The 144,179-nt window shown below is 42.6% G+C and overlaps 1 protein-coding gene and 1 long non-coding RNA gene across 2 annotated transcripts; one reads left to right on the top strand and one right to left on the bottom strand.

The window, feature by feature from the left end:
- The first annotated feature begins 23,797 nt into the window (after positions 1 to 23,797).
- LOC150000687 (uncharacterized) lies at positions 23,798 to 41,289 on the top strand. The gene is made up of 2 exons (XR_016513302.1): positions 23,798 to 24,124; positions 41,117 to 41,289. It is a non-coding gene; the product is annotated as an uncharacterized LOC150000687 (long non-coding RNA).
- A 44,306-nt stretch (positions 41,290 to 85,595) lies between these two features.
- On the bottom strand, positions 85,596 to 143,863 carry PFDN1 (prefoldin subunit 1). Its single transcript, XM_090288186.1, has 4 exons — positions 143,798 to 143,863; positions 141,281 to 141,447; positions 120,512 to 120,596; positions 85,596 to 86,349 (listed from the first exon to the last, which is right to left on the bottom strand). Exons 1-4 carry the CDS (start codon positions 143,828 to 143,830, stop codon positions 86,266 to 86,268), a joined length of 369 nt encoding a protein of 122 aa, XP_090144312.1. The 5' UTR covers positions 143,831 to 143,863; the 3' UTR covers positions 85,596 to 86,265.
- Positions 143,864 to 144,179: the final 316 nt, after the last annotated feature.

The raw sequence follows: 144,179 nt of genomic DNA, 5'->3' as shown, positions 1-144,179 counted from the left end.
TCTTCTAGTAACCTCCCTGAAAAGTTCTTTCTCCTTCCCCAGAGCTGGGGCTGGGGATCTGACATGGTGTGAGCACGTTCCTGTGACCCAAGTGAAGGCAGATCTCAGAGAAGCCTGTGTGCTGGTGTGGGGGTGAGGGGTGTTTGTTCTGAATCTTTTCCTGTCTGACCATTTGCCTGGTCCAGGAAGGGCCAGAAGTTACAGGGGGTCATCAGAGCGGTCCCCAGGAGGGGCCATTTTAAAGGAGGGGTTTTCTGGGCTAGCATCTCACCCCCACCCTTCAGCTCTGGGCCCATAAGTCACTTCCTGAGGGAATGGCTCAGGCCTGGCCTGTCTCTTTTTCACAGTGAAAAGTATGTATCAATAGTTCTTTCTGTGTTACTTTAATCACCATTACCCCCACCCCCCACCCACTGGGTGTTCCTTGAGGGCAGGGACAGATGACTTTGCTCACCACTGGCCCCAGGACCTGACACCCACCTGACATGTGCTTGTTAAACAAGGGCTTGCCTGGGCCATGCTGTCCCAGGGAGGCTGCAGCAGCAGGAAAATGTTCCCAGTGGCGATTGCAGCAGAGACAGGTCTGACCCTGATCAAAAGGTAAGATCTTCTACCCAGAGAGAGGGATGGGCTCCCACCAGCCTCAACTTCCTGAACGAGTCCACAGAAGAAACCAAAGCAGGAGAACTGACAGGGATGTGTCTCAGTGGAATTGCCCTCTCAGCCCCAGACCCCTCACTTCAGCTGGCACTTGCCTGAAGCACACAAGCTTTGGCCTCTGTGAAAGTTCCTCCCCCAACAACAGCAACAGCAATAATAATATTGACTAATATTCACCAAGTGCTTACTGTGTCCTAGGTCCTGTGCCAAGTGCCATCACCCAATATCTCTCAGAACCCTCAAAAGGGCCCCAGGAGACAGGTGTCATTTTAATCCCCATTTTACAGTTGAAGTAACTGAAACAGGAAGATTGATGTGTGCAAAGTTGCCCAGCAGGTGCAGGGTGAAGGTGAGATTGTGAAGCCAGAGCCCAGAACCAGAAGTCTTAACCCCAAAGCTCTTCTGCCTCCAGAACATGCCTCTCTAATTTGATAGTCTGGGGAGGTGCAGCCTGTTCAGGGAACCCAGATTCTACCTGTATTTCATATGCTGAATTGTCAGGAACCTGAAGCCCTGTTCCTATTCAATAGGGCACTGGTTCATTTATTATGTTGACAAGTATTTATTGAATCTACTTTGTGCCAGATCCCATAGTAGGCACTAAAGATGTATTGGTGAACAAAAACAGACCAGTCCCAGCTCTCATGGAGTATATATTCTAGAGGAAAAGAATCAAACAAATTTGTGTACAATTACAAATGGCAATACACGTCAAGAAGGAAACCTACAGCTGGTTCTGAGGGAGAATAAGAACATAATTTAGACGAGGTGGGGGGTAAGGGGACTTTCAGAGATGACATTTGTACTCTAACGTAACCAATCAGTCGGCCAAACCAGAGAGGCAGTCAGGTTCCACCTGCTGTGATGTTCCAAAAAAAGAGGTTCCTTCTTCTGGGTTTTCCTCTACATCAAAAAATGCTGTAGTCCACGGCCATTTTGCCATTTGCTGGGGGAGTGCCCCTGAAGTTCCAGAATCCGGTAATCCCAGAGTAAAGGGTGAGGGAAAGTATGACCGGACGGTTTTTTGTATAAAGTAGAAAGGGCAGGGTCCTCCCACACCTTGATCAGTGATTGAGCGGCCCGCCCCTTGCCTCCCTCACCGCCCTCAGGAGTGTGGCGCTCTGTTGCCACCTGGTGGACGTAACAGGCCATACACGGAGCGGCCCAGCCTTCCGCGTCTTGGGTAGGATCCGGAATGCTGCTTCCTTCGCATGGGCAGAGGCCGAAAAGGAGGCAGTAGGTTTGGGTGACTTCCTGTCAGGGGGCGGGGATGGGGAGAAGGAACGAGGGTGGTTGGGGAACTGCTGCTTGAAAGTCAACTGACTGGAGACCGACAATGGCCCCATTGTGTCTGAGGCCTTGACCTTGATTTTGTGCCACCCTCATCTCCCGGTGTGGCATCACCCGGATCTGATTGGCCTAGAGTCCGCTCCCCAACAGTGGGCGGGCCCCGGGGCTAGACACCAACACCAAGTATTGGGCTGTTAGAGGACCTAGACATGCGACTGACCCAGCACCCCCCCACACCGCCCCCGAGGAAACCAGTGAAGGCAGATGGGGCAAGGGGCCCACACCTCCCAGATGCCATTTCCTCCCTTCTTCAAAAGGCAGTGCTGCAGAATGGATATGAACTGGAATCTGCTGTCTGAGATCCGGCTCCAAATTAGTTATGGGATCTTTGGACACAGTCTTTACCAACACTCACAAAAATAAATGAATAAATAATTTAAGTACATATAAATGATTAACTTTCCCATTGTAAAAAATATTACACTGTAATAAAAAGCTAAAGCTCCCCACCTTCGTCACACCCTTCCCCCTCAGGTAAAGACTACTGTTCCTTTCAAGTGTGTTCTTCCTGACCTCATTCGCTGTATTTATATATGAGTCTATACATATGAAAATATGATTTGGTATATGTACCTTCTGGGCCTCAGTTTCATAATCTAAAATGTGAATGAAAATAGTAGTAGTTAGATCTAAGAAGTTACTGAGAAAGTTACCCGACATAATTCATGTGGAGCGCTTAGCTCAGTACCTGCTGCACAGTGTCTGTGACTATTGTCATCATCGCCATCTTTCTGTCTTTATCATTGGGCCCCAGACCCAATTCTGAGTTCTTGGCTACAAGCCCTTTCTTAGTCCACAGTCTGGTCTTCACCCTCCCCTTCTCCCTTCTAAGAGACTGTAATAAAAATCTGTGTTCCCTAATGCCTATGTTTTTTTAAGCTACAAGGAACATCTGGTGTTTTCTCCTCCCATTCCTCCCTTCACCCCCACCCCTCCCTTTCCTTTCTATATTTGACCTAAATGAGACCCACTCACCCTACTACAGAGAGAACATCCATTCAGTGCCAAAGGAAGAGACTTCCATGGCATATGTGGTACTATTGGACCCACAGTAACTCTACATAAAGGCTACCACCAGGTAGGAGTATCACTAATGGCTGAAAGGGTCGGGTGGGGTCTCTGTGAAAGGCCACATGGTGGAGCAGGTAAGTTCAGGGTCAGCTGTCAGAGAACCCCAATATATGGCCAAAGGCAGGTCACTTTACCTTGCTGAGCCTCAGCTGTCCCACCTGTACAATGGGACAACTAACCAGAGCCACCATATTCAAGTGCGATGAGAACAACCAGTGTCTGTAAAGAGACCTGGCCCTGAGAAAGCCAAATAGTAGTCATTATCATGTCAGAAGACCATGTGACATTTTTATGTTTTCAAAGGGAATTTCTAACTTCTCTCTTCTTTTTAAAATAAACTAGTCTTTGCAGCTTGGAGATGGAAGTTTGGTTTTGATTTACAAGTCTCAGAAGAAAGTTAGATGCTTTTACCTGGACCTCTGTTGGAGCAGCCATATGCCACTACCTGGAGCCATTGCTGATCCCTAAGATTGTCCACAGAGGTCCCTCCAGCCTAAAGCACCAGGATAAAGAACCCCGAAGGACCTCACTATTTCAGATGATGCAGTAGAAAAAGCGCCAAACCCATGTGAGTAAGACAAAGCCAAATCACCCATTTGACAAAGAATCATGGAGCAACTGCTCTGTGCCCAGCCTGCACTACATGGGACTGCAGGGGTTTTATTGGGGAATACAACTTACTGCACATACTAGCTAATATTTATTCAGTGCTTATTACATGCCAAGTGTGTTATAAGCACAATGAACAAGTCTGACAGAGAAGAGGCCCACTCCAAGACACATCATAATTAAAATGCCAAAGGTTAAAAATAAAGAGAGAATCTTAAAAGCAGCAACATACAGCTAAGATTGCTTGACCGAGCAAAGATATCATTTAGAATTGAAGGGCAGATAAAAAACTTCCCAGACTAGAAAAAACTAAAGGAGTTCATCACCACCAAATCATTATCATATGAATTATTCAAGGGACTTAAGAAAAAGAAGATCAAAACTATGAACAATAAAATGGCAAAAATACATATCTATCAACAATTGAGTCTAAAAAACTAACTAAGCAAACAAGAAGAACAGAGACAGAATCATGGATACAGAGAGCATTTTGATGGTTGCCAGATGGGAGGAAGGTGTAGGGGAACGGGTGGAGAGGTGACGGAATTAAGAAGTACAAATAAGTAGTTACAGAATAGCCATGGGGATGTAAAGTACAGCACAGGAAATGGAGTAGCCAAAGAACTTATACATATGACCCATGGATATGAACAATGGTGAGGGAATTGCCTGAGGGAGTGGGGGTGTGCTGGGTGGTGGGGTGTAAGGACTACTGTAATAGCATAATCAATAAAATATAATAATAATAAATGAGGACATATAAGCATACGTATGACACCTAAGAAAGTTCGCAATAACTTCCAAATGTCATCTTTTACCTGTCCATTTACAAATGTCCCCAATTAAAATAAAAATAAGTTTTTTATAGCTTTTTACCCACCTGCTAGGGTTTTATTTCTAAATTCTTAGTTCTGAAATAATTATAGACTCAATGGGAAATTGAGAAATAATAGAGTCAGTCTCATGTACCCTTTAATCAACTTCCTACAATGGTGATATTTTATATACAGCATATATACAAAGCTTTATATAAAGCTTATTTAGAGCTATAGAAAATATCAAAACCAGGACATTGACATTGGTACATTACTGTTAACTAGACTATGGACCTTATTGAGTTTTCACCATCTTTTTAACCTGCATTCAGTTGTGTATGAGCGTGTATGTATAGTCCTATATTTCAACCCCATGCATAGACTGGTGTGCCAACCACCAAAATCAAGATAAAAAACTGTCACATTGCCGCAAAAGAACTCCAGTGTTACCTCTTTGTAGTCATACTCACTCTCACTTTATGCCTCCTCTGTCTCTTACCTGTCCCCTGGTAACCACTAATCTGTTCTCCATCTCTATAGTTTTGTCATTTTGAGAATGTTATATAAATGAAATCACATATTACATAACCTTTTGAGGCTGAATTTTTTTCCGTTAAGCACAATGCCCTTGCAGTCTTTCCAGGTTGTTGCATGTATCATCAATATTTCATTCCTTTTTACTATTGAGTAGTATTCTTATATGGATGTACTAGAGTTTAGATATGTACCAGTCAAAGGATCTTCTAATTGCTTCCAGTTTTGATTGAAGGTAAAAAAGTTACTGTAAATATTTGTGGACAGGTTTGTGTGTGAACTTAAGCTTCATTTCATTTGGATAAAAACCTAGTAGTAGGATTGCAGGGTTGCATAGTGTCAGTTTATCTTTATGTGAAATGGCCAAACTCTTGCAAAGTGGCTGTACCATCTTGCATCCCCCCAGCAGTGTATGAGAGACAGTTGCTCTTTTTAAAAAATGTTTACCCATTCTGATACATATGTAATTGTACCCTGCATAATCTTTAAACCATAGATGAGACCAAGTTATAACTCTTCTGGAAACTCTCCAGTGGCTTCCTATCACACTCAGAATGAAATTCAAACTCATTTCTGAAGTTTGCCAGACCTCTCTCCTGACCTCTTTCGACTCTGCCTCTCACTCTGCTCCAACCACAGTGATCTCCTTGTTGTTTTTCTAACACCCTGAACTTTTCATCCCTCAAGGCTTTTCACTTGTGTTTCCTTCCACCTGGAATGCTCTTGCCCTGGGTATTCACATGGCTCAGTTTCTCACTGCATTTTCTCTGGGTATAATATCAGCTTCTCAGAGGTGTACCTGATGGTCAAAATTAGCTTCATCCCTCCACCCATCTTCACAATTCTCTTATCCTGTTTTCTTTTTCTTCATAGCACTTATCTCTGCTTAATAAAATGTGTATCAATTACTGAATTGTTCACTGTCTGTCTTCCCAATAAGGACAGGGAATGACTCTTTGATGATTATCTCCAGTGCTTAACACTGTGATTGACACACAGGAGACACTCAATAAATATTTGTTCATTGACTGTATATTTGAAAACTCTTGTGAATCTCTTCTCATCCTTCTGGCCCACCTTTTGCTCAACCATCACCATGACAACAAGCTTGGAGTAGGTGGAAGCCCCTTGGCGTAGCTGCTACCCACAGCTCTTGCTTGTGCCCAGGGCTTCAGTCTGGACTCAAGTACTGTGGTCTGGAACTCTGGGGACATTAACCCTGCTGGGGCAACACCTGACCACTGTGGCTGAAGTTGGTAGGTGTATGCCCCTTCTCTGATACCCAGTGGACAGTTCTGAGGTTCGCTCTACACTGCTTCTGAGCAGGTCCAGCTGGATTGAACTCTAGTTGCCCATAGTGGTGACCAGTTCCATGGCACACCATTGTCCTGGCTTCCCTTACTCCTTATTTCACTCTCCTTAGCCCCTACTCCTGTTCCCTGGAATAATGTCTGGAATTAACTTGCAAGCCAGCCCCTTCTCTGCTTTCTGTATCTGCAAGGAGGTAGCAGGGATGGAAAAGAGCCCAGATTAAATTAGAACAAATATATGGAGATTGTAGTCTCATAGGAGAGACAAGTAATAATTAAATAAAAGGAAATGAAATTTTAACTACAGGTGACAGGACAGACTTTTCAACAAATAGTGCTGAAATAACAGAATATCCACATGGAAAACAATAGATTTCAGTCCCAACTTTCACAATATACTTGACATGGATCATCAAGAACTAAATTTTTAAAAGAGAAAACTATAAAATTTCTTTAAAAAAGCATAGGCAAAAATCTATATGATCTTGGGATAGACAGAGACTTCTTGGATCACATAAAGAATTAATTATAAAAGGGGGGAAAGACAGCATTAAGAAGATGAAAAAGTCAATCAGACTAGAAGAAAGTTTCACAATACCCATATTTTTGACTAATAAGTTATATCTACCATATATAAAGAAATATTTTAACTTGGCAATAAAACAAACAACCAAATTAAAATATGAGCAAAAGATTTTAACAAATAATTTAAAGAAGATATACAAATATCTCTACACATATTAGTCAAATCCATTAGCCATTAGGGAAATGTAAATTAAAATCACAATGAGATAACATCATGCGCAATTAGAATGGCCAAAATTGTAAAGACTAGTACAAATGTTGGCAAGGATATGGAACAACTGGGAACACTAATACACTGCTGGCAGGAATGTAAAATGGAAAATTACTTTGGAAAAAAGTTTGGCAATATCTTATAAAGTTAAATATACCATGTGAAAGGATAAAGTCAGCGCCATTTGCTATCATGGCACCATTTGCTGAGCAGGCCTATTTGTTGTTAAACATGACTGCCATTTCAATCTTCTGAGCTGATGTCCCCAGGACTGGAGAAACTGGAAAGCAAAAACAGAACTAATCACTCCCTACAGCCATAGGCAGAAGACAACACTGGAACAAACTGCAGCCTCATGTTACAATGCCCCAGCAGCCCAGCGTGCACACAATGGCAGCCCCCAATCCTTTTTTAATCCAATTATAGCCCAATAAAACTGAATTATAACCCAATAAAAGCTCAAAGCTGGTGTATCTCACCGCACCATGGCCCTCTCCTTTCTTGGAGAGTAAATAAAAACTTTACTCTGTACGCTTTCTTCTCTGTGAATTCTTCCACAGCCCGTGTCACCGGCCACCCTAATGCCATGAACTCAACAATCTCCCTTACTTCTAGCCAAGATGGAGGCCTAGACAGACAAGCTGCATCTCTCCCTCCACAACTAAGAAGGAATACAACTACCTCAAAACTAGACACAACAAGAAGTTCCAGAAAATCTAGCTGCATGGAAGTCCAATAAACAAAGATATAAAGAAGAAATAGTCAATAGGAGGGGTGGAGCCGGGGCAGTGAGTACACAGTGTGGTGGCAGCAGCAGCAGTGGCAGCGGCAGGCCAGTGTAAAACGCAGTCACACGTTTTAAAAAGTAAGGAGGGACACCTGGGGAGCCCTCCCAGCTCCAGACCAGACTGCACAGCTCATGGTTCCAGCGCCGGGGAAAATAAAGCCTCATTGCTTCTGATTGTGAAAACCAGTGGGGGTAGGGGCAGAGGAAGAAACTACCAGTCTCTCAGTAAAGTCCAGTTATTTAAAAGGGCCAAAGGTCCTAGAATGTCCGCAGACCCACCTACTTTGGGAATGATGGCCAGGCAACAGCTAGAGAGGCACCAGTCCCATACGGAAGTGGAAGAAGTACCTGGAAAGGGGGCGAGTGCTAAGCAAGTAGCATTGTTCCCTCTCAGACCCCTTCCCCCATACAGCACCACAATCTGGTGAAATGGGTTGCCCCATACTGACGAATACCTAAGGCCCCGCCCCTTATAATGTAACAGGTGCAACAGCTCTACCTAAGACACAGAGGCAAACAAACACAGGAGCCTGTCAAGATGAGGAGACAGAGAAGTATGGTCCAAAAGAGGGAACAGATCAAGGTTCCAGTGAGAGAACTAAGTGACGAGGAGATAGCCAACCTAACAAATGTAGAATTCAAAACACTGGTGATAAAGATGCTCACAGGTTTGACAGATATGCTTAAGTATTGCAAATGCATAAGGGAAGAAGTGAAGGCTATACTAAATGAAACGAAGGAAAATCCACACAAAACCAATGGTGAAGGGAAGAAAACCGGGGTTCTAATCAATGATATGAAACATAAGGGAGAAAAAAAACAGTCAACCAGTACAGAATGAAGAAACAAGAATTGAAAAAAGATGAGGAGAGGATTAGGAACCTCTGGGACAACTTTAAACCTGCCAACATCCAAATAATAGGGGTGCCAGAAGGAGAAGAGGAACAGCAAGAAATTGAAAGCTTATGTAAAAAAATAATGAAGGAAAACTTCCCATATTTGGTGAAGGAAATAAACATACAATTCCATGAAGCACAGAGAGTCCCAAAGAAGCTAGACCCAAAGAGGACCACACCAAGACACATCATAATTAAAATGCCAAGGTTCAAGATAAAGAGAGAATCTTACAAGCAGCAAAAGAAAAGCAGAGAATCATCTACAAAGGGGTGCCTATAAGACTATCAGCTGATTTCTCAAAAGAAACTGCATCAATAAGGGACTAGCAAGAAGTATTCAATGTGATGAAAAGCAAGGACCTATAACCAAGATTACTCTATCTGGCAAAGCTATCATTTAGAATGGAAGGGCAAATAAAATGCTTCTCAAACAAGGAAAACTAAAGGAATTCATCACCACCAAGCCATTATTATGTGAAATATTAAAGGGACTTATTTAAGACAAAGAAGTTCAAAACTCTGACCATTAAAATGACAGCAAACTCACAACTATCAACAACTGAATCTAAAAAATAAAAACAATATTCAGCTAAGCAAACCAGAATAGGAACAGAATCAAAGGTATGGGGGTCATTTGGAGGGTTATCAGCAGGGAGGGGGAAGGCAGAGAGATGGGGAAATGACGCGGGGATTAAGGAGCATAATTGGTTGGTACAAAATAGGCAGGGGAAAGTTAAGAATAATATAGGAAAGGGTGAAACCAAAGAACTTATATGTATGACACATGGACATGAACTAAGGAGGGTGGGATTGCTGAGGGGAAAGGGTGTACTAGGCGGAGGGGAGAAAAGGGAAAAATATTGAAACTATTTTAACAACATAATCAATAAGATATACTAAAAAAAAACAGAAGAAAGAAAGAATGGGGAAGGGAGACTACTTCTGATTGGTTGGCCAAAGAAGGAATACTAAAGAGATGACATTTGAGCAGAGATCTGAATGTCAAGAGGGAGCCAGCCATGGAAAGATCTAGGGGAGGGTGGGCACTCCAGGAAAAGGTAACTGCAGGAACAAAGACCCAGAATCAGGAAGGAACCTGATAATCTTGGGAAAAGTAAGAAGGCCAGTGTGATTGGGTGATGTAGGTGGGGCAGAGAGCAGTAGAAGGTAGGGTGGAGAGGTAGGCTAGAGCCAGATCATGCAAGATCTTATCAGCTCTGATAAAGGTTTGGAATTTGAAATGAATAAAATGCAAACCCTTTCTATACTAGTGAGCAGAAATACATAAGGAAATAAAGGCAATACAGGGTCCTGGGTGGTTTGGGTACATTTGGGGATTGTACAGAGATTTGGAGGAAGTAGTCAGCACTATTTGGGAACATCTGGGAAGGTTTCCCAGAGGAGGTGAGATTTCAGCCAAGATTTGAAGAGTAGCAGAAGAGAAAGGATATTTCAATGAAGGGTACTGTGTCTATAGAAGCCCAGAGGCCTACAGCCCTGTGGACATTCAAAGACATGAGCATAATACAGGGTGTGGCAAAAGTAAGTTTAACATTGTGAGTACAGGAGACAGAGAGTCTACTCTTATATTATTATTTATTAATTATTGTATCATTTTTCATATGAACAACTGTAAATCTACTTTTGTCCCACCCTGTGTAAGTCTAGTTGGAATTTTCCCCAGGGGAAGGGAGGTAGCAGGAGATCTGAGTCTGGAGAGAGAGGCTTTTGCTATGCCTGCTCAGACTTGATCCTGCAGGGTATGGGAAACCCCTAAAGAATTTTAAGTAAGGGAGTATTAGGACCAGGTTTACATTTCAGATCAAGACCTCCAGCAGGCAACTGGAGAGGAAGACCATTGGTTCTGACATGAAATAATGGGGAAGGCTTGACAGGGGCAAGTGGGGCAGGAAAAAGGGCTAGCACACTAAGAGGTGATTGATACTATCCTCAACCCAGGGACTTACAGGTTTCTTCTGGCTTGAAGGCCTGGCTCCCCTGGAGAATGCTGGTCCAATTAAGCAGGCCACATAAGAGAAACAGACTGAGGAAAAGGTCTGCAGAGTTTGTGGCACCAGAAGGCCATAAATAATAATTTATTGAGGTACAGTTGACTTGCAACATTATATTAGTTTCAGGTGCACAACATAATGACTTGATCTTTGTATATATTGTGAAATGATCACCACAATAAAAAGCCTAGTTAAGCCCTGACTGATATGGGTTAGTTGGTTGGTTGTCCTGCAAAGCCAAAGGTCACCAGTTAGATTCCCAGTCGGGGCACCTGCCTGGGTTTGAAGTTCAGTCCCCAGTTAGCACATATGAGAGGCAACCCATTGATGTTTCTCTCCCTCAGTTTCTCCTTCCTTTCCCCTCTCTCTAAAAAATAAAATAAATGTTTTCTTTTTAAAAAAAGAAAGTCTAGTTAATATTTGTCATTCAATGCAAAAGTTGTTTTCTGGCGATGAGGACTTTTAAGATCTACTCTTGTAGCAACTTTCACTATGCAATACAGTATTATTAAATATAATCAACATGCTGTATATAACATCCCCTAACTGGAATTTTGTACATTTTGACCCCCACTTCACCCATTTCACCACCCATCCCCCACCTCCGGCAACCACTAATCTGTTATCTATGTCTGTGAGTTTGGGTTCTTTTTAAAATTCCATATATACATGAGATTACGTGGTATTTGTCTTTCCCTGACTTATTTCACTTAGCATAACACCTTCAAGTTCCATCTTTTTTTTTGCAAATGACAAAATTTCATTGTTCTTTATGGCTGAATGATATTCCATTGTATATATGTATCACTTCTTTTTTTATATATTTTTAAAGATTTTATTTATTTATTTTTAGAGAGGGGGAAAAGGGGGGAGAAAGAGAGGGAGAGAAACATCAATGTGAGAGAAAAAGACTGATTGGTTGCCTCTCACATGTCCCCAAGTGGGAACCTTGCCGCAACCCAGGCATGTGCCCTGACTGGGAATTGGATCTGCAGTCTTTCTGTTCACAGGCCAGTGTTCAATCCAATGAGCCACACCAGCCAGGGCTACATGTACCACTTCTTATCCATTCATCTATTGATGAACACTTGAGTTGTTTCCATATTTTGGCTGTTGTAAGTAATGTTGCAGTGAACATGGGGGTACAGATACATTTTCAAATTAGTGGTTTTGTTTTCTTAAGATAAATACTCAGAATGGGATTTGCTGGATCATATGGTAGTTTTCTTTCTTTCTTTCTTTCTTTCTTTCTTTCTTTCTTTATTTATTTATTTATTCCTCACTGAGGACATGTTTATTGATTTTAGAGAGAGGGGAAGGGAGGGAGAGATGGAAGGAGAAAAACATTGATGCGAGAGAGAAACATTGATTGGTTGCCTTTTGTACGCACCCTGACCAGGAACCTCTTGTATGCACCCCAACCGGGGACCAAATCCGCAACCCAGGCATGTGCTCTGACTAGGAAAAAAACCCACGACGTTTTAATCTATGGGATGATGTTGCATATAAGTGAGTCACTCCAGCAGTGCCTATTTTTATTTTTTGAGGAAACTCCATAATGTTTTTCATAGTGGCTGCACCAATTTACATTCCCACCAGCAATGCACAAGGGTTCCCTTTTCCTCATATCCTTGCCAGCACTTGTTATTGCTTGTCTTTTTGGTAATAACCATTCAGACAAGTGCGAGGTGATAACTCATTGAGGTTTTGATTTGCGTTTCCCCGATAATTAGTGATATTAAGCACCTTTTCATGTATCTGTTGGCCATTTGTATCTTCTTTGGAAAAATGTCTGTTCAGATCTTCTGCCTAATTTTTTTAATTAGGTTGCTTATATTTTTGCTATGGGATTGTATGAGTTCTTTATCGTCGTCGTCAGCGGCAGCCCTCCGTCTCGAGAGACGATGGTATAGCTTCTTAAGAGTCTATCTGCACCGCCGAGAATGGCTGTGCAGTCCAACTCGGGAGTGACACGGTATCTGTCTCCTCCCGTGTTGAATTGACATCTTGCGATGACGCTGGAGTATCCTCTCCAGTGAAGCTGAAGCTACAGAGCCTGGGCAGGGTGATATGGAGGGTCTGCTGTTGCCCATGCAGCAGACACCCCCTCTCTTCGCAGCTGAAGGATCCAAGGGAAAGACGGAGTCAATACAGCTTGGCTTCAGGTGCGCCGCAGGAGTTGCCGGTGTTGACTACAACGTCAAACCGCCTTAGGGACTCCGGCTCCGGATTTTCTGTCGGGGTTTACTCCCTTAGCCTTTCCCCTGAAGAGGTATGCCGCAAGGCAGCGGAGGTTTTTTGGAATCAGAGTTTTCCTTCTCTGATGTGCCCTGACTGGAAGATCGAACCAGCGACACTTAGCTCGCAGGCCGACGCTCAATCCACTGAGCCAAACCAGCCAGGGTATCCAATGAGTTCTTTATACATGTTGGTTATTAGCTTCTTATCAGATATATGACTTGCAAATAATTTCTCCCATTAAGTAGGTTAATTTTCATTTTGTTGCTGTTTTCACTTGCTGCTCAGAGCTCTATAGTTTGATGTAATCCTGCCTAGTTATTTTATTTTTAAGATTTTATTTATTTACTTTTAGAGAGAAGGGAAGGGAGGAAGAAAAAGAGGGAGAGGAATATTGATGTGTGAGAGAAACATCAATTGGTTGCCTCTCACACGCTCCCAGCTGGGGATCTGGCCCACAACCCAGGCATGTTCCCTGACTGGGAATCGAACCAGCCATCTTTCAGTTTGCAGGTCAGCGCTTAATCCACTGAGCCACACTAGCCAGGGCCCACCTTTTTATTTTTGCTTTCATTGCCTTGGTCCAATTAAACAGGACACGTGAGGAAAATCAGGTTGAGGTAAAGACCTGTTTGAGTTTCAGGCACCGGAGGGCCCTAAAAGGTAACTTTTACATGCATCCGCTCCCTCGGATGGTGTGTTACACCTGCAGATTCCTGGACCCTGGCCCCACTGATTCAGAAGCGGTGGGTCTAGGGTGGTGCCCAGGATTCTGCATATGTACAAAGTGCCCCTCCTGCTCTGATGCAGGTGGACTCCATACCTACCCAGATGCCAATATGGCCTCTCCAGGGGCCTGGAACAGGAGGCATGACAGCCACACTCTCATCTGGACTGTGACCTAAGCAGCCCAGGAATTCAGGTAAAGTTGGCATCTAAAGTAAGACTCTGAATGTGGTAGGAGCAAAGATAACTTGTGGTTTTACTGGTGCAGCTAAGAATTACAACAGTTGGCCTTGGTCATCATGTGTAACTCCTGGTGATTTGTCCAAGGAGCCACAGAAATAAGTGGTGAGGCCAAGACTGGAGCATATATCTGCCTTTTGATTTGTACCCTCTCTTAGGGTGTGGATCGGGCAGCAGAATGGGGATTCATGGAGGCTGTGGTGAACTGGACAACGAGCTCTGTGCAGAGAGTAGCTTCTATTGCATGTGTGGCATCTCACCAATGAACCTTTGCAATAGCTCCATGTGCTCAGACCTATTGTTATTTCCATGCCTCAGATGAGAAAACTGAGGCCCAAAAAGAATTAAGAAAATTGCTCTGAGTTCTGTAGCAATGATGTAGGGGAACCAGGGCTGGAACCCAAGTCTCTGGACACTATTAAGCATAGCATTGCTCTGCCTTCCTGAGTGGGAAAAGTCACTTCTCTAATCTCAAATGGTCTTTCAGGCAAGGAAGCGGGGAGAATGCAAATTTCCTTTGTCCCATTCTTTCAGAAGGTATCCATATCCTTACTATGTGTGTTTTCCAAAGGGAAGTCTCCCCAGGCCCAGAGGAGGTGGGATTTAGAGCCTCATATTATAGGGTCCCAGGCAAGAGCACTTCTAGGAATCTCACAACGATGCCACCACATGTCTTAGCTTTATCCAAGTAACAGAAGGAAGTGGTGGAGGTGGCAGTGGCAGCAGCAGCAGCAGCAGCAAATCTGTCCCCAGCGCACTTCAGTGCTGTTTTGCTATGATGAAATACACGTGGCATATGGCTGCAAATTTACTATCTTGAGAGCAGATAGAAATGGGATTTTTCATGTGCCAGGTTTTACTTCTCTTTCTGAAACAGTCTTGTAGTAAACAGGGGTTTTCTGATCTTGTTAAGATCAGAAGGATGGGAATTCCTTGACACTTTTTAAGTAAAACTATTGTCTTACAGTTTCAGTCTATCAAGGGTGTAAATGTGTCTTTTAACATGAAAGTTCTTCTGAGCTCCCCCCCTCCCTCCAAAGGCCAAGACAGAAGAGGCACTGCTGCCACCAGGAGACCAACTCCATTCCAATCACAGACTACCCCCAGTGATGAAAGCTCCATGTGTCCAGTGGCTGCCATCCCTTGGCAAATGGGGTGGGGAAGAGGAAAGCCTTATTGAGTGTGGGAGGCCATAGGTAGAGAAGGCAAGTAAGGGCCAGGAAGCGAGTAGAATGTGACATTTAGGAGAATTATTTTGAACCACGTCTTGCGTGCTGACAGAATAATGATCATCATTAGGACCTCAGATATAACACAGAGCCCGCCCTGAAGTTAAATTTTCCCTTTCAGATAAGCATGGCTTGTCAACCCAGCATAGGATGGTTCTCTGCCAACCTCCCCCACAGTAGGAGGGTTGGAATGCTCCAGCTGCTCCCTGGCTGTTACCTTTCATTAAGGACTTTGCTTTTTTGGTAAACAAGGGCACCATGTTTCTACCTTAGCCTTATAAAATCAACCTGAGAAATAAGTACTTTGTGCAAGGACCACAGCTATATTTGTGGGTTTTTACCCATATTTGGTTTCAGGGTTGCTATGTGGAATCCTACCTGACCAGCAACCTCTGGGCACAGTGTGACTTCCAACAGAGGGGAAGATCTGTGGTCTGAATTATGCCCAAATGGATTATCTTCAGCTTTCACCATGTTTTAAAAATTGGTTTTCACATCAAAATCCTATTTGCTGGCTTCTCTTAAAAAATCAGAACACCTGGCCACAATTGGCCACATTCCCATTTGACAAGTGGCTGGAGTTTAATAATAGTGGCTCCCTTTGCACTGTTTGTTATCCAGTTTGCCATAGTCCCCACTTCTCCCCATAATCCCCCATCCACACCCTAAGAGAAGGTTCAAGTTAGAAAGCAGATATGGAGGTGTGAGTTTCAGTCTTGATTCCTATGGCTCTTTGAACAGGTGTCTGCATGTCTCTGAAACTTCTTTTGAATCCCTAGGAAGAAGAGAATAATAAGGCAGAACACTGGCAGAAAGTGTAGCCTAGAGGAACCACTCACTGAGAATTTGTCCTGTATGTTTATTAATATATTGACTATTTCCTGTCAACACTGGAGGATGGTATACAGATAGACACACCTACTGGAACGCAAGCTTCATGTAAGCAAGGATTTTAAAGATTTTAGGGGAAAGGAGGGAGAAAGACGGAGAGAAGCATGATGTGTGAGAGAAACAGCGATTGGTTGCCTCTCACATGCCCCCAACTGGGGACCTGGCCCACAACCCTGGCATGTGCCCTGACTGGGAATAAAACCAGCAACCTTTCAGTCTGCAGGCCGGCACTCAATCTACTGAACCACACCAGCCAGGGCAGTAAGCAAGGATTAAAAAAATCTGTTTTGTTTATTCCTACATCCTCAGAATCTGGTACCATCCCTGGCACATGGCAGGCACTTAGTAACTGTGTTGAATGAATATGTGAATTTAATGTTTTCTGAGTTTTTATTCTTCATGTGTTATGTGCTAAATTATGGTTGGCTTATTCTATAAATACAAATGAAAATGTACTTACAGGCTGATTATTTCTAATTTATGTAGTTTTTTTTCCCTTATTCTTTCAAAATATTAAAAAGCCAGGAGATTCTTCAGAGTTGATGGGAACTTCATTGCCCTACTTAGTTGAGTCACAGCCTGGGAGAAAAACATATTCTTCTCTATGGCTGGGTTTTTAAGATCAATATCCAAATGCCAGGCCACTTCAGGAGGCAGTGCTTCAGAAAGTCACAATTACAAACACATGCATTTATGTGATGACTCTTAGAACTCAGGGTGCTGTACACACATTTAAAACATTAAGTGTTCTCTGAAGCACTTTCCTCAGAAGTAATACTTCCAAGAGAGGAGAGTGCACTTAGGTAAAACCAATGGCAGATTCTATGCCACCATCTCAATAAGGTTCCCCCTCCTAGTGCCGGGAGTTTGTTCCCCAGTGGATACAATGTCCTGGAAATACAAGAGAAGGTGAGTTGGCTCTTAAGTGGATTCAAGGTTAGCCTATTGGAATATTATATTACATGTGCCTACAGGAACCTTCCATGGGCTGTGGTTTTGGTATCTGTGGCCTGTAGGGGTCAGCTGTGTTTTTTGTTTGCTCAGCATCCATTCCTCCTAGCTCTGGTAACTAGACTTTCCTGGGAAAGCTGTTTCTTCCACACTTTCAAATGTGGGATGTGGGAGGGAATAACCCCACCCCCAACTCCAGAGGTGTCACTCCTAGCCAAGGTGTCCTATTCCTTGGCTGCAACCACACATTTAGACAAAAAAGAGTTACCCAAAGCCAGTGTAAACACTAAGACTCCAGTCTGGAGCTTTTCTTAGTACTGTTGGGAAAAAAGAAAGCTTTTGTCTGCTGGGACTTTTCACTGGGAGAATGTAATTCTAATACTCTCAGAGAGACTGCCTGAGAATGCAGGGGAAAGAGAGCTGAGAGACAGAGCAAGATCAGAGATTCCTGGTGCCAGTATTTGAGTGCCTGAGTCCAGTTTTGCGTGCAGCTTAGATTCTCCTCTGGATTTTTGGTTTCATAAACCAATAAATTCTCTCTTCCTTTTTCTTAGACCAACCTGAATAGCATTTGAATCACTTGCATGGAGACTTCCCTGACTGGCGAATTGGAATTTGAAAATGTAGACCAGAAAAAGTCATAAAACTGGGAAAGCCATTGCTCAGGTGAAAACCAAACCTTGAACCATGGCCAGAAGCAAACTGATGACTTTGCCTTTCTCCTTCACATGAACCTCAAATTCCATTAGAATCAGGCAGAGTAGGAAGCTAGGAAACCGAAGAAGCATATTTTCTTTTCCTTCTTTCTTTGATACCCTGACATGAAAAAGGAATCTGGTCATTCTTTTCTGGTTTTCATGCATGTGCTGGCCATATTCACTGGTTTTCCTTGACATGTGTTCATTTGTTTACTTCCAAGATGGGTAAGGGGGAGACATAGAAATAAGCCAGAGGCCAGGTCTTAGAAGACTTCCCCAGTGCTTTAAAACTCTCTGTACTTAACTCGGGGGAATTCTACTAGTGTTCGTCATTGAGCCTGTGAGCTCCAAAAAGATGTTGTTCAACTTGTGCGACATTTAGAGTTGTTCATTGAGTAGGGTGATTGAGCACCTCCTTATGTCTCATAGCTTATGTCTTATGGCTCTGACTTGCGCACATGTATGAGTGAGCGGGGCAGGCTTTCTCCTTTCAGGGGTTGTTCCTAGGCTGTTATCAGCCCTTCTTCGCCTCTTGGGGCCGCACCTTTCCCATGGCCCTACCTTCCCTTCTGACCAGCCTGAATTCTGCTACCAAAGGATTCTTCACAAAGCACGGCATCCCATTCTCATTTCCCACTTTGGGGAGCTTCAGTGGCCCCTATAGTTTTCTTTTTCTTTTTAAAATATTTTATTTGTTTATTTATTCTTAGAGAGAGAATAAGGGAGGGAGAAAAAGAGGGAGAGAAACACCCACATGTGAGAGAAACATCAATTGGTTGCCTATTGCACACCCCAACTGGGGTCCTGCCCCACAACCCAGGCATGTGCCCTGACCAGGAATCAAACAGGCGACCTTTTGGTTCTCAGGCCAGAGATCAATGCATTGAGCCACACCAGCCAGGTGCCCCTATAGTTTTCATATTGAATATATCCTCTTCTTCTTGGCCCTTAATAAAACTACTATTAATAAAAAGCCAACAGTTTGGAGTACTTACTATGTGCCAGGCACCATGCTTAGGTTTCATGTTCATTATCTCAGTTAATCCTACAAATGACACTATAAGGTAGAAATCAATGTTATCCCTATTTTTTTCCAGATGAGGAAACTAGTGCACAGAGAAGTTAAATAACTTGCTCAAGGTCACAAGGCCAATAAGTGATGGGGTCTGAATGCAACCCTGTGTTCCTACCAGAAGATTCTACTGTCTCAAAATCTCTTCCATAGCCCACTCTGTACCTTATTTCTTACAGCTCTCAGTTTCCATAGTCCAATTAAGCTGGTCTTATGATTACCGTGCTCTAATTTTATTGTCTTTGTTTATTTGTTCATTTATTCATTCAATCATTCATTCCTTCAGCAAATATTTACTGAGCCCCTGTCCCAAGTGCACATGCTGTCCAGATGACATGACCAGGAATGCTGTTTCGTCATCACTTCTCCAAATTCTGCCTTTCACGGCTCTGCTTTGGACCCTTCCTTTTGTGCATCTCACCTTAGCCAATGCAGCTGGCATGGCCTCACTTCCCGTGAACATCAAGGACACAGAAGGGCATGACATAGTTTAGCATTCAATCTTACAGAGGTCTTCAGAGGTCTCATGCTAGGACCAAGTTAGGGGACACTCTCCTGTCGTATCTGTCACAGTGCTGAGTACACAATAGACATCCAAGAAATATTCTTTCATCCAAGGTTGAGTGAGCAAATGGAGTGCAATGACAATGAAAATACAATGGTTTCAAAATGGCCTTTTGAGCCCTGGCCAGGTGGCTCAATTGCTTGGGGTGTTAGCCCATACACCAAAAGGTTGCGGACTTGATCCCCAGTTAGGGCATGTATGGGAGGCAATGTTTTTTTTCTCTCTTTTCCTCTCTCTCTAAAAATCAATACAAATTTTTTTTTAAATAGCCTTTTTAAAAATTATGAATCTGTGTTCTTTTGTGGACCTAGACTTCACCTACAGTTTATGATAGTCTTGTGAGGTAGGTATTATTATCCCTATTTTACAGATAAGACTGAGGCTCCAAGAAGGTGGGTAACTTGCCCAAGTTCACAAATTGATAAATCTCAGAACATAGGCTCCTAACCAATGCATCATGTTGCCTCCACAATCCTTGGATTCTTCTCCTGAATTCACAAATGTTGAAAATTCATTATAGCTTCTGTGGCTAATGGACTTTCACAGAAGATACACTTTGTCAGGGACCTCTACACAGATATATTTCTTTATTTCTAGAAATGGAAACTCGCTGCTGTTGTGAAGAAGCTTCGTAAATCTCTGGCAACTTCTACATCTGGCTTACTGCTTAGTCCTGGGACTTCAGGTCACATCCTAGAAAAGAGCCATGTGGGAGGCACTCCCTGGCCACATCTCTGGTTCTTGGATGCTGTCAGCAACATTACCTGAGTGTACTCACATGAGAACACTCCTTCCACACGGTGAAGGTAGGGGTGACAGGGTAGGAGGAGATATTCTATTTTTTCTTTGATGATTATGTCCTCTCACACTGTAAAAGGGAAGTAGCCAGGGGCATTACTAAAAACATATCCTACTATGTTTCCCCCCCTTAGCACAGCTGATTCCCGTATGTCCCAGCTGTCGTACCCAGATGCCATGAGAAGTTTCCTTCCCTTCCAAGACAGTTATCCCTGCCTTCCATCCCCATCCTCACTTTGCCCTGCCCAGATTAGAGCCTCAGAGGCATATGCCTACACCCAAGGGCCTGGAAAACTTTCCAGCCTGAAAACCTTAGTTCCAGAGTGTATTTCTGGGTGTAATATCTCTGCTCTTTCCTCTGCGTCAGTGTTCGGCAAAGGGTGATTCTTGCCCCTCAATGGTCCAAAGATGGTTTGGGGGGTGTGTGTGAATGACCTCCCTTCCTCAGAAGCTGACAATGCTGCGCTCCCCTGCCAGCCTACTTCTTGGTCTGGTTCATTCTCCACAGCCCTCACTTCTGTAACCTCACAGCCCTCCTTCCTTTAATGCTGCCAGCCCCTCTTCTTAAGTCTCTGTGCATCTCACTGTGCTCCCTTTCAGCAACTCCTCCACAAATTTCTGGCTGCTTCTCCTTTCTCACCATCCCTTCTCCCTTCTCTCTGCTCCCAGCACTTTCCCCCTCTGTTCTGACCCAACTCTGCCCCCAGCCCTCCCTGATCTCCAGATGGAGTTCCCCTCCCCAGATCTGTCAAACACCCAGGTCTGCCTGCTCCTGCCCTGCTCCCACTATCTTCCTGGCAACTAATTTCTGCCCCCTGTGCCCTGGGCTCATATTTTCAACATCTTTTCCCCCATTAGTCAACTCTTTCTGGCTAGAGTAATGATTCTCCTCTATCTTTTACAACTATTCCCACCCCCTTTTATACACTAGTTTCTTTTTAATTCTTTAAAAATATGTTATTTATTTATTATTAGAGAGAGTGGGAAGGAGGGAGAAATAAAGGGAGAGAAACATCAATGCGCATGAGGAATATTGATTGGTTGCGTCTTGCATGCCCCCAACCGGGGACCTGGCCCGCGACCCAGGCAGGTACCCTGACTGGGAATCGCGAACCAGCAACTTTTCAGTCTGCAGGACGGTGCTCAATCCACTGAGCCACGCCAGTCAGGGCTTTTTTTTTTTTAAATATTTTATTTATTTATTCATTCTTAGAGGGAGGGAGAAAGAGAGAGAGAGAGAAGCACTGATGTGTGAGAGATACAGCAATCGGTTGCCTCTTGCACGCCCCCAACTGGGACCTGGCCTGTGAGGCAGGCATGTGCCCTGACTGGGAATTGAACTGGCAACATTTCGATCCACAGGCCAGTGCTCAATCCACTGATCCACACCAGCCAGGACTCTTTTTAAAGTAAATGTATAAAACTAAAAAAGTCTCACTTAAATAAAACTATTCGTCGTCGTCGTCGTCGTCGTCGGCAGCCGTCCGTCTCGAGAGACGATGGTGTAGCTTCTTCAGAGTCTATCTGCACCGCCAAGAATGGCTGTGCAGTCCGACTCGGGAGTGACATGGTATCTGTCTCCTCCCGTGTTGGATCGACATCTTGCGATGACGCTGAAGCTACAGAGCCTGGGCAGGGTAATATGGAGGGTCTGCTGTTGCCCATGCAGCAGACCCCCCCTCTCTTCGCAGCTGAAGGGTCCAAGGGAAAGACGGAGTCGATACAGCTTGGGTTCAGGTGCGCCGCAGGAGTTGCCGGTGTTGACTACAACGTCAAACCGCCTTAGGGACTCCGGCTCCGGATTTTCTGTCGGGGTTTACTCCCTTAGCCTTTCCCCTGAAGAGGTATGCCGCAAGGCAGCGGAGGTTTTTTGGAGTCAGAGTTTTCCTTCTCTGATGTACCCTGACTGGAAGATCGAACCAGTGACACTTAGCTCGCAGGCCGACGCTCAATCCACTGAGCTAAACCAGCCAGGGCAAAAATAATAAAACTATTAAGTAAATAATAAACAGGTAGTACTTGGATATGAGACACTACCCATAAACTGGTGATTTTCAGGGATGTTGGATCAATCTTCCTGGTATTGTCCATTGCCAGGCACCTAAAGGCTCTCACTAGAAATTGATTATAAACAACTTTTTGGTTTATAATTCCAAAATCTGAGAGGGGAGAACAATATATATGAAACTTCTATAGCAGTGCAGGGTGTAGAAGAGTAAAATATAAATGAAACTCAGGAAAAGGAGAAGAGATGAGATAAGCAGTGACTCTCAAACTGGGACCTCTGTTGGGTGTTAAATTTTATTTTGAAGCTGATGGATTATGTTCAGAGACTGGAAAGTTACAGAGTAATATTCCATTGTATATATGTACCACTTCTTTATCCAGTCATCTATTGATGAACACTTAGGTTGTTTCCATATCCTGGCTATTGTAAATAATGCTTCAATGAACATAGTGGTGCACATTATCTTTTCAAATTAGCATAGAGGTATCATTGTCGTCGGCAGCCGTCCGTCTCGAGAGACGATGGTGTAGCTTCTTAAGAGTCTATCTGCACCGCCGAGAATGGCTGTGCAGTCCGACTCGGGAGTGACACGGTATCTGTCTCCTCCCGTGTTGAATCGACATCTTGTGATGACGCTGGAGTGTCCTCTCCAGTGAAGCTGAAGCTACAGAGCCTGGGCAGGGTGATATGGAGGGTCTGCTGTTGCCCATGCAGCAGACCCCCCCCTCTCTTCGCAGCTGAAGGGTCCAAGGGAAAGACGGAGTCAATACAGCTTGGCTTCAGGTGCGCCGCAGGAGTTGCCGGTGTTGACTACAACGTCAAACCGCCTTAGGGACTCCGGCTCCGGATTTTCTGTCGGGGTTTACTCCCCTAGCCTTTCCCCTGAAGAGGTATGCCGCAAGGCAGCGGAGGTTTTTTGGAGTCAGAGTTTTCCTTCTCTGATGTACCCTGACTGGAAGATCGAACCAGCGACACTTAGCTCGCAGGCCGACGCTCAATCCACTGAGCCAAACCAGCCAGGGGTCAGCATAGAGGTATAGTCTTACGATTATAGCAAGGAAGGGGAGGAATTCGAAGGAAAAGCTCTGCAAGTGTTTCAGTGATTTCGCTTTCTGTTGGAATAGAGGCCTTCAGGACAGGAGGGCGGGGCCTGCGCTCCAACCCTTCTTCTCCCATCTTCCGAATCAAAGAAATCTGATTACATTCTCCAGCAAAGGCTGCACGTGAGGTTTAGGGGGGGTAAAGTTGTCAGAGAGAGCAATCCAGGGATGAGCCTCAGCCCCAGTCTTCCCAGGTACAGCTCCGGGAGTAAACGTATCTGAGCCTAGCTGGACCAAGAAAATTAGAAGAGGAGCTGCCCACAGTTAACCCTGGGTGCTATGCACTGAGCCAGGCACCAAGGGGACACAGGCCCTGCCTTCCAGGCACTTGCTCTAGCAGTGGGGTTATCTAGGAGAGGGTGTGCCGTTTGGAGTCTCGGAGAACTGATTACGCCTGAGGGGAGAGCTTGGGGGCACCAGGCATCCAGTGTAGCTCAGAGGCCAGAGCAGGCAGGGCAGAGCCTGATCTCCAGCCCCTGCGGCGCTGGCGGCTGGGAAGGTTGGCACTCCCCTTGGGGCCCGAAGGCCCCAGGCCGGGGGCGGGGCCGGTGCCGTGACACCGCCCCTCGCCTCGCCCCGCCCCGCCCCGCCCCGCGCAAGTTGCCAGGGTGATCAGGTGACTCGCAGCTTGCGGCTGCTGGGGCTACCGTGACGTCAGGCGCGCTGCGGCTCCGCACTCACTCCGAGGGAAGTGCTGAGCTATTTGTATCTTCTTGCCTGGTCCCGTCCGCTCCCGACGCAACCGGTGCCCGGCCCATTGCTGGAGAGGTGAGGCGGCCCCGGGCCCGGCCAAGCTGGGACCATGGAGGGGGTGAGGCGTGGGCAGGGCCCTTCTCGGGTTGTGCGCGTCGCCGAGTTCCCCAGAGGGCTCCCCGAGAGCAACGGACACCGGAGCGGGTTGGGCCGGCTCCGGCGGGAGTGCTCGCAGCCCCGGGAGAAGAGTGCTCCTGGGGAGCGGCTGCAGCCTGCCCGAAGCCCACCTGGATGTCTCCACACACACGCACGCACACACACACACACACACACACACACACACCCTCACCCCACACGACTGTTCCTCCGGCTCCGGGTCGCCGCGCAGCTGGCGGAGGCTGGGGGGAATCCGGCGCCGTCCGCCTGGCCTCTGGGCTGTGGGCTAAGGGGCTCCGCGTTTTAGTGGTCGCGGTTCGAGGAGTGGACGGGCTTGAGGAGAGACTTGCCACACCCCGTCTCGAGGGACGTCTGCGGGATGCTCCTGCATCTCTTTGCCTTCGGCTGCGATTTCTGAGGCTCTGCCAGAGACCTACCCGGTGCTTTGAGGTGGGCTTGCGGGGAGCTGGAGGCCGCTCCGGAGTCCCGCCGGTGGGAGCAGGGGCCGAGGGTGTTCAGACAGGGTGCTGCGGTGGGGAGGAATCCTGACCGCTGAGACCGAGTAAACCTGTTGGGGGAGGTGAAATATGAGCGGAGTCCTGCAGGGTGGGAACTGTTCTAACCGGCGTGAGAAATTGGAAGGGTAGAGGGAGGGAGATAGGAGACCTCCGGAGGAGACCGCAGTCCATGAGCTGGAGGAAAAGGAAAGACGATTCTGTGACTCGCTGGACCGAGTACTAGGGTTGTGTGGAGGGAAACAAGTTGGAGAATTAGGTGAGGGCGGGTTAGGAAAACATTGGAGTGCCCGGCTGAAGGTTTGTGTGCTGTGGGAGTCATTGGAGCGTCGGCTGGATTGGGGTAGCAGGATCACTGTGATGGGGAGATACAGAGGAGGCTGTTGTGACAACCTGGGAAAGAGGTGACAACATCTGGAAGTCTGATGTGATGAGATTCTGCGAACCCCGTTTATAAAATCGTTATAACAGACAGGGATGGGGGTGCAGGCAGCCAAGTGCTGTACACTCCAGTCATTGTTAGCTGATTAAAACAAAAATGACTTCTCAGAAAGGAAGCACCAACTGCAGCTCATTTTCTTATCTCATTTGGCCAGATTTAATGTCTGCCTGAGAGCTTTGCGTCCCTCTACACGGTGATGCAAAAGCAGGTTTACAGTTGTGAGTACACGAAATACAGTTTATTCTTCTATTATTATTTATTAATTCTTGCACTGTTTTCCATAAAACAACCCTAAACCTACTTTTGCCCCACCCTCTATATGCACGGTAGTTGGATTGTCTACAACAGCACTTGTTTTTCATCAGAGGTTTCAAACTGTCTTACAAACACTTCTTGTCGCCAGGGTGAAACCCAAACCCCAAGTGATTGGTATGAGATTTAATGGGGGCAAGTTATTAAAAGATATTCAGTGCCGAAAACATGAATATGGGCATTGGGGAAGCTGAAAGGAGTCCCATACTCTTTGTTAATTGTAGAACAAAGAGTTCTCTTTTTCTACCTCTTCTTTTCAGCTTGTGGGCTTCCCAGCTTCAGAATGCTTAGGTGTTAATTGGCCATTTTGTCTTACCTTTCTGAGAGACAGAAAGAAAATATTTTAATTACTGAAGAGGAATGATTTGATGATTTATGGTTTTTCCCAGCTCTGGAACTTACTGATTCTGTGACTGACAAAAAAAAAAAAAAAAAATGCTCCGATGTCCATTTTACACAGAACCTTAGGAACTTCTGTTTTCTGGGAGGAGGTGAAATGGCTGAACCTTCCCACCAACTTGTTTTGTATTTGTTTGACTCCAGAAAACAGAACTGGACCTCCAGGGATCTCCTACAGTAAAAGGCAGTTTAGGGAATTGCTGAGAATTTGGGTAGTGGCTGAAGCTGGTTTGTATATAAATGTAGAGACCTGCCCAGCACTCAAGGGATGGGATGGTATCCAGAGTGGTTACACCTGGGGAGACCAAACTTTCAGTGAGCTTCCAGTGAGATCAATGAAGTCATTCTCTATAAAAGAAGTCTTAAGGTAGGTCACCCGAACAATGTGTTTACCATACATTACTACTTATCCAATGAGCCCCTGTCTACCCTATAATAGTGATTTTTCAGAGACTTTGCAGGAGACTCATAACATTAAGAATTGCTGGATATGAAATTTCTTGGCCATATTTTTTTTTAATTGTTAACCATTTTCTAAATCCCTTTGGAAATATTTGAACCGGCCAACTAATCATGCTTCCTTTGGAAACAGTCTGCCCTCCTCTCCCCCAAACACTATAAAACTATGTGCTGTCAGGGTGGTTAATTAAGTAGGCCAAGAGTTTTGGGGAATTTTCCACTTTAATTCACTCCTGCCGCCTCCACAAGTTTTCCCAATGACAAAATTTAAGACTTCCTTGTCAGGAAAAAAAAAATGTTAGTGTGTTTCCCTAAACAGGGCACACTCGGGCTGGGTGTTCTGTTGAGTAACTGACATGCCCTCCCTTAAGGAGAACTGGGTCCAGGTGAGAGGATTAGGGTAAGGGCTAGAGACCTTCCTGGGATCATTCTAGGCCTGCACCTTTGTCACCCAAGGCCTTGGGCAGGGCCCTCCTTTCTTGGCACTGAAACATTCCTTGACCTTAAAATGGGATAATTAAGGGTCAGTAGTCCCTTCATAGAGCTACTAAGGAGAATTAATGAGAAGCTTTTATGAAGTTTGAGCTCATTCAAAGCAAATATTTTAATTCAAGATGAACAGTAAATTTTGAGACCAAGTGAAAAGAAAAAGAGTTGGGTACTCTAAATTTTTGTAAAAGCCTCCTTCAAACCCTAAGGCTTTTTTTGTTGGTTTGTTTGTTTGTTTGTGTTTGTTTTTTTCCTGAGTAGTTGGGGTTGGTTACCAATATGCCTATAATCCAGATCTGCAGGCCTGAGGGTAAGTGCATGTTTGTACTTCACATGTAAATCAGTTCCCCCACTCTTTTTCCCACTCTTATAGTGTTTGGAGTAAATCAGTAACCTAGCAGGTGTGTGGGGCTTTAGACCCAACACCCTTTCAGCCCTGAAGGAATTTGTTATTAAGCTCATCAGAGACAAAAGTTGGTAATAAAGCTCACTAAATTGAATGAGTGAAATAGTGATTTTAAAAATTCCCCTATTTGCCCTGGCCTGGTGTGGCTCAGTGGATTGAGTGCCAGCCTGCGAACCAAAGTGTCGCTGGTTCAGTTCCCACTTAGGGCACTTGCCTGGGTTGTGGGCCAGGCCCAGGTTTGGGGGCCTATGAGAGGCAACCACACATTAATGCTTCTCTCCCTCTCTTTATCCCTCCCTTCCCCTCTAAATATAAGTAAAATCTTTCTAAAATTCCCCTATCCTATGTCAGTCCACCATGCCTATTATCAGTCAAAGGGAGATTCATAGCCCTTGCTGATGTTCCCAGGTATTATACAGAACTGTTAATATCCATCTCTTAGACTTTTGACATTTGTTGGCTAGGCATAGTTCTCACTTGAGCGAACTTCTGACAGGAGAAGGAGACTTCCTGTTTTTCTCAGAGTGAGCTATGTGTTCCAGGTTTTCAGGCTCCACACGCTTGGCCTACACTAATTGGCTTGGCTATAGAATGGGAGTCAGCAATTATAAAAACAGCAGTATATAGAGGTGAGGAACCCTGGCTGGTTTGGCTCAGTGGATTGAGCGTCGGCCTGCGAGCTAAGTGTCGCTGGTTCGATCTTCCAGTCAGGGCACATCAGAGAAGGAAAACTCTGACTCCAAAAAACCTCCGCTGCCTTGCGGCATACCTCTTCAGGGGAAAGGCTAAGGGAGTAAACCCCGACAGAAAATCCGGAGCCGGAGTCCCTAAGGCGGTTTGACGTTGTAGTCAACACCGGCAACTCCTGCGGCGCACCTGAAGCCAAGCTGTATTGACTCCGTCTTTCCCTTGGACCCTTCAGCTGCGAAGAGAGGGGGGGTCTGCTGCATGGGCAACAGCAGACCCTCCATATCACCCTGCCCAGGCTCTGTAGCTTCAGCTCCACTGGAGAGGACACTCCAGCGTCATCGCAAGATGTTGATTCAACACGGGAGGAGACAGATACCGTGTCACTCCCGAGTCGGACTGCACAGCCATTCTCGGCGGTGCAGATAGACTCTTAAGAAGCTACACCATCGTCTCTCGAGACGGACGGCTGCCGACGATAGAGGTGAGGGGATTGGACATGAGTTGACCCTCCAGCCAAAAAGGTTTGAGCACTATGGTATACAAAAGTCTCTTCAAAAGGAGTGAGCTTGGAATTAATTCTTTTTTTGTAGTTTTTTGGAGACATATGGAATATTCATACTGATTTAGGTCTCAAGCAAGGGAGGCAAATGGTTTGAATACAGTCTCTGTGGTCAGCAAGCCAGTGTGGTATGACTTCGCTAAAAACAAGGGATGATACATATTTTTCTGAACCCTTTCAATTAAATAGTTTAAGGGAGTGTTGGTAGTCATGGTGGGAGGAGGGTTTGATTTACCTGTATTTACTCATTGAGGAGTAATGCCTTATTCACAGGTGCCTATCATTAGTTCTCTGACGATTTATGCTAAAGAAACATTAGTTAGTCCCAAGAGAATTGGTCCAGCAAATACATCATCACTGAAAATTATCTGACCATGTGGTCAGTGTTCAAAGAAAGGTAGGGATGGGGAACAACTGAACTTAAAGTTTTGGGGGAGAAAAGCTCCTGGAAGTGGTGCTAGGCTTCTGCCACATTAAATTTCTTTTCTTTTTTTAAACTTATTTGTTTTAATTATATTTTATTGATTATGCTATTACAGTTCTCCTGATTTTTCCCCTTTTGCCCCCCTCCACCCAACACACACCAGTCCCTCAGGCAATACCCCCACCATTGTTCATGTCCGTGGGTCATGCCTATAACTTCTCTGGCTACTCCATTTCCTATTCTGTACTTTACATCCACATGGCTATTCTGTAACTACCTATTTGTACTTCGTAATCCCTCACCTCTTCACCCATTTGCCCACACCCCCCTTCATCTCGTAGCCATCAAAATGCTCTCCATAGCCATGATTCTGTCTCTGTTCTTGTTTGCTTAGTTTGTTTTTTAAATTCAATTGTTGATAGATATGTATTTTTGCTATTTTATTGTTCATAGATTTGATCTTTTTCTTAAATAAATCCCTTTAACATATTACATAATAATGATTTGGTGATGATGAACTCCTTTTTTTTTTTCTTGCCTGGGAAGCTCTTTATCTGTCCTTCAATTCTAAATGATAGGTTTGCTGGGTAGAGCAATCTGGACTGTAGGTCCTTGCTTTTCACGACTTTGAATATTTCTTGCCAATCCCTTCTAGCTTGCTACGTTTTTTGTGAGAAATCAGCTGACAGTCTTATGGGAACTCCTCTGTAGGTAACTAACTGCTTTTCTCTTGCTGTTTCAAGATTCTCTTTATCTTTAACCTTTGGCATTTTAATTATGATGTGTCTGGGAGTGGGCCTCTTTGCATCCATTTTGTTTGGGACTCTGTGCTTCCTGGACTTGCATGTCTATTTCCTTTTCCAAATTAGGGAAGTTTTCTTTCATTATTTTTTCAAATAGATTTCCAATTTCTTGCTCTTTCTCTTCTTCCAACACCCCTGTGATGTGAATGTCAGAACACTGGAAGTTGTCCCAGATACTGTCCTCGTTTTTTAATTCATTTTTCTTCTTCTTGTTCTGATATGTTGTTATTTTCTTCCTTATGTTCCAAATCATTGATTTGCTTCTCAGCTTCATCCACTCTACTATTGTTTCCCTGAAAATTGTTCTTTATTTCAATTAGTGTATCCTTCATTTCTGACTGGATCTTTTTTATGCTGCTGAGGTCCTCACTGAGTTCCTTGAGCATCGATTATAACAAATGTTTTGAACTCTACATCTGATAAGATTGCTTATCTCAATTTTATTTAGCTCTTTTTCTGCAGTTTTGATCTGTTCTTTCATTTGGGCCATGTTTCTTTGTCTTCTCCTCTCTGTGTTCATTTCTATGTATTAGGCAGAGCTACTTTAACTCCGTGTCTTGGTAGTGTGGCCTAATGTAGTAGGTATCCTGTAGGGTCTGGTGGCACAGCCTCCACTATCACCCAAGTTGGGTATTCAAGGTGCACCCTTCATGTGGGCTGAGTACACCCTCCTTTTGTAGTTGAGCCATGATTTCTGTTGGAAGATCAATGGAAGGGATTTACCCAGACCAGTGAACTATTAAGGATTGGCTGTGACCACTGACCACCAGCCTCCACCCTCCATGAAGGATCCACTGTGCAGGGGCAGGGTCGTGGTGCTCCGATGTGGTCTGTAGCTGTCCACTGGGTGTGTTGGCCCTGGGATTTCCCAGGTGGTGCAGGCCAAGGGCAGCCCCCAGCTGTGTTTTGCCTGGGCCCACCCTGCCTGAGCTATAAACTAAGCTGCTACTTGTGCCGGGCTTGGAGATTCCCAGGCTAAGGTAAGCTGTGAATCTAGGCTGGCTGCTGCTGCTGCTGCTGGTGCTGGGCCTGGGGCTCACTGAGGTCAGCTGTTGCTCGTCTGGTAGGATTTAGGAAGTTGTGAAGGAGAAGCCAAGACCAACCATTCATACGGAAAAGCAGCTTGGGTGGGCCAGTAAATTGGGTGGGGCGGAGTCTCTGGGAATCTCCTAGACAGGTCAAACAGTGTTACCCAGGTTGATGGAGTATCAGGGAGTATCAGATATGACACCAGCCTGCAGGCTCTGTGCAGGGAGGGCTTAGAAAAGGGACAATGGCCTCTGCTTCCTTGATGCCAGACACTTCAGTTTCTTCCTATATTCCATTGGTGCCTTTCAATTTGCTACCCAGGTGCTGGGGCTCAGAGGGAGTGAGTCTTAAGTAGGTGAGTCCATGTGTGGGTTCTTTAAGAGGAACTTCTTGAGGCTCCAGCAGTTTCTTCCACCAACTCCATCCCCACTGGTTTTTGCAGACAGAATATCCTAGCACTTGATCCCTGGGCAGCGGGGCCTGGTGTGGGGCTGTGATCCTTGCTCCCGAGACATCCCTCCTGAATTTTTATTCAGCACAGGTGGGTGTGGGACCAGCCTGTTTTGCATCTGCACCCCTCCTACCAGTCTGGATGGACGTAATTTCTTTAATTTTATAGTTGTCAGACTTCCATTCAACTCGATTTCTGATGGTTCTGAGTGATGGTGGTTCTGTATTTTAGTTGTAATTTTGATGTGGTTGTGCGAAGCGACAAGCCATCCCTTTTCTCTCTTCATGCTCTAACCTGTCCTTTCATTTTCCAACTCACTGTGTTAACAGCTTTCTTCCCTTTCCCTGCCCTTCTGTTCACTGCTGCTGCCTCTTCCGATGCTCCCTCTTGCTGGGCCTCATTTTCTCTCCATTGTCACTTTGAGGGGTAGCTATTTGAAGTTTGAGAGTTAACAATGCTGTCCTGTATGTCCCAGTGACTAGATGTAGTTCAGAGGTTCCCAGCCAACCTTCACTTCCCTGGACTGGCTTTCAGATAGCGTAGGTAGGGTCCTGACCAGAGTCCCTGACCTCAGTCATTGGATGAAGCTGGAGGTGCCTCTCTTCTACTGGGGATCCCAGCAGTGTGGGACGGGGACTGTGGTCAGGATTTGCTGGCACTGTCAGCTGTCAGGCTAGAGGCTAAGGTCCACCCTCCGGGAGTCCTTCCTGAAGCTAAAGGCAGATTGAGAATGGGGAGTCCTGCATCCAGGCAGTCCTCTGGTTTCTGCAGAGGACCATACATGACTAATAAAGGGCAATAGGGTCCTTGGTTCGGTTGGCCTGGAACCCATGGGACTATTTAACTGTGGGTCCTGCCCTGAAGCTGAGTTTCTCTAGGTGGCAACGGGAACAAACCGTGTTCTCAGTGGTGGTTGGATGGCTGTTAGAAGCACCTATGAGCATGGCTTTCCTGCTCAGTGTATTAAGAAATGGACTTTTTCCCCCTAAAAGCCATGTGGCAGACTTTACCCAAAAAGTATTAGTGTGGGTTTTAACTTTTATTGTTAAATGTGTGTAGAAAATATATTGGATTGGCCAAAAGTCTGTTATGTTTTTTCTGTATGATGGCTCTAGTAGTGCTTAGTTGTCTTTAACTTCATTCAAAACAATTTTGTTAGATTGTATTGTGACAGCTGTCATAACAGCATGCATTTAAAAAAACATCAAAATTGGTGAATTTTTGTGCAGCCATTTTAATATTGAAGATGGAAGAGGATTCGCAACATTTTTGGCGTATTATGCTTTATTATTTCAAGAAACAAAAACGCAACTGAAACACAAAAAAAGATTTGTGCAGTGTATGGAGAAGGTGCTGTGACTGATCAAACTTGTCAAAAGTGGTTTGCTGAGTTTCTTGGTACTGTTGACATTTTGGCCAAATAATTCTTTGCTGTGGGACTGTCTTATGCATTGCAAGATGTTTAGCAACACCTTGGCCTCTATTCACTAGGAGCCAATAACAGGAGGTAGCCAGCAAACTCAAAATATCCAAATCAAGAAAGTCATTGGTGAAACTGAAAAAAATGTGTCTCTTATTTTATGGAAAAAACCATATGGACTTTTTGGCCAACCCAATAATTCTAACTCATTCTTCTTAAAGGTCAAATAATGGCAGTTATATGGGTTGGAAATTCTGTGATTTATTTAATCATTCCCATATTGACAAACCTTTGGAATGTTATATATCATATAAATGTGTACATGTTATATTATATATAATACATAGGCTATATAGCTGTTATAAACATGCTACAATAAACGTGTGTGTGGTATACAATTATGTGTATAAAATTAAGTTTTTTTCTTTTGTTTTTGCATCCCAGCAGTAGTATATATCTGTGAAATAAATTCCTAAAGGTGAAATTGCTGATTTAAAGAATAGGTTATTTTATTCATTTATTTGAGGTTTCACTTAAAAATGTATTGGTTGATGACTTTATAATAAAAAACGTACGGGCCCTCTATAAGAAGAAGGATGTTTCCTCCAAACATTAGGGAGCAATAGGCTACCACTGCCTGGGCAGCTAAGCAGTAGGCTATTTTAGTTGTTGATAGATATTTTCAGATAACAATGATTTTTTAAGGACTATTTAATAAATGTTATAGATCTTATATCTTATAGAGCAGCAGGTCCTGGATTCAGCCAGAAGTTCTGTATAGAAAGCTTTATGAAAGAAAGATTTTAGCAGATGATGTGTTATCCTCTATTGAAGGGAACTTCTTGATTCCCACAAAGTCTCCAAGGCTGGAAGAATGCTAAAATGTACATTACCAAGTTTAATATTGGAGGGAGGTGAGATTCATTGGCTGTAGCCATACAGGGTGGGGCAAAAGTAGGTTTAAAGTTGTTCATATGGAAAATAATACAATAATTAATCAATAATAATACAAGAATAAACTGTTTCACGTACAACTGTAAACCTACTTTTGCCCTACCCTATATTTTCTCATGTTTTGAACTACTGTGGATAATTAATGTTGGTATGACTTTTTAGACTTCTCCTAATGTGTCAGAACAAGTTGAGAATACTTACATCTTTGTGTTATTTTAATGATGGGAATAGTGGCTGAATGGCATTAGCAAACCATGTTACTAAATAGTTTGTAGATTTTTTTAGTTTCATGTGATACTCAGTTATAAAATCAATGTGTATCTATTATATCCAATATTCTCTGTGAGAAAGGAAAATAGAATAAGATAGTCTCTGAATCTCTTCATTACCTTGGACAGGGCTTCCAGAGATAGATGACCCACTGATATATTTTTGCCTTCCATGTGCATTCTGATGCCCTTGTTCAGAAAGGGTCCCATTTCTAAGCTGTGTATCATTGCATACTCCACAGAGAGGCTATTCTAAAGCCACAAAGCAAAATGTTGATACAGAATACATGCTCTAATATTTAGTCATTCATTGATTATATGAAGACAGCTCAGGGCCTGGTAGAACTATCTGGCAAACAAAAAATGGTGATTGAGGTAGAGGATGGCTAATAATATTTGGAAGACCAATTCCAAAATCAGTACTTGGACAATAATGAAGTAACACTACAGGCTGTCTCCTTCCAGTCCACTCCTACCGTAAGAGAAAAGCAGCTTAAGAAATGGTAACAGCAAAATGTGTAAGAAATGGTGAGCAAGTCATAAAAACAAAGACCTTTTCCATGCTGTGATAGCTGTGAGGTCTCCTGGTGTTGCTCTGTTGTGGGAGCATCACTACCATATTATAAATAAGTAAATCCCTGCTGTTGCTCTGGAGTCCTCATGTAAAGTGGTCCATGTCAGGAGTAGGTTCTTCCTAGGTGAAGGCCTATGGTTCTGGAACACCTGCTCTTGTGGCTTTGGTGTTCGGATTTGAAGCCATTGCTTCTTATCTCTGCTCACCATATACTCACATGTATGTGTGGCATGGTTTTCCCTGTTGGTGGCATCATTTGGGCTCTAGTACCTCAGTTTCAGTGAACTTGCATAGCTCTTTGAGGTGACCACACTCTGGACCACCCATAGTGAATTTTGTTTAGTCTGTATAGGCAAACTCTCCTCACCCTTAAAAACTGGAGAACTTCCATCTGATGTAACAGACAAATAGAAAAGATAATTTTATTTTTATTATTAGCAGTACCGAAGGGAAAGAGCAAACCAGCTAGAGTTCTTTCTGTCATATTCCCAGTACTCGGCCTGTCATGTAATAGGTACTTATATTGTTAAACAAATAGTATTAGGTTTTCCAATAGTATCCAAAAAGTAAACATAAGTTACAGGAGCCTTTTTAAAAGATATAAAGAATAACTATAGAAAAGAAAGCTGCAATAATCCTGAAATCATCCTACTCTTAGCAAGGCTATGAGCTGACCCTTTGGCCTCATCCCATACAATCTGCTTCAGCCATAATGAATGTGTTCAGTTCCTCAAATGTGAAAGCTCTTTCTCACAGATGGTTACCTCTGACCAGTATGTGCATGAACAGCTCTCAGTTGTTCGTCACTTCCTCTCCGAAGCATTCTCCGACTTCCCTGCCCTGTGGTCTCTACTCTGAGCTCCTAGTACGAGATGTTTCCTCACTCCTAGCGTGGTTTCATAATCACTGATATTAATGCTTGTCTCTCTCACTGGCCCAGGAAGAAATTGCTCTTGCTTACCAATATCTCAGTAGTGCCTGGAACCACTAGTGCTGGGTCCACAGGTTTACAGAAACTGTGAACACGAGATGATAGAGCAGCACAAAACCAGTAATTCCAAAGCTTTTTTTAGCCTAACAAACCATACCCAAAATTATGGGTATAAGAATCAAGAAAAATTGAGGGACCTAGTATATGAAATAACCTATTTACAAAGATCCTTTTAAAAGGCCAGCTAATCAGGGAGTTAAAAAAAGACACAGAGGAGGTCTTTAAATAAGAACTGTTCTCATGTTTTTAACTTTAAAGACAATTTGTAAATTCCCAAGAAGGATATATTAGGATGGGAGGATTAAGCATGACTTCTGGCTTTGACCATAAGATCATTTGCAAGGTGGGAGAGTCTGCATGTAATCAAGAGAATTTTGTTTTTTTATCCCTTGTCTGGTACTTAGCAAAGTGACTTCTCAGGTTGAAGCAGGAAGAAAACATTTAAATAACTTAGGGAGCTGAAGTGTCTTGTGAAAAAGAATCCCAGTTAACAAAAATCACTTTAAAAAGCAGTGAAACGCAGATAAAAAAAAAAAAAAAAGGTTACCAACAAGGGGAAGATTAGTAATAGGAAGAGAAATCGGGGTACTGGAAGCGGGTAGAAGGTCTACAGAGGCACTGTAGACATTAAAAAATAAAAAGATGGGCAACATGAAAAGCACTAAGTAAACTTAATTTTTTTCTGACTATATAGGTTGCCTTAGTCAAACTTTCAGAAATACAAAAGAATACAAGTATAAATAAATAACAGTTGCCTGTTATTCCAGCCAAATTCTTCCTTCCGTCCCAATTTTGTCTGCTGTTACTGTACAACTTAGTGTGAAAATCTTAACATTCAACTCTGAGTTTATAGCATTTATGTTAACATGACTCAGCTCAAGATGTAGAACATTTCCATTATCCCAGAAAGCTCTCCTTGTGCCTCTTCCAGTCAGTATTCATAGACTCATTTTGGCTGTTTTTGAACCTCATATAAATGGAATCATAAAGTGTGAAGTCTGTTGAGTCTGGCTGCTTTTGCTCCTCTTTGTCTGTAGGACTCATCTACATGGTTGCATATAGCATTGTTTTGTTTTGTTTTATTGCTGGGCAATTTTCTGTTGTATAACTATACCCCAGCCTGTCGGTTCTGTCCTTGATGAACATTTAGGTAGTTTTTAGTTTAGGGTTATTATAAATAAAACTTCTTTGAACATTGTTATACATGTCTTTGGTGGATTTATGCACTCATTTCACCTCATAAGGTAAATACTGCCAAAGTCATAAGTACATTATATACTTTTAAAAGCTTGATTGTTTTAGTTTTTATATATAGGTCTCTGATACAGTGTGGATTATAAGGATGAGGATCAAGGTTTATTCCCCCACCCACACAAGAATATTGTGCAAAGAACTCAAAAAGAGTCTGGAGGCTTTACTAGAAATAAATACTAAAGGTCTATTCAAAGGTCAGGGTTTATAAGCTAGGAACACAACTAGACAGTACCCAGAGTGTTTTGAAGAAGAAAGAAAAGCTAAGAGTTCTTACAGTAAATAGTACATTCATGAGAAGAATTGGTCCTGCCTTCTTAGCCTCTGGATTTGTTCAAGATGGTAATCATCTCAACTGCTGTTTGTCCAGATAATGGATGTCAGGTGGTCTGGATATGTGACCATTCCTTCTGTAGCCCTTAAGTGTGTAAGTGTGTAATCAGGGTTATCTGGAGGTTTGAGATATATATATATATATATATATATATCAGTATTTTAAAGAAAATTGGGATCATGCTGAAGATAAAGCTTTGAAGTTTTCTTACACTTAATATTATATTATGCGTCAAAACCAAATTTAAATGACTGCAAAAGGACTACTATGTAAATGTACTGTAATTTATTTAACTCTTTTCTCTTGTTGGATATTAGGTTGTTTTTTTCTTTTTCCTGTTTCGTTTTGCTGTGTCTTTTATGTTGCAGGCACTTCCCAAATGTCTAATAATCTTTGTTCATTCATTTATGTATGAGGTAATAAAAAGTCGATTAGAAGTTCTGTGTGTATGGGCTTTACTGTGGGGTGACTGGGTGAGTCATTTCTTGAAATCTACTCAACTGTTAGTATCAATAATTTTTTTTCAGGGGAAAATTCTCCAGTGTGCTCCCTGCAGGTTCAATGCCAGGCTACCAGCTATCTTGTAATTTTAAAAATAATAACTTTGAAAATATTGTTCTTTCCTGCATCTCTACTTTGATGAGGTGTTTTATGGTGACCTTATCTCTATGGACCACTTTCCAAAAGACTAGTTTCTTCTTTTCTCGTTGTGCTGTTGAATATCTGTTAATCCTTTAACTTCGAGCATGTCTTCAATGGGATCGTAGGATAGTGGTGGTCATTCAGTATAATCTTTTAACAGATTTTGGCTGCTGTTCCATTTGAGCTGTCTCTTTTTCGAGCTCTGATTTCTCTTTAATGCTACAGTTTTCACTGTTTATATTTCATTTGATCCTCATAGTAGGACTTGCATTTCACCTGACCAAATTTATAAGGGAAAACATTCACATTACGAAGTTTAGTATTGTACCTTAAATTTAAAGCTCTTTTGTGTTTTGGTTATGCTAAGTGGTTTGCACTAGACTGTTTTACTTTGCTTTGCCCCTGTCTCAAGCTTAGGAACAATTGATTCCCGCTGGGGGAAGTCCTGCTTTTCAGAAGGACTTTAATCTCAGCTCAGATGCTATTTCTGTGACTTTTGCTGTTCTCTTTTTCTTACTGGCTTTTTAATTTTCTTGTTCAGAGGAAACTGAAAATAGATCCAGACTTTCTTTCTTTAACATGACTGTGTCTTAGGAACACAGGGATAGAATGTGTGTGTGTTTGGGTGGGTGGGGGGTAATGGCAACTCAAGCATCTGTATGGCTTATGCTCTTTAAAGTGCCTCTGTGAGTAGCACATGGAGTTTTCCCTCCCTAGACATTAAATGATTCCTCAGGCAGAGGGAGAAAGATACACACTAAATGAAGGGGAAACATGATTGAGACAGAAGCCAGGAGGACATATACATTTGGGAGAGTTTGGAGGGTCCCAGGGAGAGAACTATACAAGGTAATGAGGAATAGATGCATCCAGAAAGGTAATGAAATATTGAGGTCTGAGGTGGTAATAGTTCTATACACCTTGTTCTTTTTTTCCTTCTCACTGCTCATGGTTCTTAGAAAAACAATGCCTTCCAAGAAATATAGTTCCAAATTTTGTTACAGTGAGGATAAATCATTGCTACAGGATCTTGTCAGACTAATCAAGTTAAATCACATTTCTGGTGAAATTAGGTTAATCTGAAGGACCTCTCCCACAATACACACATTGAATTTCAGGGAAGAGTAAGCTATGGTGGCTGTGTTCTACTTCTGTGAATTACAAAATAAATAATGGAATGGGCATAGAAGGGTTGATGAAACTGATTTTTGTGTTAACCGAGACTCACTCGTTTATCAAAGGTTTATCAAAACCTTCTCGGTAGAAGAGAGGAAATATAGAATTGGTCAGCAATTGCATATGCCCAAATTCATGTGACAATTTCAGTGTTGGTCACAATGAGCCTTTGCATCATGTTGGCATAGACCAGAGGGCTGAGAAGGGAAAGAATTCTATCTAGTTATTTTCTGAATCCCTGCCAGCCACCTGGGAAAGTAATAGTCTCTAAAATGGAAGACAGACTTTAATTGTGGTCAAAATAGAGGCTCTCAAGCCATTCTGATTCTATATTTAAAAGTTTCAATTTATAATCACCTCCCTCAAGTGACACTCTCCATTCCCTCCTTTTACTGGGTTTAAGCCCCTACTCCTAACCCAATAGTTTACCACCTTTTCTAAAAATAACTATCCTTATTGTTTTTGTTTGTTTGTTTTGGGGTTTTTTTTGCCAGTTATCCCAGAGAAGAGTATGAGCTGTATTCACCTCTATACCCCCACTGCTTAGCGCAGTGTCAGGCACAGTCAGCACTGTATGATATATGCTTGGCTGAATGTCACTCAGAAAGATTCATTAGCTTATCAGAGACAGTTTGGTTCAGGGTAGGTTTCAGTCTGATTTCTGAGCTCTTATAAAATCATCTGGAATCCTGTTCTTTTCCTTCTGCTCTGCCTTTCTCAAATGTCTACTTCATCTTAGGACTGGTTCCCTCAGGCCTGCACATTAGCTGTCAGCAATTTTGTAGGACACGTCCTTGCTAGCCTTCGTGTGTGCCTGTGTGAAGGGGAAAGGGAAGTTGAGAGTGTGTTAGGAGAGCCCCCAAGCTTTTAACTAATCAAACCACTTCAGAACTAATCCTAGTGGCTTAATCCTGGATTCCTCTGACTCAATTTTGAAGCAAAAGGAAGGGCGACGTGGATTGACTTAGGGTAGATTGGGCTCTCCCTAGAGCTGGTACAGAATGAGCTTCCCTGAAGTACATGAACTGCAGGAAGAGTAGATGGATATCTAACTGGAAATCTGACTACTGTTACAAAGGGAAATATGGTTGTTATGTGGGCAGCCAGCAAAGTCTGCTATTATTTTAATTCAGATTTTTCTGGGAACCCTTACTTAATGGCTATTCTGTTCTTCATATAGTCACTTATTAATTTATTGATTGCATGTTATGAAAAAGAATTAAGTAAAATTTAGTCGTCGTCGTCGTCGTCGTCGGCAGCCGTCCGTCTCGAGAGACGATGGTGTAGCTTCTTAAGAGTTCATCTGCACCGCCGAGAATGGCTGTGCAGTCCGACTCGGGAGTGACATGGTATCTGTCTCCTCCCGTGTTGAATCGACATCTTGCGATGACGCTGAAGCTACAGAGCCTGGGCAGGGCAATATGGAGGGTCTGCTGTTGCCCATGCAGCAGACCCCCCCCTCTCTTCGCAGCTGAAGGGTCCAAGGGAAAGACGGAGTCGATACAGCTTGGGTTCAGGTGCGCCGCAGGAGTTGCCGGTGTTGATCACATCATCAAACCGCCTTAGGGACTCCGGCTCCGGATTTTCTGTCGGGGTTTACTCCCTTAGCCTTTCCCCTGAAGAGGTATGCCGCAAGGCAGCGGAGGTTTTTTGGAGTCAGAGTTTTCCTTCTCTGATGTACCCTGACTGGAAGATCGAACCAGGCATCCAGTGACCACTGAACACACTGCTCAGCTGCTCAGAGCTATGGGTCTGGGGGAGCAACTAGGTCACCCCAGTGCCCACGGCCATGGTGGCCATTGCACTCTTTAGTCAGTCACTGCCAGTAGTGCTGCTTGTAGAAGACCCCATGTGACCCAACCCTATTGGAAGATTGCTAGTACTGGGGTCAGTACCTGCTGATCTGACTTACAATTAGTGCTTTTAGACTTGGTGGCTTCTCCTTAGAGCTATCCAGTCACATTTATGAACATTTCAGAGAATTAAGAAACAAAATAATATCCTGTTCTTCATTCAACACATTTATTGAGAGGCCTGCCTTGTACCAGGCACTGTGCTAAGCTCTAGGGTCATGGTGATGATTCAGAATTGACCTGATCCCTGCTGTCACAGCCTACAGTCTAGTGGGTAAGGCAGACAAAGGCAAATGAACAGACACACAAGATTTTTGCCTATTATAATGGTGAGAAGGAAACAAAATGGGCAGAGCTGAAGATTTGCAAGAAGGTTGAGATACCCTTAAGGCATTTTGTAAATGATCTATTGGGTTGGAATTTTTTCCTAATGATTTAATGCAAATAATTTTTATTGTTTGTCTCTTAGGTACATTCTGCAGTTCCATAATGAACCAAGGGAACCCACCACCGTATCCAGGCCCTGGTCCGACAGCCCCGTACCCACCTTATCCACAACCACCAATGGGGCCTGAGATCTACCCCCCCGGACCTATGGGAGGACCTTACCCACCTCCTCAGGGGTACCCCTACCAAGGATACCCACAATATGGCTGGCAAGGGGGACCTCAGGAGCCTCCTAAAACCACAGGTACTGTGAATGGGGTGCGTGTAGGTGGATATTTGGGTGTGTGCGCACACAGTCCCATGTCACCAAAGGAAATGTTCACCTGTTTTCTTTGGCAGAGAACACTCTGGCCTTTGCGTGCCATGGTTGACATTCTCAAAGCTTGGTGACTGCGTAGGGTAGCTTCTTATTCCTGAGAAGGACTTCTTTCTCAGGAAACCTAAGTCAGTTCTGCCTACTTCCTTTTTTTCTCTTGTTCCCTCTGGGGCTGATGACTTCCTGGCCGACATGTTTGCTGAGGGCAACTGCCAGAGCACTGGTGGGGGAAAGTACCAGTTGGATTCTTGCTCTGGCCGTCAGTTTTGTTTTTCAGGTTTAGCCTGTTGGGATTATTTTATCAGCTTGTTGACCCTCAAGTCATCCTCTTGCCCCTGCTATTGGGGTTGGTTTCTTTTACTGATGTTTTCATAATTCTATTTAACCTGCTGGCTGAGTTTTCAGCTGGTGCATGAGTCCTTGTGTGCTTCCACAGTGCTACTCAAAGTTTGCTCTGCAGACTAGTGCCAGTCCATGAACAGCTGCTAGGCTACGAGAAGATAAGTACGGAAAGAGAGAGTAAACATTGAAAAACCTTTAGGGCAATTTGACATTTCTTTGACATTCAAGCATTTTACAAAAAGCATCAGTCTGTGAAGGGTTGGAAAGGAAACATCTTGAGAAGCACTGTACTAGATGTCTCGGTGACTACTGTGACTGTCACAACCTTCTGGTTTGCGAAATGGTTGCTCTCTTACAGCGCTTTCAGCTTACTTCTTAGTGCTTATTGTGTGTCGTGTGGTCTCCTAAGAGCTTTATATACATTAACATTTAATCCTTGCAACAATCCAATGAAGTATTCCCATTTTACAGTGAAGTAATTGAGGCACAGAGTGGAGTAATGATTTGCCCAAGGTCACCCAGCTAGAAGTGGCAGATCGCAGAATTAAATTCTGATAGCTTGGCTTAAAAGTCTGTACCTGTAACTTCTTGCTGTACTCTTGTCCCTCTCCTGTCTTTTCTGACCCACATTCATCTGAATTTAGGGCCTTTGTCTCAGAGATTTTCCTATAGCTTAACCCCTTACTAATCAAAAGTAGTAAGGGAATTGACGGCTCGTTTTATTCCAGGACTTGAGGATTCTTTAGAATGGGTGGGTGCCATGAAGAATATGTTTAAGAGGAATGTTGCACTCAGTATGGAAAAGATAATACTTTTATAGTTTCAAATCAGAGGCTGTGTTAAGATTGAATAGATTTGAATACCTTTTAAAGATTTGGTTTATCTTGAAGGAAAACGTCTACAATCCAACATTGTAAGTTTTGCTGTAAATTTTAATAACATGTGCTTGGAAGAGTGCAGGAAGTATAACCAGTGTAATCAGAGTAGTGAGCATACAAGTCTGTGACATCATAGGGGGATTTCCTGTAAATAAATCTCAGTTTCTAGGTCTTCTGCTTCAAGACAAGGTAACCCTGTGATGAATGAAGGAAGCAGGCTGAAAAGACTACATAATGTGTGGTTCCATTAATGTAAAATTCAAGAACAAGCTAAACTAATTGATGGTAATGAAGATCAGAATAGTGTTTATTCCTGGCTACTGAGTAGGGGGCAAGGGTGGGGGTGGTTATTGATTGGGAAGGGCACAAGGGAACCTTCGGGCGTATTAGGAATATTCTTTACCATAATCTGGGAGTAAACATTCTTCAGGGCTGTACACTTACTATTTGTGCACTTTCCTATATGTTATATGTCAACAAAAAGAAAAGTTGTCCCAGCATTTGAGTTCCAACAGACTCACCAGTGCCTACCTGGTATATGTCTTTCACCTGTAGCCCTCACAGTCTATGGTGTGTAGCCGTTTCTGGACCTGCATTGTTTATACTGACTGAACTAGCATTCGGGATTTGGAACTTTATAGAACTTATGTAGAATAAGTGCTTCCTGGGCTTGGTAGTCTTTGTCCCCTTATGTGGAATATACAAATTTCATCTTCTGTCTTTACCTTTGCTATAATTTAAGTATTAAATCAGCCTTTTTGAGAAAATAATATTCTAATTTTTCTTAGGATCAAAAGGCTCTGTTTATCATGATTTCATAAATGCAGTTCAAAGCTATTCAATGTCCTTTCCTACAAGATTTTCTTTCTCTGTTATCAGCTTGTGAATTGTTAATTGAGCTGAACCATTCTGCACCCAGACATGGCAGGTGATGCCAAATGGTTAAGTTCTTCTCTCACCTGGTTTCCAGGTTCTGTGAAGGGGACCCAGTTATTCTCCCACCAAGGGAGGCACCCTTTGGGGACCTATTTCACTCCTTACTCTTTTATTGCTTCTGGGATCCCCATTCAAAGTCATTTCTTGGGGCTTGTATTCTGTGCCATGTCTCTGAGTTTTCTATGGAAATTTAAGGTGTTTTTCTCTAACCGAATGATTTTATATTTATTTACTACTGCACATACCATGTCTCAGGCTGAAGTTCAAGTATATAGTCCATTTTGTGAACAGCTACCTGGATAGAAGCAACTTTTTTGTCAAAGGAGGGAGGGTCTTCTTAGCTGTTCTAAATGGTGTCTGGTAATTAGTAAGGACTTAATTTATAAAGTAATTTATTAAGGACACCCTTAATGAAGGGGTGTTGAGTAGCTGGGTAGGTAGATGGGTAGACGACTAACTGAAGCTCAACTTTCTGGGGTAGTCTGTGGTTCAAAGTCCATTTTTTGTTTTCCCTCAGGAAACCAGCTTTTTGGAAACTGTGCAATTGGAAGCAGCAGATGATTGTGGGAATAAGACTTTCCAGAGAGCAGTATGTCAAGGGTCTCCTGGGGTGATTATTAACTATAATAATAACAGCTATAACAACTAGTATTTCTTGAGCACAGTGCCTGATATTAGCCTTTTGCAATCTTCACAACAACCCAGTAGCATTAGTCACATGTTACAGAGGTGGAATTTGAGGCTCAGAGAGATTGTGTTTCAGTTAGCTATAGTATGGGATATCACCCCAAAACCCAGTGGCTTAAAACAACAATGATTTATTATTTCTCATGATTCTGTGAGTTGGCTTCATGTGCTCTCTCCTGGGGTCCACTTGCATGACTTAACTCAGCTGTCAGCTTGGCTGAGGCTGGAATGTCCAAGATGTCCTCATTCACATGACTGGAGTCTTGGTTTGCCTTAACGAGGCCTCTTTCTACACAAAGTCTCTCAGCTTTTTTGAGTTTTTTTACAGGGCAACTAGCTTCCAACAGGGTGAAAGTAGAAGCTGCCAGGCTTTTAATACTAGGCCCAGAACTGGCACAGCATTAGTTACTCAGTATTCTGTTGTTCAAAGCAAGTCATAAGACTGGCCAGATTCAATAGGAGGGGAAATAGATGTCATCCCCCCAGCCTTTTCTTAAATAACAGCTTTATTGAGATAGAATTTCTGTATCATATAAATTACCGGCTTAAAGTGTATAACCCCGGAGTTTTTAGTATATTCACAGAGTTGTACAGCTATCATCACTGTGTAATTCCGGGACATCTTCATCACAACACAAAGATACTCAGTACCGTAGCAATTACTCCCCATTTCTTTAACCCTCCCCCTTCATTAATCTACTTCTACCTCTATAGATTTGCTTGTTCTATACATTTCTTATTAATGGAATCATATAATAATATATGGTCTTTTGTGACCAGCTTCTTTTTCATTTAGTGTAATGTTTTCACGGTTCTCATGTATCAGTACTTCATTCTTTTGTACTGCTAAATATTTAATTGTATGGATATACCACACTTTTTATTTATCCATTTATTAGTTGATGGATCTTTGAGTTCCTACTTTTTTGTTATTATGAATAATAAATAATGGCTATTATAAGCACTCGTGTAAAATAACTCCACTAAGAGGACTGGCATGTGAATACAGGGCGAGAGGAATTGTCAATGACCATCTTGGCAGACAGTCCACAACACTGTACCTTTTGTTGTCAACAATGCACATCTCCTCCATATGCAAAATAAGTCCACCCCCCTCCAAGACCACCAGATGTCTCATCCAATAACTACATCGGCTTGAAGCCCAGAATGTCATCGTTTAAGTAGTCTATGTGTAGATAAGGCCTCTAACCTGTCATGCTGCTACCTTCACTTCTCAACCCTCATTCCCTCTCTGCCCCAACCTACACATTCCTGGAGAGCAGACAGAATATCACCTCCTCCATGAAGCTTTCCCTTGCTTATTGTGCGCCTCCAGTAGAAGTTACCACTCCCATGTGCTTCAGCTGCACCCTATACCGCCTCTTTTCAAAGCACCTCCTCTCTCCATATTCAGTTAGTTTTGTCTAGTTTACCTTCTTAATGTCTGAATTAAGACATCATCACTCTTGCTGTCTTGGTTTAGGTTTTCATCATCAGTTTTAGTCAAGACCTAAGGCAGCAAGTGACAGAACCTCAGCCTTAAATATTAACCAACAATAGAGGATCACAGTGAAGCCTGAGAAAAGCCTCCTAAATGATAGGTGGTGAGCAAATCAGATGAAATGAGGGACTCTGAGGGAACAGAGACTAGGCAAGGAGCAAAAACTCTGCTACAAAAAAAAGAAGGAAAAAAACCCTGTGTAGGGATGCTGTCTTAAAAGGAACTCAGGAAACAAAAGCACTTGGGTAAAAAAAATGTGAAACTGACATCTGCCCAAGAGTCAGGTCCAAAAGACCCATCTGGACAGCCAGATCTTGCCAAACCACCCGAATTTAAGGTTTTCTGCCACAGGTGGAACTTGACATATGCTTTGGTTATCTATTGCTACATAACACACCACCCCAAATCATGGAGATTCAGTCATTTGGGTAGGGCTTGGCAGGAAAGCTTCATCTCTGCTCCCCACGGCACGTACTGGGGCTGGGCCATCGATGATAACCAGTGTGCTGGGTTGGGTTTGTGTACTTTCTACCCTCGAATGAGATTTATTGGCCTTATTTTTATATCATATCCAAAGGGGTACTATTGGTTTTTCTCACAGCTGCAATACAGAGGAAGAAACCATGGTGCTTCAGAAGGGAAAGAGGGAGGGGAACATGATGGCTCTGTTTCTGCTGCGAGGCGCTGTTACCGCTGGGAAGTGTCAGAAGAGACCCATGCTGAGATGCTGTTAATCTTGTTTGTGTTCCAGTTGGGTCTGGGGCTTCTCCATTCATATTAGCTTTGTTTGACCCTCTTACTTCCCTTGAAGGTCTAATTTAAGTTTGACATATTCTGTCAACGGTTTCAGTGTCAGTGAAATCCTGTACTTCTGGTTCATATAACAGGAAATTATCCTTTCAAATCATAGAGCTGTCTGGCATCTCTCTTTTCCACTCCCTGCACATGGCGTTTCAATGTGGCTGGCTGGGGCCTCCTCACAGCAGGACAGCCTCAGGCAGTTGGGCTCCCTCCATGTTAAAGTGCAGAAGTGGAAGCTGCCAGGCCTTTTTTTAAAAAATAAAGAGAAACAAAAGACTTCTTATTGACCTTCTAATTGGAAGCAATTTCAGACTTACAAAAGCACGGCAGAAATAGTACAAAGGACCCTGTATACCTTTCACCCAGGTGTCCCCAAACCTTATATATCCACAATGTAATGATCTGCCAGGCTTTTTCACTGCCCGGTCTAAAAGTCTTAGAACTTCACTTCCATCACTCTTGTATTGGTCAAAGTGGCTACAGGTCGACCTAGCACGTATTCTAGGGGAGGGGAAATAGACTTCACTCCTTGATGGAGTGACAAAGCCACATTGCCAAATGGCGTATGGGTTGGGAGATTTGGGGGAACCCTACCACAAGCCCCAGTGGTGATAGGTGAACTCCTGTTCAGTGAAGAAGAGGTTTTTTGATTGTCATGAAATTAAAATGACTCCCACTCATGCCTTAACTTATCAGAAGTGGGAGAGTCCTCAGATGGTCACCCAGGTTCATTACCATGCCAAGCTCATGACAGACATCACTAATCAGTTGTGGCTCTTCCTGCTCAGCCCAAATTTGGTTTCAGTTACTATGAATAGGCTTGAATTGTTAGGTAAGAGGAAACCATTTACTGTTTCTGCTAGGCTTACCTCCTCTTTCTAGATATATTCAAAGCAAAGCCCAGAGCAGTTTAGTGACTTTTGGCTAGGACATAAGTCCCAATTTCAATGCGTCTTTCCTCATGATGCCTTCTGCTGTAATCCAGCACAGATTCCACAGCAATTATCAAACACCCACCAAAGGAAAATACCTTCTTTTTAGCCCATTCCCTCACCTGTCTCCCTCGTCCTCCCAAAAGCCCACAGAACCTGGTAATTGCAGCAGGGCACCAGTTTCCTAGTAAACGGAGGCAAGCGGAGTGTGATCAAGCCAGATTCAAACCCCCTTAACACTAGGACCTGGAAAGTTACTTAACCTCCCTGGTTTTGAGTGTGCCTGCCTCCCCTTGTAAGCTTCCCGAAGGCAGTTTCTTCTCTCCATCGTCTCTGCTTCCAGGGCACCTAGAACAGTGCTGACACATGTATATGCCCAGTAAATATGTGTTGGACGAATGGAAACAGCCCTATTTCAAAAAGTGGTTGTGACTTCACGTTGGGTATCAGTCTGGTTCCCTTCCTTTTGAGACCCTTCCCTTACTGTATAACTCTTTCGAGTCCAGGTATTGGGGTTTTATAATGCTCTTCTGGGTATTGATTTAAAATAAAATAAATTCTACTTCAACAGAGTCCTTGGGTTGCCTCCATGGAGATCAAAAACCCAATTGGCCTTCGCCTGGATTTCTAAGCCTGTAGATTGAGAACTAAAAGTGACCGTGTTATGGTTCTTTGTAATTTGAAGAAGCAAAAACCGAGTGTCTGTTCCAGGAGTTGCCCTGCTGAATCACTGCCAACCAGTAAGAAGTTAGAAATGGCCTCTCCTTCAGTCCACAGTCACAGATGGGAGGGGGGAAGGGAGATAGAATGGCATGTTTCTCCCTCTGCACTTTGTGAGTGTCTGAACTGCTCTCATCAGTCAGCGTGGGGATAGAAGAGCAAGAAATCTAACGGACTAGTATCTCTGGCTAATTCACCTGAGGTATGGAATTACAGCTTGGCTTGTTTGAGCCTTTTATGCCTTTCTTCATCAGAAACTCTGATCAGGCATTTTTATTGCCCTGGGAAGCCTTTCTAGCATAAAGTCCAGCTCAGTACCTTCTCTCTTTGCCAGGTATCAGATGACAGAATGTCCCAGCAAGGACATTGCATGGTGCCTACAAAAGCCACATTAGCTTGGGAATCCAGGTATAAATCCTCTAGTTGCCTGGGCTTCTGTTCCCTTATCTGTGAAATTGGGATTACAGGAATGTGGTGAAGAATAAAGAAATATGCCTTGTATAATTTATGCACTTTCATGGGCATTGAGGAAGACAGTACTCTTTCTCAGCCCACAAAAGTTTTCTGAATTTTTGCATGTGGGTGGATGGAGGTGTGAAGACAGGAAGCCGTCATGGGAAAGATGGGGGCGGCAGTGACTGAAGGTCATTCCTGATCTACCCTGAGAATTCTCACTGGCCTGAGGCAGCTCCAAGGTCATCTCATCTGCAGTCACAGCCACATAATTGGTCTCCCTCCTCTTGCTCTTGCCCCTCCCATTTTCTATCCAGACCCCCTAATAGCTTCCCATGTCACTCAGATTAAAAGCCAGGATTTTTACAGTGACTAGCCTGGCCCTCTATGAGCAGGCTGTGCCCCTGTAGTACAGAACCCGAGTTTGTATGCCTGATGCTTCAAAAGGCCAAAACAAAACGTCAGAGTTTGGAGTAAGGAAAAGTTTATTGATTGAGAAGGCAGCAACTGAGAAGATGAGCGGCTTAATAGTGCCTCAAATCCATCTTGCTTGCTGGACTAGGTTAAGGATTTTTAAGGGGTTAGGGGGATCAAGTATGCAGAAGCACTTGGTGGGGCAAATTTTAATTGGAGGACCCTGGAACTTGGCCATCTATGGTAGGGGCTTTGGCACTAGGTCTTCCTGGACAGTGGACCCTCCACTTCTGAAAGAGTTCCAGCGTTCAGGCTTCGGTGATGTCCTGGTCCTTTGGTTCTGTGTGTGTGTGTGTGTGTGTGTGTGTGTGCGCGCGCGTGTGCGCGCGGTGTGGTGGGGTGTGGCGTGGCGAGACTTTGGCTCCAGGTGCAGCTGGAGGTCAAAGTTCTCTTCTCTGCTCGTGCTTCTGTTGCATGACATGCAGTTTTGGTCTCTTGTGTCTGGAAAACAACTCAGTACTTTGTTAAAGAGGGTAGGGCCATTTTGAGCTATTTCGGAGGTTGCACCTGCATGCTCTGCTCCACCTTCGTAGGCCACCCTGTTTACTACTCCAGGCACACTCCCACTGCCGGGTCTTTGTATTTGCCACCCCCTTTCCCTCTGCCTTTCACTTGCCTCAGAAATCTGTTCAGCGTCTGTCCTCTCTTGGTTCTTGCTCAGCTGTCACCTAGTCAGTGAGGCCTTCCATCCACCTCCCCGCTTCCTCCACCCGATTTCATATAACAGCCCCACCTGGCTCTCTCTGGCCCTGTTCTTCCCACCTCTCTTCCCTGCTTAACAGATGGTTTATGTGTTCCTTGGCTGCCTTCTTCCTCCCACTAGACTATAAGGTCCTTGAAGGCAGTGACTTTTGTACGTTATTCCCCAGCACCCTCTGCCTGTACAGGTATCTTGTGAGGCATTCTCCGTCAGGCCTTACCCTGGTGGGTTCCTTTTTCTCCCCATCTCCTCAGTCAGAATCCTGGGAGTGGCCCTAAGAGCTGCTGCTAACTGAGGGTTTGCTAAGTGTCAGGCCTGGTGCTGAGCACTGTACATCCTTCAACACGTAAATGGCATGGCAGCCCTATGGAGGGGGTCTTATTAAAGAAGAGATTGTGCCTAATGTCAGAGCTGGGTAGTGGCAGGTGGCCCTGGGCCAGCATTTTTAAGACTTGAACCAGGCCTGTCAGAATTGAAAAACTTGTGGTTTCTGACCCAGCAAGTGGGCCTGGACACAAACACTCTTTGCTGTGAGAAAAGAGAGACAGATCTGCTGGCCATGAGGAGGGAAGTCTCTAGAGAAGGGGAAAAAGATGGGCAAGGGAGTTTGAGATGGAGCTAGTGCTATTCCCAGACCTAGCACAGTAACTGGTAGGTAGTCGGGCTTCCAGGAAGATCTACTGAAAGAATAAATCCCCAGAGCCTCTGCAGATAAAAGCACAGACGTGGGGACCAATGAGAGAGTTGGTCTGATCTACCTGAATTCGGCCCTTCAGCTAGAAGATGGACTGCTTATGGGGTCCTCCTGGGATTTGTGACTTTTTTGTTGTTGTTATTAAAGATTTTTAAATTTATTTTTAGAGAGAGGGGAAAGGAGGGAGAGAGAAAGAGAGGGAGAGAAACACTGTGTGTAAGAAACAGCAATCCGTTGCCTCTCTTATGACCCTCAACTGGGAACCTGGCCCACAACCCAGGTATTACGCTTATTGGGAATCAAACTGGCAACCTTTCAGCCCACTCAATCCACTGAGCCACACCAGCAGAGTGGATCTGTGACTTAACAAGGGCCCTGACATCAGTTATTTCTCTCAGCCTTTCCTTACCCCAGAGAGGGCATAGACCTTCGTGATTCATTAAGCTTGGAACTTGCTGATCCTTGCTGTGGAGGGGAAACTGCTCCTTCTTACTTTTGCAGTGTTTTGTTGACTTCCATTTCATTAGGAGGCTCTGCTACTCACCTAGGTTTCTCTGTTATAGATCGGAGGTTTTGGTGGGAGCAGTTTCTCGCCTAGCCCCTGGGCATGCCAGAGTGAAAACTATGTGCTGAGAGTTTAATCATGTCTTTTGCCCTCCTTAATAGTTTATTATTATTATAACAAAGGCCAACATTTCAAAAGGCTTCAAGACCCCTCATGGTTTGCTCTGCCACCAGATACCATTTAGTTTCTCAGCCTTATCAGGCCTCTCCTCCACATGACTTTTGCAAATGGTATTTTCTCTGTAGGGCTTGGAAATCTTTTTTACCCCTCTCTTGGCTCAGTAGTAGTACCCCGATTAATCCTTTCTGTCTCACTCATGTGTCACTTAAGTGACACTGAGTGGTACTTATACCCCACAACCCCCAGTCTGGGCCAGCTTTCCTGTCCTTCAGAGTGCTATCTTGGTTTGTCATTTTTCAGCCTTGGCTCTCATATAGAATTAAAGTCTTCCCTGCTATCTGAAAGCTCCTTGATAGCAAAGACATTGTCTAATTTTACTGACCACTTGATTCTCTGGTAACTACTTGCTGAGTGATTAAAGATGAAGATGAGTTTAGAGATATGCAAGAGAGAGAGGACAGGGCAAGATTCTGGAATAATCTTTGTCAGGTTGTTAAACTCTGCACTTAAATTTGCAGGAAACACTGCACTATTTTTCCCTTCTCGTGTTACTCCCTTTTGACGGGCGGGGCGGGGGGGGGTTGGTGTCTGGGATCTGAGCAGAATATGCATTGTGTATCAGGGGTTGGAGTACTGTTACAAGGCTGGCAGTCGCAGGTACGCGAATCATCAGAACCCATGTTACCAAACTAAAGGGGTCTGTTTGCCTGTGCACATCAAAGCCCAATAAAATGCAAACCAGAGTTTGCAGCAAAGAAAGTAGAGGTTTATTAGTTAAGGAAATGGTGCCAAGTCTGGAGACACAGGTAAGTTAGTGCTCTAAAATCTGGCTCCTGCACGGGGACAGATTACATACGGAGAAAATTATTATCATGGTGAATAAGGGAGTTGGGCCTACTGAGTGGTCGGTTGATCATTATATCAGGTCCTGATGTCAGCCATGGTAGTAGTTCTGTCTAGGTTCGTGAGGGTGTGTGTGGTCTGCTTCATGGGCCAGGGGCTTAAACGCAACTGAGGTCAAAATATTATCTTCAGTTTGACGGAAACTCTCTTTCTGTAGTCTATAGAGCTGAGACTTTGTTCTTTAGACATTTTGATGCTGACGAGAGTCTGATGTCCTAAGGGCTTAATGATTAAAGAAGGGAGGAGATGGACAGAAATGAGAAAGGGTCATGTTAAAGAAATGGAGTTTCTGCATGGTTACAACAAGAGCTAAAGCTTTGGGTCATTATTTCCTCCTCTGAGTGCTAGCCCTCACTCTTTCTCTGGTCCTGAAATATAGTAATAATGCTCATTGAAAAAATTTTAAAAATTCCTCTCATAGTCCAAATGCACCATCATCTCAAATCATTTTTTGTTATTTCTAGGCAGTTCTTGCTTCCATGCACGTGTCTTTTGTACCTGGCTGCCATTGTGGTATACATACCATTGTCTGTTCTCCCCCTGCCCCCCTCCCCATTTACTTTGTCATAAGCAACTTTCCTAAAAGGCTGGTTTCTCAACCTCAGCACTATTGATATTTGGGCTGGATAATTCTTTTTTGTTGGGGGAGGGGCTGTCCTGTGCATTGTAGCATGTTTAGCAGCATCCCTAGCCTCTACCTACTAAATGCCAGTAGTATTTGCTCATTTATGACTATCAAAAATGTCTCCAGCCCTGACTGGTGTGGCTCAGTTGGTTGGGCATCATCCCGCAAAGTGAAAGGTAGCTGGTTCAATTCCCAGTCAGGGCCCATGTCTGGGTTGCAGGCCTTGGGGTCCATGCCAGAGGCAACCAATCAATGTTTCTCTCCCTCTCTTTCTACTTCCCTTCCCCTCTCTTTAAGAATAAATAAATAAAATCTTTTTTTTTTTAAATGTCTCCAGACATGCTAGATGTCCCCTAGGGGCCCAAGTCACCTTCCTTTGAGAACCACTGCTGCAGAGTCTTCATAATGAAAAATTTAAGCTGGCCATTGCTTTTGAATCCAGTGGAGGGAAAGGTCTCCCTAATCGCCTTCATCAGCAGCTGAAAAATACATGACTTTTTCTGGTGGCCTGCCAAGGAAGCAGGCTCCAGGAACTTGGAATTATAAAGAACCCCCTCTTGACTCTGACTTGGATAGGTCTTGTTTGTGAGCCTCTTTGCAGGGACTGGAGGATCTGGGTGTTTGATAACCAATTCCTAGATTAAAACCAGCAGAATAAGAAGAGTCTGAGGCCAGTAGTCCAAGCTTTTAACATTTAATATTAACTTTTAATTACTAAATAGTTAATAAATGCTAACTGAATAATAGAGCTAATTCTTATCAAGTAGTTACTGTGTGTTAGGTGCTTTTATATATTATCTCACTGAGGCTGGAGAACCACCCTCTGAGGTAATTCTTTTCTTATCTCTGTCCTAGAGATGAAGAAACTGAAGCATAGAAAGCTTAACTTGTTCATGATTACATAGCTAGGAAGTGGTGGAACTGAGACTCAGCCCCACCAGTTCAGCCCCAAAGCTCGTGCTTCTGAACAACTGTCACTTACTGAGCTCCTATTAAGTGCTGACGCTGGGCTGAGAGCACTGTGGGCATGGCTTCAACTCTTACAAGAGTCCTTCGGGGTAAGTGGGATTATCCCAGATTTCACAGATGCGGAACCAGAGTCTTAGGGAAGCTACAGTGTCTCGCTCATGTTCCTCCAGGTCTGATCCAGAGCTTCTGTGTGTCACATGGCCTACCGTGAATGAGTAAAAATATTTTATAACTTCATCTTCCTTTTTCCCTTGGAATCACCACTCACTCTCTGAATAATTGTTAAGTGCTTTCTGTAATTTAATACCAGGCACTAAATTTGTTACCATTTCTAATTAGATGTTATTAAGGTGCTCTGTGTACACTACCTCATACAATCTACGCAGCAGTCCTGGTGGCTTCCGGTTTTAGAGGAGGAGACTGAGATTCGGAGAGATAAATTAATTTGCCTAAAGTCAAGTAGTAACTCGCTGAGCCAGGAACTGAACCCAGGTCTGTCTAATTTCAAATTATATTCTCTTCTGCTCTTTTGTATTCCATTAGGGAATATCCTTAAAATACCTCCAAATTAGCAATAACAAGCATTGTTCACAGCAGTAAAGAAGGCAGCCTCTGTGAGTAAGATGAATTCTCTCTGGGGACGCTCAGCTGCAGCTCCCTTTCTTCTCACAAAAGCAGATGAGATTGGTCTTCAGTGAATGCACTGGGCTCTTAGCACCAGCTTTGACTCTCAGGTCACATACTTGCGGCTTAAGGCTTTAATTTGACGGGTCTGCTCAGGTAGGCCCATCACTTCAATGAAGTCCCCCTGGAGACTGCACTAGGTCTTGTGGACATGAGGATCATGAGGACACTGGGGACTGGAGGCTCCTAAAGATGGCCTCCTGGGGTTTTTCCATCTTCTCAGATAGAGGCAGGATTTGTTTTAGTCAAATACTTTATGCAAAACACTCTTTTGCTTTTCAAAAGTCTCCCCACCCCCAACTCAGGGGTAATGGAGTATGAAAAGGCAACTCCTCTCACTGGAAGGGATCGGTTGGCCAGACCTGGCTAGCCTGGGGAAACAGAAGGTGTTCCAGGTCTTGCCCTGCTCCTAGGCCGGTTGGTTTCATTGTTCTTAGCCCCCTTCCATCCAGGGGCAGCCTGGGTTTTCTGCTCTAATACTACTTTTGCTCAGTTTCAAAACACAACATACACATTCCCTTCAATTCTCACTTCAGCTTTTAAAAGTTAGGTTGATGTAAACAATGAGGATATTGGTTTGGCCGGCAAGAAAAAGAAGACTGCTTTGGGTAAAAGGTATCTCGGGGAACTGGAAGGTCCAGCTGGGCTAGAGTAGGTCAGTCTCTAGGACTGGAGCCAAGGTTGTGGTGTTGGCCCCCCCACCTCGGGAGTCTGGGGTCACTTAGGGTGGCAGGGATCTTTCCTAGGACTTAACCCTTCCAAATAATGAGGAGGTAGTAGCTGTGCCAGAGGGGCCAGCTCCAGGATCAGCACAGGTGGTGCGGCACAGTGCCCATCGGCACCTGGCTCCTGCTTCCCAGTGGTCAGTGTGGTTCGCCACAGGGGCAGAAGATCTATATGCTGCTTATAATGTGGCTCCCCATCGTTGAGATGCTCTAAAAAGCGGGACATGCACAACACAGGATGACTGTAATTCAAAAGCTAACAATGAACATGGGAGGTTTGGTGTCCATATCACCAATGAGGGCTTAGCCTGGCAGGTGTAACAACAGTGTGGTGACCAAGTCCAGTAGATTGGAGGTCAGGAGAGAGGCTTCTCTAAACGCCAACTTAGTGCCTCTCTGTCTGTCCCAGGCTGCGACTCCTGGGTTACCCCTGGTTCTCACACACAGCAAGGAGGGGCCTTGCTTTTCAAAGAACTTTTTACATCACAGAAATGTGTCTTTCTTACAGTTTTGCTATCCAGAGATAGTTGTCAACATTTGGATATAAATCTTTTGGTGTATGTTTCACTTTTTTATGATGCAGCCCCTTTCTGAAATTCTACTAATATGTTAATCTCTGTCAAGGGGATATAATTGCAGCTAATATCATGAGACATAAAAGTGTTGTTGAGTATTTTTTGTTTTATTCTTCATTTTAAATTTATCAAGTCTGGGCATCCTCAGCACCATCTTGGCCCCATAGTATATGCAATTCCTTACTAAGGAGTTGTGATGAGTTTTCACTGAGGTCTCCATTTCAAATGTCAGTCTCAACACTGCTGATCATGTGGAGATTTTTTTTTTTCTCCCGAGTCTAAATTATTCTCTTTCTTAAAAATCTCAGTACAGTGGAAAGCTCTACAATATAGACTGCTTTTCCATTTATCCCTTTATCTAGTTTATAGAATAACAACAATAATAGCTATAACTAAAAAAAAAAAAAAAAAAAATAGCTATAACTGATTGTTTGTTTTGTACCTGGCACTAAGCTAGCTGCTTTTTGAGGAGTTAATCCTATAATGTTTATAATAATCCCAAGAGGTAGAGGAATTAATCTTCTAATCTCTTTTTTTTAATTATTTGTTTATTTGTTTGTTGTTTTCTTTATTTATTTACTTAGAGAGAGGGGAAAGGAGAAAGAGGGAGAGAAATATCACTGTGTGGTTGCCTCTCACTTGCACCCCCAACTGGGGACCTGACATGCAACCTAGTCATGTGCCGTGACTGGGAATCGAACCAACACTTGGCCCACACGCCAACGCTCAATCCACTGAGCCACAGCAGCCAGTGTAATCTTCTAATCTTTATAGCAAAAGGTCAGTGCTGTTATTGTCTCCATTTTCAGGTGAGGAAGCCAAGCCACTGAGAGAGGTTAATGAAACTGCATTTTACTTAAATGGACCATGCCAGGTAGAGCAGGGTAACTCCTGAGTCCAGCAAACCTGTATGTGCAGGAGCTGGACCTGGACTGTGGGGGATACAGAGCTGAAGAAGACCAGTCTTCTGCCCATTGAGCTGAGCTAACAGGCAGGTGGGGCTGAGAGGCCATCGGGGACAGACCAGTGAGGAGATCTGGCAGTATTTGTGGCCTGCCCTGGTTTTTTGCTGTTCCAGACATGCCTTGGCTCCTTGAGGGAACATCTCCCTCTTCCAGGGAATATTGACTTTCCTACGGACTCCTGGGAAAGCCTTATCTGCTCGCAGCCAGAAAGCCCACCGCTGTCAGGGCTGCAACCCTTTTAGTTTTGAGAGGTCAGCACTGCTCCCTCCTTTTCCCACTGCTGGACTCTCAGTGGCTTTTTCCTCATTTGATCAAAGGTGTCTTACAGGTCCAGGCTGGGATCCTGATTAGAAAAGGTGGCCCATTCCTCAGGGATGCTCTTACCCTTCCTCAGCCTTTTAGACTTCAAAGGTTTCTGAAATTGGAGAAGAGATTAGAGCCCTACCCCCACCCTCCATGCACACACACACACACACACACACACACGCACATGCAAACATACATTCTTCTAGGGATTGTACCTAGGGTATGTGTGGTGATGTGAAGAGCTTTCTCCTTGGGGTCCAGGGAACAGACCCTTTTCCCAAGGACACACCTGTTTGAAGTCCATAAATTGGGAACAGCCTAGGGCAGATTCTGATGCATTTTTTAAGGGAAAAAAATTTCCATTAGACTTTCTTGGTAGTGTCTTGGTTCCCTCTGAGCTTTTCCAGTTACCCTTGAAATGAGTTCATCTGGTAGCCTGGGAGACCTTGTCAGCTAGAGCATTTTAGGGAGACTGTATAAGATTGTATTTGAGTTCTTAATGGGGAAAAAATAGATTTTTGCTTTTGGGGGTATGTGTAGCATGGGTAGTTTATGAAGAATCAATATTCTCCACCCACCCCCCCACATACACACACCAAAAAGAAAGCCCTATCAGTGTACCCTTGGGCAGCTGTGGATAACCATGAACTCCTGATGGCTCCCAAGGGGCTCCTCTGGAGAAGGTGCCTGCTTTGACTGTGCCCCCCCCCCCTCCCGGTGCAGCCAGCCTTGGGACCCTGAGCTCCCTTTGCTCACTTGATACTCTCCTAACCTCCTCCTAGTCAGGCTGATCCCTTCTGGTATAAAGTGATGACTCCAACACCAGGGACTACCTTCAGCCATTTCAGGAAGGTTCAGAATGAGCAGATATCTCTTGAAGGATTTCAACTGACAGAAGTAGTAACTCCTTCCTTAAGAACCTAAGGCGAAACTTCCAGTCAAGATGGTGGTTTCGGCAGACACGGCTCATCTCTTCACATAACCACATAAAAATTATAACTAAAATATAGAACAACCATCATTCAGAACTGTCAGAAATCGAGTTGAATGGAAGTCTGACAACTACGGAATTAAAGAAACCACATCCATTCAGTAGGAGGGATGCAGACGCGGAATGGTCCCACATCCATATGTGGTGAATAAAAATTTCGGAAGGATATCTCAGGACCAGGAGTCCCAGCCCCACACCTGACTCCCCAGCCCAGGGTTCCAGTGCCAGGAAGATAAGTCCCCATAACTTCTGGCTGCAAAAACCAGCTGGGATTGAGTCAGTGGAAGAAACTTCCAGAGGCCCAAGCGGTTCCTCTAGAAGAACCCACACATGGACTTACCTACTCAGACTCACTCCCTCTGAGCTCCAGTGCTGGGGTGGCAGCTTGAAGGACACCAGTGACATACTGGAAGAGGCTGAAGTGTTTGGCATCAGGGCAAGCAGAGGCCATTGTCCCTTTTCTGAGCCCTCCCCCTGCAGAGCCACGCCATATCTGAGACTCCATCAACCTGGGTAACACTGTTTTACCCACCTTGGAGATCCCCAGAGACTCCAACCCACTCAACTTACAGGCCCACCCAAGCTGTTTTTCCATATGAATAGTTGGTTTCAGCTCATACTGCACAACTTCCTAAATCCTCTCAAACAAGCAACAACTGGCTTGGTGAGCCCCAGGCCCTGCACTAGCAGCAGCCAGCCTAGATTTACAGCTTGGCTTAGCCTGGGAATCTCCAAGTCCAGCACACGTAGCAGCCATCTTAGATTGCCCTATACCTCAGGAAGGGTGGCCCTGGGCAAAACACAAGTGAGGGCCTTCACCACCGAGGAAACCCCAGGGCCAGCACACCCAGTGGACAGCTACAGATCACGCTGGAGCACCACCACCCTTCACTGGCACAGCTTATCTTCCATGGAAGCCAGAGGTTTGTGGTCAGTGGTCACAGCCAGTCCTTGTAGCTCACTGGCCTGAGTAAATCCCTCCCATTGGTCTTCCAACAGAATCAGCTACAAGAGGAGGGTGTACTCAGTCCACATGAAGGGTGCACCTGGAGTACCCAGCTTGGGTGATAGGGGAGGCTGTGCCACTGGACCCTATAGGACACTTAACTACACTACCAAGACACAGAGTTAAAGTAGGTCTACCTAATGTATAGACACAAGCACAGAGAGGCTGCCAAAATGAGGAGACAAAGAAACATGGCCCAAATGAAAGAACAGATCAAAACTGCAGAAAAAGAGCTAAATGAAATGGAGATAAGCAATCTATCAGATACAGAGTTCAAAACATTTATTATAAGCGATGCTCAAGGAACTCAGTGAGGATCTCAGCAGCATAAAAAAGATCCAGTCAGAAACAAAGGATACACTAATTGAAATAAAGAACAATTTACAGGGAAACAACAGTAGAGTGGATGAAACCAAGAACCAAATCAATGATTTGGAACATAGGAAGAAAATAACAATGAATCAGAACAACAAAAAGAAAAATAAATTATGTAACAAGGATAGTATCTGGGGCAACTTCCAGTATTCCAACAATCACATCACAGGGGTGCTGGAAGGAGAAGAGATAGAGCAAGAAATTGGAAATCTATTTGAAAAAATAATGAAAGAAAACTTCCCTAATTTGGAAAAGGTAATAGACATGCAAGTCCAGGAAGCACAGAGTCCAAAACAAGATGGATGCAAAGAGGCCCACTCCAGGACACATCGTAATTAAAATGTCAAAGATTAAAGATAAAGAGAATCTTGAAACAACAAGAGAAAAGCAGTTAGTTACCTACAGGGAGTTCCCATAAGACTGTCAGCTGATTTCTCAAAAGAAACTTTGCAGGCAAGAAGGGACTGGCAAGGAATATTCAAATTCATTAAAAGCAGGGACGTACAGCCAAGATTGCTTGACCCAGCAAAGATATCATTTAGAACGGAAGGGCAGATAAAGAGCTTTCCAGACATGAAAAAACTTAAGGGGTTCATTACCAAATCATTATTATATAAAGTGTTGAAGGAACTTATTTAAGAAAAAGATGATCAAATCTATGAACAGCAAAAGAGCAAAAATACATATCTATCAACAACTGAATCTAAAAAACTAAGCAAACAAGAACAGACAGAATCATGTATACAGAGAGCGTTTTGATGGTTGCCAGATGGAAAGGGGATGTGGGGGAATGGGTAAAGGGGTGAGGTGAATAGGTAGTCACAGAATAGCCATGGGGAATGTAAAGTACAGTATAGGAAATGGAGTAGCCAGAGAACTTGTACATGGACAATAGTGGGGGGATTGCCTGAGGGAGTGGGGTGTGCTGGTGGAGAGGGGGAGAGGGGCAAAGGGGAAAAATCAGGATAACTCTAATAGCATAATCAATAAAATATAATTTAAAATAATAATAAAAATAGGGGAAAAAGAACTTAAAGCTGACAGGGTCCTCATATTTTTAATTAATAATGCTTCAGAACATAGCTAAGCCTGTATCTATAGCCTACTTACAAGACAGGCTGGAAATGGCTTTTCCAAATGAAGTAAGAGTGCAAGAGAGATTGTTCATTCACTTGTTCACTCATTCACTCATTGGTTAATTCATTCATGCCATGTCTCCCATACACCAGGCCTACTGAGTGTGCCCTGTGAGAGGCTTGGGGCATAGAGTAGTCAGTGACAGTAGAATCTTCAGCAGGTTCATCTCAGAGGTCAAAAGGCATTCCTGAACAGGACCATTCCTCTGTTCAAGCGTGGGAGAAGGGTGGTGAGGAGGGGTGTCAGTAGAAAGATTCTTGGTGGTCGCCAGCTCCAGCCTGCTGCTATGGAGGGCGTGGGCAGTTGGGTGACTGTGTGGTTGTGCACTTCATTAGGAAGCAGTGCGCTGCCTTCCTGGGTCATTGCCCAGCAGACTGGCATCCACATGGAATTGGGTCAGGCAGTACTTAAGGGAAATAGACCCTTCTTTTACCCCATTTCCATGGCTCCTGTCCGGTCTTTTAAAAAGACCTCAATCCACTGTGTAAGATGAAAAACTGTCTATAGATCTCCTACCAGCTTTATGTAATAGCCGTGTTTCTTCCAGGTGTCTCAGCAATTAGAGTCCTGCCTTTTGTCCTTTAGGTCTCTGGTGTTGGGGATAAGAACAGCAGCTAGAATATACTGAGGACCTCAGTCTACTAGTCACTGGCCTTTGTGGATTAGCTCATTAAGTCCCTGAAGAACCCAGTGAGGGTAGGTGCTACTGTCATCTCCATATGACAGGTGAGGAAAGTGAAGCTGGGAGAGGTTGTCACACCCTCAAGGTAGCACTGAGGGTGGACCCCGCCTTTCGCCGTCCCTCAGGTGTTCCTTGGTGAGCTGCTAGACCCAAGAGATTGGAGTCTGCTCGCACTGCAGCTGGGGAGGGGCACTCTGCTAATGGCGACAGCAGGGCTGCAGGATTGTGCCCCAGCTTGGGCGTGCCAGGCTCCCAGGGTTTGCTGAGAGTCTCTCTGTTCTCCAAACTGGTGCTAGAAATAAACCCACTGCTTTGCAGCTAAACCCTGCTTAGTCAATGGAAGCAGTGAGATGTCCTCTGTTATTTCTGACATACTGAAGGCCCCCTGCATACCCACCCCACCTCCGCGGCTAACAGAGTTTCCCGCCATAGGGTTTCATCACAGGGATTAGCCTGTCTCTCCCCGTTTTGGTGGAGAAGTGGTTGGTTGGTCATAATGTTGTAGACCTTTTTCCATCGGTCTTCAGTGACCAGCTGGCTAGAACTGGTGGAGCTAACCATGGATGAGCTGCTTCCCTAAGCTACAGCCCTGTCTGGCAGAGTAGCAGAGCTCTAGTCACAGTCCTGCAGGCCAGGGCAACCTCCTGCCTCCCTTTCTCCACTAGGGACGTCTCCGGCCTCACATTTGCCAAATGGCATATCTCAGTGGATGAGGTGGTGGTTTTCAGGACCCATTGTCATTGACTTTTGGGTGGCTATCAGATTGCAGCATGTGGCAGAGCCACCCCGCTCCGTTCTTTCCATATCTATATGGACGACCTTTGTTGCTTCAAAATAGTGGGCAGTATGCTGTGGGGAGTAGAGGGTGGTAGGGGTGGGAACAGTCCTTACAAGTAACATCTGTGTCGAATTACCTCCTCACCACATTCATTGAGAGGGGTCACCCTGTCCCAGCCCTGACCTTAAGAACTCACTTGTACCAGGCCTCAACTGAGGTGCATTCAAATAAAAACACAACTATTTTTACTGTTGCAAAATTAAACCTGACTGGAGGAAGAAAACAACCTGGGGTGTTTTGCATAAATATATCTGCTAGAACTGTTAATCAGTAACACAGGAATCTGGTACATGTTGAATCCAGTTGTGGTCTGTATACCTAAGATAACAACACGCTTTGTGTTCGGTAAAAACGATATGGCAATATTTGCCTTGTTAAAAAACGCAGCATGTGCTGTTTGAACGAGACTCTCGAGGCCGGCACTCAGCGTGAGTCAGACTAATGTTGCCGATAACAGAGCAGCCTGTGCCCGTCTGTGCCTGGACACTAATTGGTAGAACCCAACAGCACCTCCTTAGAGATCTCTGCCCATTTGGGCAAGTTCCAAAGAGCCAGCTCCCCTCAAAATAACCTCTTCATTTTTTCCCCTGTTATTCAGTATCTGAAAACCAAAAAAATAATAGTTTTTCTCATTTCTCTTTAGCTTCCAAAATCATGGCAGTTGTCTTACATTCATGGGCCACTAACATTAGAAATCTGTGGTTTCTGAGTCTGTTTCTGCTCTGCTCTTGCCTTTTCTCTCTGTTTCCGTAATTCCAGGATCTTTCATGCTGCTCAGCAGGGTTTGAAATAACAGGCTGTGCGTTAATTACCATCACCACCATTCCCTTCTTGGGGCAAGGGGCATCAGGCCACGATGACACTATCGGTCAGGAGAAGCCAGGGCCAATTTCACATGTCCACTTCTGGGTGAGCCACTCACTAGCCATCATTCCATCTTTCCTTTAAATGTTCTTGTGTTAGTATAAGGGAAGAGAAAGGAGGACAGGGCAGTAACATTGACATCCTCTCTCTTTAGCTCCTTGTAAGAATCTGTCCCGATTTTTAATACAGTTGCGTTTATTATTGGTCCCACGCAGTGGGTCATGTCACTGTGCACTTCCTCAATAGGTCTTTGGCACTTCTTTTCAAGTGGTCTTTGAGCTGCCTGAGTCAAGGAAGGCATCTTTTATTCCTGGACTCCCCTGCAGGGTTGGCTGTGTCAGGAAAATAAGAAGCGAACACGTGAAGGGGGAGAGGGACCGAGCAAAGTGTCAGCGACAGCAGCTCCTTTCTCTGTCAGTACATCCTTCGCTTGTGAGATACATTCTGGAAGAGTCTTCAGGCAGGAGGGCAGGTGGGCACACAGGCAGGCAGAGTGGACTTTTTGGATGACTAGGACGTGCCTTGAGCTGGCTGGAGTCCAGGCTGGCCCCAGGGGACTGCAGGATTGATTCATGCGACCGAACCACAGAGATCTGAAGCTGCTGAGGAGCAGGACATCCCTGAGCCACCAGCATACAGAGTTTTGCCTGCTGTGAGGCTGAGCTCTGGTGTCTTTCCTCCTGAGGTCGTTGAGGTCCCTGGAATCCTCAGGAATACACAGAGGAAACAATGTAGGGTTTTTTTGTGTGTGGTAAAATATTATTAACATAAAAGTTATTGTTTTAAGAATTTTGAAGTTTGTAGTTCAATGGCATTAAGCACATTCACATTATTATGCATTTATCACTTTAATCTTCCCAAATTAAAATTCCATACCCATTAAACAATCACTCACCTCCAGACTCCTGGCAATCATACTTTCTGACTATGAATTTGACTGCCCTAGGTACTGCATGTAAGTGCAGTCATTCAGTACTTGTCCTCCTGTGTCTGGCTTATTTCACTTAGCATAATCTCTTGAAGGTTCACCCATATTATAGCTTGGGTCAGAATTTACAAGGGTGAATAATATTCCATTGTATGTATAGACCACATTTTGTTTATCCATTCATCCATCAATGGCCACATCTTGGCTATTGTGAATATGCTGCTGTGAACATGGATGGCTATGAACAAATACCTGTTTGAGTCCCTCTTTCAATTCTTTTGGGTGTTGTAAAACACAGGAGCAAGGTGTCTTTGAAGGTCAGTTTCTGATGAATCACCCTTCTTCACTGAGTGTAGAATTGCAGATCAAAAGTCAGCCTTACTCACCGTCTAATTTTAGACTCCAACATAACCACAACTGGTCACTTGTAACATCATATTACATTTTGATATTTGATAGACTTTCACAATGTTAGAATTCCAGTTTTACGTATTACTTGTCATTGACAACACTTAGTTGTGATTGTGGGGACACCCCTGTCACTCGGAGGTGGGAATGCCACTAGGCAGTGCACCTTATTACAACTGGCTTGCTCTAGGGGGTGCAGGTTCTTGCTGGCTTTGCCCGTCTGACCCACTCAGGTTGATCTTTTGGCCTTGTCCATCTCGGGACCTGAAACCCCGAGCCCACTGACAGCCAAGGCTGAGGCCCCTTGTCTTGCACTCACGGCAACTTTGCGCAGGCACAGAAGTACCCTCCTTATCTGCTGGTTCTTATAATCTGTTTTCATTTTGTCCAGTTCTTACACAACATTTAGCATGATTAGAATATATGTAATTTTTTTCCACAGAAAGTAAAATCTTATCTGAAATACTTTGGCATTTGGAGCTATCATAAGGTCTGGCTTTCCCTGCATCAGCTTAGAACCAGTTTTAGGGTCCCCAGAGATTGGTCAGGTATACACAGCTGGGAAATAACGGACTTTTGATGGGTTCAGCTGTCCTCTCATGGATCTCTCTGCCTCTGGAAAAGACTTCCTTAGGCAAATGCCCCTCTATATTTACCTGACCAGTTAGGAAGTGGAGATGGCTGGTTCCGACATTCTTATCTTGATGGTCACATGGTTAATCTTCATGTTAATTTCTTATTAGAAATTCTCCAAACCACAAAGGAACCAACTCCAACCTCTTCTGCATAGCCAAGGCCACTACGAACAATCACCAGTACCCCGGTAGAATTTAAGCCCATGATATGGTGAGGACGCAGACCATGGGCCACACAACCCTTGTGAGTGGGGCAGAGACCATTTCCATCCACTGTAGCTACCTGTCCCCCTCACGCTGCCCTCCCTGTGTTTTGGGCCCTGTGGGGCAGCTCATGGAGAAGACATGTACCCGGCACTTAGGGAACTCCTGGTCTAGTTAGGGCAGTTAGATACCCTGATGATAAAGCAGCCATTTCTAAGGCACTCTTATTTTCTTGTTCTGTTCCAATGGCACAAGAATGCAAACTCCGCTGGCATACAAAGAGGAAGTCTCCTGTTCTTGCCCGCCAAGCTCTGTTCCGGGCACTCTGTAACATGTGCTGTTCTGTAGCCCACCCTTTTCATCCGCGGACTTCCCTCGGGCCCATCTCTGTCAGTGCCGCATTCTTAAGGACTGCTTGCTATTTCTAAGACTGTTCTCAAATGATAGTGTGGTAGCAGCACTTCAGAGTCAGAAATATCTTGATGGGATGGACTCAGGAAGACCTCTTGGAGGAGATGCCAGGGGCCTGCAGGTGGCGGGTACTATTCAGCTCAGTGATGTGGAAGAAGAGGAGGAGGAGGAGAACATTCTCTGCTACTTTCTCCTTCTGCTCTTCTCAGGCTGACCGTTGTCTGCTGCTAATGCTCAGGCACATGGCTGTAGGGGCCGGAGGGCACAGGATAGGATCAAGCAACATCTTATTGCCAGCTCATTTTCATTTCTTTGGAGCCTCACTACAGACATGACCATCAGCCCCGCCTTTTACAGGTCGACACTGAGGATCAGAGAGGTGCAGGGACGGCCCATGTTGGGGCAAGCTGAGCTGGAGCCTCAACCAAGAAGGAAGGAAGGAGCGCAGGTGCGCTGAGGTGGCCCCACGTGGAGAAGGCACTGGACGTGCTTAGTACCGTGGCCGCCGTTTCAGTTCCCTGATGGCCGCCTTATCTGGGTTTGTGTAGCTGCTGGAGGATGAAGGGAGGAGTTTGCCAGACAGTAGATCAGATGCTTCTCAGAAGAACAGAAAGATCTGTGTGGGGTGTGGAAAAGCCTTTCACAGGGTAACCCAACCTCAAGCAAGGTTTCTGGCCTGAACCCTGGGAGGGGCCCACTAATGAATGAGGCAGCTATTCCTGGAGCTGGTAGGGAGGCAAGGGGGCACTTTTTTGCCCTGGGGCAGGCGAGCCATCCCTCTGGTTGGGAGAGAAGGAAGATGTTGTTTGTGGGGTGCACAGCAGATTCTGGAAGGCGGGCTGGTGTCTCTGCTCACAGGTGGCAGTGTCTATACAGGAAAGCTAAGCAGTGGCAGATGGTTTAGGCAGGTTTCCTGCTGGGGTGAATGTTCACAGAGCCCAGGGACCAGAGCCTTTAATTGGGTGGCATGGGCTGTCACTAGGCATGGGCCTGGTAGTCAGGGTGCAGGTCTGTTTGGGGGCTTGGGTCGCAGCCCGTGTTGCTGTCCTGTTTGTTCCCATATTCTGGCCCCAGATCAGTATCTCAGCTCCCTGTCTCCTGCCCTGGGGAGCTACTCTGTCCTAAGCCCTGTCTGAACTTCCCAGTCATAATTCTCAATGATGTGACCATGACTCCTGGGTTCTGATGCCATGTGGTGGGTTGAGGCCAAAGGCAAGGGGACAAGGACCGTGTATGTGTGCATGAGTTGGGGTGAGGGCAGGACCTTGACTTCCTGGCAGTCCCCCTCCAGCATACTTATGTTCTCCTGGAGATGGGGGCCTGGCTCTGTCCACTTGCTCCCTTAGGCTGCCCTCTCTTACCTCCTCTACACAGTGAGGACCTAGCTGGTCTTGCAGCCCTTTGCTCCCAGAATAGCCTTGGCTCTGCCTCGCCACCTCCTGTTCATTTCTGAGGCTTCTCCCAGAGTCCGGGTGTGCCCTCTTTCTCTCAGCCTGTCTCAGTCTGTCTTCACTCATAGGAGAGGTCTCTCTAAAGATCATTGTCATTTGAATGACCGTAACAGTGAACATTTATTGAATGCTCTACAATGTGCTAGGCACCGCCAAGTATTATATTGGGTTGGCCAAAAAGTTTGTTTTTTTCCTTAAGATGGTTCAAGTAGTGCTTAGTTGTCTTTAACTTTATTCAAAATAATTTTGTTAGACTATATTGACAGCTGTCATATCAGCTTGCATTTTTTTAAAAACATAAAAATTGGTGAATTTTTGTATAATTTTAATATTGAAGATGGAAGAAAATATGCAACATTTTCAGCATATTATACTTTATTATTTCAAGAAAGGTAAAAATGCAACCCGAAACACAAAAAAAGATTTGTGCAGTGTATGGGGAAGGTCTGTGACTGATTGAATGTGTCAAAAGTGGTTTGCAAAGCTTCATGCTGGAGATTTCTCACTGGATGATGCTCTAGGGTCAGATAGACCAATTGAAGTTGATAGTGATCAAATCGAGACATTAATTGAGGGCAATCAACATTATACCACACAGGAGATAGCCAACATGCTGAAAATATCCAAATCAATAAACTTATTGGTGAAAATGAAAAATGTCACTTTTATTTCATGGAAAATACAAACTTTTTGGCCAACCCAATACATGCTTGGTCTCTTCATTTCCCCAGCAACCCTGTGGGGTATAGATTACCAATGTTACTCCTATTTTCTAGCAGAGGAAACTGAGGCAAAAAGAGGTTGTCACTTGCCCAAAATTACATGGCCAATGAGTAGATTAGCCTAATAAATCCAATTTGATATGTTTTATTAAAATCTCTGTTCTGAAATCCTAATTAAATTCGACTAAGTTGGAACAGTGTCTGAGAATTGTGACTGGAATGGAGTGACAGAATTAGGTAGGGATACTGCTTTTTTCCAGAATCTGATAAGAACCCACTGCCTACTCTACCTACAACTTTTTTTTAAAGTATTTTTTATTGATTGATTTTTAGAGAGAGAGGAAGGGAGGGGAAGAGAGAGAGAAACATTGATTTGTTGTTCCACTTATTTATGCATTCATTGGTTGCTCCTTGTATGTGCACTGATGGGGATCAAACCCGCAACCTTGCCATATTGGGATGCCTCTCTAACCAACTGAGCTACCTGGGCAAGGCCCACCTACTACTACATGCTGAACCTCAGGCTCCTGGGAAAAGAGGTTGGAACTGCTGGGGCCGGTTTTGTTAAGGAAGAGGTCTGAGGATGTAGGACAGAGCTTTTCTGAGAACACAGCCAGAGACCCCTGCGGCTTGTCACTTTAGTCAGGTGGTCTCTGACCCCCAGAGGGATGTGCTTATGCGCACGCACCTTGCCCACTGCAGCCGTTGGCACTGCTGGGGTTCGGGCAGCTCGGTCTCTGCTCTGCGAGTACAGCCCTAAGCTGGCTCCTGCCTCCCCAGCCAAGCTGTCCTCACCCAGCTTTCCAGAGACCAGAGTTCTGCAACGACCAACTACAGGCCTTGGTGCTTGAAGCGCAGATGAATTTCAGCACACAGAATTAACTCTCCTTTAGATTATTAGTCAGCCAAGTACTAGTCTCACATTGTGCATGCACCTACAGTTGGGTTCCCTGACTCATGAAAAGATCTTCCCAAAGAGCACTTGCAAGTCTCCTAGAAGGACCGCAGCTGTGTGAGGCTGAGTCGGCGCTGAGCTGTGCTGCACTTAGAAGCAGCCAGCCTTGTAGGTTGACCCAGGTCTTGCAAAAGCAAGGGAATTTGGCCGTGAGGGACCTGCGGTCCTTACAGGTAAGGCTGGGTAGCAGGGTTGCTGACTATGGCTAGATACAGACCCATGGGATCCCTGCAGTGACCGTGAACAGTCTAGGTGGCCAAGGAGGAAGTGCCGTAGGAAGGAGTAGCCCAGATGCTTTTGAGCAAAGGAGTGACCCGCTGGGCGGTTTAGAACAGTAGGAATGTGCTGCATAAGGAGTCAGGAAACCAACATGTGACTGCCATCTTCTAGTTGATCCTGAATGCACCGTATTAGCATCCTCTCCTGCCCCTGCTGCCTTTGTAAAATGGGACCACACTGCGTTCTCTGCCTGCGAATGTGCAGGGCTTTACAGACTTCAGTCCTGTGATTACAAAAAGAATGATGAAGGCGGAGTCTAGGAGCAGCAGGAAGCTGCTCGGGCCAAGGAGGCTTTGGTCCCATGTCCCAGCAATCCAGGGTGCTGCTGGAGGGCCCCGAGGCAGAGCAGAAATGTGAAGGGGACATTTCCAGGACAAAGCACCCAGTGAGCCCAGTGGGCGTTGCTGGTGGTATGAGAAGGCCAAGTGGTGGGGCGGGCACTGCTTTCAGAGTCAGATGAGTAGTCACGGAAGTGCCGCTGAGGTGATAGGCTGGCCGGGTGGCCGAGGTGGACAGCGGCAGCGTGGGGCCTAACAGATAGAGGGGCCCTGCTGAGGGAGGGAGAGGAGAAGCGGGTGATGTTCGCCATCACGCGTGAGCGGACAGGGAGCTGGGCACTGAGGGACCCAAAGGCGGCCCCTGGAAGACCGCTGAGACCTCAGGGGTTGCAGAGGCAGAGACTGACTGTACCTGCCCCTTGGTGCCCTCTTTCTCCAGGGCTGGGCCCAGGTGGGCTCCTGCCTACCTCCTCAAACCTAAACCCAAACCCAAAGGGGAGGAAGAGGCTGGGGTTGGTTTGGTAAATTCTGAAATGCCGCCAGCTGGTGTTGCTGGAACGGGGGGCATGCAGAAGGAACCCTGGCAGTGGGCTGTTTGGGACCTGGTATGGCGGGGGCTTCCTGCCTCAAGTGGCTCAACCTTAGGAGCTGTACCAGCACAGGGCACTCTGGTCTCTTAGCTGGAGGGAGAAATGCCATCTGGGGTATCTGCTGTTCCCCAGCATTTGCCTGGGGTTGAAAGTCAGCGAGGCCTGAGGGAGGTGTCAGAATTGCATTGAAGGCACATCTGATAGGTGGGACTCCGGGTCAGAGGGGCCAGATCAGGCCATTAGAGGAGCAAGAATAACTGGGAGCACAGGTCAGGTGGAGTTGGGCTTTGTCTAGGTAACAGCGACACAGGGAAGGCAGTCCAGGAATGAGGCCAGTGCTACCAGGGAGCCCAGGTGGGCAATGCCAGCTGCCCCAAAGCCCCTGGAGCTAGTACTTAACGGTAGCAGCTAGAAGAGGTACAGGGGTGTGCTAGAACCGGACAAGCCCTCATCCTGCCAACGGGACCCTGGCAGGGGCAGTAGAGGAGCAGCTTTGAGTGTGGCTCTGGACAAGCCTGGATTTGAGACCAATGTAAAAGGTAAAGCAAAGGCCCCTACCTATCTTCTTAAGTTTCCTGTATTTTCTGAAACTTGTGTGTGTATATGTGTGTGTGTATGTGTATATCCTTCTCATTGCACAAATAAAACACAGCACTGCTGTATACCTTGCTTTTATCTGTTATTGGCAGCATGGAAGAACAACCTAGTTCTTTTTAATGGCTGCTTAGTATTCTGTGGCATGGTGTGCATTGATTTAGCTAATCAGTCTCCAGTTGACAGACACTAAGGCTATTGCTAGTTTGGGGTTATCTTGATATAGTAGTCCCAGCACTCACCTTTCTCTGAACAGCAGGAAGATTATTTTTGTATAAAAACCCTAGATACAGATTTTCTGGGTCAAAGTTGTATGTACCCCCCACCCCAATTCTCTTTCAGAGGGGCTCTACCCATTCACACCTGTGCAGACAGTGTTGAGAGTTATCAGTAATGATAGTAACACAGTGCTGTTGTGAGGATTAAATGAGATGATGTATAAAGTTTTCACCCAGGGCCTGCCACATCAGGCTGCAGGCCGGGGCTCACTGCAATCTGGATCACTGGTCGAGCATCAAGAAAGGTGCTGGTTTGGGTTTCAGTCACTTCAGAGAAGGGGAGGTGGCAGGAAACAATGGTCTGACAGCTGCTGAACAGGTGTCACCTTTATTCACACATTCAAGAAATGGTGTGTGGGAATGGACCAGTGAACCAGGTAGGCGTGGCTCCCACCCTGGTGGAGCAGCAGTCTGGAGAGGTTTGACAGCCAACACGTCTCCAAGATTGTGTGCTAAGTGCTATCAGCACGGATCTGCTGCTCATATTGCCCCCTGACTGGGTCTCTCTCTCCCCTGCCCTGCCCTACCCCTCCCCTGCCCCAGTGTGCGTGGTGGAACAGGAGAGGAAGAACGACGACTGCGCATGTCAGGCAGCCTTGGCTGCGTGCTGGGCTGCCCTCTGCTGCTGCTGCCTCCTGGACAACTTGGAATGAGCAGCCAAGACCCAAGTGCTCCCTCCAGGCGTGCTGCCTCCTGTCACTGGAATAAACAACTAGTGCTGCACAATTTCCATTTTTTTCTTTCTTTGAAAAATACCTGATCTACAGACTTTTAAATTTTAGCACTTGAGAAGGGTGTGAAATGGTATCTCACTAATCTAATGTGCCTTCCCTCATTACTAGTGACCTTGAACATAAAAATATAGTTTTGATGATTTGCTTTTACAGATTTTGTGAATTGCTTTTATATATTCTTATCTCATTTTTTCTATTTGCCTTTTCTTACTGATTTGTAGGTAGTCTTTAAATATTTCCACATAATAGTATTTCTCACTTTTATAGGTTTGCATATATATTCTCTCTTAACCTTTCTTAAAGTATATTTTCTAGTATGAAAGATTTTAAATATCATGTTTATCAATCTTCCCCTCATGCTTTGTATGTTTTACTCTTTGAAAAATAAATTTCTATTCTAAGATCATAAAAATAAGCCTATATTTTCTTCTAAAGTTTTTTCACATATCATCTTTAGTGCACCTAAATTTATTTTTGATCATGGTGTAGGTTTTGGTTTTCTTTTTCCATTTTTGATCGTTCCAACACCATGTACTGATTAGGTCATCCTTTAATCATTGATTTGAAGAGGCTTGTCATTCACCAAGTTCCCATATATGACTGGGCTAAAACCAGAAGTCTGGTGTGCGAAGCATCTTCCTCAGCCCCAGCACATGCCCATTTTTCTTCCTCAGAATTTTCTCAGCTAGATAATATGAAAAACCATCATCTTTGGCGTTAACTGGGATGACATATAATTTACAGAGTAATTGGGGAAGGAGTTGACATATTTACAGGATTTTCTTCCTGTCCTGAACAAGGTATCACTCCACTTATTTTTGTCCTCTTTTATATCCTTCAATAAAGTTGTATCATTTTCTTCATATAGCTTTTGCATATCCTCCTTTGGTTTTAATACTGAATTTCTTCTGAGGTATATTATTATAGTTTTAATGCTACTGTGAATGAATTTTAAAAAAATACCTTTTTAGTGAAAATAATTTCTTCTCTCCAGTGGGGTCACAGATTAGAAAATCCTAACCCAGTTTTATCACAGCATTGCCTTGGAGCACTTTAAACTGGGAGAAGCAGTTCTTTGATCTTCCCTTTGCATACTCCCAGGGAAGCACCCACATTCATTCAGTAAACGCTAAACAGCTCCAGTGTATTAGGTGATGGATCACACAGAAGAGACTCCATCCCTGCCCTCATGGGCCTCACACTGTAGGGAGGGAATCAGAAACTAAATGATCCCACAGGTAATAATGGACATTCTATTTTCCTATGAAGAGAAGATATGTATTTCTATGAAAACATAAAAGGGGAACCATCTTGCACAGCCTGGGAGGAATCTGAAAGACGAATAAGTGTTAATAGGCAAAATGGTTGGAAGAAGAGCAGGTGCAAAGACCCAGTGGCCAGAGAGAACATGGCTTAATTGAGGAACTACAGTCAGTGTGGCAGAGAGCAAGTGGATGTTGGAGAATAGATGAGAAACAGACAGGAGCAAGACAAGGGGCTCATAATCCCAATTAGTAATTTTGGCATTTGTCCTGTGAGTGGTGGGAAGCCATTGGAAGATTTCAGGCAAAGGGATGATGTGATCAAATTTGCATTGTAAGAGATCCCTTTGGCTTCCATGTAACAGAATGGTTTGGAAGGGGGCTCAAGTTCACTTGGTGAGATGATGAAGATACATGAATGCATTTGAGATATGTGGAAGTAAAATCAACACGACTTGGTGATGGATTGGATATAGGGATTGAAGAAGGGAGAGTCAGGGATAAACCCTGGGCTCTTAACTGGAAATTGATGCCTAGTAGTGGTATTTGTGGAGGTTGGAAACAAGGAAAAGGAACCATGTTTGGTTCAGAGGGAAAAAATCTAGGTGAGCTTTGAACATGTTAAGAGTGCAGTGTCAGGGTGACTGAGACATTCAAGTGGAGACATCATGTAAGCAGTTGTATGTATACCTGGAGCTTGGAGGAGAGTTGGGCTGCAGATAGAAATGTGGAAAACACTGGTATATTGGTGGTAATTGAGGGAGTAAATGAAATAAAATTGGGTAGAAATATGGAGGGAAAAGAAAAAGTAGTAGTATGGGACTGAGCTTCAAGGAAAACTGAAGTGGACCTGAGGATGATGAACCTGCGAAGAAGTCAGAGATGGAAAACCAGGAGAATGGGGTGTACTGAAAATGGAGAGAATTTGTATTAAGAAGAGAGTGATCAAATGCTGCCAGGAGGTCAGGTGAGATAAGAACTCAGAAATTCTACTGGACTTAGCCACACTATTATCAGCAAGGGGTGGACTTCTCTCCAGTTCCTGTTCTGTGAAGGACACCAACAGGACTGCGAGGACCAGAGACAGGGCTCCTCAGGTCCAGAGGAAGGCAGACATTGTGTGGGCATGAAAGAGACAAGCTCAGAGGTACAAAGAACCAGCTGGTCATGAAGGCCTGAAACGCTTGCCAAAATGAGGAAAAGCACGCAATACGTTCCAGAAAGGCCAGCCACCAAGTAAGGGCGTCAGGCTCATGTCACTCAGCTCTGAACCCACAGAGAGAAGATATTGCTCCTCATAGAATGTGTCCCCTGGGGTGGTTGTTGGAGGGTCTGTCAGATAGATAACCCAGCATATGACCATCCTTGCTCTGCAGAGACCCTGCTGAACAGCAACAGTATAGATCAATGGTTCTCAACCTTCCTAATGCTGCGACCCTTTAATACAGTTCCTCATGTTGTGGTGACCCCCATCCGTAACTAAAGCATAGTGATTAATCACAAAACAACATGTAATTAGATATGTGTTTTCCAATGGTCTTAGGCGACCCCTTGTGAAAGGGTCGTTCGACCCCCCCCCAGGAGTCGCAACCCACAGGTTGAGAACTGCTGGTATAGATCCTTCATGACTACCATTTCAGACTTACTGATAGTTTTCCAACTTTTCTAGTATGTTTTCAAAAGAAACTACATACGGCTCCAGTATGGGCAACAGATACTATGGAACTGCAGTTGTAGCAAGAAGGGTCCACCCCCCCACCACCACCTTTTTACAGAACCCCCGAGACCTGAGGACTGCATTTCAAAGCCTTTGATCTATCTAGATTTTCCAGTACATTTGGCCAAGCCCAGATTTGGGCTGGATGGGTTTTGCCCTGGAATATACTTCTGGAATACTGCCTCACAAGCGAAATCAGTGAGTAATGGCTCGTGTATCCTGTTAAGATCTGGAGGGTACTTTATTGCTGGGTTATTTCTGCTTTTTAGCGATTATAAATTTATGTGCAGGTTTTTCTGTGAACATAATTTTCATCTCTAAGGGGAGTGGTCTACCCAGGAGTGGAATTTCTGGATATGATTGTGTTTCAGAAACCACTACTGATTTCCAGAGTGGCTGTACCATTTATATTCCTATCAGTAATGAGTGAGTTCCAGTTGCTCTGTACCCTCACCGGTACTTTGACACTATTTTTTTCATTTTAGCCATTCTCATAGTAGTATCTCATGTGGTTTGAATGTGCGTTTTTAAATGCCTAATGATGATGTCATATACTTACTTGCCCTCTTTGCATCTTCTTTGGTGAAGTGTCTATCAGGTCTTTGGCCCACTTTAAATTGAGTTGTTCTCTTACTGTGAAGTTTTTTGGGTTTTTTGTTTGTTTTTAAGATTTTATTTATTTATTTTTAGAGAGAAAGAGAGGGAGAGAAACATTGATGTGAGAAACATTAATTGGTTGCCTCTTGTACACGCCTCAGCTGGGGACCAAACCTGCAGCCCAGGCATGTGCCCTGACTGGGAATCGAACCAGTAACCTTTCACTTTGCAGGACAATGCCCAACTGAGCCACACTGGTCAGGGCTCTTACTGTGTGGTTTTCAGTCTTTAATATTTTAGGTACAAGTCTTTTGTTGGAGACTATCTGCTTAACAGTGTCTTCCACAGAGCCCAAGTTTTAAATTTTAATTAAGTCTACTTTATTTATGTATTTGTTTGTTTATTTTCTTTTCTAGAGCATGCTTTTGTGTTGGGTCTGAGAACTCTGCCTAATCTCAGGTCATGAAGATTCTCATCTATGTTTTCTTTAAAAAGTTTTATAGTTTTGCATTTTACATTTAAATTTATGATCTACTTTGGGTTTTTATATAAAATGTGGTTTAAGATGGTTCGGACTTCGTATTTTTTTGCATGCCAATTTCTTCAGCATTTGTTTGAAGACTACCCTTTCTCCATTGAATTGCTTTTGCATATTTGTCAACCATCAGTTAACCATCGTCGCATGGTCTGTTGTCCTCTTTCGTTTCTTTGGTTTGTGTGTCCATCCCTTTGCCAATACCATAATTGTCTCGGCTATTGTATCTTTATATTAAATTTTACTTAAAATAAGGTAGTGGGATTCCTCTAATTCTTTTTCAAAATTGTTATTCTAGTTCTCCTGCCTTTTCATAAATTTTGGAATGTTTACCTACAAAAAATACTGCTGAGTTTTTTATTAGAATCAGATTAAATCCATTGATTATTATGGGGCCTGGTGGGTATTTCAGTGGGATTGCTTATTCACTCTTGTGTGCCATAATCTTTAATGGTGCGAGGCAGCCTGCTCCTTCCTTCCTTTGTGTGTTGTGATTATTCTAGAGTTAAAGCCCTATCTTATGACTGATAACATTGGTATCTTTTGAAGTTTAGCGGTAAATGAGGTGTGGTCTGCATCACATTGGGTAGGAAGTCATGAAAAGATGACTAGAATAATGAGGGGCCTATGGGCCAGGCCATGTTCTGGGTCAGGTAAGCCACCATCATTCACAGCCTTGGTTTCCATGAGTCTCACTGCTGAGCAGGTTGTGAGCAAGATTGTGACGGTTTGCCAGCCATTAGCAGATTCTCCCTGCTGTGGGGTGTTAACTCCCCTGCCACAGGATCTAGAGCTGTTGTGTTCTGGGGGTGATCATTTTTCTTCCCCTCTGGATTTTCCTTAATTTCTTCTGCCTGGCATAGCAGACCCATTCATACTTATTTCTCCAAAAGCTGCATTAGAAATATACTTGTAATATATATGATGAATTGTTTTCTCCCTTCTGCTATAGTAATGTCACCCATGACATCGGGACTTCATACTTGTGGATCCCTCACTCCCCCTTTGATCTTTAAAGTGACTCTAACCCAGCTCACACCCGCGGTTTCTGCCTGAGGCAACGGTACACCTTTAGCAGAACTGTGGGTGCCCAGGAATCACCCGTTGCTTGTGTTCTCATCCTGTGTATTCCTGCCATTATTGCCCTCCCATCCCCTCTGTCTCTTGGCTGACCATAGGATAAAAGAACTGCTCTACAAACTAAACAAGAAACGGGCTCTTCTAAGGTGTCTCTTCCCCTCTGGGTATGAGATTATTCGCTAAAGTCTTGTGCAACAGAAATGGGGCTATAACCCTAGTAAACTGTTCGAGCTTGACTTTTAGTGGCTTCTTCTCTCACCATGAGAGGCTCTTCATTATCTCCACATATTTACAAAAAACTAAAATTATCTGTAAGCCTTTCATTTTCTAAACTGTTCAGCCCTCCTGTGAGCTGTGGCATGTCCATGTGGGTGCCTGCACTCACTGGGCCTCAGGTGTGTGCTGCTCCTGAACTCCTGGCACCTCAGTTCTTTAGTTCTGACATAAACAGTGGAATATGTATCAAACTATGAAGGGATAACATTTGAAATGTACTACACAATCTCACTACGAATCCCTGTGATGAAACTTTGTAAACTGAGATCTTTTGACTTAATACCCTTGTCCTCATCGAATTTTCCTGTTATATAAGACAGTAGCTTCCACAACTGTCTTCCCTTCCTATAGAGGAGGAAGCAGAGGCTCCAAGAGGTCAAGTGCAATGAAGAGGTCACCCAGCAACGAAGAGAGCCAGGTCCTCAGCTTGGGTCTGCCCAATCCCCAAGTTGGCAGCAGGGATGTGGGTCCTGGTTTTGGCCTCTTTTGTGTGTGTGTGTGTGTGTGTGTGTGCATGCATGCGTGCACGCACGTTTATTTCCTCAGTTATTTAAGTGGTGTGAGTTCTACTTTCTCACTTGCAGAATAGCATGGTTTTACTGGAAAGTATCTTTGGTCAGTTCCCAGCACTGCACTGAGTGTCACATGAGGAAAGTGGCATGCACTTGTATGTTCTCTCACACACACCCTGTTCAGGCTCCTCAGCAACTGTCTTGTCTTCTGCAGCATCTCCATTTGGGAGGTAAGCGGGTGGGAAGAGGAGGAGGAGGATGGTCCCTTCATTTTAATATTCTGTGACCATGGATAGAAAATGCTGTCAGCCCCTTTACCCCATTTCTGCATTTTCTTTTCCTAGACTAAAACAGGCTGGAAAGAGAGCTGCCTCTTTAAAGACACTCTTTTGTCCCCAGAAAATTCAGTTCCTTTCCTGAGAGTCAATTAACAAGGCCACCAGCCCTAATGGAATTTTTAAGGTTCAGTTGTGGGCCGATCACACACGATTGATTGGCTTTTTTTTTTTTTTTGCATAGTAGAAACACCTTACTCTTCAGTTTTTAGTCTTAAATATGTACAACCCGTGTAAATTGACCATTCTCTTTCATATCATGTTTCATATCCGTTTCTTCTTTCGGACCTTAGGGTCTACACTGTCTTCATGATAGTCACAGACTCATCACATGTAAGCAGATGCTCACATACTATGTATGAGGGTTTCCTTACTCCCTTTATGTAAGGAAATGGGAGGTTTCTAAATAGTTCACCCTCTCCAGTCTCTGAAGGGTCTCAGCACAGCTGAAGTCGTGTGTATTCTGCTTCCCTAGCCCCCAGGACACACAGCCTCTGCCCAGCCACAGGGGGTGGTTCTCCTTCCCGTTTTCCCTGTGAGCAGCTGTGCTAATGAGCAGCTGTGCTAAACACAGATTGCTCGTTCCTCTGCTTTTGTCATCCTGTGATAATTTGGGGCCACACGCACAAATGCTGATCTGAATGTGAGTGGGTTGGAGGAGCCCCTGTCCACACAGACCCAGAATGAGAAGTTCCCGGCGGTTCCTTCTGTAGGGTGTCATCATATTGTGGCTCCTATTTATGAAGTCCTCCCTTCTTCACTTTATGCCAGGTCCTAGGCCAAGCAATTTACATTGTCTTGCTTTTGTCATAAAATGTAAGCTCTTAGGCACTGCTTTCCCCATTTTGCAAGTGAGAAGATTGTGGCACAGGGAAGTTGTGATTTGTTCAGGGTCAAATGGCCTGTTGGTGGCAGCACCCCTCCAGAGCCCGTGTACATGCTGTCCTTAAACAACGAAACCATCCATGGGATGGGTGGCCAAGAAGTCAGAAGCAGATCTCCTAGGGGTGGGGGGTAGGGGGTGGAGACGCCTGCAGCCACCTCTCCTCCTGACCCCTAGAGGTGCCTTGTTCTGGGCCGTCACACCCACTCATCTGCCTGGAGACTGCCAAGTGGCTGCCAGGAGGGGGACCCTGAAATTCATTCCCTCTCCCAGGTGGTTCTGAGGTCATGGGCCCCAACTCTCTTGGGGACATACTCTGGAGCAGGGCAAGGACTAGATCTTGCCCTCCTGCTCAGAGGAGAGGCCTTTCACCCTTCCGCACACGGCCGCATTTCAGATCACTTGCAGCCAGTCTGCTGTCTAATCTGCAATGAGCCTAATCTTGATGTGCAGAGAGCACTGGGCCAGGTGACAAGCCTTCTAGGACCTTTGATTACTACATGACCTCCGTCAAGTTACTTCCCTTCTTTGAGCTCAGCATCCTCTTCTTAGTAAAAAATGACTGGCTGCCATGATCCCCAAGACAGTTGCACCTGCAGTATTACATTCTAAGAGGTCTCAGTCGTTCCAGGGTCTACAACCAACCCTGTCCTAGTGGCCCCAGCAGGTCTAGCCCAAAGCCAGGACCCAGGAGGTGATGGCAGTGCAGTCCTGCTTACCAGACTGGCACAATGTCAGTGTACTTAACTGGTTTTACTGTTTATAGAAAATTATCAGGTCTACTCTTCATAGGACTGACAGGTAGACAGGGCTAAAGTGCAAGCTGGCCTTATGACTGAGCAGCGTGGGGGACTGGGTCCCATCCCTCCTCTGGACGCTGTGGATGAGACGGGCCTGGGTTCCCTAGACTCTGGTCAGAATCTCAGAATGTTTGGTCTGGGCTGAGAGGGCTGCTTGGTTTTATCTAGCAACTATGTCCTTCATATGGTGGCAGCTGCACTTGTGGAGATGTCAGAACAGGGCCAGCAAGCTCTCACCCTTTCCAGACCAATCCACATAAACACCTGGCACTGTCTAGAGAGTGATGGCAGGCTGAATGACTGATCAGCTGGGTGGCAGGCAGCGATGTCGCGAGTGGGCAGGTGAATTGGTTGGGAGTGGGTATCTTGGCACACTGAAGCAGAGAGAGGGACGGAGACTCGGAAGACATGGCCTCACTGGACTCTCAGCTTCACAGAAGAGACAGTGAGGCCAGAGCTGAAGCTACAGGAGGCATGAGGAACAGAGCAGGCAGAGGCCCAGGTGGCCGGGGAAAGGCCCCAAGCTTAGCAGGCAAAGGCAGCTGCTGCCAGAGCCTGGGCCAAGGCTGTGCCAATGCTGCCAGCCCTATATCCCGCCTCCCTGTGGAGGAAGAAGAAAGTGAAGGTATTCCTGACTTCTCTTGTCCTTAACTAACTTCAGCCTCCAGAGAAAATTACACACTCCTGATCACCTCTGCTTTTCCTAGCCACCCTCTTCCCCATTGCTGTCCCCCTCAGCATACTTACCTGGTGCTCACGGGTTTGCGCAGGTGACACAGTGGCCCTGCCTTTAGAACAGGTTTTCTCACCAGTGCAACCCCCTGTGCTGAGTAACAAGTGAACCAACTACACATGTACATTCAAGAAAAGTTGGAAATGAATCCTCAGCAAGTTGTGTGCTCTTCCCCTCTCCCCTGTGTGGAAGGGACAGGATCCATCAAGGTTTTACTTCTAAGGTGCTGGAAGATATTTCCCTCCCTCTCTGCCTTTTGATCTGGGCAGTAGGAGGGCTGTTCCAGCATCCTTTGATACCTCTGGAAAGGCTGGCTGGGCATCTGCTGTTGGCTTAAGATGCTCAAGGTGGGCTGAGGGCGACTGAGGCTACAGGCCTGCCTCTGGCAGAACTCTCATTTCCACGGGGGACACTTCCTGGAAGGTGCCGTGGCTGTGGTCGTCTTAACAATTGAGGAGCAGCCCTGGGTGCCAACACTGGTCTGGGCCCTGAGAGGCCAAGGTGTGGCTTCCTAGCTCCTGGAGCAAGGAGGCCCCAAATACCAGAACTCTGTAGGAGGCCCCAGTCTTTTTGTTTGCTTATTCGCCTTCCTGGGCTGTGATGCATTCACAAATGGGTGGGCCTAAAAGGCTCCATTACCTCCAGCACCTGATTAATCATTTAAAATGTCTGAGCTGAGCAACTAAAGGTTTCAGATTCCAGGAAGCAGCTGACTGAGGAGCCTTCAGCTGAAAAGGCCTCTGCTCACATTTCTTGCAAGTCATCTCTGCCCTGGCCCGTGTGGCCTGAAACTCCACTTGCCCACTGCCTGCCCAGACCCAGGCTGTGTGAATGGCACCCCTGGGGATGCACAATACAGTAGTCCTAGAACTTGGGGCTGCTGGTTGATGTGTCTGTTGGGCTAGGTGGTGGTGGGTTGGTGGCCCTAGAGGACAGGTTGGTGACCCTACAGAGGACCCCAGGTCTTGGCGGTCAGGCTGTGTGCCTCCAAGCATCTTCCATCTGTCTACTGTGCTTCCAGCACAGAGGCAAGAGGGTAAGTGGGGCTTCTGACAGAAGCTGCTCAGCTCCTCCCAAAGCTGCTGTGCGCCCAAGATGTGCCTGGGCCTCTGGGTCACAACTATATGCTCATACACCCCTCTCCCTGTACCCCTCCCCCCGCCCGCCACAATTCCACATGTATTCACACAGCAAAGTTCTGAGTACCTGCCCCTTTGTAGGCCCCACCCAGGGCTGGGGCTGAGAACACTGAAGGTGGGTGCCATCGGGCTCTTTGGGGGCAAGAGAGACATGCCAGTGAAGGGTGCCCCTCAGCCTTATCTCCAACTCAGCCGTAGCTTTCTGGGAATAGTCCCTTCAGTCCCTTCTTGCCTGGGGCTAGGGCACAGGCTTCTGGTACTGGTTGAATAGGGTGGTCTTGGCTACTGAGACACTAGAGAGCAAATGGGAGGGTTAGCCTTTTGGCTGATGTGCATCTAAACCAATGGCCCAGTCAGGCCCTGCCCCTTCTTCCAACTGGCCACAGGGGGGCACTTGATCTCCAAGGAGCTCAATCTGAGGAGCCCCCGCAGGCACCAGAACCTCTGTCCCCACCTGGGCACTGGCTGCTGAACTGCCTGGAAGGGCAGTGCCCGCTCCCACCCCCACCACCAACTGCTCTTGGATCTCTTCCCCCCTTTTCTTTTTTAAAAGCTTTTATTTTGAAATAACTTTAGACTTCCATATGAGTTGCAGAGATGGTACAGTTTCTGTATACTGTTCATTCAGCTTCCTGTTTAACATCCTACATAACCACAGTTCTGCCCCCTTTTTATGTCCGCTTGCCAGAAGAGCCAGTTGCCAGGAAGGCCCACGTGGCCTGGATGGGGAACACCTGCACTGGCCTCATCTCTGCCTCAGCTCCTGCTGGATACGCAGTACTGCTAGTGAAGGAAGCTTCAGTGCACGTGGGTCCCCTGGCTTCAACTATCCAGGGAGGGTGTCATAGCCCAGGACTCAGGCAATAGGGGCTGCATACTGACTGGCCAGCCAAGGGGTGTGGGAGCTCTCAGGCAGATTCACCCACTGGGTGTCCCGGGGCAGACTAGGCCCTGAGACTCAGTGTGGCCAGCACCTTCTGGGGTGCAGTACCTCAGACCCTCCAGGTAGGTAAGGCATCTAGGAAGACCCAGTTGAAAAATATGCCATATCTGGACCCCACAGTGGGTGCTATGAGGAACTGTGAGGCCTTCCTCAGAGTAAGTTGCTCTAACCCCTAGACCACCCCTCCCCCATGTACTCTTTCACTACCCCATCTTCTTGACAGTTTGGGGGCAGAGATTCTGTCCCCACCTGATGGGAAGGAAAAAGTCATAAGGGCTTTGGAAGACTTGGTTGCTCCAGGAAAGAAGGGATTCGGGTTTGTGAAGGACGTACAGCACTAACCACCCTATCAAGGCTGACGCAGCCCTCGGATCTGGAGTCCTCTACTCTATCACCAGACCGACTGTTTCTAACCTCCGTAGGCCTTGTCTGGGAGTAATGAGCTCAAAGCACCCATTGCCCCAAGTTTTGAAGTATATCATGTGAAATACGCCCTGGCAAGGACAACAGGAACTAAAGGAAAAAATAATAGAGGAAGTGAGACGGGGACATTTTTGTTTCCCTAAGCTGCCCAAGGGTCTGTGGTTCGAACAGGAGGGAAAAGCTGGGAGAAGGGGAAGCAGTGAGGAGATGGGTGTCCCGATACCTGTACCACAGGGCTGGGAAGACAGAGCATGGATACTGGGCATGGAAGATCCTCAGCACAGGCTCTGGCACTTTTATGAACCCCTCAATAAACGGTAGCTTAAGAGAACCGTCAGGGCCTTTCACATGGCAACCTAACCTTGGGCTGGGTCTGCTCCCAGAGCTCGGAGGGGAGGCACCTCTGTATACCCCAGGGGCAGCAGAGCCAGGGCTCTGGCAGGGAGAATACAGGAAGGGGTTATTCAAGAGGTTCTGCAGCCAACTGTGTCTTCAGTTTCCATGTCCAGAGCTGCCCATCCTGGATCAAGAGGAGGTTGGGGACTTGGGCCTGTCATCTGGGCAGATGGCATCCCATCTGGGGCTTCCCTGCTGCGGTGACCCCAGGGTCTGGAGTGCCCAGGCCTCCAGTGGGTAGGGTGGGGTCTGGCTGGTGTAAGAGAGGACCATCCCGGAGCCCATTCATTGCTGGTCCCTTTTCTGTCCCAGCTGGGCTTGGGGCTCGGATCCTGCTCCTGCCTGGTCATGTTTACTTGAACAAGAGACTTAAGTTCTGTAAGCCTAGAGCTCCTTACCTGTGAAATAGGAATGATGATAATATCTATCCCAAGGTTACTGTTAGGACTGAATCAGGTGATACGCTTTATCAGGCCTCGGAATAAACAGGTTGTCTCCTCCTCTTAGACCAGGCTTTCCTGGTGGTGGCTCTTATGTCCCAGACCCAGAACAACTTTGCCCATGTTGCTGTGTGGGGCAAAATGAAAGTGGACTGAGATTAAACATGTGCCTGGAGAGAAGGGAAAAGGGATGTCTCTGGAGGGCAGCTGATACAATGGGAGAACTTGGGAAAGCGTACTACTAACCTGGCGTATTCTAGCTACTATTCCTGGCTCCAGAGAGGAAGTTACCAACAGAGGAGGTATGAAAATAGATGTGCAAAAAGAGAACTAAACAAAGATTGCCAAAAGACTGGTTTAATTTATAAGATTCCTGTATTCATGAACTTTCAAAGTTTAAAATCCTTACTGCCTTTAACTGAGTTTGATGATGATGGTGGTTTTGAGGTTTTCTTAAAAGTGGCCACAGATTCTCTGAGGCCAAGGCTGACCATCGGCCATTTTAAGGATGTCCTTTCAGGAAGAGAGGCTGATGTCGACTGTAAGTCAGCTGACAAGTTTTAAGGGTGGTCAGGGTCCTTCTTGACCTGTGGATTTGTTTTGCACTAAGATGGGCTCTGCAGGGCTCAGGGTTTGTGCCAGGCTCCTTCTCACCCTCTCCTCTCTCTCCACTCCAGTGTATGTGGTGGAAGACCAAAGAAGGGATGACCTGGGCCCATCCACCTGCCTCACAGCCTGCTGGACCGCTCTGTGTTGTTGCTGTCTCTGGGACATGCTCACCTGACCAGCCCCCTGCTGTCCTGCCAGCTCTGCTGCCACCTCCAACAGGTGTGCCTGCCCCCATCTCTTCTGATTGCTGAAATAAATGACTAGCTCTGCACAGACACTTCTGTCTTCTACACAGTGGGATTGTAGGTTAGCAGGGGTTGCTGCTGTTTAATTCAGTGACTTGATCTTTCCAATGTTCAAAATCCATTTCCTGTTGGCCTTTCACAGATGTGCTAAATGACTTTCCTTTTATTTTTTTGGCCAAAGGCTTAGTTATGAAATATATAATTTTTAAATTATACATTCAAGGTAGTGGCATAATGTAACATACCACAGAATGATTTCTCCGCTGACACCCTCTATGTTTCAACAAATTTGTCTAAACTTCAACTGTCTGAATTATTCCAGATAAAACTGAAGCCCTGGGTACCTCAGCTAGTGGTCACTCTCCAGTATTTACCCTTTCACTCTGGCTGCTATGTGAGAGTAGGCTGGTTGTTATTAGGAAAGTATGTCCCGAGGCTGGGTGACCTTCAGCCAGATCTTGGGGTCCCCATCAAGCCAGCATTCTCTCCCTAGTCCCACTCACAAAGAGGCTCACCAATGAGCCATACCCACTTTTACCCAGAGCCTAGGGAAGGGCCTCTTCCTAACTGTGGGCTGCCTCTGGCAGGAAGGGGGCAGGAGCCCACAGTCAAGGTGGGGATAGACCCAAAGCTTTCTTTTCCTGCGGTGCCCTCCCAACACACACCCACCTCCGTGACACACACGTACAAGAGAGAAGAGCTGTCATAATTCAAACCCATCAGCCAGGCCACCCATCTCAGCTCCAGCCACAGGGTGGCGCTGAGCTGCCACAGCAGCGAGTCAGTGTCCCTCAACGGGCCTGCCCTGCCAGCCCCAAGAGGCTGCAGTTGACAGTTCCCTGCCTACCTTCCCTGTGAGCAGTGATGTGTTTATAAATATTGTAGCTACCAGCTTGCTCTCTTTAAAAACTAAAAGCCAAGAATTTTTTTAGTACCACCTGATTTCTGTGGAGTAAATCGTCCCACCACAGCTGACTTCAAGCTGCCATGATGTCCTGAATGTGGAGTTGGGAAGAGAAGCACAAGAGGGCTCCTCTATGTAGTTCCACCATCCACGTACAATAGACTGTTAACCTCAAAAACATAGATTATGGGCAGATTTAGTTATTAGGAAGGGATGTTTTATATATTTATTACCCTTAGTCTTTAATAATTTAATTGTAGTTACATAATTTAATTTTTAATAATGGCTGCATTTAACAAATGGCTTACAACAAAAGTCCTAAAAACTGAATAACTGCTCCGAGCCAAGGTAAGCCAGCTCCAGGACAACACTGCCCCCAAGCCTCCAGGAAGTCTCAGGATTGTCGTGTCCACCTTGACCATTGACCAAAGGGAGACAGTCTTGGAGGTGCTGCCGGTTTATTACTGAATTGCCTTTTGGGATGTTTGAGGAAGCAGGAGAGGTATCTCAGGCAGGCTGCCACCAAGGAACTGTGGTCCTGCTCACTTAAATTCAGCTATGCTCTGGTCTCCTTTTTTTCTTATCTGCACGTTCCACGGTGGCTGTGAGCTTGAGGGGTTTACGCGAATGATCAGAAAGGGGAAAAAGAAGAGGGGAAGGCTTCAATGCAGAAGGGTTAGGGCCACAGCCCCAGGGAGGGACAGGGAGGAGCAGGGCGAGAGGTAACCTCTGCCTCTCTGTTCTCTCTTCAGCTCCAGAAAAGCAGACTTAGCAGAGAAGCACAGATGCCTTTTATTGGTCTGACCAGCATGACTAGTAGGGGGTGTGGGCAGAGCTCCCCTATCTGCTCTGGCGCCTTCTCTCTCCTGGGAGCTCATGACTCACCCCCAGGGGAGAGGGGTGTCTTAGGCAGGGGAGGCAGGCAGAGCTACGATAAAACTTACGGGGCTGGGATTTGAAAGGGGCGCAGGGTGATGCAAAAACATAGGGTTACCAGACCATCCAGATAAAATGTCCATTGGGATAAAGCAGAGGCCATTTCCCTGCATGAACCCCTTGTCCTTGCCAGGAATGGGAGGGGTCAGCAGGAAAGGTTTCCCCTAGAGGCCTCCTACTGTGCCCTTCGTGCCATCAGCATCTCCCTGATGTTGTCCTCAGCTTCCTTCACACTGCGCTCCAGGTAGGATTTTTTCTGCTGCAACATGAGAGAGAAACAAGGGTCAGGGTGAATGGGCCAGGCTGGCAGATGCGACTTTTATGCCCAATGGTCATGGCTTCTCCTCTGTGACCAGTGAGTGACATCCAGGAGCATACTGTCAACTGGGAGCCAGAGTGCTCCCCTGACCCACAAGGGGAGGAGGTCACTTGGTACAGAAAGCAGAAGTGCTGTAGAAGGCAGCAGTGCTCTTACCCTAGAAGGAAGTAGACTAAAAACAGGCATCTGGGTTCATGAAGTTACACCAGACAAAGGCCAGGAAATTCCAGGACAAAGCTCTGGCCTCACAGCAGACTGTCTCTCAAGGTTTTCCATGGCCCCGGCCAGGCCCTGTAGCAGCCACCACTGCAGAATGGACAGTGTACCCTCTGCTCTGTCCAGTGAGATGACAGGCTTTGAGTCCTAAAAAGTTGTATCACATGTCTCACCGAGGCAGGTGAGTCAAGATGAAATCCTCTTTTCTAATGAAACTGCTGCCTGTTAGGAATCCAGGACAGTGACACATTGAGTAAAACAGACCATCTGGAAGTTTACCTCTTACCCCATCTGGGTACTAAATTAAAATCTCAACTTAGACAAAGAACTTTACTTGCAGGAGCCACATCTGGACCAGTATTACAAAAGATTAGTCAAAGGAAGTGATGTCTGTATATTATTTGCCCTGTGGTCACCCCAGAAGTATGGTGGCTTCACCACTGGTCTCTGCCCTCAGGACATAGTTGTGGCTGCATTCCCACTTAACAGACATGAAATGAAGGCTTTCTTTTTGAGGAACAGTCAAAATAATCCCCTGCAAGGATGCATGTGACTAAGCCACACTGGAGCCAGCAATGCAGAGCCCCGGCCCAAGTAGCCCAGACACAGCCAATGCCCTTCTCTCAAACCTACCCCTTCACACGAGCAGCTGTGGCCTCATGCTGACCACCGAAGTGCCCAGAAGACCCAGGGAAACCAGGGCCAGGCTGAGGCAGAGGACAGGTGAGCGGCCTGGTCTGATGGGTCTTGCAGGAAAATCTAAATGAAGGCCTCTGCTGCTCGAGGCCTGCACCACTAACCCTCTCTACATATTCCTGCCTCTTAACTTCTCCACTCTCTGTCTAGACACTTATTAAACAATACATTTAGAGACGCTTTCCTATAGGTGTCAAATGCTGTGGCATCCACAAATCTTGATCAGTTTTTGTGTGAACCTCTAATTCCTGTTTGTCTTTTCCCTACTTCAAATTTCCTGAAGACAAGAAAGTCATAGTCCTCTCTCTTTACCCATCTCCCATCTGTCCAACTTGCACACAATTCCTTACAAACAACAGGAGCACCATAAAAAGAATGACCATAATTTGATGGCCACAAATATATGTTATCGCTAAAGAATTTTGTTTACTTACATTGCTAAACCTGATATAGTTCTATCATTGTGATATCAGAGTGGGAACTTCAACTTCCTTTGATGAACAACCCTTAGACTGTACTTGTGCTGAGTTAAAAAGAAATACTAATAACTCCTGACACACCGCTAAAGAATGTACATGCACTGGGTGTTGCACAGAAGGGGAGCAGCAGCTAGACAGTGAGTGTCATGTAGCATCCACCCCGTGGGGATCTAAGGGAAAGGCCAGGGGAGCACATGGGCGGTACTCCTGCAGTCATCATGCAGGCCCTGGGCTCAGGGCCCCAGGTGTGCACATTCCATCGCGGCCAGCTTGCTGCCCCAACTGGCAAAACCACAAACTTGGAACATGAGCAAGAGCTTTCTGCCCAGGCCTCTGGCCCATCAAATTCAGAGCAAAATAAAAGTAATTCTTATCTTTAAAATTCTTTATTCTGTAATGTTTATTCCTCCTGTCTTCCACTTCCAGTTACATGATTTTTTCATGATTTTACCACTGCATATCCTAATTAAAGTCTTCAAGTTTCAAAAAATAATGCAAAATGAACTTGTCTATTTTTAAATCTTCAGTTTAACTAAACTCACCGAACACACACACACAAAAAAATTTTTTCATCCCAATAGATGGAGCATCCTTAGCACAGAGGAACCTGTTTTCTAATTGTAATTCAGTAGGTCTTGTCTCATCCTCAAACACAATTAAACTCAAAGAACCCTCATAATCAAACCCAGACCAAAGCATCTGTCTTAGGTTGAATTGAGTCTCATAAAAAGATAAGTTGAAGTCCTAACCCCTTTTACAGTGAACGTAACCTAATTTGGAAATAGGGTCTTTGAAGATGCAACCAAGTTAAGATGAGGTCATACTGGATGAGGCTGGGCCCTAAGTCCAATGATTAGTGTCCTTATAAGAAGGCCATGTGAAGACAAAGGGACACACAGACACAGGGAGAATGCCACACATCAATGGAGGCAGAGTGGAGGATTGCATCTACGAGCCAAGGAAGGCCAAGGATGCTCAGCAACCACCAAAAGCTCGGAAGAGGAAAGGAAGGATTCTTCCCTGGACCCTTCAGAGGGAGCAGGGACCTGCAACACTGATTTTGGACTTCTAGCCTCCAGACCTGTAAGAGAATAAATTTCTGTTGTCTTAAACCATCCACTTTGTGGTAATTAATTATGCAGCCCCAGGAAACCAACATAGCACCTGAAATGAGGGATGGCCCTAGAGACAGACTCTACCCCAAGGTTGTTCTGGACCCACAGCCTCTGACCACACTGAACTTCACAGGCAGGGTAAGGACCCCTAAAAGTACTTTGGGACCATACTTCTTTCCCCCCAAACTGTGGTATAATTAACCCAAATACAAATCAGATTGCCAAAGAATGGAGAAAATTATGGAACCAATGATTACATCAAACTTTTTTCTCTGTAGATCTCTACAGCTTCTTCCCTACAGCTTCTTCCTAAAACTACTTAAGTCAGTGGACCTCAGCCTTCCCCATTTCTGTAAATGACAACTCCATTCTTGCAATTGCTCAAAACAAAAACTTTGGTGTCATCTTTCACTCTTCTGTCACATCCAATCAACCAGCAAATCCTGCTAGCTATCTCAAAATGTATCCAAAATATGACCTTAATGAATAGCCTCGTAAGTGGTCTCCTTTCTTCTGCCCTCAACCCCCTTCAGTTTCTCCTCCACAGTGGCCAGCGATCTTTTAACACCCAAAACCCTCCAACGAGCCCTGGCTGCTGTGGCTCAGTGGACTGAGCGTCAGCCTGCGAGCTAAGTGTCACTGGTTCGATTCCCAGTCAGGGCACATGACTAGGTTGCACGTCAGGTCCCCAGTTGGGGGCGCAAGTGAGAGGCAACCACAGTGATGTTTCTCTCCCTCTTTCTCCTTTCCCCTCTAAAAATAAATAATAAAACAATAAATAAATTATTTAAAACAAAAAACAAAAACCCTCCAATGCATTTTACACAAAAGTAAAAGGCAAAGCCTTTTCGAAAAGCCACATAGTCTTGCTCTCAGCTGATTCCCTGACTTCCCCACCCACAACTCCCTCTCACTCAAGTAGCTCCAGCCACAGTGGCCTCCGAGCTGTTCCTGCATCTACCTGCTATGGTCCCGCCTGGCCTGTGCCCTCTGTATAGGAACTCTTCCCAGACAGCCACATTACTCATTACCTCACTTCCTTTGGGCCTTTCTCAATGTCACCCTATGGGAAAGACCTTGATTGAGTGCAGCTCCATACTCCCTATTCTCATTCTGATTTTCCTCCATAGCTTCCATCACCACCAGGAGCAGAATTTGTCTTCCCTTACAAGAAAAGGTCCATGAGGGCAGGACTTCATTCTGTTTGCTGATATAGTCCCAGTGTCTAGAAGAATGAATGGTACATACTAGGAACTCAATACCTATTGAATGAAAGTGTATTTATTATGGGAAATGATGCCTTACTGATTTACTTATACACACACCGCTTTTTAGTTCTCCCTGCTGACTTGAATGGCCGAGGAACACCCACCAAAGGAAGCAAAGGCAAAAAATGACCATTCTCCTTCAAGATGGTTTGCAGTTTTTGGCAATGCCCTCTCGCCTCTGACTCTGGATAGACATAGGTCTAAGGCATCAACACCTTACTCCCACAAACAGGACAGGCCCTTAATGCCTCATCAGGCCAACCCGTAAAATAAACCATCCCTTGAGAAACTGTCCAGTAACAGGCCTGCTGTGAGCTACAAGGGGGCTATGCTCTATAAACTCCAGGAGGCATTTTAAACCCAAACTCCCACCAGGAGTCCTGGAAAGGTATTTGCTGGCCTCGCTACAGCATTTTTCAGTCTTGTTAAGGCAATCTCCCTCAGAACACTTTCCCTAGGAAATTCTCTAGTGGCACCAAACCACAAAGCTCTGGGTGCAGCGACATTCTTGTGGGGCCTTGTCCTGATGTGAAATTCTGAGATTTCCTGTGGGGCTCAGCTTGGCCAGAGAAATGAAATTGTTGGACTTATTGCTCATCAGCCTGAGGTTCTTCTTTCTGGGAGTCAGACTGAGGGGCTGGTGTTTCATTCTTATCCTCTCACGGAATAAAGAAGCTCAAGTCCCTACAACTTTCAGGACGTGACACAAGTCTCTCAAACAGACTCCTGAGTTAGTTCATCTTGTGATGCTCTCTCTACAGACTTTTTTGTTTTCTTAGGAAGTCTGTCCTCTCTCAAAATTAACATTTTTCCTGTTTGTCATTTCTCAGGGTACAGAAAAGTTTTCCCCTCCTCCTCTATTTCCCCATTTGAAAAATCAGAATTTGGACAATACCAGTGTCCCTACTCCCCCATTTTCTTTAGTCACAGAATTCTTTCTTCAAATGAACTCTTAAAGACAAAATAAATAAGTACAATGGAGCTCTGGGGAGGGGGAGACCAGGGAGATAAACGCAGACCTTCTGGCTTGACCCCACCCCCAATCCAGGCTACAGGAGCAGCAGACACGGCAGTCTTGGTGCCCCTGAGATCTGTGCTCAGACACCCTCTGCTCTGCGCTCCACGTCTCTGACCCCAAGTTTGACCTTCCCTGGCCACACACTTCTTCCTTTGCTGAACTCCCAGCTTCTGCAGACAACTGCCAACTTCAAGCTCTACTATGAACTTAAAAACTTGAGGCAAAGGCTACCTTCTCACTGTCTCTCCCATGACCTCCAAATTAAAACCATGACCTCCAAATTAAAAACCCAAGGGCCTCAATGATTCTCGTGTTCTCTCAGTTTGCAGAACCATAAAATGGCCAGAGGGTGCCAGCTGCCAACAGGGGGTAAGTTTAGCAAGAGGCCAAGAATTCACTGAGGGCTGAGGAGACATCTCTTGGCAGACAAGGCCGGAACCAGGAGCAGGAAGAGAAAAAAAGAAAGGCAACAGGGGGCACAGTGAGAGAAGTCAGAAAGGGAACGAGATGGAGCTGGGCAGAGCCGCAGCAAGCAGCAGCAAGCAGACCTCTGAAAGGGCAAGTGCTACCATGGCCGGCAGGGCGAGGCGCACTCACCAGAGGCAGGAAAGACTCGACATGAACGGGAATTTAAAGCTAAGAGACCACTGATCCAAGCACACATGTCCACTTGTGACCTCATCGGGTACATCCACTTCACAATTAAGGACACAACTAGGCTATAACATAACTTCTGAAGGATATATATATATAACTAGAAAACAAGCTCCAAGAAAGAGAAAGCAATTTTAGGCAGGGAGCAGAATAAAGAGAAATCTAAGACGGGGTTCTTGTCTCTGCATCTTTTAGAAACTGCTTTCAGAATATCTTTAAGAGGTTCCTCTACTGAAAAACAAGGGTAAAAGCCTTGGTTCAGCTGACTGACCTTGTTTTTCTCCCAGGTGTTCTTTTATGTGCTAAGAGAGCCTGACACCAAATACTGTTAAGGAGTCAGACTCCCAAAGGATAAGCGCTTGGTCTGCCCAAGAAACCTTTACACTACTCAAGCACCTTAGAGCAGACACACACCGGTAGGGGTTCGGCCCCTTAGTTCCTCTAGGGTTTAGGTGATCTCTGCCTACTGTTGCTCTCCCTAAGGCATCTGCTTCATTTAAGTCCCAGACACAGCCCAGTCCAGCAGGCAACCCGGGGAAGGAAGTAGAAAGCAAGCTCAGAGGTAAGCGGAGAGCCAGGAGGGACACCTGCTCCAAAGCGTATGGCACTGATCAGGCTTCATTCACAGAATCATGACATTTGTGGACACCAGGCTTAAAATGGATGAGACAAGCCAGTAAATCATGTCAAGTGATAAGCAGCTGAAGTAGGTAGGGACATGTGGCTCAGAGAAGATTTAAGGGAAGAAGGAACCTGACCACTACCTTAAATATCTAAAGCAATGGCTCTTAAAGTGGTATCCCTGGAAATTTTTTCAGTGTCAGCAACACCTGGGAACTTATCAGAAATGCACATTCTTGGGCGCCAAGTCAGATCCATGGAATGATAAATTCTAGGGGTGGAGCAGAGCAATCTGTGTTTTCCCAGCCCTCCAGATGACCTGAGGCACACTAAAGTTTGAGAACCACTGTTCTAAAGTGGGAGTCAGGAAATTTTTTCTATAAAAGAACAGACAGTATCTTTGGCTTTGTGCTGTAATCTCTGTCACAGCTACTTAACTAATATCCTTGGGGACTGTCCCTCATTCACTTATGGCTCACTTCTTCCTCTCTACCACTGCTGCACCACTCGAGGCACGTTCAGCATGAATGTAGGTGGTCCATCATCCTATGACCTCCTTTTCCCTCACAAATTTTACTTTACCCCCACTCAGGGACTGAGCCGATGGTCACACACTAGAGATCTTGTCAACACCAGTAACTGCACCACCACCAAAATGTCAGTTTCACCACCACACTACACAGTTCTTCAGGTCACTCCTGTCTGATAACTCCAACACTTCTTCAACCTCACCACCCAGCGACAAGTTTTTCATTATACATTATGCTTCCATGGCCTTTCCACCTCCTCCCTGTTTAGCTTTCACTGTCCATCACTGATATTTATTTCCCTTGTAAACACCCTTTCCTCCTTAGCCCCTCTCTCCCTCTGCTTCACTTGCCTGACTACATGCCAACCCACGTTAAATCCAACCATCTACCTAGTCCATACTTGTACCCGAACAGCTGAATGCTGCTGGAGAAAAACACTTAACTGCTGAATGATTCCCTTTAATTCAGGGCCATGAAACTCAAATGGGCACTTAACACTGTCTGGAAATGCTATCAAACTTCCTTAATATGTTCACCTGTCTGTTCCCCAAAATAACTATTTCATACCTTGTTCTCCTCAAATCTACTGTACTCCCTTCTCCACTCCTCCCTCTTCTTTCCCAGCTCCCTGACAAAATACAAGCGATCTGATGAGAATACCCTTCTTCCCACTACCAGATCCGGTATGCAACCTCCACCTATACACACACTCCCTTTCTTTCCCTATTGATAACATGAGTGTTCTTTCTTCTAGTGAAACGCAACCCTTCCACCTGGGCACTACCCACTTCCACTCGCCTTCTCAAAATTTCACTCCCACAGTTTTTTCTTCTTAATCTTCAATTTCTCTTCCTCTGTAACATCCTTCTTGGTGATGCAAATCATTTTTTTTTAATCTTTCTGAACCCTGTAGGACTGCCCCCTTTCTCTCCGCCCCTTCTCAGCAAATCCTCTTGAACTACTTGTTTTTAGTAGCTGCCTCCACCTCCTTACCCCCCATTTGCTCCTCAGCCTTTTCCAATCATATCCATCTACTCTATTACACTGACTGTGGTCCAGCTCACCAATGTGCTCTATGTTGCCCAAACCAGTGGTTATTTCTCTATTCTCTTCTTACTCAATCCATTCTTACTTATCGAAAGCATTCAACACAATTCTTAAAATACTTTCTTTTCTTAGCTGCCATGACACCACACTCCTATTTTCCTCCCACATTGCTGGTCACTTCCTTCTAAGTTCTCTTTTGCTGACTTCTCCTCCTCTGCTCAACTTCAAAATGTTGGCATTTTCCAGGAAGCTGTCCTGGAACAACTCTTCTCCCCATCTATACTTTCTCTTAAGGACTCTCATCTAGTCTCATAGCTTTAAACATTAATTTAAATGACTCCCAAATTTATAGCTCCAACCCTGACCTCTTAATTCCAGATTTACACATCCAATTGCTTACAAAACATATCCTCGTGGATGCCAAACCCAAACTTAACATTAATGTGCCTACAACAGACACAACTGATTTATAGTCACCTCATCCCCTCCCAGTCTTCTCCATCTCGTTGAACAGCACTTATCTAATTGTTCAACTTAAAAATCACAGAAACAAACAAACCAACAAAAAAACAGAAGCTATCCCTGATTATTTTCTTCTCTTTAAACCCTACTTGTGTTATGTGCCATTGAGTCAGCTCTGCCTCGTGGCTACCCTGTGAATGAGCGATGTCCACAATGTCCTGTCCTCAACAGCCCTGCTCAGCTCCTGTAGACTCTTGCCTGTGGCTTCTTTTATGGAGTCAATCCATCTTGCATTTGGTCTTCCTCTTTTCCTGCTACTTTCTATTTTTCTCAGCATTACTGTCTTTTCCAAAGACCTCTGCCTCAAGTAGAACAGCTTCAGTTTTGTCTTTTTTTTTTTTTGCCTGCAGCAATGTTTCAAGCTTAACTGGCTCTAGAACCCATCTGTTCATCTTTCAGGCAGTTCAGGGTATCTGTAAAGCTCTCCTCCAACACCGTATTTCTAATTAATCAATTTTTTCCTATCAGCCTTCTTTCCTGTCCAACTTTTGTATCCATACATAGTGATTGGGAATATGAGGGTGTAAATGAGCTTAGCCTTGGCTTCTAATGACACATCTCTGCTATTAGTGATCTTTTCCTAATTCTTCTATTGCTGCCTTTCTGAATCTCAGCCTCCTCTTTATGTCCTGGCTGCAGTCTCCATTTGAATTGATGACTGAATCAAGGTAAACAAAATCTTCAACAACTTTGGTATCTTCATTATTTGTATTAAAGTTGTATTTCTTCTGTAGTCATGATTTTTGTCTTCTTGATGTTCAAATGCAGTCCTGCTTTTGGTACTTTCTTCTTTCATTTTCATCAGAAGTCATTTCAAATCACTGCTACTTTCTGCCAGTAAGATGACGTCTTCTGCATATCTTAAGCTATTGATATTTCTTCCACCAATTTTCACCCCCTCCTTCCTGAATCTAGCCCAGTTTTTTGTATATTTTGTGTACACATTAAACAAATCTTCATGATTAAACAAACCTGTATATGGTCTATATAAAAATTAAATCAAGCCCATCCAATGCATCAACAACTCTTAACCTACCTCCAAATATATTCCTAAATCATATTCTTTCTATCTAGCTACACTGCTACCATCCTAGCCTAAGCCTCCAACATCCTAGCCTGAACGTTCATCATGAATTTTTAACATGTAAATGAGGTTACTTTCTTTAAAAATAAAAGAAAATTATTTATTTTTTTAGGGAAAGGGGAAGGGAGGGAGAAGGAGAAGAAGATAAACACTGATGATTGATTGGTAGCTGCTCACACGCCCCCAACCAGAGACCTGGTCCACAACCCAGGCATGTGCCCTGACCGGAAATTGAATCGGTGACCCTTTGGCTTGCAAGCCGGCACTCAGTCCACTGAATCACACCAGCCAGGGCGTAAATCAGGTTACTTTCTGCTCAAAACCCTCTAATGTCTCCCTGTAACAATTAGAATAAAATCCAAACTCCTTAACCTGGGTAACAAGGGCCTGCATGGTCCCTGCCAAGCATTCCAACCTTATCAACCCACCTTCCCCCTTTCACTGCTTAACCAACTCCATCAAAATTATTCCAACTTTAAGGTACCATCTGTACTTCCACCTGGAATGTTCTTCCTCTGGATACTTTTAAGTGTCTGGCTGCTTCTTTTCATTCAGATCTTAGCCGAAATTTTACATTTTCAAAGAGGACTTTCCTCATTACTCAATTAAAAGGAGTAACTCTAAAACATCACCTTTGCTACATATTTTCTGGCTTCTTTATTATCTGAATCTGAATGTAAGCTCCATATAGGAGGGAACTTATTGACTTGATTAATGCTTTGTCCCCAGCACCAAGAACTGACACATAATTCATCTGACCAACATTTACTGAGCACCCAATATGTGTGAGACACAAGGAGCACTGGGATTAGAGCAAGTCACACCTATTCATACACAGACATTTAACTACCATATTAAGAGGGCTCTGAGAGAAGAGCAGTTTCTAAGGGAGGAAACACCTGATATAATCAAGGAAATCACAGAAGCACTTTTGAACTACCTCTGAAGGATGGGTAGGAATTAACTAAGTGAAGAAGTTAGAGTTGGGGAGTGAGCAATTCCAGGCAAACAGAGCCGCATGTGCAAAGGTCAAATGGAGCATGGCATGTCTGGAAACTAAACAACAGCCAGACTGAAGGACAGAGAAAGAGAATATGAACATATGAGAACAAAGGAATATAGAAGGATGAGGCTGGTGACGTTGTGCCAGATCATGCAGGGTGTTACACCATATTAAAAATTTAGTTTTTACCTTGAAGATAATGGAAAGCCACCAGGTGTCAAGAAGGAGTGACAAAAATCAAATTTCCATTGAAAACAAAATATCACACTCTGGCCACAACGGAGAGCAAGAACAGAGCTTCCCACAGAATGCCCAGTGGTAACATATGTGGCTAAGATACTGATGTCTTTAGTTCCTAGAGTGGCTGGGTGGATTCAGGGCAGCCAAAGCCCCCCTGAGCAGCTACCTCCAACCTTGAGCACCCTTACCCCAATGAATTATGCAAATACTATTTCCTGGGTGTTGTGATGTGAAAAAGGTTGGGAAGCACTGGACTAGAGAATGTAAATATGAATGTTGAGAAACCTGTTAGGAGGCCATTGCAATAGTCCTAGAAAGACATAATAGTATCTTAGTGGTGGCAATAGAGATGGAGAAAAAAAGATTTACGAAATATTCAGGAGAAAAATCAACAAGAGGACTTCAACAAATACTTCACTATAACTTTCATTAGCTATCAGAAGTTGGAGTGGGGGGGGTGTCAAGAATAACTCCTAAGGGAACATTATGAGTTTAGTTTTTTTAGACATTTTGAATTTAAGGAACCAGTAAGACATCTAAATGAAATGTGAAAAGAAAACTAGATTGGGTCTGAAGCTCCTATGAGTCTGGGCTAGAGATATAATTTTGCATACAGGTAGTACTTGAAGCCATGAAAAGATTGAAAGTCCTAGAGAAAAAAAGCACAATAACAGAATTTACTTAGCCTTATAGAAAGTCAACATTTAGTAAGACTGAAAAGAAGAGGAGGAACCAGCAAATAATACTAAACGTGAGGGAAACTGTCAAGAAACCAGGAGTAGTTAAGTAAAAAGGATGCAATCACTAGAAATCATTGGGTGATTGTTCAAACAGAAACAGTGACATGTCAGAAACTGTCAGGGGCAGGGGAGGGCAGTGCTATATCAAGTGGCCTCTATGGCTCTTTGAGACATGACCCCAAAACTCCATGAAGGAAAATTACTTGATATTTTTAATTGTCACAGACGAGCCCCAAGAGCACAAGTACTACAGTGTCGGGACAAATAATTTTACTTGCTATCTTCAATGAGACACTGGGCTTTGCACAGGCCCAACAATAGTTGTACAAGTGTCAATATAATAATGCCCAGGGAAATGATCAGAAGGGCTGAAATGCTTCATTCAGGAAATAAAGGAGCAGAGAGAATATCCTACAGAGACCGCTTAATGCCAGAGCTATGAATTGTGTGCAGTATAAACATACTGACAGTGTAATAAACATGACAAGTATTTGTCATTTCAGGAACTGAGTAAAAGAAATCAAGAAAAAGATGCAGAGACCACTACCAGTATCACAACCCTGGGCTCTCTGATTCCTTTCTAAAACAAAATAAACAAACAAAACTGCCTAAAAATTACAGCCCAGATGGAATACTTTCCTAAGTTCCAGCATATGTGAAAAATATACACAGTACATAATAAAGAAATATTATGAAAACAAATTTTATAAAAGCAAGAAGTTTCCCAATATACATTGTTTTACTTCTGCTTCTCCAGGGTCAGAAAACCGAGTCAGCAAGGTCTATTAAAACTCTACAAGCCTTCCAAATAAGCAAATAAAACAAGTTTTACTGTTACAGTTTGTCTTTAGCTTTCCCTGGTCCTACAAGAGCAAGAGGATCAAATCAACAGTATTTACTGTGGAGTCTGGCCTGGAGACGTGGTAAAAGGGTAGGTGAGTAGGGTGTGCCTTCTGAGTGAGGAAGTAAAGGCAACACCTTGGATTCTCTGACGTGGAGGTGTGACTGATTCAACCCTGGGGTCAAGGCTAACACGCAGGTATGTGCAGCAAAAGCTTGAAGTCAGCCTAATCCTATACTCTGTCCAAGCAAGTCAAGAATTTCTATTTTCTTACAACTCAACAACAAAAAGATATACAACCCCAACTTAAAAATCAGCAAAGAACTTGCATAAACATTTCTCCAAATAATATATATTAATAGCCAATAGCACATGAAAAGATGTTCAACCTCATTAGTCTGAGGGAAATACAAATAATAGCCAATACTTTACACCCATTACAATGGCTATAATCAAAAATAGAAAATAAGTACTGGCAAAGATGTGGAGAAATTAGAACCCTCCAATATTACTGATGGGAATGTAAAATGATGCAGCTGCTGTGGAAAACAGTTTGGCAGTTATTCAAGAAGCTGAAAGATAAAATTACCATATGACCCACCAATTCCACTCCTACATATATATATCCAAGAAAAACGAAAACAGGTGTTCAGACAAAAACTTGTGAGTGTGCACAGGATTATTCATAACAGCCAAAATGAAGAAACAACCCAAATGTTCATCAACTGATGAGCAGATAAACCAAATGTGGTATATCCATATAATGTAATATTACCCTGCTATAAAAAGGCCATGAAGTACTGATACATGCTATATGGTATGACAAAAATGAACCTAGAAAACATTAAGTTAAGTGAAAGAAGCCAGACACAAAAGCCACATACTGTATGAGCCATTTATATGAAAATCCAGAATAGGCAAATCTGTAGACACACAAAACAGGTTAATGGCTGCCAGTGCTGGGGGGAAAAATGGGCAGTGGCTGCTTCATCGGTAAGGGATTTCTCTTGGGGATGATAAAAATGTTCTAGAATCATACATGGTGATGGGTGCACAACATTGGGAATTTTACCTCAACTAAAAATAAAGTTAATTCCTATTTTTCTCAAAATGCTGTGTCACAAAGGAGAAAAGATAGGGCACAAAATCCCTGTTTTAAAAACAGGCATGGCAAGGCAAGTTCCTAATGAATTATTTTCACAGCAAATCTATCTTTACTCCACCTAAACACTTAAGAGTAACACATACACAAACTGGCCATGGTAAAATAAAATGATATAATCAATTTCTGAAAATTAACTTTAATGATATCAGCAGAAGCACTAAACATTCAGATTAATCAGTTAATAAGACACTCTGGGAGAGCCAATGGACAAACAAGGGTAAGGAAACGTCTGTGTTATCACAGTACTACTTTCCAATCAAGTAATATATTTATACAACTAAAAAAGAGAGATATGGCAACTGGAAACCCATAAAAGGACCTGGAGGCAGTGAAAACAAGCAAGAGCTCAAAGCCACCGTGGGCACAGATGAATGACTCATAGGCACCTCCTGTGCTGATTTGTATAGGTCAGCAGAGGGCAGAACAGGAGAACCACGAATACACTCCAATATCAAAGGGCTATTTATAAAGCAACCAAAAGCCCCTTCCTTCCTTTTCATTAAGAAAGAGAAAAGGAAAATGCATAGTTATACCTGTCAGTATCACCAAGAAATTGCTGTTCTCTAACTTTAAGCTAAACCTCTAAGTCAGACAAACAACTCAAGGTCTTCGCTCAAATTACTCTGAAGTGCTCAGAGAGGCACAGAGAGGTCAGGTCACATCACCCAAGTGACATTTCTCCATCCGGGGTGATGCAGAGCTCATATCATGATGAAATCACTCTATAGACCAGACGTCACAGCTGCCACTTGCCTTAACTCCACACCCACCCAAGTTACCATGGAACCGGTACAAACAGAATCAAGTTAATATGCTATTGGCTCTGATCTAAGTAGCTGACATAACACCAATTAAGTTTATGACACTGGAGTAATAAAAGAGCCCTTGGCACACTTCTTGCAAACATGATTCAAGGCGTGGTTTTCATTTTGCCCTTTCTTCAATTTCCAGATGCTAGGCCACTTAGAAGCCACTTATAATCTCTTTACTCAAAGAGTTGGTGTTTAAGGAGCTTATCATTTTATAAGAAAAGGACCACTAAAATTAGAAGGCCCAGCTACTGGAAGTATCCAACCATGGCCTCGGAATCCCCATTTCTTTCAGAGTAAAAGTGAATGAAATAGTGGTTGGAATCTAGAAACTGGAATCCTGGATTCCCACTCTGATCTCCCTCCCTCTCCTTCCCTGACTAATTACAGTTCTGGTTCTGTGAAGTACACACATGATCTCCATTTCTAAAACATGGGCAAAGGTCACCAAGTTCATGTGATGGCTTCACCACAGAATCCATATAGCTACTAGGAACTAAGAGCAACACTTGCATCCTCAAGCCCACTGACTAGCCCTACTAATTGTTCTTTATGCTACACGTGGAAGGAGTCATCGGGTCTTTTTGCCACACTTACATGGTGTATACTAAAGCTATCAACAATAGGTCCTTTGAGTGAAATATAGAAAGTTAAATGTTCTTATAGAATACCCTACAGCAATTAAATAAGGGAACTATATATATTTGTGTGGGTAGAGCTCAAAAAAAGCAAGTTATTAAAAGATATAAACAATACAGGGGTGAGTAAAGTAGGTTTATAGTTGTGAGTAGGTGAAACAATTTATTCTTGTATTATTATTTATCATTATTTATTATTACCCTACTTTTGTCCACTGCTGTACACTGCCATTTGTTGAATATAAGATGCTATGAAACATAGAATGGAAAGCTACATACCAAATACCAGTTAGCAGTTGCTCTCAGTGAATGGGAATGAGATCGAGGGGGGTTGGGCAGGACGTAACAAAGGAGACTTCAATTTCATTAGTATTGCTTTATTTTTTGTAAAAAACAAACCAAAAAGAGACTAAATACTATAAAATGATGACATTTCTTATCTGGATGGTAAGTACACAGGTGTTTGTTAAATTAGCTGTGTACAGTTGTATATCTCTAGTTTTTTTCCAAATTAAGAAAAAAAAAAGCATTGGGTGGCAATCTGCTCAATCAGTGAATAGCTACTGAGCATCCACCATATGCAAATAACAAAATCCTGCACTTACCAAATATTTACTGTATGCCAGGCACAGCATCAAGTGATTTACACATATTACATTACAAGGTAGGAACTTTCTGTAAGGGAGAAATGCTTATCCTCATCACCCCAGCTTTCATCAGCTATAGTTCTGGCCTCCTCAATCTACTCTCAGGAAGACCAGTGGCTTCTCTGATTAGCATGTCTGGGAAAAGGAACTGTGGCACAGCTCCTTCCACTCCACGAGGATATGACTTGCTTGCAGAAGGAACACATTCTCATGAGTTTGATAGACAGGCTCTATCAGGCTGTCCCACACTTCTAGAGACTTGCTGGATAAGTTCGTCAAATTTGTCTGCCTAATTCTGGACAGTTAGAAACCATTATTACTGTTGCACACCTAAGCCACATCCTTGAGCCTAATCTTTATACATAGTAAAGGTAAAATATGTAAAAATGTGTATATCAATCTGCCTTTCAGTTGGTTCCACACTTAGGCAGGAGATAAAGGGGTTATTTATCGTCCCTCTCCATCAACACTATCGTTGCTGTTTTACAGAAGAGGATATTTAGGCTTAGAGATAATAAGTAGTTTACTAAAGTGGAAGTAAGTGGCAGAGTCAGAGTTGAAATTCATATTCATTTGATTCCGAAATTCTTTTTTTTTTTTAAATTTATTGGATGACATAGGTTAGTAAGACTGTATAGGTTTCAAGTTACATTTCTATGATACATGATCTGTATATTGCATTGTATGCCCACCACCCAAAATCAAATCATTTTCCATCACCATATATTTGGCCCCTTTTATCCCACCCCCCTTCCCTCTGCTAACCACAATACTGTTGTCTGTGACTATGAGTTTTAGCTACAACATGAGTGAAATCATATGGTTCTTAGCTTTTTCTTACTGACTTATTTTGCTTAGCATAATAACTCTCAAGTTCCATCCACATGGTCACAAATGGCCAACAGATATATGAAAAGACACTAAACTTCACTAGCTATTAGGGAAATGCAAATCAAAACTACAATGAGATACCACCTCAAACCTGTTAGTAAAGCCATTATCAAGACAAGTAATAACAAGTGTTGGAGAGGTTGTGGAGAAAAAGGAACCCTCATTCACTGCTGGTGGGAATGTAAACTGGTACAGCCACTACAGAAAACAGTACAGCGGTTCCTCAAAAAATTAAGAATCGAATTACCATATGACCCAGCAACCCATCTTCTGGGTATCTACCCCCAAAATTTGAAAACACTTATTCACAAAGATATATGCACCCCTATACTGCAGCATTATTCACAGTGGCAAAGACATGGGGACAACCAAAGTGTCCTTCAACAGACAGCTGGATAAAGATGTGGTACATAAATACAATGGAATACTACTATTCAGCCATAAGAAAAGATAAATTACTGCCAGGATTCATATTCTTAATTATTACGTCAAGGCATTATGCTATGCATATCAGAGCAAAGAAAAGCAGTACCAAATACTTGCTAAGAATCGTTAAGATAAACTAAAAAAGTATTCCAAAGGTTGAAGCTTTTATTAATATATACTGAAAGAGTGGAGGAAAATGCCTATAAGTGTGTGCATATGTGAGAATGTGTACAGGGAACGGTGAAGGTATTAGTAATGCTAAAATCCCTTTAGGGAACTTTTAATCTTCAAAACCCATGTAAGTCTCCACTTCCCTCACATTTTACTCAAATTACCACAGATACATGGCATAGTTTCCGGTCTCTTCTGCTGCAAACGAACCATGTTCAACCACTGCCTGCAGGGAGAGGCCTGACTTGATGTCAGCCTCTACCTTCCCTCCCTGAGGGAACAAACCTGCCCCCCTCAGCAGAGCAGGTCTGCCTAACTCCAGATCAGTGCTAGTAAGGGTAAGAAGCCAAAAAGCATTTGCAACTCGGGTCCAACTGAGCTGACAGCCCCTGCGGCCACAAAACCAAGGGCCTGAACAGCCCCCTCTCCGTGGAGTGAATCGACCCCTACAGCTGGGCGCCTTCTCAGCACGGGCCTGCCCGCGTGGGCCTTCACTCAGTGCTCTGGACTCACTGCACCATCCACACCTCTCTCAAGAGTGTCATATCCTGTTTCAGTGCCCTTGGACTTGGTCCATTAATGCTGTTCACCCCTTCTACAGCTAACTTTTCTCCTTAGCTGACCTAATCCAGTTCTATGACTTTAACTGACAATTTACAGACAACTCTCCATTTTTATTTCACTACCCCAGAGGTCCAGATTTATTTATCCAACTGTCTAATAATATCTCAAAGGTTAACATGGCCCAAACCAAACTTTCAATTTCCTTTTAAAATTACTTTTGAAACTTGGAAATTGACTAGGAAACACTGATCTATGAATTATCAGTGGCACACCTGTTCCCATAACATATGGAATCTCTGTAGAGCCCAGTACACACGGACTGCTGTGTGGAAACCACGTTGAATGAATAGCACTGGCACTGCGAATAATGACTTGCCCCAGAACAAGTAGCACTTAAACAAAATGAGCAGAAACTAGGCTGATTTCGTTCACTGTAGCCTTAACTCCTTTCTCTTATTCCAGTCTCATTTCTCACTGCAACCCTCCACTCCACCACCCTACTTCCAGATTTTTATTTATTGATTTGAATGCTCTCTCCTCTGCCCCCAGCCCTATCCAGCAAAATTCTGACTGACCTTCAAAGCCCATGTGAAATGCCTCCTTTCCCATGAACTCATTCTAGATCTCTCAGACAGGAGAATGAGAAAGGATGTATATGATTCCTTAATCACAGGTCCAAACTTTTGAGTCTTCTCTTTCATCCCTACACCCAATCATCTTGGCTCTACCTTAAAATATATCCAGAGTCTGACCACCTCCACTGTCACCACCGTCATCCAAATCACAATGAACCCGTCACTTGGATAATCCAACAGTCTCCCACCAGGTCTCCTTGCTTCCACCCTTGCCCCCTATAATCTGTTCTCAACCCAGTGGCCAGACTGGTCCTTTTAAAATGTAAATCAGATCATGTAATTCTTCTGCTCAAATATTTCCAATTTTAGAACATAAACCAAAATCTTTTGTATGGCCTATAAGACCCTATATAATCATTACCCTGATACCTCTCTGATTTTCATCTCCTGCTATTCTCTACCTAGCTCACTCAGCTCCAGCTGAACTGGACTCCCTGCTATTCTCCCAACATCTCAAGTATGCTTTCACCTCCAGGTTTTCATACTTGCTGTTCCCTCTGATTGGAACCCTCTTCTCCCAGATGAACACACAGCTTGCTCTTCAGGCCTCTACTCAAATGTCACCTTATCAGAAAACCCTTCCCTGTCAACACTATATAAAAATCTTATGTATTCCCATCATTCTCTTTCTCCTTACCCTGTGGTTTGGTTTTGTTTTTTAGCATTCATCAATTATATTATTTATTATCTGTCTCCCCTCCCATACTCTGCCATCAGGGCCTTTGCTAATTTTATCTTCATTGCTTTATTCTAACAGTGCTTGGCACATAATAAGTACAATAGACTGCGGATTCAAAGAACAAAAAAGCCTCCAAATCAGACATAATCCCAAAGTAACCTGTAAAATCAAGACACCAACAAACATTTAGTAATGTTTCTTAAAAATACATATACTGCCCTGGCTGGTGTGGCTCAGTGGATTGAGCATCGGCCTGCAAACCAGGGGGTCGCCGGTTCAATTCCCAGTCAGGGTGCATGCCTGGGTTACAGGCCAGGTCCCCAGTTGGGGGCCTGCAATAGGCAACCACACAGTGATGTTTCTCTCCCTCTCTTCCCCTCTCTCTAAAAAGAAATAAATAAAATATTTGAAAAAAAATACATATACCTTACTCCTGACTTATCTAACAATTATTGGCCAAAGTCTTATGGCATGAATCTTGGAACTGTTCAGTCCCCCCAATAGAAGGAAAACTCAGTTGTAAGTGAAAAGTTCAGCCTCTAATATTGAAAGCACCAAAGCTTAAAATTTTAGACAATAAATATTTCACAATTCAGTTCAAAACTTGATCCAGTTTAAGGCTTCAACTACAGTACCAGAAACTCTTTCTTCCTCTTCTGTTTCCCAACACCACCTCTTTCATTTCCCTCTCATGCCTTCTCCAAAGAGAGAAGGTAAAGAGTCTGCATTAATGAAGGCTTTGAATTTGAACTCCAAATATAGTCCAGTCTCTGAGTGGAAACTGATATTTTTCTTTACAAATTTGTAGAGCTGATTAAACTTGACCAGAAATTATATGTCTTGTGCTACTTCTAAAGATTTAAAGTCCCACCATACATGTCATTCCACATGACTCACAGCACCTTATCTATCATCTATAGGGCGTAGAGATTCTTGAACACTGTTGTTCTAAATCATGCATTTGAGACCTTTTAGGTCAGATAGAGTGATTATTTTATTAAATCAGAGAGTAAGGAAGACTGGCAACTTAAGAAATGTCTAAAAGTAAACATTCCCAAAGCCTGCAGTGTCCAAATGCTCAGATCTCAAAGCTTTAGGTAAATATCAGTGTCTTCATTAACATAGGCTTTCCAAAGACAACCCCATCCCCGCTAAGAATCTCTAATAAAAGCAATTTATTTTCTCCTTTGGTGCTAAAGTAGTCAGGTTCAGACCAAAACGAAAAAGAAAAAAGAATTGCATAAAGGAAAGCATCTCGGCTAGGACATTAGATACAAAAAATCAACATACAACTTCAGAATATAAAAATCAGGTAAGTCAACAAAGAATGTAGAACAAGAGAACTCTAACTGAAAATCTCCTAGTTTTCACACATCCCACCACATAGCAGGGGACAGAAAAGGCATTTACGTCATTCCTTCAGTGATCTTCAACAGCTTTACAAACAAGTACTAGATGGGTATCTCTGCTTTACAGAAAGTTATTTCTATTATTAGGAAGACGTTAAGGCACATAGAGGTCAAGAGCCAAATCTAAGTAGAGCTTTATGCTGGCAAAGTGGGTTAAAAATACATGCAGGTGTACTGAAGTCACATGTATGGTTAATTTTATCAAACAACCTGAGTCCCTCTGAACATTGAGCTAGGGAAGAATACTCATTAAAAAGATTTCTTTATTCTCACATTAACTCCCTCATTTCTAGCCACCATCCTCTCTCCCTCTCTCTCACAGGCTAACTGCACATTTCTATTGTCAAAGCTACACTGAAAGATGAGCAAAAGGCCACAATCACCTGGTGAATCCCTGACACAACCACTGATCAGAGCACGCTCCCTGAGCCCCACTTCCAGCTCCACAGTGTAAGTGGGTGTGAGGACATGAGCCCTACGGGGTTTGGAAAAAGGGAGAGCTCAAACAATGTTCTTGTCAGCACTTTAAACAAAAAATCCATTCAATGAGAATAGCACCATGTTCCTTTTGCCCTTTCTCCCTAGGAACTAAATTAAACAGATTACAGACAGTGACAAGAGCTAGCCTTAGAACAGCCTCCCTCTTATTTGTTATTTTTAGAAATTTAGTCGACAACGCCTGACAACTAAACATGCCTAGAATAGCTAAAGGGAGGGGGAATTATCAGATAGTACAAGCAAAAAAACACTAGTCATCACTTCCTCCAACCCTAAGAAAGAATCATTTTCCATGTCTTTATAGCATCACACAGAGTTTGGGCTTTTAGAGTCTTATATAAAAACAGAATACTCATAAAACATCATGGAAACTGATAATGCTTCCTGACCTGGAGTCCTGTTCCACCCTAACATGTGTTTTCTTAAAAACAAAAGCAGAATAAAATGAACTCAACTGCTTTACACAAAAGTTAGGAGTACAATGCATTTGTGTGTCCATTTTGGAAAAATTCCTCATGAGATAATTATGTACCCAAAAAATGGCTTCACGAATGGTGATGGAATTCAAATATTTTTATTATGCTGATGGCAGTCGAGAGATTTATTTGAAAGCAACACATAGTAAGGTGGCAGAATCTAATTAATCATAATTAGCAAGATACTCCATTTATAACTGAAATAATGCAGTGAAAATTCTGAGAAATAAAATGGTAAAATTAAAATAATAAAGCCCTAAGTAGTAGAACTATCTGCAAAACAAATTAAAATTCATAATAAAAGTATGCCCTGGCCAGGTGGCTCAGTTGGTTGGAGCCCTGTCCCAAAAGGTTGCAGGTTTGACTTCCAGTCAGGGCGCATGCCTAGGTTATGGGTTCAGTCCCTAATTGGGACATGTACGAGAAGCAACTGATGGATGTTTCTCTCTCACATAGATATTTCTCTCTCACTCTCTCTCCCCACCCAGTCTTCCCCATCTCTAAAAATAAAAAATAAAAAATTAAAAAATCAATAAACATATCCTTGGGTGAGGATTAAAATAATTTTTAAATAAAATTCATAAAAATACGTTTTATAACATTTAATAAGATACCACTTATAAAAATTCCCTGTATACTCAAGGAATTTAATAATTTATCAACATTTTCAGCACAACATTTTTTGCCAATATTTTAAGTATCATGTATGTATAAGAGTACAGGATAAAGCACTACAAGTGAATATAACATCTTCTTAGGGATGTTATTTTAATTTGTGTATGTGGAATTAATAAACTATTACACAGCTCTATCCAAATTATCTCTAAAACAGGTGATGCCTAATATAAACTACCTTTAAGCCATCACATGCACATCTCTGAGATTTCAGTAATTTAAACAACTACTACAAAGATATCAAAGGAGATGTTGTCACCTCGTATCACATTTTAGCTGGCAAAGCTGTAGGCAGACTAGTTTTATTTTAGCTCCTAAAATAGATCCCAATTAAATTTTTTAACTAAGGTAATTATCTGACCATGAAAGAAAACTGGTTCTTTGTTTTGTCTCTATCTTTTAATTTGAAGAGGCATTTTTGCTCCTAAAGTGACAATTCATAAAAGATAGAGGTTACAGTGATAAACTTAATAGAAGTCACCCTAGAAATCTTTAATCCAACCCTCTTGTTTTTACAAATGAGGACACTGAGGCTCAGAGTAGAGCAAGGGCTAGAATCCAGAACTCCTACCTCAACAGAAGGCATTTAAATAGAAATTTAGGGTACAGTATTCCCTCACTTATCGCGGGTATTACGTTCTAGACCCCCCTGCGAAGTAGGAACCTTACATTTATTCTACACTCTTAAACCTACGTAACTTTAACAACATATGAATACAGTGCCACAAAATCCCACAATATAGTGAAAAATCTGCGATAAATAATATATTTTTAAAATCCCACGATACAGTGAGGCCGTGATAAGTGAACCACGATATAACGAGGGACTACTGTAATGAATGCCCTGCCTTAAATCTAGTAGACTTGAGATCTCTATTTATTGTTCAAACACCAGTCTGGATCTCTGAGCTGACAGGCACAGCATGCTCATTAATACAGGTGTGGCCTTGTCCACACTGAGTACTGAACAACAGACGACTTCTGGCCAGTATCTATCACTTTAGGTTAGAGGAGACCTGTGATTTACTGCTCAGAGTAAGAGCTGTAAGATCTTGGGTAAGTGTACTGATTAACTTCACCTTACCATTTAGTTACAAGACCAGGGAGGCATGCAATAATATCATGAAAGAAAAAGTCTAACTCATCAAAAGCAATCATTTTCTAAACAGGCTGAAAATAACCAGAGAACTCTCAAGCATGGCAGAAAGGGGGCTAAGTACAAATGTTTATGGTAAGAGACAGAAAAGTATAGACCATATACAGGATACAGTAATGAAAGCTGAGGTCAACAATTCTCTGAGGCATTCAAAGGGATAGTCTGGTATGGATATAAACAATTATTCCAAGGAAGGGAATTAAGGATCCCAGGCCTGTATCCTGGAAGAAAAGACTAACCAAATCGAGATGCAAAAGGCTGAACTCTAGGCTAACTGGAATGCAAATTCTTCATAAAATGAAGATGCCCATCAGTGAACAGATCAAATCAAAGGAGTGTATGTGTAAAATATCTGTAATATATATTTTACAGAGAAATAAAAAAGGCTGTCTAGGTAGTAGGGTAAATCGATCTGAACTGTTTACATCTAAGTTCTAGAACACCAGACCCAAAATATTTCTACTGAGGAAATTAAATATATCAGTTTACAGCTGGGCAAATATTAGCACTTGGATCATAACACACATACACTAACCAAGGCCTTCATAATATAGAGATGGGCGAAAGTAGTGAGTATGCAAAACAGCTTATTCTTGTACTATTACTTATTAATTATTGTATTATTTGTATTACAAATGTAAACCTACTTTTTCCCACCTCTGTATAACCAATAAAGAATACTCAAACAGAAAAAAAGCATATATGAGCTTCTTCAGACTCATGCCTGTTCTTCACTAAAAACCACGGAGGATTACACAGCTACGTTAAGCCCTAAGATACCAGGACATAGAGAATATATATAGTTCACTATAAACTCCAGTTTCCAACCATCAGTCTCATTTAGACCTAAGTCTTAAATAACTAAAAACTATTTTTAATACAAACATCCATTTTTACAAATGTTGAGAATACAAATGAACTCTATAAAGAGATGAGTATTCATATCTGAAATCCCAAAGTGTGGGACAATAAGAGAAACTTCAACTAAAGACTCCCCAAGTCAAAAAAACAAAACAAAACAAAATAGAAAAGAGATTAACTTACTAACTTGTAATTAGTTTTGGGGGGAAAAACAAAAAACACTCTGTGTACCTAGTTATCTAGCTACTACTGAAGGTGGGACATCCTCAAGCTCATTAGAGTAGAGACACTGTATATACATTGTACTTCGTTCTAGGACTCAAACTTTCCTGGGTTGAAGTGGGATGATATCTCTGAAAAAATAGCTCTCCTCAGGAATAGTCTAAGAGGTCAAACTGTTTAAACATTCTATGAGAACATCTTGACTTGTTAAGAGTAAAAAGGGACTGGAAAGATAAATCATGGTACCTATATATAATGGAATACCATATTAGCAATGCAAATGAACAAATCACACTTTCCAGTAACATGGACATACTTTACAAACACAAAAGGCGGCAAAAAATATATACAATGATTTTGTTCATATAAAGATCAAACACAGACAAGGTTAAGTTAATACAGTTTGGGGGATACAGATAGGTAGTAAAACTCTATTTTTAAAAAAGGAAATAATTATCACAAAAGTTAGGGTAATAGTTGGGAAGGGAGTAGGCAGGGATGGCACTGTGATCAGGAAGGGAGGGTTGAAGCGGGGCTCTGGTGTCCTGACAGATTTTTTATCTTGTGGCCTGGATGACTGTCACAGGTGTTTGCTTTGTAATTATTGATTAAGCTATACAAGGTCTGTCCAGAAGGTATCCAGCCATGAAATATGAAAAAGAGACATTTATTGAAGAAAATACAAGAAACATCATAAACAGGACAATGATGCCTCAGTCCCCTTCAAAGTAGGCACCCTGGGATTTCACACAGTTCTCCCAATCGCCATCAGCTGCCCCATCATATTTCCCTGAATCTCACCAATGGTCTGAAATCTCTTCCCTTTCAAAGGTGATTTCAGTTTTGGGAAAAGCCAGAAATCACAGAGCACCAAATCTCCCAAGGCTGAGTCACCTGGGAGATTTGATGTTTCATCAAAAACCTCTGCACGAGGCGTGATGCATGAGCACGCACACTGTTGTGATGAAGCTGCCAGTCACCAGTCGCCCACAGCTGTGGCCTTCTGTATCATCCAGTTTCCATGGAGGAATGTTCAAGCTTGACACAAAATTTGATGCAGATTCATTGCTCCACTAGCTCAGTCATTGTGAATGCAACAGCCACACAGTACGCATGCTCACTCAACAGTGCCTACCACTCCCACTGAGTAGTATAGTGAAGTCGTTATTGTTCACACAGGTGTCCAGTCCACTCTCCCTGGCCACCAAGTTATATAGATGTCACATAAACCATTCTCATTATATTAACAATGGCTGGGCTTTTCCGGACAGACCTCGTATTTTAATATATATTTCTGTAAATGATATATTCCCCTACAAAATAAATAAACGACTGATTTTTTAATGGATTATAAACTCTGAGCTATACAAGCAAATGAACTACTAGGTGTAATTCTTGTTTAATGTGTAAAAAAGATTATATTCAATAGCTCTGCTCTCACTTGCTCTTCTCTCTTCATTGAGAAAACACGGACAAGAGTCATTGCTGATCACATTGGGGAGCCTCCCCAAGGAGCCTCCCTTCATATGTGAAACAGCACCAGCTCTAAAATGAAGCGCTTGGGCAAAATCAGGACATCCATCCAAGTGCCTACCAGTCACCACCCATGCTATGGAAAAAATGATCCTCAATAGACAGAGTAAAATCTCCTCAATCATGAGAACAACTCCAAAACATTTCCTCATCAGAATCTCAGTACTCAGGACCTGCAGAGTGTCACAGGCACCCCTTATCCAGTTCTCTTATTATTATGCTTCCTACTTGTTTCAGGAACCACTGTCTAACCAAAACTGTCATTTTTGTGCAAGTCAGAGGTTTTATACAGTTCCTTAGATTTTACTTATAACATGGGCAGGAGAGCTATTTCACAACCCTGGGTTTGTAACATTCTGCGTCAGAACTGGCATTACGCAGGCCACAATATCCTGAGCTTCCTTATTCTTATTTTTATTCTGTCATTGCTGAGCTAACTAGAGTGGTGAAAGAGACTGTAACCATGCCAGAGACAGAGAGGAAGGAAAGTGATCAACCAGTAGATGTGTGTGCCTAAAATAAAAATGGGGGCTTTAGACTGAAGGTGGATGAGTCTGAAGTAGTACCTGTTTGGCCTGACCTGGAACAAGGGAGAGAATGTATGAGTATGATGGTAAAAACGTATTCAAATATATAATTGAAAGCTTAGTAATCTCAAGTATTCCAGACAGTTGAGATTCCTAAGGGGTCAGAAATTGAGTTCTAGTACATCTGAATGCTGAGTCTAAATTTTTCTAGTTGCAAAAGAAGTTCACAAGTAGTTATTTCCTTATTACCTCCAAAAAAGTGAGCAAAAACACTTCTCACTTTATGTATCTCCTCAATCTAGCAATTAGTTCTAACTGAACTTTAAGTAAAACTGAATTTTCTCAAAAAAAAAAAAAAAAAAGACTTCTTTCTTTTTGTAGCATACTATACATTTCAAAAAGAAAATCATTTTTACAGACAGATGAGACTCAGGGTCATAATACCAAATTCCAATTAATTCGTGTCATTTTGAAAAATTATGCTTTGTACTTTTCTAATGACAACATACACTGTGCTATATATCATACACTCAACCATGTTCTTTAAAAAGTTATATTATCAATATTTTTATATTTTTAACTTTTAAATCCTTGCCTGAGGATATTTTTATTGATTTTAGAGAGAAAAGGGAAGGGAGAGAGAGAAGCATCAACGTGAGAGAGAAACATTGATTGGCTGCCCCCCATATGTGCCCCTACCAGGGACTGAACCCACAACCTAGGTATGTGCCCTAACTGGGAATTGAACCTGCAACTATTTGATGTATGGGCAATGTTTCAACCAGCTGAGCCACCCGGCCAGGGCTCAATATAAAGGGCCCACAGACATATGAAAGGACGCTCAACATCACTAGCCATCAGAGATCCAAATTAAAACCACAATGAGATACCACCCCAAATGGATCAGAATGGCCATTATTAACAAATCAACGAAAACAAGTGCTAGCAAGGATGTGAAGGGAACCCTAGTGCACTGTTGGTATGAATGCAGATTGGTGCAGCCACTGTGGAAGAGTATAGAATTTCCTCAAAAAACTAAAAATGGAGCTGCCTTTTGATCCAGCAATTCCATTGCTGGGATTACACCCTAAGAATCCTGAAACCCCAATTCAAGAGAACCTATGTACCCCTATGTTCATAGCAGCGCTATTTATAATAGCCAAGGGCTGAAAACAGCCTAAGTGCCCATCTGTAGGTGAGTGGATCGAAAAACTGGTATATTTACATAATGGAGTACTACATAGAAGAAAGAAGGAACTCCTATGCTTCATGACAGCATGGATGGAACTGGAGAATATTATGCTAAGTGAAATAAGCCAGATCGTGAAAGACAAATACCATATGATCTCACCTATAAGAAGGAGCTAATGAATGAAACAACAAAAAGCAAAATAGAACCAGAGGCACAGAAACAAGGAACAGACTGACAGTAACCAGAGGGGAGGGGGGACAGGGGAAGGGAATAAGGGTGAAAAGGAGAGGAAGGGACTAGTCAAGAAACATGTACGAATGGCCCATGGATATGGACAACAGGGTGGGGATTGACTCTGGGGGCGGGGGTGAGCTGGGCAGAGGAGAACAAAGGGGGGAAATTGGGGACAACTGTAATAGAACAGCAATAAAATATTTATTAAAAAATAAAAATAAAAATAGAAAATTCTGTCAATGACATAAAGAACATGGTTACTCTATCGTATGAAAGCCACCATTTTATATTTTCTCTTGACTAGAATCAGCATCACTGTGTTACTAATCACCATTATGATGAAATGGTGATATTCCCTCCTGAATCTGATCTATCATTTTTATAAAAGAAAGATAAAAATCTACATAACATTACCATACTGTGAATCTGTTATGAAAATAGTTTCTGAACAATCTCACTCAAGCAATTATAGTCTGAAGAATAACCCAACACAGGGAACATTAAAATGTAAATATGGAGTTTTAAGGAAAAAAAAACAGTAAGACTATCTTTTCAAGGTTAAAACAGTAAGACTATCTTTTCAAGGTTAAAACAGTACTTGTCTTTACCTTTCTAGTAAGTAATATAACTCCTATCAAGGATACATGAGGGCAGGGTTATAGTACCCCCACCTCTGCTCCATAAAATGAAAGGGCCAGAAGGTGAGGCCACCAAGTTGGTTGACAATGTAGGCACGTCCTAACAGAGTTATCAAAAGCTAAAGTTCTAGATGAGCTCTACACTCATAAATAAAGACTGGGGGTGGGGGTGAGGTGGCTGGAGAGGGCAAACAGTAAGAATAAAAGGGAAATACTAAAGGAAATGGGCTCTCAAATTAGAGAACCTGAATCAGACCAGCACCAGGTCATGGAAAAGGTTTGTTCTGGGTGCCATTTATGTATACTGTTGGCAGGGAGAGAGGAGGCATACACACAGGAGGCCATGTTAACTGCTTTGATCAGAAACTGGACCTATGGACCCAGACCAAAAACAACCTTACTCCTTCGGAAATGAATTACATGCTAAATAGAAACAACCTGATCCTTGTCTGCAAAGTTATGTATAAACTGTGCCTCCCTAATTTAACTGTAAGGAATCTGAGGGCAGAAATTAACAATGCTAATGATGACTAAAAAGGATTAAGACGAATCACGTTAGACTGGCAAGAAATACTAGGGCCCAGAAGAAGAGACTGTATTTTGATAGGAGGAACAACAACAATTGGGAGGCTTGGGAAAAACTACTTAGAGCTCTGAATCAGTATCTAGCTTTGCAAGTAACAGGAAACCATATTTGTAATTACTTCAAGTAGTGATAGCTCATATGCCCGAACCCCTACGCCGTGCTAACAAACTAGGGAGAACAAGGAAAAAGCAAAGCACCTAATTTAAGACTGAGGAATCAGAAAACAGTTCTCAAGAAAAACCACTACACTAAGATGCTAAGGATTAATAGATGGAGCTAGTAAGGGTAGTTCTCTAACAGGGAACTACTTTTACAAAGACCCAGTAGAAACAAAGAAAGCACAGCAAGATCTAAAAGCAGAATATTTCTGTATGGCTGAAGTAGACAGTGTAAGAGAAAGCAGAGGAAATGAGAGAGATGAGAAAAATAAATAGGAGTCCTTTCATAAAGAACCTTAAAGGTATGTTAGCCAGTTTGAACTTTCACCCTAAGAACAATGATGGGTTTTACAAAGAAGAGTAATATGACTAAATTTAACATTTTAGAAAAGTCATTCTAACCTAAATATGTTAGAAGAATTGAAAGGGAGAAAGCTGGAGATGGAAAAACCAGTTAAGATGCTACTGCAGATGGTGAGGGCAACTGGTTTAAAGGTGGGGGGAAAATTCCTGAAAGAAATACCATTTAATAGAGAAAACAGGGAAGTAATATTCAGAGATAATAGGAATTTTCCAGAATTCATGAAAGACACTAATCCTCAGATTCAGAAAACCCAACTTAATCCAAGTAGGATCAAGAAAAAAATAAAAAGACTAAATACACACCTAAACATATCCCAGAGAAACTACAAAGCATGAAAGAAAAAAACAACATTAAAAGTAGCCAGACTCCCCGGGTGGGGTCGGCACAGAATGATGTCACCCACATGAGCTCATCCCACACCTGCGCACTGGCCGCGAAGGGGGTTAGGTGGCGTCAACACTGAAACCCAGTGGGAGCGGGCCAGGAGGCAGTTCCGCTGGGGAGACTCACGCGTCTGCCTACCTGTTTGTTTGTTTGTGGAGGATGCTGCATTGAGCACCTGCTGCGACGTGCACTTTACGGGCACTGGGGCTACTGAAGCGAACAAGCCCATGGCCTGTCGGAGCCCATTGCCAATTCCAACACATTCTGCCTCCTCTTTTAATCCCCACAGGCTGCCTCCTGTGGGAAGATGTCTTGATTGCTGCTTCAGAACGAGATTCCTCTCCTCTGAGACCTACAGACTACTGCTGCCAGGCTACTGGAGTGGAATCCACTGGGTCTGGAGTGAGATCCAGGGGATGAAGGAGCGTTGGAAGAGAGAGGGCTGAATGGACAGCCAAGTCCATGGCCTCACTGCCAGCAATCTAACTGAAGAGCTAAGGAGGAAGAGAGGAAGGGAAGGAGAAAGAGATGGAGAGAAACACTGATATGTGAGAGATACATCGATGGGTTGGCTCTCGCACGCCCAGCTGGGGACCTGGCCCGCAACCCAGGCATGTGCCCTGACTGGGAATCGAACCTGCAACCTTTTGGTTCATAAGCCCGTGCTCAATCCACTGAGCCACACCAGCCAGGGTGACAAAGCATTTTAATACTTATTTTACAGATATGGAAAATTAGTTTCTGGGTGTTCCAGTGACTTATTCAAGATCTCACAGAACTGATCCCGTGCCATTTGCTTTCTTCTGATAGAACATAATTAAAACAGTAATAAACAATGCTACTAATACTCTGGGCTAAGTGCCATAGAGGCCATATCTAAATAGAATCCCCATGATAACCCTAGTCGACAAATGTGACTGACATTCTAGAGAGGAGGAAACAGAGACTCAAGATGTTGAAGAACCTTGCCCAAAGTCGCCCAAATGGGAAGAGACAGAGCATGATGTAACCCCACTGTGATTATTGCAAACCTGTGGTTCCTGATCACAACTCTGCATGCCTAGGTGTTATCCATAACATTAATATGTAAAGACATTAACAGGCCTTAATGCAATATGCAAGTGGCCATATCTTCTACCAGGCTTGCAAAAGGCGTACAAGAGAATGTTACAAAATGAAAACCTCTAGGAGAGGTTGGGTTTCTTTTCCCACTTTCAGGAAAACACAGTAGATCCTTGGGAAGTATTTTATACAAGATGATCTGGCCCAGGAGCAGAAATGTGCAAGACTCAATGTTAGCCAGCTGTGCTCAGAGCAGAGACCAGGCTGACAGCCAACAGCCCAAATCCCTCAGGTGACGAGGCTGGTACATTCCCCCTGAATGTAATGAAACACTGAGACCAATCTCCCCCAGTGGCAATTTTAGAAAGCAAGGTGCCAGAGCAAAGGACATTATTTAGCTCTTTTACACCAGATTTGTTACAAGTGCCCCCCAAAGTCTGGTACTTAAAGAATAACTATAAAAGAGACGCCTTAGAAGAAATGAGCTGGCTCTCTTGTAAAACTTTAATCCATACGCTTCAAAGTTGATCATATGTGTCAACTTGTATTTGGTCACTTGAGAATTTTTAAAACTAGACTTTATTGTTTAGAGCAGTTTTAGATTCACAGCAAAATTTAGAAGGTACAGAGAGTTCCCATACACCCTTGTTCCCACATACATGCAACCTCCCCCACTACCAACATCCCCTAGTACAGGGGTACCTTTGCTGAAATGGATGAACCTTCATTGACACATCAGTATCACCATGGACTGAAGGCTGTGTCCCACCCACCCCCGCCAAAATTTATATGTTGAAGCCTAGCCCCCAATGTGATGGTGTTAGGTGGCGGGGCCTGTGGGAGGTGATTAGGTCATGACACAAAGCCTGTATTAAAGGGCCTCCACAGAGTTCCGGGCACCAATCACCTTTGAGGACACAGCGAGAAGGCTGACTATGATCTAGGAAGAGGGCCCTCACATTGATCTTGAACCTCTATGCCTCAAAAACTGTAAGAAATAAATGTTTGTTAAGAAAAAAAAAGTAGCCAGAGAGAAAAACAACAAAGGAACACTTAGACTGATAGGCACACTGCTCAATAGCATCAATGGAAGCCAGAAGTCAGTGAAATGTTCTTTAAAAAAGCTGAGAAAGTCCTAAACATAAAAAGAGCAAAATGAACCTTATCCTCTGAACTATGTATACAGTAATGATGAGCACTTACAGCACCCAGTTTTAGTCTCTAAGTACCACTGCCCACTAAACTGAAAGACCAAGGAAAAATGATAAACACCATCACAAAGGAAGATTTGATACATCTCTCAATAACTAAATAAGCAGAAAAAAAATCAGGAAGAAAATCTGAACACTACAATTAACAATGTGTGTACAAGTACACATGTCAGTGTGTACACTTGCATACATTTCAGGCTGAAGTAACACAGCTATGAAGGTATGGAAGTGGAAAAGTACAGGATTGCTTTAGGGAAGACCGAGTACATAGTGGTTGACACCATTAACAATACAGGTTAGGGCAGTAGTGGAGAATATACGAAATGTAGAGATAGCAACCATACAATAATTGAATGTCGAGGTAATAAGGAACCTACAATGGTAGAAGAAATGTAGAGCAAGAAATTAAATATAAACTAGATTTATATACTAAAGTGGAAAGATAAATTATCAAATGATGAAAACCAGTATATATACAATAATTATTTGTTAATTTTTTTAAAAGTGTGAGTGTGTGTATATATGAATGTGTTTATAAAGTCTGAAACAATAAACACCACTGCAAAGGTGACATACGGGGATGTGCAGGGAAGAGGGGAAAGTTGTGTTTTCATTTTGTCATTTGTTTTATTTTCTGACCTTTCTTTTTTATAATGCACTTATATTGCTTTTATAATATAAGTAACAGTAAAATGAAAGATTAAAAAGAAAAAAGACAAAATACCTTCCTAGCGTAGAGGCTAGGGTTTAACTCTGCTAATTTTTTGTAACTACAATTAGAATCTCAACAAGCCAGCCAATCTACTTCTATTACCTGACAGATATCAGGATACTTAATCAGTATTTGAGACTGCATGAAAGAAAACTTTAAAAAATAAATTTCCTAATACTCATCAGAACTGAATAGCATGCTAAAATCATCTTCTGGGGCAATTTTACCTTAATAATTTTTTAAATTATAAATGTTAACATATATTTGTTACAATTTATCCAACATAGAGATTATAAGAGAATCATACACACATTAGTTTGCATCTTGCCAGTTATTTATCAGGATAGTTTTTCAGTATATTTACCTAAATACATGCAAAATCACATTTTTATCTACATGAAACAGTTGTGATTGGAGTAAAGATCCTTTTATTTGAAAACACTAAAGAATAAAAAATTCAATCTAGAACAGTTGGGCTGACAAATGATAAAAATAGGACACACCAACCTGATTACTGCAGGATAATAGTTTTTCTTTTTTGTTTGCTTCTTTGTTTTGTTTTACAATACATCTTTCTAAACTACAAATCTATTATCAAGTTTAAGTTATCATCAGCAGTGAAACAAAAATAAGCCTAAGTAACCTAAGGTACGACATGCTCACCTAGGCCATGCCAAGTCGGTGCCCCTGAGAAACCCCCAGAAGGCTAAGGGGGTGCCTCACCAATTCAGCAGAGGGCTGAGTCAGATTCTGAAACACTGCCTCAAACAGTACTCACACAAATTAGATAACGTGACCTATGAAGTCATTGTATCCACCCAGTTCAGGAAATCTTGGTCCCAAGAAATAATAACCATTGTCTTGTCCAGACATACTTTTACTATACACAGAATGTACCTTTCACCAAAGCCCAAGAAGAGTATCTCATCAAAAGTCTTAATGTATAAGGACACTTAATAATAAACTTGAATTTTCCAAAGATTTACTAGATTACTCTTACCTATAATGTTTTTCTCTATGTAAAAATAATAATAGTTTGTTTTCTTCACTGGAGCACCATCCTTCAGATAGTTAATAAATTACAGCTTATTAACTGGTCCTTGTCTAGAACCTAATCTATGTTAAAGGAATTACAATGTGTGCAAGACAAATATATCAAGATCCTTTAACTACCCATGTTCATGCCCTACCACGTCAATATGCAGTGTTTAAATATTTGTTGTGTTTTTATTTCTGTTTTTTAAAACAGATATATTCATTCAAAGGCAAGGGAGAAAATACACTCAGGATAAGAGGATCCTATCTTCTTCATAATTCCCTACCGTTTCAAGAGACTATTTTTTATTATAGTTATTAGTATGACTGCTTCATAGCTCTAACCACAATTAGAAAAAATGAAAGTAATAATAGCATGACTTGAGCAGGCAATTTAATATGACATAATGAGATAATTACTCTTTTCCTAAAAGTTGACTACTTACTGTGAATATTCACTCAAAACTTACCTCCAATTCTTTAATTTTTTCTTCTGCTATTTTCTGTTTCTCTAACAGCTGATTGTGAATTACCTCCTTGGACTGAAGAATAAACCTACAAAACACAAAAAAGTTGAAGATTAAGCCACATGACCATTTTATTCATCAAAATCAACAGCTATATACCACAAATACTAAACTAAGAAAGCTAAACAATAATCTCCCAATTCAGGACTAATAATATGCATTATTATGTTAATGTAACAAACTCCAGAAACCACCACAGGTTTAAACCTTCTTGGCTTAGAAGGTTTAAAAGCTTAAAAGTAAATGCTGCCTTATCTAAAAAGGAAATCAGGCTTCAAGTAAATTCATAGATAAAAGAAAAAAAAACATAAAGGGATAAAAAATAGTCTGTCACTGGCTAAGAGAAAAGTTAACAAAAAATAAACCACCCCCCCATAATTTTTATTTTTCCAGTTATCTGTATCAACTTTTATGTAGATATTTTTTAAACAGTATTTATAAATTAGAGCTCTCCAATGTTCTTTTATTTATTTATTTATTTATTTATTTATTTATTTATTTATTTTTGGTAGCAGCAGTAACTCATGACCTTTTAAAGTCACAATCAAGTACTGTGTTAGGATCAATGCATTTGTGTTCCTAACACAAAGAGCTGTATAAAGCCTAGAATCTTTTATTATTATTTCCAGAGTATATAATACCTCTGAAAAGCTCAAAATGCACAAGTGGAAAATTTAAACTTTTTCCATTTTATAGTCAGGCATATTGTTTACAATTGATGAGGGTGGAAATATGAGGAAGCTTTAAAAATTAGCTCAATCTGTAGGTAGGATGACGACCATGCCCAGCTTGAAGCAGCTGGAGGAACATGAGACCTTCGCCCATGCTCCTTTATAAGATTATAAAGGGTCTTAAGTCTGAGTGGGGGGGATTGTTATATTTTATTGTTATAAAAAAATTAATTAATTAATCATTTTTTAAAGAAGAATATGGGAAAAGGTGAGGCTGGACAGCTTGTATGCAACACCCATAGACATGAACTAGAGGAGGTGGGATTGCTGGGGTAGGGAGGGTACTGGGCGGAGTTGAGCAAAGGGGAAAAAGTTGAAACTATTGTAACAATATAATCAATAAAATATACTTCAAAATTTAATACAACCTGTTTTGTGACTTATGTTTATAATTCTCGATGTAGGGAAAGGAAAGAAAATTTTTTATAGCCTCAAGTAAGTGAACTGAAATATTTCCCTTCCACTGGAACCAAGGGAAAACCTCAATACTCAAATCTCTTTCAGGACTGTCCAACTAAGCTATAACAGATTTCAATTAAAGATCACAATTAATTAAGCAGACTGTTTCTTCTCTTTGTATGTAACTTAAGTTTCTAACCATCTCTCTTAACAAAAAACCAAACACAAAAAATATGAAGACAGCAATATGCAGTTTCCTCTACCAATCCTCACAAAAACAACACTGTTTCTCAGCAGGTTCTTAGCAAGAGGGTGTTATAGATATAAGACAAGGAGAAACAGACCAAAAAGAGCAATTCTCCCTTTGTCCAGACACCTGGCGGAAAACTGCTTTTCCCCTACTTCTTCATGAATGTACCTTGGCACAAATATTAACAGAGTCTCTTTCACTCTTCTAATTATTAAGCCTGTGTCCTGATGTGGAAAGTCCAGATAATTTAACTGATCATCCTAGTATTCAGTCATAACTTGATCCTTTGTAAAAATATTACTCCTATGTTTACTCATATATTCATGCAAAACAAGAATTACTCTATTACCCTTTGGTCCAAATGTTCTTATTACACTGGGGAACACAATTTTCGTTGAGTTAGATCCGATGCTTGTTTTTGACTAACTTTTGACATCTGAATCCAAAAATGACCTATCACGTCAACTTTTTAAAGTACAGGATACCCTCCCTTTCTCCCAAAAATCATACAAAATGTAAATACAAAGGAAAATAAAGAAAAAATTACCTGAATAGACTGTTTATATTTAGAGTTATTGTATTCATATAAAGACTATATATTGTTACTGTAAGTCAATTGTGTACAAGTAGTAAAGTTATGCTACCAAACATACATATTAAGGTATTTTATCTTTTCAAATGTCACGCTAGGAAATGCCAAAATGAGATACTTGAAACAGTCTCCTTCAGTTGGCAAAGCTTTAACAAATTGTTTCATGAGACCCACTTTTATGTGCAGAGGTGGGAATACAATGTTTTCTGTCAACAAGTGGCTCATGTAGAATGTTTGGATCACCAGGTTTGAGGTCAGATCTTGGAGGCCAATTCGACTCCACCCAATGCTTCTCACAAGCTCTGCTGTCCCAATTCACAGAAAACAGGGATACTTGGTGTCCACGTTGCTGCCCAAGAAGGAAGCAGACCATTTTAAGGTCAACACAGATGATCCAATTGTGCTTGTGATATTGCAACAGATTAATGACTCTCTTTACGTCTTCATATTCTTGATGAAAACAAACTGAGTGGCCAATTGGGTTTGCACCAAATAAATTGCCATTGTGGAGGAGGACACACTTAAAGCTCCGCTCTGAGCTACCAATGAACAGTCGCCATTCAGTTGCGTTCCAGATTGGAATTCCCAATTCCTCCATTAAACCATGTATGCTATGGCAATACACAAAGCCACCGTCACTTCGAAAGTACTGCAGAAATGCACTTTCTCCTGTTCAAAAGTAGGATACCTTCGCTCCTTTTTCAAACAAGTTTTTCTCATGCAGTCTTGATGCTAGGAGTTCTGAAGCCATTTTGGATAGTCTTAAATCTCATGCCAAATTATTCAACTCATGCTGATCAAATCCCTTACGAACTGAGTCACCTTCAATTTCGAAATCTTCATCGTTGCTGTCACTTAGTTCTTCACCATACTCCTGTTTTTCGAAAGAGGGTAGTTCAATGAAAACTGGCACTGGGATTTCAGCTGAATGAGGCACTGGGCGTATAGCTGATGGTAGACTAGGATACTCTATTTTACACTTATTTTTCTTGTTATATCCTGATGTTTTCACTGTACAAAGTAACAGTCACTTGAATGATCACTGGGCTCTCGCCAAACCATAGGTATACCAAATGGCAATTTGTCACCTGTTCCCTTTGTCCACATCCGTAAACTCTTGACACACTGCTTGCACACCTTGTGAGGGACCCAAGACTTATCTTGATCACCAAGTTTTACTTTAAAATATGCAAAACAGGCTTGCCTGACAAATGCGCTGATGTTTGTCCTTTGACTGGGAATGGTGAAACTGCCACAGATATAACAAAATGAATCAGGGTTGTTGAGGCACTTACGACAAGAAATAGCAGAGGCAGACATGATCTGAAGGAAAGGAAATAAGTACATATGTAAATAAAAAAATTCTGCTAACTCCTTGTATACAGACAAGAACTCAAGACTACACTTCGGAATACAATTCACTATATACAGCAGCACAGGACCTCTCACCGCACTATCTCATGTGTAACTGAATAGCCTAGACAAGTATGAACCTGTTGCTGGTCTCCAAGGTCATCCCCCAGCCCTCCCCACTCGAGGGAGGTTTGCTCTCAGCCAATAGGAGAGCACTAGTGCTTCCCTCAATCCAGGCTCGATCCATTCTAGAGTGGTCGCATTAAGATAAACTGTAGAGAAAAATTTGACATGATAGAAGAAAACTAACTGCAGTTTTGAAATCGGCATATATAAAACAGCTGAAAAATCAAACTCAACAAGAATTATGTTAAAGATTGTTTCCTTGTGTTATTAGTCCAAGAGATAGGTGCTATTTTTAATAAGATTATGTTATACAGAATATTTTTCTCAGAAATAATTACAGACTTATGATGGCTTGACTTACAATATTTTGAATTAACAATGGCATAAAAGCAATATACATAATAAATTACATGACATATTCAACATTTTATAAAATAGGCTTTCTGTTAGATGGCTTTGCCCAACTAGAAGCCAATGTAAGTGTTCTAAGCACGTTTAAGGTAGGCTAGGCTAAGCTAAGACGTTTGGTAGGTTAGATGTATTAAATGCATTTTAACTTATGATATTTTCAACTTACAATGAGTTTTTCAGCACATAACCCACCTTTAGCTAAAGAACATCTGCATTTGGTAAAGTATTTCAGGAGAAGAGCTGTCTAGCACTGTACTAAGTCTCAGTGACACCATGTAAAAAGTATAAATCTAGGCCCAAGAGCAAATTATGTCATTACAAGCAAATTTTTCTAAGGAAGTCTTTTAACCATGGAAATCATATTCAGAGTAAAATACACATTTTTAAATAGCACTGATTGCTGCTGTCCAGTGAGTAGTAACCTCAAATAATAGGTCATCAGACATTATCTTTATTAGTGTCTGGGAAATTTTCAAAGCTAAGATTAGAGGTCAAGTCATTACTTATGTGGCCTTTAAAAATAAAGTATCTGAACAGATACTAAATCCCCTGAGCAGAAAATAAAATTACTAGAAAGCAAGAACACTCAACAACAAAAACATGTTTTTCCATGGCCACACACCCCTGAGGTAGCTATATTGGACTGTGCCAACCTCAAAGGCCAGAGAGATGTCACCAAAGCTGGCCATTCTACCATCAGCCTAAAGACATCTGAGCCATGGAAGTTTTAAACAAGGATGAGTATTGAGTAAACTCAAATGTCCTCCTTAACAATAGTTACACAGTCAAAATTCAAACCAAAAAGTTATTGGAAATTGGGTTTAGTCCTCAAATTTAAAAGTGTCAAAGATACATGGTAGGAAGATTGGAAAGGGCCCCAAGAAACATTTGGATTTCTGAAAAGTCTTTAGAAAACAACTTATTTATTGTTAAAAAGGCACTGAATTATCTGATGCTATTTTGAAGATAAGGGATATATCATGACAATGTAATTAGGAGTCATATATCATAAATAAATATTATATACACAGTTTCTCAAAGCAGAGTACCTCACAGAGATCCTGCCTGATAGTTTATGGAAGGCCAAATGGCAGATAAAAAATTCTGGAGTTCAGAAAGTGCCACAAAGGAAAAATGAACCATGAAGAGGGAAGTTATTTTTATATAACAAATGATATGCACAGAACGTGCTTACAGTACTCAGGATGACATAATCTAGACTAGAGTTGCTGTTTTGTAAAAAGCCTCTACATTGGAAATCAGTGCTACGTGGCCCTGTACTATCAACTCTCAAAGGCCTGTAGCCTGCTGTTTCATTTCCTCATTTATTTGCAATTATGCCATCAAGAAAAAACAACAACAACAAAAAAAACAATTTAATGATGACCCTTGGTGTTGTTTGAGAAACATCAGAGGCTGTGTTCTGAATTGTCCTACAGATTGGTACGTGACTTCCACTTCGTTCACATATCCAAAATACAATCCAGGATCAATGGCCATGTCTTTTGGGTACCTTCCAAAGTATGGTCACCTGGACATACGCTATTCAGAGACAATAAAATGCTTACGATAATGCATTTTGTTTGGGTGAGAAATTTTTTAAGCATGTCTGAAAACATATTCTAATGGCATGTAGGGCATCTACAAATTAAGTGGCACAGAGAAAGCTGAAGAGGAATAAATTTAACTTGCTTCTTTGCCTCATTCCACTGGTGATGAAAACTACCTCCATGTGCACAAAGACCTACATTCAAAAAAATATTATACTTTATCATTTTTTTAGAGGAAGGAAGAAAGAAAGGAAGGAAGGAAGGAAGCTAAATCCCTTAGCAAGGAAGCAATGAACAAATTATGGTACATCCATATTGTGGGATGGTGAATGAGTAGAGACTTCTCTTTATGGCATAATGCAGAGTAGATACCCTGAACACTCTCTGATTAAAAACAAAGCCAAAAAATTTCATTTTAAAACATTCTGCTGAGCAAACAGAGACAAAAGATTCTACAAAAGCCCAAAACATAGTGCATCAGGATTTCTGGAAGGTAAGAAAGCAATTAATTCCCTTTCTTAAGAAACCCCAGAGAGTTTCTGCTGAATTCCAGAGACCTTGAACATCCACACTGGCACAGAAACAGAAGATAAAATCCAGGGGCTATCCAAAGTGAGGATGGTATTAGGAGAATCCTTGATTAAGCCAGGTTCCCCAAGGGTTCCATCTACATTATGAGTGAAGAAGAAATAAACTTCCCTCTCATCAGAGTAAAATTGAAGAAACTTGTCTATCAATACCTTGGTAGTGAAAAAACAAAAACATCCCCTAAGAATGTGTAACAGTAAACTGACCTTCTTATGGGCTGTGGTTCAAATTCAACCTAATACATGGGCCAGAAAATCTCAAGCACAGGATGTAAATTACAATGTTCTCAATTAGAGGGGTGACAAAGTTCTAGTACACTTGAAAATGGATTAATAAAAGTTAAACTAAAAAACAAAGAGCAAAAAAGATGTAAAACAATAAAATAAACAAGAAAATATAATACATTACACAAGAACTAAGAGTCAATGATGTGCAGTCCAACATATGTGCAATTAAAGATCCAGAAGATAGAATGGAATGAGAGGAACATTTGAAGAGATAATGATCAAGAATTTCCTTTTTTTCTAAAAGATTTTACTTCTTAATTTTTAAAGAGAGGGGAAGGGAGGGAAAAAGAGAGGGAGTGAAACATCGATGTGTCAGAGATACATAGATCAGTTGCCTCTCGCACACCCCCACCTATCCCACAACTCAGGCATGTGCCCTGACTTGAAATCCAAACAGCGACCTTTTGGTTCGCAGGCCAGTACTCAATCCACTGAACCACACCAGCCAGGGCTGGACAAGAATTTTCTAAAACAAATTTTTTAAAACCACAATTTAAAGAACTCAGAGAAACCCAAGCAAAATAAAGACAACAATAGCAAAATAAAGACAACAATAGCAAAAAAAAAATAGATGTAGCATAACCCAACTACTGAAAACCAATGATAAAATCTTGAAGACAGCCACAGAAACATGCATTACAGAGAAACAAAGAGTTAGAGCAAACATCTTGTCACAAACATGTAGGCAGAAGACAATGGAATGACATTTTCAACATACTGAAAGGAAAAAACTATTAACCCAGCATTATATAAACAGTGAAAATATCTTTCAAAAATAAAGGGTAAATTCAAACAAACAAAACCTGAGAAAGTTTAGTCTGGCAAAAAAACACAATAAGACATGTTAGGGGTAGTGCTTTCAGCAGGAGTATGATAACATATGGCAATTTACAAAGAAATAAAAAGCACTGGAGACTTTACATCAGGATAGTGGCACAGGTAAACACAGCTCACCTCCTTGCACAACCACACCAAAATTACAACTAAAATACAGAACAACCATCACTCAGAACCATCAAAAAAGTTGAATGGAAGTCTGACAACTATGGAATTAAAGAAACCAAATCCAATCAGACTGGCAGGAGGCACCCAGACGCATTACTGGCTGGTCCCTCATCCATGTGTGGTAGATAAAAATTCAGGAGGGATATCTCAGGAGCAAGGAGTCCTAGCCCCACTCCAGGACCCCCATTCCAGGGTTCAAGTGCCAGGAAAATAAGTCCCCATAGTTGCTGGCTGCAAAAACCAGCAGGGATTGAGTCAGTGGAAGAAACTTCTGGAGTCCCAAGCAGTTCCCCTTAAAGAACCCACACATGAACTTACTCAGACTAACACTCTGAGCTACAGCACCAGGGCAGCAGCTTGAAAGGCATCAGAGGCATACAGGGAGGAACTGAAGTGTCTGGCATCAAGGCAGTAACTGGGTGATGTCTTTCTCCCAGAGAGAAAGGTGTGCAGAGGCATTGTCTGTTTTCTGAGCTCTCCCCACACAGAGCCACAGAGCCACAAAGCTAAGCAGGCTGGTGCCATATCTGATAATCCATCAATCTGGATAACTGTTTGCCTTGCCCTGGATATCCCCTGAGACTTTGTCCCACCTAACGTACAGGACCCCCCCAAACTGTTAACCGTGACATTTCCATTTGAATGGCTGCTCTTGACTCATGCTTCACAAATTCCTAAGTCCTATCAAACAAGCAACAGTTGGCCACAGTAAGTCTCCAGCCTCTGTACCTCTTGCTAAGTGGCACCAGGCCCAGCACTAAGCAGCAGCCAGCCGAGATTCATGGCTTGGCTTTGCCTGGGAATCTCCAAGCCCAGCACAAGTAGCAGCCATGTCAGATTGCTTGATAGCTCATGCAGGGTGGCCCTGGGCAGAACACAGAAGAGAGCTGACCTTGGCTGCACAAAGGGAGAAACCCCAGAGTCTGTACACCCAGTGTACAGCTACAGACCACCCTGACCCTACATGCTGATCCTCCACGGAGGGCAGAGGTTGATGGTCAGTGGTCACAGTCAGTCCTTGCAGCAGACTGACCTGGGAAAATCCCTCCCATTGACCTGCCAAGAGTAATCAAGGCTCAACTACAAGAGGAGGGTGTACTCAGCCCACATGAAGGGCACACCTCAAGTACGTAGCTTGGGTGAGAGGGGAGATTGCGTCACTGGACCCTACAGAGTACCTACTACATTAGGACACACTATCAAGACAGGAAGTCACAGCAGCTCTACCTAATACATAGAAACAAACACAGGGAGGCTGGCAAAATGAGGAGACAAAGAAACATGGCCCAAATGAAAGAACAGATCAGAATTCCAGGAAAAGAACTAAACAAAATGGCGATAAGCAATTTATCAGATATAGAGTTCAAAACACTGGCTATAAGGATGCTCAAGGAACTTAGTGAGGACATCAACAACATAAAAAAGATCCAGTCAGAAACGAAAAATACACTAATTGAAATAAAGAACTATTTACAGGGAAAAAACAGTAGAGTGGCTGAAGCCAGGAATCAAATCAATGATTTGGAATATAAGGAAGCAAAACACAACCAATCAGAACAATAAGAAAAAGGAATCCAAAAAAATGAGGATAGTATAAGCAGCCTCTGGGAAAACTTCAAGAGTTCCAACATTCACGTCATAGGGGTGCCATGAAAAGAGATAGAGCAAGAAATTGGAAATCTATTTGGAAAAATTAACAAAAGAAAACTTCCCTAACTTGGTGAAGGAAATAGACATGCAAGTCCAGGGAGCACAGAAAGTCCCAGCAAGATGCATGCAAAGAGGCCCACTCTACCATACATCATAATCAAAATGCCAAAGGTCAAAGATAAAGAGAGAATCTTAAAAGTAACAAGAGGAAAGAAGTTAGTTACCTACAGGGGAGTTCCCATAAGACTGTCAGCTGATTTCTCAAAAGAAACTTCGCAGGCTAAAACGGATTGGCAAGATATCTTCAAAGTAATGAAAAGCAGGGAACTACAGCCAAGACTACTCTCTGCCCAGCAAAGCTACCATTTAGAATTGAATAAAAGATAAAAAGATTCCCAGTCCTGGCTGGTGTGGGCCAGGTCCTGGTTGGGAGCATGCAAGAGGCAACCAACTGATGTTTCTCTCACACATCAGTGTTTCTCTCCCTCTCTTTCTCCCTCCCTTACCTTCTCTCTGAAAACAAATAAATAAAATCTTTAAAACAAAAAAAAAGTGTTTCCCAGACAAGAAAAAATTAAAGGAGGTCATCATCATCAAAGCATTATTATATGATATATTAAAGGAACTTATTTCAGAAAAAAAGAAAAATAACTACGAACAATAAAATGGCAATAAATATGTATCAACAACTGAATCTAAAAACAAACTAAGCAAACAAGAACAGAGACAGAATCATAAATAGAGAGCATTTTGATGGTGCCAGATGGGAGGGGTGTGTGGGGGATGGGTGAAGAGCCAAGGGAATTAAGAAGTAGAAATAGGTAGTTACAGAATAGCCATGGGGATGTAAAGTACAGTACAGGAAATGTAGTAGCCAGAGAACTTATAGGTGTGACCCATTGACATGAACAATGGTGGGCGGACTGCCTTAGGGAGTGGGGTTGCTGAGTGGAGCGGGGCAAAGGAGAAAAAATCAGGAGAACCGTATTGGTATAATCAATGAAATATAATTTAAAAAATAAAAAGCACTGGAAACAGTATAAATTAAGATGAATATAATAGGCATGCTTTTCTTACTGTTAATCATTTTAAAAAACAGTTGATATCTAAAGCAGGGGTGGCCAATTATGATTTTCAGGCCAGTCCAACCATGGACATTTATTTATATAATGTCTATGGCTACTTTCTCGCAACAATTGCTAAGAGAGACAACTGTAAAAATGTATGGCTAGCAAAGCTATTTTACTGGCTATCAAGCCAAAATTATTTACTACTTAGCTCATTACAAAACAAGCTTGCTAACTTCCAATTAAGATAAAATAATAACAACATATTGTAGGTTTCAAACTTATGTAAAATGTGTAACAAAAAAAGGAATGGCAGGAGGGACTTGACATATAAGATGAAGTGGTATATTATTTAAAGGTAGTTGAGATAAATTAAAGACATATATTGTAAAAAGAGGACAATCACTAAACTAAGAAATTTTTTACTGAGGACTAATACGCCAAAAGTGAAGGTAAAATAGGATCATAAAAAATATTCAATCTAAAAGAATGCAAAAAAAGAGGGGAGGAGTAAAGAACAAACGAGACAAACAGAAAGCATGTAGTAGGTGGTAGATTTAAATCCAATTATAGTAATTCCTTGAAATGTAAATGATGTTAAACACATCAATAAAAAGGGAAAGGTTGTCCAACTGGATATAAAAGCATGACCAAACTACGTGCAATCACCAAGAAATCCACTTTTAATAAAAAGACTTAGATAGGTTCAAAGCAAAAGCATAATCATACCCACCAAAATATCAATAATCAAAAAGACAGATAATAATTGAGGCACATCTTGGCAGACAAGAGGTAAAATGTGAAGAAGGCCGGGAACCAAGAGCAGGAAGAGAAAAAAAGAAAGGCAACAGGGGGCACAGTGAGAGAAGTCAGAAAGGGAACGAGACGGAGCTGGGCAGAGCCACAGCAAGCAGCAGCAAGCAGACCTCTGAAAGGGCAAGTGCTACCATGGCCGGCAGGGCGAGGAGCACTCACCAGAGGCAGGAAAGACTCGACATGAACGGGAATTTAAAGCTAAGAGACCACTGATCCAAGCACACACGTCCACTTGTGACCTCATCGGGTACATTCACTTCACCATTCTTCTCAAGTGCATAAGAGAGAAATCATATGTTACGCCACAAACCAAGTCTGAAAGAAGAAATGAGTCAAACTGATGAGTCAAAGAAGAAATCAAAAGAGAAATCAAAATTAAAGAAAAATAAAAAAATACTCTGATATGAATGAAAATAGAAATGTAACATATCTAACTTTATGGGATGCATCTAAAGCAGTTCTAAGAGGGACATTCACAGCAATAAATGCCTACCTCAAGAAATAAGAAAAGTCTCATAAATGACCTAACTTTACATATAAAGGAACTAGAAAAATAACAAAATAAGTCCAACATTAGTAGAAGGAAGGAAATAACAAAGATTAGAGCAGAAATAAATCACTCCCAATCATGGCAGTGCCATCCTTAAGATACAAGCCCAAGCATGTGTCTCAGTTCTGGGAAACACACTTTGACCTTAACAGATATGACACAGAAAACATGGTATGTCCTAATTCTGGATGTCGTCACATCTAAGTGAAATCCTTGGAACTCCTTCACTCAACCTGAAGATGAAGCTGGCAAGCAGAAGGAAGAGGGCAGAGGCAAGAGTACTGAATAAATGGGACCTACAGTTCCTGAGGAGGCCTGATATACACAAGTAAACTATGTAAGAAGCTGAACAAAGGGGTACATACTACAATGATTCTTTTTATCATATATATAGTCCATATGAAGTTCTAAAATAGGCAGAATTAATCAACAGTGACAGAAATCAGATTATTAGTTGCTTGAAGTAGGATTTAGAGGAGGGGAGAATTGACTTGGAAGAAGCAAGGAACTTTTTAGGGTAATGAAAATGTTCTACATGTAACATTTGTCAAAATTCATCCAGCTGTACACTTAAAATGAGTGTATTTTACTGTATGTAAGTTATATCTCAATAAAGTTGATTTAAGAAAGAGATTAGTACTACATAGCCAAATGGTTGTAAGTGTCATGGAGAAGGTAAGCCAAAAAAATAAAAAACAAGTAAAGGAGGTAAATAGGTAAGGGTGGAGTGTGTGTATACGTAATTCCAAACAGGATGGTCATGAAAGCCCTCAGTGCCTTTTTAGCAAAGACCTGAAGGAAGAGAAGGTGTAAGCCATGTAGACATCTGGAAGAAGGCCTCAGAAAGAGACCAGCAACGACAAAACCTTTGTCTTTTTCACTGATAAAATAGTGATCAGGTTTGCGTTTGAAAATCACTCTGGCTACTCAGTTGAGAACAGCTATAAAGTGGTTCAGGATGGAAGCAGGGAGCCCATTTAGGAAGCAACTGCAATAATCCAATGACAGTTTGGACCAGGGTGATGTTAAGTAGAAATGTTCAGATTCTGGACAACATTTAAAGAGAGAGTCTTTGCTAATCGATTGAATTTGAAAGAGAGGAATCAAAGAGGAGTCCAAGATTTGGAAGAACTGGAAGGATAGAAAAGCCACTTACTGAAATGAGAAAGACTGAGGGAAGAAGTATTTTATTTGTAAACAGTGACAATTTTATTCTAGTCAAGTTAATTTTAACACGCCTGTTAGACCATCAAATGGCAATGTAAAAGCAGGCAGGTGGATCTACAAGTATGTAGTTCAGGGAAGGAGTCCAAGCTAAAGACAGAAATCTAGGAGCTGTCAGTACATAAAAGGCATTTTAAAAGATAAGCCTAGATGAGATCACTAACAGACTGAGTGCAGACAGAAGAGAAAAAAATCCAAAGGCTGAGCCCAAGGTCAACCTAATACTTGGAAATGGGAAAGAAAAGGAAGCAGTAAAGGAGACTGAGTAGGAATGGCCAGTGAAAGAGAAGGAAACCCAAAAGGTGGCATCCTGGGAGCCAAGGGAAGAAGTGCTTCAAGAAGGAAAGAAAGATCAACTGGACTAAAAGCTACTGAGGACTCAGAGTTCACTGTCATTATTAGAGAAGCATAGTCCCTTCAGGAACCTAGTCCCATGTAAACATTCTTTGTTCTAGAAGAGTAACTCACACACTGCTAGGTTCAATCTGTACTAATTAAAAATCACTGTGTATTTTTAAATCAAACTGTTACTCCTGAAATGGAAGCCGTAGTATGTTAATCTATTTTAAACATGATGCTTATTTTTGGTCACTATTTGGTATTCTAACTATTCCGGTAAATAAATCACCTCTGATGCTTACCACTTTTACTCTGGCCTCATCAAACCCCAAATATTTCCACATATAAGCATGAGCTGTGCTACAACTTTTTCCAAGATGTGATCTTTATTTCACGTAGGTTAACATGTTAACACTGAATAAAATATAACCCTTGGAGTGTAAAAAAAATTAATACCCAATGAGCATTGAAGGATACAAACAGAAGACTCAGGGTACAAAGGCAGAAAGTCACAGAGAAATATATATTTGACACAAATGCAAGAGTCAGACACACACATACAGGATGCATATTGTGGTCCAAATCTTTTTACCCTGAGCCAAACAATGTAAAAGGCTTGGCTTATGGCAGTCGTGTTCTTATCTATTTAAAGACACACTTTTAATACTGGGCTCCTGCTGCTGTGCAAATTTTGATATGAGAACATTTCAAGTCCTCTTTCAAAGCTAAAGGAATAGTGTCTTCCAAATAACCTGGTCAATCTCAAGGTCATTGATTTTCCTCTGAACAAGAGTTAGTGATGAGTTCCTGGCCAGGACAATGAGATAGATACTCTCCCAGACACGTCCATTCAAACTTAAATTCTAAAAACAAATTGAGCATGCATTCTTCACAAAGCCACAGGCACTAATGGTGCCTACATTACACTGCAATCCTAATTATTCCATCTGGGCAAAGAAATATTTGCAGTTCACAGCCATTTCTTATAAGAATACTACAATAAGTCATTATCAAGTGTGTGTTCATATATATAGACTGACTCGCACCTTCTAGCTCAAAAGATTTTCTCTGAGCTTCCTGGCTGTTTCATTAGCAGATACATTGCTTGACACGAACATTTCAGTCCTCTCTCAAACAGATTAGATACCAAGTTGTTCCTGAATCTGCCCCTATAAGTAGCAGCTAAAAATCAGAAAATTCTTGGTACAGCTTAAAATTGATTATTTTCATTTCAGAGAAATTCAGCTGGAATTAATCAGTTACAGCACATAATTCCCCAATGACAAAGTAACAAAGTTCAAGATCATTGTTACCTTTATTTTTATTTACATAGGAACAACAAAGTAATGATACTTCTCACTCTTCCCTCAGTTAACTACATTGATTCTTGCTTATCACCAATGGGAATACATAGTAGTATCATCCTCTTGTGTTGTTGAATAATTGCTATTTTCATGCAACAAAAGTAGATGTTGTTTAATCCTTTGTCAGCTAAAAGAAAAATAAAGGTCAGGCCTTGTGATGCTAGGAAATGCAGAAGCAAAATCCAAGTAACTAAATGAATCAATTACACTTACTTCTTTAAAAACAAGTTCAGGCCTAAAATGAGTAACCCTACAAGGACACATTAAATAAAAAAAATTTTAGCATGTTTGTACAACCAAAGGTACGTATAACAACCTTTTTTGTCCCTTTGTACAATAGAGTTCTAATTAGCACAACCTTTTTAAAATTAATTTCTTGTGTTTAGAGAGAGATTGCTTGGATCCTGGAGGACATGGGAGGGGAAGAAGGGAAAGAATTATTAAAAGTACTCTTCTGCAAAAGGAACATGGCTATGTAATTCCTACGCAAATGTTAACTTCCCTTGGCATAAAAACAGTGATGTCATTTGACACAGCAGTACAGCAGTTATAATGAACAAGTTTTTAAATCACTGACAACTTAAGAAAATTAAGAATATTACTCAAACATCTCTCCCTAGAGTACCACATCTGTGGAAGAGCAGAGTGTGCCCATCTGGGATTATATACATACTCAGCATCAACAAAAATGAAGTCATTTTTCCTTGCACAACAGGAAAGGCTGTGTTTTTTTCCCCAGAACTCTGAGCAATGAAAGCTATAACTTTAAACGGCTCTGTATAAAAACACATGAAGGGTGGGTCATAGTCTGTTAGTAAAAGCAGCTCAACATCAAGAACTCCTGTTCCTTTAAAATAAAATCTTAACAATAACTAAAAAATTCCTTTTTACTTTTAAAAATCATTGTATCTTTGCTTATTTTCTCTAACATACAGGTTAATACCTTTAAAGAGAGCATAAAGGAGCTTCTGAACTTAAATTTGCAATGTACTCTCACACCAAAACTAATTTGCACATTTTTTTCCTCCTATAATAAGTACTAAAAATATCCAAACTTGATTCCAGTGAGAATATAAACTATTTTTACTATAACATCAACAATATTTATCAACAAAATTTACTACACCACCATTTGTGGTTTATTTCCTAACCTATTAGGAAAAAGATACAGTACAACTATTTCTTCAGCTTTAACATCACCTCAAATTGACTGTAATACCAACTATCTAGCTACATGAAATTATAAAACAGTTGCAAAACTTGAGGAAGCATGACTATATCCCTTCCTATTAATATTTAACATAACTAAACTTAGAGAAACTGCAGAATTTTCACCCTGGATTTACCAAATGTCATGATTCAAATTACAGGTCAACATCCAAACTTACAATTAAAATTACTACAAACCAACGTAACATTTTAAACAAAGGCACAGTTCAACCAAGCTGAAGCAGTCATGCACGGGCAGTTCAGATTTCTACATCTTAATTAGGTGAAAAATTATTTAACTAGTAATTTTTTTTTTAATTTAATTCCTGTCAGACCTACTGTTTTCACTTTCTACCTGTGCCACATTTATCTTAAGTCTTATATTATACTTCTGGATCTTTTAATCATTAGAGATCAACCATCAAATTACTTCAACAAGTAGAAATAGCAACACCGCTCCCAAACAGCATTTCTGCATTGCTAGACACTTATCTAGTTGGTAGATTTATACCATTGTTCATTCTTAGTTCCATAAATGTAAAAAAATACCCACAGAATGGTGGCATACCTCTAAATTAGTTTAAATATGGTACAAAGTTATTTTTAGTTAGGTCCAAGTTTTAAAAAGGCACTAATCATTCTTTTCAAAGGCTAATCTACTCAAGTTCCTCCCATATTAAGAAAATAAAAAGCTTAATTTGTCTCTTTTGGAAAGGAGAAATGTTATTTATGTAATGCTCAACTAAGAGGATATTTAGAATAAGAGAATAATAGACCTGACACCAAATCAGGGTCAGGATCATACCTATTGTTAATAAAAATAAGTTTGACATTTATCCTAATGATGGTCCTTTCAAACACTACTATGGCTAAATGTTATTTATGTGTACTTTCAAGTGTAATTCTTTTTGTACTTCTATGCAAAGTACAAAGGAAGAAAACCACCATATGCCATTATAAACTGGTTCTTATTCATAAAAAAAGAAAAGACAAGAAATATCCATGTAATATTTATTTGAGACCTAGTATTTACTTGATTCCCTCCTTGCATGCTAGAAAGATGCAAAGACAAACACTTCCAACTATTCAGACAGATCATTCCACAGTTGTAACTTTCATCATAGTTCTCAAAGCAGTATGGTGAGGTCAGCTCACAAACAGCTTAAGGAGTAAAACTAGAAATTGGTGGTAGTAGTATCAGGCTACATAACAGCCTCTCCAAAGAATATGAAGTAACAGAACTAAAATGTGCTGGCAATATGCCAAGAGACTGGATGGAATATAGCTTTGAGCAACAAACACTCAGAGCTTACAGTATATAGCAATTCATCATCTCTTACCCTGCAGCTTCATTTTCTTTGTTTTAAGCCCCAAATAGCCATATTTAAGAGGTACTTAACACTACCAAATTCTCCATATTTGTGAATTGAAAGGCATCTGGGCTTGCAATGATCTGGTAACTACATACATACCCTAAAAAGAAAAATCTGACTTTCATCCTATGTGAAGATGAGGAGGGTAAAATAGACAATTATATTCATATTATTCTGCACAGAAGCTTTTTTTCTCCAAGGGTTATACTGCCCTCAGCTTAATTTTGAAGGCTTGGAATATCTCCGTAACCGGCTCGTATTTAGAATTAGTCAACCTTCTTAACAAATTTAATAAAGAATTAATCCTGTCAGATGAAATGACATAATTTTCATCAGAAACAAGTCCTTTGACTTCAGTCAAAATGTTACTTTTATAATTTCATCTTTATTGAATCATATTATTAAAACAGAATAATAAACTCTAATTCTTAAGTCTCTGACACTTTCTAATCATATATTCTTTCCAAAGAACCAAAAGAAAATGCAGTTATTTTAGGCAAGAAATCATATTCAATTCAAATCAACACACACTGAACATCTATTCTGTGCCAGGCATTATACTGAGAACTGAAGAAACAAAGATAAATATGTATGTATAATGGTCTCCCAGAGCTGACAATCTAGCTGGGGAGACTGACCCCCTTAAAAATCAATCAAACTCTCTCCCTCTCCTCCCCCACCGCCCTCTCTCTCTCTCTCTCTCTCTCTCTCTCTCTGTGTGTGTGTGTGTGTGTGTGTGTGTGCGCGCGTGTGTGTGTGCGCGCGCGCATGTTCTACTAGCTATTGGAACAAAAGCCCTGGTACCACTCCAGAAATGTGACTAGGTCTGCTAGGAAGCAAAAATCTTCAGACAAAATGAGCTATTTCTTGAAAGATGAGAATTTCACAAGGGAAGGTGGAGGACCACAGGCCAAGAAGGACAGAATGAGCAAAAGCATGAAAAGCACGAAACATGGCATGTGTGAGGAAGCCCATGTGGCAAGGGTAGGGATAACAATTTCTGGCACGTGCTACTTCATAACAGACATCATTAATCAATTAAAGCATGTTTAAAATCCACAAAAGGCTCAAACTCCTTCTCAACAGATAACCCAAAACCAATGGTAGGAAGTTCATCCATGAGATGTCCCGAGTCTGGGAAGAGAAAGTGGTGGGACTTGAGGCTAGAAGGATAAACTAAGGACAGATTATGAATGACCATGAATGCTATGCTAACAAGTTTAAATCCTGTGGACAACAAAGGATGAACAAAGGATTTTATGAAAAATATCGACATGATCAATTCTGGCAGATGTATAAAGAATACATTTGGAAAGACAGAATAAAGGCAGAGAGGGCAGAGAGAACAGTTAAGATGCTATTGCCGATAGTCTAGGCAAGATCTAATGAGCCTTAAATTGCAGTGATAGCAAAAGTCTACTGCAGGTTCTAAAACAAAAATGAAGTGTTTTGGATTTTATAATCCATGGTTTTAAAACAACAATTTGAGAAAAATTAGCACTCTAATTAGAATTCCCAAACAATACTAAAAAAGGGAAAGGTAAGACAACGTAAAGACTAGAACTTAAGACGTGAACCACAAAGATACTCAAGATTACCCAAGACTATAAATTCAGAAATAGATATTTCAGGTTTAGCATCAAGAAAGAGAACATGACCAGACTAATACTCAGCAAGTCTTTTCTTCCTGAGGGCACTAATACTCTAGCCAAGCAACAAATACTATTCACCTTACATGCCCCTACAATGCAGGGTCAAGTGCACACTACCACTGAAATGCAGAAAGCAAAAAAGTCAAGTTTAAAACCAAACTTTGAACCCATATAGGAGTACCCCTTTAATTAAACATTTAAAACTACACATTTCTTTTTAAAAACATAAGTAATATGAAATAAAACTTCTGGAAGTACTATTGTTCAACCATTAACTAATTCATATTCCAGTCTTCAAATTCTAAAAGTCTTTGTGTGGAATGCAACCTATCTGTAATACTTTGGACAGTATGCAAAAAAAGCAACACTCCTATCACTTCTGCAGAATGTTTAATAAATGAAATTATTCTAATTAAAAGTAAAAACTTCATTGTAGCTCAAAAGGCCAAGGACAGTCAAAAAGTTTTTCTATTTTGGAAAAAGATTCTTTAGCTGTTGCAAACAGGCTAATGGAGTGATGTGAAATCCAAGTACAACATGTTAACAAGCATGCTAGAAAAGCTAGCATTACTGTTTTAAGACCTAAGGATATTCACATTAAGGATAAAATTATCCTGTCATGAATGCCAACAATGCACTTCATACTACATAGACACATAGTCAAGGGTTCCACTTTGTTTAACCCAATTATAATATTTTGTGTCCTGGTAATAAACTCTCAAATTGGGATTCTCTTCCTGTTAAAACAAGCTAAAATGAAAAATATTAACTCCAAAGACAAAATTTATTTGTGGCATATTGTTCATTCTGAGAAAGTAAATCTGATTTACAGTTTATCATAAATCTATCTCTTTTCCAGAAAGATTAGCAAGTCAGGAGCAGGGTCTACTTCTCATGATGTCATTCCAAAGTCATTACTACATGTTACACATGTTATACTTTCTTCAAAGCAATCACAAAACAAGTCACCCCAAGCCTGAGGTCAAATTCCGTTCCAACCAAAAGCTCTCCAACCTTGAAGTAATGGGCCACTTACTAAGCAATAGTCCAAGACCAAATTCCAGAAGAACCCTTCTCCTATACCCCCTCCTCCTAAAATCAGTCTCTTCCTTTAGCTCATTGTAATGGAATGTGTGCGTGACCTGTATTTAAGGGGTTTTCCATTCCTTATTGCTCAGAGAAAATGAAACAGATCTCTTCTCTCTCATAAAGGTAATATGTTTTAAAATAAAAAAGTGAAGTGTTATTATATGTTAATCACATAATAACAATTAGAACAAACAAAAGGTAAATTAGTTTACCAGAGGTCTTATGGATAACAGAATGAGTGTATTTAAATGACAACTGAATATTTTTATTTTAGGACACTGGTCAGACATCTAAAAGATTTATGATTTGTATGACTCCTAATAAATTAGGTAGGGAAGGATAGGTTAAAACTACAACTAGTTAAATAAATCTTTACACACAAAATTACTATGAACATCTTTTCATGACAAATCATATTTTTACCATTAAAGTTACACACTTTTAAGTCTCTAATTATGAGAGAATAGGAAATAGTTAAGAAATGTACTTCGAAGTCTAAAGTTCAATGCAGCTGGCAGCTCTCCCTCCGGGGAGTAAGCCCACACCTTTCCCTCTCTCTCACTTCCTCACCCTCAGGCTATTACTTTGCCTTTCTCTCTTCTAAGCTCCATGGGCCCTTTTTTTGCCCCTGTATCTTATTTCTGGAGCCCATTTATTTATTCATTTGATTTTAGAGAGGAAGGAAGAGAAAGAAACATGGACTTGTTGTTCCACTTATTTATGCATTCATTGGTTGCTTCTTGTATATGCCCTGACCAGGGGTTGAACCCACAGCCTTGGTGTATCAGGATGTTGTTCTGACCAACTGAGCTACTGGCCAGGTCCCTGAGCCCATTTCTTGTACAACTCATTTCTTCTACCTCTGTGATTTTCTAAATAAACTTTTTCTGAATTAAAAAAATAAATTAAATTAAATACATCTATCTGGGACTCAGTTTCTCATTTTTAAAATAAGAAGGTATTTGACTAGATGATCTTTAAAGCTACTGTGATACTTTACCCCAAATTTTAAAATGAACAAATTCTATGATTTAATTCAGACAAAACATCTCCCAAGATAACCCCCTTAAGGATATATTTTACTTACATTCTTCCTACACCTTCATACATGTTAGTCTCGTCTACCAAAGTCATAATCTCTGTATCTGTAAGATGGGCATGCTTTTTCGTTCTGTTTAGCTGTTCAATCTGTATGTCTGCAAGCTTCACCTTTTGTTGAGTGTCAATAACTTTGGCTTGAAGCTCTGTGAAGGCCTAATAAAAACAAGTCCTTAATTTAGTAGGTGAAATATTTTACAGGGAACATTTAAGTCAAATTCAGATATATTAAAATGAATCATGCTAACCAGAGACAAAGCTATGAAATTTACTAAAGCAAATAATAAAAGTTAGTATAACTGTAATTAATCAAGCCACTAGGATAAATACTGAATTTACCCTGTCCTCAGAAGACAGAATCTATTTGAAGAAGCAGAAACAAATGCAATTAAATAATAGGCATATCAAGTAGCAGGTACCCAAGGAGTAATAAAAGTAATAAATGGAGCAGAGAATGAAACCCAGAGATCCAAAACAAGAACCATAAATGGAACTCTCTACATGTGTATTACTCAACTAGGTTTCAAAGCACTTTCCCACATGTGTTTCAAATATTAATATAGGAATATTATTATGAGAACACTGAGGGATATAATAAACCTCATTTACTACTCTCAAATCCTATGAGTTAGGGTGGCAGTTTCATGATAACAGTTGACAAATTAAGTAACTAAATGTGTTAAAGAAATATAAGAGGCTTGAGCAGGGTTGAACAACTATCAGGTGGAAAGGCAGGTACTTACATACATTTCTTCTGACCCTTAGTTCAGGAATCTTTCTAGTCTACTGTCTACGTAATATCCAGAATATAAATATTTTTAAGAGAAAGACTGAAAAAAGAAAATTTCGAAGCACTGGTAGAGGAATTACATTATAATCTTCATATGCACACACCAAGCCAAATTTGACCCTTGAGTACACTTAAGTCAAAGATAAACACAGTTTTTGGATACTCTTGTTGAAATGCCTGGAATGACTTTCACATGTTGTCAAATTTATGCCTTAGTAATAACATCTGTGACTGCAATACATGGCAAAGGCTACTACTTACCTTTTATTCTGACTTTGTTCTCACCTATGAGTAAGGTTTCAAAAGATTTATTTGTGGGGGAGAGAGGAACCTTAAGTTTTCTACTAGTCTCCAGGTAAATAAATAAATAAATAAATTCGAAGATAAAATCTTTAAACGATTTTCTTTAGTTAATTTAATTGGTTGTCACAGCTATCCAATTTAAGGCTGAAATAATTTTCTTAGTTTGCATTCATTGTCCACAAGTTTCTCAGCAACAAATTCAATTACTGGGAGGCAAGTCCATTCACAGATGTACTCTATTGTTAGGTAAACTTTTAGAATGCTTTAAGCATTCTTAAAACAAATTTTGTTTTGCTCAGTACACAATTTGCTAATGAAGCTAGTGTTTTGTTAAAGCTGAGACACTACAGCATGAGAGAACACCAGATAAGGGCCAAATTTACAAGTTTCAAAACAAGAATGACAAAAAGTAAGACACATGCATAAATCCTCACAGCAATAACAAACCGCTTCGTTTATTAGGATGAAGAGCTGTATCAGCTCTCCTATTGCTTACTCACAGATGGACCAGAACAGAAGGCGGTCTTACGTAAAATTCGCTCTTCTGAAGAACCTAAACTACTAATGGCCCCAACCTTTGACTGAGTCTCTCCTGGAACTCAGTTTCCTTTTCTAGAAAAGGATAGGTTTAAAGGAGATGAAGCCTATGATTCTTTAAACCCCTGTCCCTTGCCTCCCCCGTCCCCCCCACCCCAAAAAAATATGGTTTGGGTTTGTTACTCGTGTTAGAATCCTGACAACTCTGTGGTGGTGAAAACGTTTCTGAGTTTCTGAGTAGCAATACACTTAAAAGCAACTGAAGAGAGAAACCTAATTTCTTCTGATGTCAATTTTATGTGGAAAACTTTACGGCACTTATTTCTTTCTTCGACAAGTCCTCCAAAAACGGTGGGGAACCAAAGTCCTGAGATGAACACTGCTATGAGCATATCTGGCTCTGAACTGTAGTGCGATCTTCCAAGGTCTGGGAACAAAAAGCTGCCTAAAAGCACAACTTGGACTTACAGTTTCTCAAAGCAAATGAGAACGCATTATTACAGATGCTTCAACTCGGGCAAGCCGTCCTATGGGGTGTTTCAGACTGGAATCTGAAACACTCACTTCAGGCCTTCCTATGGAACTGAAGGCTCCAAGAGCAACGAAACGGCTCTGGAGCTGGGCCCACACGGACCGGTCAGCTGTCGGCCCACTAGACTTACCAAACCCAGCCCAACCGGCTCTTCTCCAGCAAAAGCCGCTTGCCCCCCACTCCAACCTAAGGAGACCCGGTCCCGCTTTGCGACTCTGGGAAATCATCCCGCGGTTCCCTGAAACCGCTTTCCTTCCGCAAGACTCGACCGCCCTCGATACTCTTGTCCACAGACCCCTTAGTTACCAAAGAGAAGCCTTGGCATGCTCAAGACGCTCGCTTACCTTCTTCAACTCCAGATCCACGGGCGCCGCCATCTTGGCTCACTCTCTGCGCCTGCGCGCTGGGCGAAGGCCGGAAAGACTGTGGGGGAAGGGCGCGCCTTGGAGGTTTGATTATGTCTGTCCTTTCTGCGCGTGCGCATGAGTTGGGCTCATCAGGCTTCTTTCCCTTCTCCCAGAATATTAACTCTTTTTCTTTCTTCTTTTTTAAAAATATTTTTTATTTAATGTTTATTGTATCTTTTTTCTATTACCAGTTAGTCTTCTTACACTCCCTCCCACCAGCAATCACCACACTGTTTGTTGTCCATGACCCCGAGTCCTTTTTCGTTTTTGCTCAACTCCTCCACCCCTTCACCTTCCACCCACTAGCTGTCATCTGCTC

Source organism: Furipterus horrens, unplaced genomic scaffold, assembly GCF_987537825.1.
Source record: "Furipterus horrens unplaced genomic scaffold, mFurHor1.1.pri manual_scaffold_10, whole genome shotgun sequence".
Classification (NCBI taxonomy): Eukaryota; Metazoa; Chordata; class Mammalia; order Chiroptera; family Furipteridae; genus Furipterus; species Furipterus horrens.
Note: the sequence above shows the minus strand (reverse complement) of the source record. Positions and strands in the feature narration are given on the sequence as shown.

Bases quoted from the DNA above. Each gene is read 5' to 3' on its own strand.
- PFDN1 (XM_090288186.1), bottom strand. From the start codon at position 143,830: ATGGCGGCGCCCGTGGATCTGGAGTTGAAGAAG. The intron at 141,448-143,797 runs GTAAGCGAGCGT...TGTTTTTATTAG, and splicing joins TGGATCTGGAGTTGAAGAAG to GCCTTCACAGAGCTTCAAGC. The intron at 120,597-141,280 runs GTAAGTAAAATA...TGTGTTTTGTAG, and splicing joins TATGAAGGTGTAGGAAGAAT to GTTTATTCTTCAGTCCAAGG.